At 53.6% G+C, this 128591-nt stretch overlaps 2 protein-coding genes across 2 annotated transcripts in view; both read left to right on the forward strand.

Moving 5' to 3' along the window:
• Positions 1 to 11116: 11116 nt before the first annotated feature.
• LOC147084860 (cytochrome P450 2B9-like) lies at positions 11117 to 109118 on the forward strand. The gene is made up of 9 exons (XM_085979568.1): positions 11117 to 11329; positions 22698 to 22860; positions 33332 to 33481; positions 36276 to 36436; positions 61874 to 62050; positions 76487 to 76628; positions 93975 to 94162; positions 107521 to 107662; positions 108683 to 109118. The coding sequence occupies exons 1-9, from the start codon at positions 11147 to 11149 to the stop codon at positions 108856 to 108858; spliced, it is 1482 nt and encodes a 493-aa protein (XP_085835694.1). The 5' UTR covers positions 11117 to 11146; the 3' UTR covers positions 108859 to 109118.
• An 18018-nt stretch (positions 109119 to 127136) lies between these two features.
• LOC147084861 (myosin-10-like) overlaps positions 127137 to 128591 on the forward strand; it is a 90045-nt gene continuing 88590 nt past the window's right edge. The window contains exon 1 of the mRNA XM_085979572.1: positions 127137 to 127228. The gene's annotated coding sequence lies outside the window, so the exon portion shown is untranslated. The remainder of the gene's footprint in view (positions 127229 to 128591) is intronic.

A 128591-nucleotide genomic window follows, 5' to 3' on the forward strand; every position in this document is an offset into this window, starting at 1 on the left:
TTTCTTAAGGCTAAAGGGATCAAGGGATATGGGGAGAAGGCAGGGACAGGGTACTGAATTTGGATGATCAGCCATGATCTTGGTGAATGGCGGAGCAGGCTCCAGGGGCCGAATGGCCTACTCCTGCTCCTATCTTCTATGTTTCTATGTAACCCGCCTCCGTGCCATCTTGCCAGGAGGCGGGTAGCCGTCCCGCGCCGGGTCCCGTCTCCTGGAGGCGGGAAGGGGATTACAGCCACTTATCTGCCTGTTAGCAGGTAGTTAACGGGTAGATAAGAGGATTATCCCCATTTTACCCACATCGGTGCGGGCTTCCCAAAGGCTGCGAACCCCGCCAGGGTCAGCGAGGCGAGCAGTGGGTCTGCGGGGTCCAAAAGTGCGCTGTGGAGGTGAGTGATGGGTGCAAGTGTGGAGAGGCGAGTATGTGAGGTAGGTGGAAAGTGTTAGAAAAAGTTTACTTACCTTTGTTTCTTCCTGCAGGCTTCAATCGTTGGGGATGCGGAGAGTCTCGCACCTCACCGGCAGAGATGACAGATGGCCGCAGCATTCTCCAATGCAGCAGCCATCTCATTTCTGCTCAAAAAAGAGGTTTGATGAGTCTTCAATGCAAGAGCTCATCAAACCACAGAGAATGTCAGTGTTTGACAGCTTCACAGAGCTGTCAAACGATGACAATCCATCTGTCGAAAATTTTTGACAGATGAAACAGTCATACACTGACGTGCTCTGTAACCCGCTTCCCCTTAATTGGCCTGCTAAGCCCGCTGGGAGAGCGTAACAAGGTCAATCAAGGGAAAATAGCGTGGGTGGGCCAGAAGTCGATGGAGGCGGGACTAAAACCCGACAATTAGCAGTCCCGCCTCCAACTCGCCCCCAATGGCCCCGTTAACTCTATTTCTCTCTCCACTGACTTGCTGAGTGTCTCCGGCATTTCCTCTTTCAATTTCAGATTTCCAGCATTCGCAGTATTTTGCTTTTCCACATTAGTCCTGCTTGTTTGTAAGTGTTTGAACGTTTTGAACACCTTTCAAACTTTGCACATCATTCCTGTTGCTAACAATCCTAGCACGGAACAACTGAACCATTGCATGTACGTATATGTTGGTATGTAAATAAAGGGGGATATTTGGGGGGGGAGACAAGCCTAGCACAAAGGAAGATGGCTGTGGTGGTTGAAGGTCAATCATCACAGCCCCGGGACATCGCTGCAGGAGTTCCTCAGGACCGTGTCCTCGGCCCAAACATCTTCAGCTGCTTCATCAATGATCTTCCCTCCAACATAAGGTCAGAAGTGGGGATGTTCGCTGATGATTGCACAGTGTTCAGTGCCATTCACAACTCCTCAGATAATGAAGCAGTCCATGCCCGCATGCAACAAGACCTGGACGACGTTCAGGCTTGGGCTGATAAGTGGCAGGTAACATTCGCGCCACACAAGTGCCAGGCAATCAGTATCTCCAACAAGCGAGAGTCTAACCACTGCCCCTTGACATTCAACGGCATTACCATCGCCGAATGCCCCACCATCAACATCCTGGGGGTCACCATTGACCAGAAACTGAACTGGACCAGCCACATAAATACTGTGGCAACAAGAGCAGGTCAGAGGCTGGGTATTCTGCGGCGAGTGTCTCACCTCCTGACTCCCCAAAGCCTTTCCACCATCTACAAGGCACAAGTCAGGAGTGTGATGGAATACTCTCCACTGGCCTGGATGAGTGCAGCTCCAACAACACTCAAGAAGCTCGACACCATCCAGGACAAAGCAGCCCCACTTGATTGGCACCCCATCCACCACCTTAAACATTCACTCCCTCCACCACCGGCGCACCGTGGCTGCAGTGTGGACCATCTACAAGATGCACTGCAGCAACTCGCCAAGGCTTCTTCGGCAGCACCTCCCAAACCTGCGACCTCTTCAACCTAGAAGGACAAGGGCAGCAGGCGCATGGGAACACCACCACCTCCAAGTTCCCCTCCAAGTCACACACACCATCCTGACTTGGAAATATATCGGCCGTTCCTTCATCGTCGCTGAGTCCAAATCCTGGAACTCCCTCCCTAACAGCACTGTGGGAGCACCTTCACCACACGGACTGCAGCGGTTCAAGAAGGCGGCTCACCACCAACTTCTCAGGGGCAGCTAGGGATGGGCAATAAATGCTGGGCTTGCCACATCCCATAAACGAATAAAAAAAAGGGGAAAATTAGTGTGTGCTGCCATCTAATGTCAGATACGTGAAATCCAACCAGAGACGGCAAACTCATGATAAGGGGAGACTTCCAACAACTGGCATTAGGAACAGGAGGAGGCCCATTCAGTCCCCTCGAGCAAGTTACACAGGAACAGGAGGAAGCCCATTCAGCCCCTCGAGCCTGTTACACAGGAACAGGAGGAGGCCCATTCAGTCCCCTCGAGCAAGTTACACAGGAACAGGAGGAAGCCCATTCAGCCCCTCAAGCCTGTTACACAGGAACAGGAGGAGGCCCATTCAGCCCCTCGAGCCTGTTACACAGGAACAGGAGGAGGCCCATTCAGCCCCTCGAGCCTGTTACACAGGAACAGGAGGAGGCCCATTCAGCTCCTCGAGCCTGTTACACAGGAACAGGAGGAGGCCCATTCAGCCCCTCGAGCAAGTTACACAGGAACAGGAGGAAGCCCATTCAGCTCCTCGAGCCTGTTACACAGGAACAGGAGGAGGCCCATTCAGTCCCCTCGAGCAAGTTACACAGGAACAGGAGGAAGCCCATTCAGCTCCTCGAGCCTGTTACACAGGAACAGGTGGAGGCCCATTCAGCCCCTCGAGCAAGTTACACAGGAACAGGAGGAAGCCCATTCAGCTCCTCGAGCCTGTTACACAGGAACAGGAGGAGGCCCATTCAGTCCCCTCGAGCAAGTTACACAGGAACAGGAGGAAGCCCATTCAGCCCCTCGAGCCTGTTACACAGGAACAGGAGGAGGCCCATTCAGCCCCTCGAGCCTGTTACACAGGAACAGGAGGAGGCCCATTCAGCCCCTCGAGCCTGTTACACAGGAACAGGAGGAGGCCCATTCAGCCCCTCGAGCCTGTTACACAGGAACAGGAGGAGGCCCATTCACCCCCTCGAGCCTGTTACACAGGAACAGGAGAAGGCCCATTCAGCCCCCTCGAGCCTGTTACACAGGAACAGGAGGAAGCCCATTCAGCCCCCTCGAGCCTGTTACACAGGAACAGGAGGAAGCCCATTCAGCCCCTCGAGCCTGTTACACAGGAACAGGAGGAAGCCCATTCAGCCCCTCGAGCCTGTTACACAGGAACAGGAGGAGGCCCATTCGAATTCAAATTCAAATTCAAATCGCTTTATTGGCATGATAAGGTACATCTTATGTTGCCAAAGCATCGAAAAACATTTATGGTTGAACACATAAACGCAGATCTATCCATACAGTGTATAAACAGATATATCCCTGAGTGTATAAATATACATTCATATAATTTGTATATACTCTTTTCTTAGACGTAATGGTTGTCCCTCTGTTTATGGCAAGCTGTAACATAGTGTGCCGCTAGGGTTACACAATTTCTCTGTTCCCCTAGTAGGTATGGCACCCCCTCGAGCAAGTTACACAGGAACAGGAGGAGGCCCATTCAGCCCCCTCGAGCCTGTTACACAGGAACAGGAGGAGGCCCATTCGACCCCTCGAGCCTGTTACACAGGAACTGGAGGAGGCCCATTCGACCCCTCGAGCCTGTTACACAGGAACTGGAGGAGGCCCATGCAGCCCCTTGCACCTGTTACACATATGTAAGAGGTCACACAACACCAGGTTATAGTCCAACAGTTTTATTTGAAATCACAAGCTTTCGGACTACACAATAACATCAACAAGTTCCATCCCACCATCAAACTCACCATGGACTACTCCTCAGAATCGGTTTCATTCTTGGACACACGAATCTCCATCAAAGACGGACACCTCAGCACTTCACTCTACCGCAAGCCCACGGACAACCTCAGGATGCTCCACTTCTCCAGCTTCCACCCTAACCACGTTAAAGAAGCCTTCCCCTATGGACAAGCCCTGTGAATACACAGGATCTGCTCAGACGAGGAGGAACGCGATGGACACCTACAGACGCTGAAAGACGCCCTCGTAAGAACGGGATACGATGCTCAACTCGTCGATCGACAGTTCCGATGGGCCACAGCAAAAAATCGCACAGACCTCCTCAGAAGACAAACACGGGACACAACCAACAGAGTACCCTTCGCCGTCCAGTACTTCCCCGGAGCGGAGGAACTACGCCATGTTCTTCGCAGCCTTCAACATGTCATCGATGACGACGAACACCTCGCTAAGGCCATCCCCACGCCTCCACTACTCACCTTCAAACAGCCGCCTAACCTCAAACAGACCATCGTTCGCAGCAAATTACCCAGCTTTCAGGAGAACAGCGACCACGACACCACACAACCCTGCCACAGCAACCTCTGCAAGACATGCCAGATCATCAACACAGATACCATCATCACACGTGAGGACACCACCCACCAGGTACATGGTACATACTCATGTGACTCGGCCAATGTTGTCTACCTCATACGTTGCAGGAAAGGATGCCCCGGAGCATGGTACATCGGTGAGACCATGCAGACACTGCGACAACGGATGAACGGACACCGCGCAACAATCACCAGGCAGGAGTGTTCCCTCCCAGTTGGGGAACACTTCAGCAGTCAAGGACATTCAGCCTCCGATCTTCGGGTAAGCATTCTCCAAGGCGGCCTTCGAGACACACGACAACGCAAAATCGTCGAGCAGAAACTGATAGCCAAGTTCCGCACTCATGAGGACGGCCTCAACCGGGATCTTGGGTTCATGTCACGCTACATGTAACCCCACCAGACTCGAGTCGTCGTTGACTTGTTCTCTCTACACAGATGCGGCCGGACCTGCTGTGATTTCCAGCAAAAAAAATGTTTTTTTGTCTGTTTTTTGTTTTTCATACAGACCCCAGCATCTGCAACATTTGACCCCTTGTGACCCCACATCATTGTTCTTTGATGTAATGTTTTCCTGACTAACCTGTTTGGACACCATTCACACCTTTGATTGCTGTGATTATCTCTCTGCCGAGGTGTGATAAATGGCAGTTAGAAAGATTACCTGTAATCATCTGGCATTATTCTCTGACTATATAAGATGTGTCTTTATGCATCTCTCCACTTCACCCGACGAAGGAGCAGCGCTCCAAAAGCTTGTGATTTCAAATAAAACTGTTGGACTATAACCTGGTGTTGTGTGACTTCTTACATTTGTCCACCCCAGTCCAACACCGACATCTCCACACCACTGTGACACATAAACAGGAGGAAGCCCAATCAGCCCCCTCGAGCCTATTAAATAGGAACAGGAGGAGGCCCATTCAGAGCGGGGCAGTGGGGTTAGTTTGGGGATTGATACAGGGCTATGGGAAACGAGCGGGGCAGTGGGATTAGTTTGGGGATTTATACAGGGCTATGTGGAGAGAGCGGGGCAGTGGGAATAGTTTGGGGATTGATACAGGGCTATGGGGAGGGAGCGGGGCAGTGGGATTAGTTTGGGGATTGATACAGGGCTATGGGGAAAGAGCGGGGCAGTGTGATTAGTTTGGGGATTGAAACGGCTATGGGGAGAGAGCAGGGCAGTGGAATTAGTTTTGGGATTGATACAGGGCTATGGGGAGAGAGCGGGGCAGTGGGATTAGTTTGGGTTTGATACAGGGCTATGCGGAGAGAGCGGGGCAGTGGGATTAGTTTGGGTTTGATACAGGGCTATGGGGAGAGAGCGGGGCAGTGGGATTAGTTTGGGGATTGATACAGGGCTACGGGGAGAGAGCGGGGCAGTGGGATTAGTTTGGAGATTGATACAGGGCTATGGGGAGAGAGCGGGGCAGTGGGATTAGTTTGGGTTTGATACAGGGCTATGGGGCGAGAGCGGGGCAGTGGGATTAGTTTGGGTTTGATACAGGGCTATGGGGAGAGAGCGGGGCAGTGGGATTAGTTTGGGGATTGATACAGGGCTACGGGGAGAGAGCGGGGCAGTGGGATTAGTTTGGAGATTGATACAGGGCTATGGGGAGAGAGCGGGACAGTGGGATTAGTTTGGGGATTGATACAGGGCTATGGGGAGAGAGCGGGGCAGTGGGATTAGTTTGGGGATTGATACAGGGCTATGGGGAGAGAGCGGGGCAGTGGGATTAGTTTGGGGTTTGATACAGGGCTATGGGGAGAGAGCGGGCCAGTGGGATTAGTTTGGAGATTGATACAGGGCTATGGGGAGAGAGCAGGACAGTGGGATTAGTTTGGGGATTGATACAGGGCTATGGGGAGAGAGCGGGGCAGTGGGATTAGTTTGGGGATTGATACAGGGCTACAGGGAGAGAGCGGGGCAGTGGGATTAGTTTGGAGATTGATACAGGGCTATGGGGAGAGAGCGGGACAGTGGGATTAGTTTGGGGGTTGATACAGGGCTATGGGGAGAGAGCGGGGCAGTGGGATTAGTTTGGGGTTTGATACAGGGCTATGGGGAGAGAGCGGGGCAGTGGGATTAGTTTGGGGATTGATACAGGGCTACAGGGAGAGAGCGGGCCAGTGGGATTAGTTTGGAGATTGATACAGGGTTATGGGGAGAGAGTGGGGCAGTGGGATTAGTTGGGGATTGATACAAGGCTGTAGGGGGAGAGAGCGGGGCAGTGGGATCAATTCTGACTTGCTCCCACAAAGAGCCAGCACCGACTCGTTGGGCCGAACGGCCTCGCTTTGTGCTGTGAAACTGAAGCAAGAGGCAGTGCCAGAAACAAGAGACTGGTGAGGGGCTGCAGAATCGGTGCTTGTATTTTGTAGTTAAATATTACCCAAATGAAGATTCAATGATTTGCAACATTCCACCTGATCAAGGTTCATGTCTGTTCCATTAGCATTTTACTCAGAACGTTTTAAACACAGGTTTGCGATCTCAGGGAAGTACGTGAGAGGTTGATTTAAGCAGAGGTGAAACTGCAGACACTGTCACAAGCGGCGATGTGTTGGATATTCTGTTCTTTAGTATCCGCCAGCATTGATCCACACGTGTCACTCCCTGCAGACTGTAAATTAGAACAGAGGAAATAGGAGCAGGAGTCGGCCATTCGGCCCCTCGAGCCTGCTCCGCCAGTCAATGAGATCATGGCTGATCTTCGACCTCAACTCCACTTTCCCGCCCCGTCCCCGTATCCACACAAATCCCTCCATGGCCCTTGCCCCCTCCCTATCTCTGTAACCTCCTCCAGCCCTACAATTCTCATCCTCCTGTTCAAATCCCTCCATGGCCCCTCGCCCCCTCCCTATCTCTGTAACCTCCTCCAGTCCGACAATTCTCATCCTCCTGTTCAAATCCCTCCATGGCCCCTCGACCCTCACTATCTCTGTAACCTCCTCCAGCCCCTACAATTCTCATCCTCCTGTTCAAATCCCTCCATGGCCCCTCGCCCCCTCCCTATCTCTGTAACCTCCTCCAGCCCCTACAATTCTCATCCTTCTGTTCAAATCCCTCCCTGGCCCCTCGCCCCCTCCCTATCTCTGTAACCTCCTCCAGCCCCTACAATTCTCATCCTCCTGTTCAAATCCCTCCATGGCCCCTCACCCCCTCCCTATCTCTGTAACCTCCTCCAGCCCCTACAATTCTCATCCTCCTGTTCAAATCCCTCCATGGCCCCTCACACCCCTCCCTATCTCTGTAACCTCCTCCAGCCCTACAATTCTCATCCTTCTGTTCAAATCCCTCCCTGGCCCCTCGCCCCCTCCCTATCTCTGTAACCTCCTCCAGCCCCTACAATTCTCATCCTCCTGTTCAAATCCCTCCATGGCCCCTCACCCCCTCCCTATCTCTGTAACCTCCTCCAGCCCCTACAATTCTCATCCTCCTGTTCAAATCCCTCCATGACCCCTCGCCCCCTCCCTATCTCTGTAACCTCCTCCAGCCCTACAATTCTCATCCTCCTGTTCAAATCCCTCCATGGCCCTCGCCCCCTCCCTATCTCTGTAACCTCCTCCAGCCCTACAATTCTCATCCTCCTGTTCAAATCCCTCCATGGTCCCTTGCCCCCTCCCTATCTCTGTAACCTCCTCCAGTCCGACAATTCTCATCCTCCTGTTCAAATCCCTCCATGGCCCCTCGACCCTCACTATCTCTGTAACCTCCTCCAGCCCCTACAATTCTCATCCTCCTGTTCAAATCCCTCCATGGCCCCTCGCCCCCTCCCTATCTCTGTAACCTCCTCCAGCCCCTACAATTCTCATCCTTCTGTTCAAATCCCTCCCTGGCCCCTCGCCCCCTCCCTATCTCTGTAACCTCCTCCAGCCCCTACAATTCTCATCCTCCTGTTCAAATCCCTCCATGGCCCCTCACCCCCTCCCTATCTCTGTAACCTCCTCCAGCCCCTACAATTCTCATCCTCCTGTTCAAATCCCTCCATGGCCCCTCACACCCCTCCCTATCTCTGTAACCTCCTCCAGCCCTACAATTCTCATCCTTCTGTTCAAATCCCTCCCTGGCCCCTCGCCCCCTCCCTATCTCTGTAACCTCCTCCAGCCCCTACAATTCTCATCCTCCTGTTCAAATCCCTCCATGGCCCCTCACCCCCTCCCTATCTCTGTAACCTCCTCCAGCCCCTACAATTCTCATCCTCCTGTTCAAATCCCTCCATGACCCCTCGCCCCCTCCCTATCTCTGTAACCTCCTCCAGCCCCTACAATTCTCATTCTCCTGTTCAAATCCCTCCATGGCCCTCGCCCCCTCCCAATCTCTGTAACCTCCTCCAGCCCCTACAATTCTCATCCTCCTGTTCAAATCCCTCCATGGCCCCTCGCCCCCTCCCTATCTCTGTAACCTCCTCCAGCCCTACAATTCTCATCCTCCTGTTCAAATCCCTCCACGGCCCCTCGCCCCCTCCCTATCTCTGTAACCTCCTCCACCCCCCTACAATTCTCATCCTCCTGTTCAAATCCCTCCATGGCCCCTCGCCCCCTCCCTATCTCTGTAACCTCCTCCAGCCCTACAATTCTCATCCTCCTGTTCAAATCCCCCCATGGCCCTCGCCACCTCCCTATCTCTGTAACCTCCTCCAGCCCCTACAATTCTCATCCTCCTGTTCAAATCTCTCCATGGCCCTCGCCCCTCCCCATCTCTGTAACCTCCTCCAGCCCTACAATTCTCATCCTCCTGTTCAAATCCCTCCATGGCCCCTCGCCCCCTCCCTATCTCTGTAACCTCCTCCAGCCCTACAATTCTCATCCTCCTGTTCAAATCCCTCCATGGCCCTCGCCCCCTCCCTATCTCTGTAACCTCCTCCAGCCCCTACAATTCTCATCCTCCTGTTCAAATCCCTTCTTGGCCCCTCGCCCCCTCCCTATCTCTGTAACCTCCTCCAGCCCCTACAATTCTCATCCTCCTGTTCAAATCCCTCCATGGCCCTCGCCCCCTCCCTATCTCTGTAACCTCCTCCAGCCCCTACAATTCTCATCCTCCTGTTCAAATCCCTCCATGGCCCCTCGCCCCCTCCCTATCTCTGTAACATCCTCCAGCCCCTACAATTCTCAACCTCCTGTTCAAATCCCTCCATGGCCCCTCGCCCCCTCCCTATCTCTGTAACCTCCTCCAGCCCTACAATTCTCATCCTCCTGTTCAAATCCCTCCATGGCCCTCGCCCCCATCCCTATCTCTGTAACCTCCTCCAGCCCCCACAATTCTCATCCTCCTGTTCAAATCCCTCCATGGCCCTCGTCCCCTCCCTATCTCTGTAACCTCCTCCAGCCCCTACAATTCTCATCCTCCTGTTCAAATCTCTCCATGGCCCTCGCCCCCTCCCTATCTCTGTAACCTCCTCCAGCCCTACAATTTTCATCCTCCTGTTCAAATCTCTCCATGGCCCTCGCCCCCTCCCTATCTCTGTAACCTCCTCCAGCCCCTACAATTCTCATCCTCCTGTTCAAATCCCTCCATGGCCCCTTGCCCCCTCCCTATCTCTGTAACCTCCTCCAGCCCTACAATTCTCATCCTCCTGTTCAAATCTCTCCATGGCCCTCGCCCCCTCCCTATCTCTGTAACTTCCTCCAGCCCTACAATTCTCATCCTCCTGTTCAAATCCCTCCATGGCCCCTCGCCCCCTCCCTATCTCTGTAACCTCCTCCAGCCCCGACAATTCTCATCCTCCTGTTCAAATCCCTCACCTCTCTCCCCCTCTGTCTCTACCTCCCTCTCTCTTCCCTCCCTCTCCCTCATTACCTCCCTCACTCTCTCTCTCTCTCTCTGTCTGTCTCTTTCTCTCTTTGTCTCTCTCTCTGTCTCTCTCTCGCTCTGTCTCTCTCTCTCTCTCTCTCTCTCTGTCTCTCTCTCTGTCTCTCTTTGTCTCTCTCTCTCTCTCTCTGTCTCTCTCTCTCTGTCTCTCTCTCTCTCTCTGTCTCTCTCTCGCTCTCTCTCTGTCTCTCTGTCTCTCTCTGTCTCTCTCTCTCTGTCTCTCTCGCTCACTCTCTCTCTCTGTCTCTCTCTCTCCCTCTCTCTCTCTGTCTCTCTCTCTCTCTCAGTTCAGTTCAGTTCAAATGCTTTATTGGCATGAAAGTTTACAGAGAACCATATTGCCAAAGCTTACATAGCAAAAAGGTACAGTTTTTCCAACATTCTGTAGGTGTCAATCGATTTGACATTTGTTGGGTATATACAATATTATTTTTAAACAATATTAATTTTAATTTTAAACAGTCTTTCTACTTCATTTGGTACGTTCAATATTAATTTTAAACAGTCTTACTTTTAAACAGTCCTCAGGTTGTGTCTCTCTCGCTCTCTCTCTGTCTCTCTCTCTCTCTCTGTCTCTCTCTCTCTGTCTCTCTCGCTCACTCTCTCTCTCTGTCTCTCTCTCTCTGTCTCTCTCTCTCTGTCTCTCTCTCTCTCTCAATCCCTCAGGTGAATGTCCTGCTGGGCATGATTTCTCATTGAGAGGCTCAGTTCCAGTTCCTCTCACTCTGCAACGTGTTACCTGCCACCAATCATGGGGACTGCAATGCACCTTTCCACCTATCTCTCCCTCTCTCTGTCTGAACCTCCCCCCTGCGGAGCTGGTTCCGCGACAGTCCGTTGCCAGAAGCCATGGAGCTGGAGCTGCTCCCAAGCACCGTGCTACTGCTGCTCTGCCTGGGCTGGCTGCTTCTGCTGCTGTTGCCGGGGACATCACCCCAACACCAGAGGCTCCCCCCGGGGCCACCAGCGCTGCCGCTGCTGGGAAACTCACTGCAGCTGGACTGGCGGAATCTCCATCGCTCCCTGCTGCAGGTAGGAGAAGGGAGGGTGGGGCTGAGCGCGAAACAGGCCTTTGGGGTTAGATACCGAGTAAATCTACCTCCACACTGTCCCATCAAACACTCCCAGGCCAGGTACAGCACGGGGTTAGATACAGAATAAAGCTCCCTCTACACTGTCCCATCAAACACCCCCAGGGCAGGTACAGCACAGGGTTAGATACAGAGTAAAGCTCCTTCTACACTGTCCCATCAAACACTCCCAGGGCAGGTACAGCACGGGTTAGATACAGAGTAAAGCTCCCTCTACACTGTCCCATCAAACACTCCCACGGCAGGTACAGCACGGGGTTAGATACAGAGTAAAGCTCCCTCTATGCTGTCCCATCAAACACTCCCAGGGCAGGTACAGCACGGGTTAGATACAGAGTAAAGCTCCCTCTACACTGTCCCATCAAACACTCCCAGGGCAGGTACAGCATGGGGTTAGATACAGAGTAAAGCTCCCTCTGCACTGTCCCATCAAACACTCCCAGGGCAGGTACAGCATGGGGATAGATACAGAGTAAAGCTCCCTCTACACTGTCCCATCAAACACTCCCAGGGCAGGTACAGCACGGGGATAGATACAGAGTAAAGCTCCCTCTACACTGTCCCCATCAAACACTCCCAGGGCAGGTACAGCATGGGGTTAGATACAGAGTAAAGCTCCCTCTACACTGTCCCATCAAACACTCCCAGGGCAGGTACAGCATGGGGTTAGATACAGAGTAAAGCTCCCTCTTCACTGTCTCATCAAACACTTCCTAGGTCAGGTATGTTCTGTTCATTAATAAATAGACATTCTTATTATGAACACAGCTAGCTTTTGCTAGACACTTTTATTGAGCACATGTTGACTAGGTTCAGTATCTGTGGAGGCTTCCATCTTGACTGCTGCCTTGTGGGTAGCCTAGCCTCAAGGGTAATGTAGTCTTAATATAATATATAGCTGGGTAGTGTAGTCTTATACATACAGATACTAGCTGAAGTGCCCGGCGGTGCCGAGGCTTTTTCGAGGGCATGTTGTTGTTGGAAGAGAGAGAGAGAGAGCGACTGGGGGGAAGAGAGAGAGCGACTGGGGGGAAGAGAGAGCGCGACTGGGGGGAAGAGAGAGAGCGACCTGGGGGGAAGAGAGGGAGGGGAGGGGTGTGGGGAAGAGAGGGAGGGGAGGGGAGGGGGAGGGGAGGGAGGGGAGGGGGAGGGGAAGGGAGGGCGGGGGGGGGAGGGGAGGAGGGGGGAGGGGGAGGGCGGGGAAGGGAGGGAGGGGGGAGGGCGGGGAAGGGAGGGCGGGGGAGGGGAGGGGGGGAAGGAAGGGAGGGGAGGGGGGGAAGGGAGGGCAGGGGAGGGGAAGGGAGGGTGGGGGGTGAGGGGAGGGGAGGGAGGGGAAGGGAGGGCGGGGAAGGAGAGGGCGGGAGGAGGGGGAGGGAGGGCGGGGGGGGAGGAAGGGAGGGAGGGGGGAAGGGAGGGCAAGGGGGGAAGGGCGGGGGGGATGGAGGGAGGGAGGGGGAGGGAGGGCGGCGGGCGCCCCCCCGAGGGTCGCGACCCCCCCCCCGGAGGTGAAGACCGCCGATTGCGCGCGCAGCAGGAGCTGAGACGCGGCGTCTCTCTCGGCCGGCGGGCCCGGTTGCCAGGGCAACCGTGACGCTGACCAAGCCAGAGAGAGAGACGCCGCGTTTCAGCTGCTCCTGCTGCGCGCGCGGCCCCCCCCTCCCCCCGAGGTGAAGACCGCCGATTGCGCCCGTTGCCAGGGTAACGCTGGACGCTCAGTAAGCCCCCGGCAGAGAGAGACGTCTCAGCTCCTGCTGCGCGCTCACCCTAGCGGCGCTGGGCTGAGGGCTCGGCCCTCCAGCCTTCGAGTGGGGCCGGGAGGTGCCTAGCTCGGGCGTGGGTGCGGAGGAGACGCCGAGGCCTCTAGGCCTACCGGGAAAAACGGGGAAAGGTAGGAAAATTAATGAGATTAGATAAGTTAATTACTTTCTAAATCATTTTTTTTTTAAACAATATGTGTTTTAAAAGCAACGTTTTTTTTTAAGACGCAGAAAGCGGGAAAAAGAAAGGAAAAGTTTGGAATCAAGATGGCGGCGACTCACCTCGGTTCAGAACGATAAAGCCCGGCCACACGCGCACCGATTGGCCCGGCGGCACACGCCAGCAACCCGGCGTACGATTGGTCGAGCTCGAGGTCACTCTGTCGCTAATGAGCGGATAATGAGATGCTAATGAGCGGAATGTTGAAGGTTTTTGGGATACCGCGGGCGCAATTTTAGCCCGGCCGAAACGTAAATACGCTTAAAACCGTCTCGGAAGCGTAAGCTTTCTTTGGAGGTAACGCGCGCGTAGGTACGCCCTGTAACTTTCGAGTGCATACCCGCAACGCACACGCAATGACAGACAGATAGACAGATAGACAGAATGACAGAAGTACCGATTTATATATATAGATACAGCTCTCCTGCTCCACCTAGTGTCCACCACAGAATGACATGTTATTGATCACTACATCCTCCTTTCTTTGAGGTTTAACAAAATCAATATCAATCAACTTTCAAAGAAAACAATAAAGATAATATCAGTAACACTTTTGTTAGTGCTCTATAAACATAAACATTTTCAAAACAGTCAACACATTTTCAAAGCTTTACATTGTACTCAAAGATTAAGTCTATCAGGCTCTTTTATTTCACGTGTGGATCTTCTCAACACGGGTAAGTCTGATGTGTCTTCATGAGATTGTTCTGGCGGTGAATGACAAGATGCAGTTGCAGCATTGTCATCAATCTGCTCTTGTATAGATTGAGGTCTCCTTGCAATCTTTGCTTGGAGAGGGTTTCAGTGTTTCCTTCACTCTTCATGCCATAACTCTCAATGTAGTCAATGCACTCTCGAAAAACTGCTGGCAGCTGGATCCCATCATACAGCATAGTCCTCTCAGCAGCCTCGGCTAATGGAACACCAAAGATTGGCCTGAGGGAAGAAGGAGTATCCACCAGAACTGCTTCCTGCTCTGGTGCAGGCTTCTTCTTTTTCTTTTTCTCTTTCCACTGCTTAACAACATCTGCTGCGGTTATATCTTTGGACTTTTTCTCCTTGTGTTTTTCCTCTTTGTGCTTTTCTTCCTTTGGCTTCTCTTTGACCTTAAAGTCTTTTTCTTTCTTCTTGGAGAAACTAGGCTTTTTGAAGACATGGATACCCTTTGGCCTTTTCATCCTTGATGGGCTCTCTGCTTCATCACCTGAGTCATCTGGTCTGCTTATGGCACAGTTTATACGGTAGACTCTCTTGACCAGTTCTAAGTCTTCACAAGCTTTGTCACCTAGTATCGAATCAAGTCTTTCAGCCACAACAGAAAACATGAGATGATGCACTTTGTCTTTGACTGTCACTTTAAGTCTGCATACACCTAAGCTATCTATTTTCTGTCCATTATAGCTCTTCAGTAGTACTGACTTTTTCTATATTTTGGGCTTTTCTTTCATATTTTTTATGTCACTCATACTGATTAAGTTTGCTTTTGCCCCAGTATCCAGTTTCAATGCAACTAATGCTCCATTTATCTGCAGTGGGATCATCCATTTGTCCACTTTTACTGCATTGACTTTATGTTCAGCATTGTCTATTTCTGAGGGCTGCACATTTTCTGTATCTTTTTTGATATCGTCACATGACACCATTCCTACAAAAAATGTCTCACTTAAATCAGTGTCCTCAATCACATTAACTCGTTGCCCTTTCGTCATTTTTACTTTTGAAAAGCATTGTTTGGCAAAGTGATTCTTTCCATTACACTTTGTGCACATTTTTCCAAACGCTGGGCATTGTCTTAACTGGTGTTTGTAACCACAGCGTTTACAATTAAAAATTTCATCCTCCGATTGCTTTTCATTTCTGTTCTGCCCATGTTTCTTCCCCTTATAGGACACAGCACCGACAGCAGCATTTTCACTCATTACAATCGCATCATTATTGATTTCACTGAAAGTCTGTGCATGCTTTCGAGCTAGCTCGCTGGCTTGGCATATTTTCACCACATTTTCCAAATTTAGTTCGGTTTCTCTCAACAGACGTTCCCTGACTTTTTTATCATGAATACTAAACACAATCTGGTCACGAATCATGGATGCTTTGAGCTCAGAGAAATTACATGTCTGTGCTTTCAGTTTCAGATCAGTTATAAAGCTAACAAAAGTCTCATTTTGTTGCTGTGTCCGAGAACGGAAGATGTATCTTTCATAGGTCTCATTCTTTTTGGGAGAGCAATGTGCATCAAATTTCTGTAGCACATCTTCTAATTTGTCTCTGTTCTCCTCTGGATTAAATACAAATGTATTAAATACCTCTATCGCCTGTGGGCCTGCAACCGTAAGCAGCAACGCTATCTTCCTTGCATCTGGCTTCGTACCGAATCCGATGGCTGCAATGTAGAGTTCGAATTGCTGTTTAAAAGTCTGCCAATTGTAGTCGATTTTTTCTGTGAGATTCAAACGCTCTGGTGGCTTCAAATTCTCCATGTCGCTTTTCACAATTTTCAGCAGATCTTCACCACCCTGGTACCATCTTATGTTCATTAATTAATAGACATTCTTATTATGAACACAGCTAGCTTTTGCTAGACACTTTTATTGAGCACATGTGGACTAGGTTCAGTATCTGTGGAGGCTTCCATCTTGACTGCTGCCTTGTGGGTAGCCTAGCCTCATGGGTAATGTAGTCTTATTCTATATATATAATAAAAAGGATACATCTGTCTGTCTGTCATTCCGTCTGTCTGTATTGAATAAACTCAAAAGTTATAGAGCGTACCTACACGTGTGTTACATCGAAAGAAAGCTGATGATTCCAGAACCGTCCTAAGTGTATTTACGTTTCGGCCGGACAAAAATTGCGCCCGCAGTATCCAAAAAACGTTCAACATTCCGCTCATTATCCGCTCATTAGCATCGAGTGACGTCGAGGTCGACCAATCGTACGGCGGGTTCCTGGTGCGTGCGGGCGGGCCCTCCTACGGTCGAGTGACGGGGCGATTGACCAATCCTACGCTTCGGTGACCTGACGGTCCACCAATCGGTGCGTGTGTGGGCGGGCCTTATCGTTCTGAACCGAGGTGAGTCGCCGCCATCTTGATTCCAAACTTTTCATTTCTTATCCCCGCTTTCTGCGCCTTTAAAAAAAAAGTTCCTTTGAAAACAGAAATTCTTTTTAAAAAAAGTTAATTATTTTCAGAAATTGTTTTAAAAAAAAGTTAATTACTTTCTAAATCTTTTATCTAATCTCATTAATTTTCCTACCTTTCCCCATTTTTGCAGGTAGGCCTCTAAGCCTGGGCGTCTGTTGCCAGCCATGCTGGACCCTAGGCAATTGTTTTGTGGCAAGCTCCTCCCACCCCTCACCCACCCCCCTTCGGTCTCCCCCGTCATGTGATGGTTGACCAATCCTATGGCGTGTGTGGGCGGGGCCTGATGCTTAATAAGACAGAATAAATAAAAATTTCCTCGTGACGCCATCTTTGATCATGGCGGAACTTCAATGTGGGCCCGAACAGCGCCATCTTTAGTCTGGGCTGCCCGGTTTCTTCCTCCTTCCCTCTCTCCTTCCCCCTCCCTCCCTCTCTCTCCCCCCCTCTCTCCCCTCCCTCTCTCTCCCCTCCCTCTCCCTCCCCCCTCTCTCCCTGCCCCCCTCTTCCCTGCCCCCCTCTTCCCTGCCCCCCTCCCTTCCCCCTCTCCCTCCCTCCCTCTCTCCCTCCCCCCTCCCTCCCCCCTTCCTCCCCTCCCCTTCCTCCCCCTCCCCACCTCCCCTTTCCCCCCTCCCCTTCCTCCTCCCCTCCCCTTCCTCCCCCCTCCCCTCCCCTTTCCCCCCTCCCCTTTCCACCCCCTCCCCTTTCCCCCCCTCCCCTCCCCTTCCCCCTCCCCTCCCCTTCCCCCCTCCCCTTTCCCCCTCCCCTTTCCCCCCCTCCCCTTTCCCCCCCTCCCCTTTCCCCCCTCCCCTTTCCCCCCTCCCTCCCCTTTCCCCCCACTTCTCCACCCCCTTCTCCCCTTTCCTCCCCCCCTTTCCCCCCCTTCCCCCTTCCTTTCCCCTTCCCTTCCCCCCCTTCCCTCCACCCCCCCTTCCCTTCACCCCCCTTCCCTTCCCCCCTTCCCTTCCCCCTTCCCTTCCTCCCTCTTCCCTCCCCCTCCCCCTTCCCTTCCCCCCTTCCCTTCCCCCTTCCCTTCCCCCCTTCCCTTCCCCCCGCCCTTCCCTTCCCCCCTTCCCTTCCCTACCCCCCCTTCCCTTCCCTTCCCCCTTCCCTTCCGCCCCCTTCCCTTCCCCCCCTTCCCCCCAGTCACGCTCTCTCTCTTCCCCCAGTCACTCTCTCTCTTCCCCCCAGTCGCTCTCTCTCTTCCCCCCAGTCGCTCTCTCTCTTCCCCCCAGTCGCGCTCTCTCTCTCGCTCTTCCAACAACAACATGCCCTCGAAAAAGCCTCGGCACCGCCGGGCACTCCAGCAAGTATATATATATATCTTTCTATCTATATTTATACATATAAAAGGATACATCTGTCTGTCTGTCATTCCGTCTGTCTGTCTGTATTGTATAAACTCGAAAGTTATAGAGCGTACCTACACGTGTGTTACATCGAAAGAAAGCTTACGATTCCAGAACTGTCATAAGCGTATTTACGTTTCAGCGAGACAAAAGTTGCGCCCGCAGTATCCAAAAAACATTCAACATTCTGCTCATTATCCGCTCATTAGCATCGAGTGACGTCGAGGTCGACCAAGCGTACGGTCGAGCGACCCGATGGTCGACCAATCGCTGCATGGCAGGGGCGGGTTCCTGGCGCTTGCGGGCGAGCCCTCCTAGAGTCGAGTGACGGGACGATTGACCAATCCTACGCTTCGGTGACCTGACGGTCGACCAATCGGAGCGTGTGTGGGCGGGCCTTATCGTTCTGAACCGAGGTGAGTCGCCGCCATTTTGATTCCAAACTTTTCATTTCTTTTTCCCGCTTTCTGTGTCTTTAAAAAAAAAGTTGCTTTTAAAACACATAGGCCTAGAAATTCAGTTGCTTGCGCCACCAGTTTGCGCCCAAAGAGGCCACTCAGAGGCTTTAGCGCCACTGGCCACAACCACCGCGATATTTAGCGGGGCGCTAATGGCGGCGTTAGCCTGTAGTGCTGCGCCGCCACCGATGACGTCATCGGTGTGCGCAGCGCCCCGCTACCACCCCGACCGCCATATTAGGTCGCGCCCGCCTCTTCAGCGCCGGCTGCAAATAGCGACCGGTACACAGGGGCCAACCTGTGGCGGTAGTGGAGCGAGTTAAGGTGGAGGTGCGGCCGGCCGCTTTTTCGGCGGCCGCCTGCCCGCACCGCCGTCCCCGGCCTCCTACAGCCCCCCCCCCACCGCGGCATTGCCGGCTGTTTCCCGAGAGCCCGGCACTTCTCCTTGGTGCCGGGCTCATTTGCCGGCACTCGCGAGCGGGGATCGCGCTGTTGCAGGCACCTCCCCCTTAACAGTGGGAGGAAGGCCTGCAGTACCGCTGCATGCCGTGCCGTAGCGGGTGGCGCTGCGGCACTTTGCGCGCCGATATTCAGTTTCAGCGCCCCAAGCGGGGCGCCTCGTTTAGCGGCCGGCTTCCATTTGGGGCGCAGAAACTGAATATCCCGATGGCGCAAGTGGCTCCGCGCGCAGCGGTAATTCCAGCGCCCAGGCGAGCTTGGCGCCCCAAACTGAATTTTTAGCCCATATTGTTTTTAAAAAAAGTTAATTACTTTCTAAATCTTTTATCTAATCTCATTAATTTTCCTACCTTTCCCCATTTTCGCAGGTAGGCCTCGAAGCCTGGGCGTCTGTTGCCAGCCATGCTGGACCCTAGGCAATTGTTTTGTGGCAAGCTCCTCCCACCCCTCACCCCCCCACCCACCCCCGCTGGGCCCGATTCCGAACCAGCGGCCAGCCATTTTGGTAAAGGCTGGCTGGGCTCACTGCAACCTCCTCGCGCTTCATTCAGGGGGGGGGCGGCGGGGCTCGGGAGGGGAGGGGGAGTGGAGAGGGTTACCCCGGCAACCGGGCTCGCCAGCCGCAATCGGCCGCTCAGGCCCACGCCCGGAGATCGGGAGGCGGAGAGGGGAGGAGGGTTACCAAGGCAACCGGGCCCGGCCAGCCACAATCGGCCGTCTCAGGCCCAGGCCCGGAGATCGGGAGGCGGAGAGGGGAGGAGGGTTACCAAGGCAACCGGGCCCGGCCAGCCGCAATCGGCCGTCTCAGGCCCAGGCCCGGAGATCGGGAGGCGGAGAGGGGAGGAGGGTTACCAAGGCAACCGGGCCCGGCCAGCCGCAATCAGCCATCTCAGGCCCAGGCCCGGAGATCGGGAGGCAGAGAGGGGAGGAGGGTTACCAAGGCAACCGGGCCCGGCCAGCCGCAATCGGCCGTCTCAGGCCCGGTCTCGGGAGGGCGGGGCTCGGGCTCACCGGGGCGCTGCGCTCGGCATGTCAGTGCGTGGGGCGGCACAGAGCTCAGCGGAGCCATCGCCGGCAGTGGGGAGAGGCTCTGCTGGCTCCCCCACTCCCTTTCTCCCCCCCCTCCTTCCCCCACCTCCTCCACCCCTCCCCTCTCCCCCACCCCTCCCCTCTCCCCCACCCCCTCCCCTCCCCTCTCCCCCTCCCCTCCTCTCCCACTCCCCCCTCCCCCCCCTTCCCTTCCCTCCCTCCCCTCCCCCCCTTCCTCCCCCCTTCCACCCTCCCTTCCTCCCCACCCTCCTCCTCCCCTCCTCCCTCCTCCCCCTCCTCCCCCCTCCCCTCCTTTCCCCTTCCTCCCACCTCCCCTTCCCCCCTCCCCCCCCAGTCGCGCTCTCTCTCCCCCTTCCCCTTCCCCCTCCCCCCCTCCTTCCCCCCCTTCCCCCCTCCTTCCCCCCTCCCCCTTCACCCCCTTCCCTCCTCCTCTCCCCCGCTCCTTCCCCCCACCTTGCCCCCCTCCTTCCCCCTCCTTCCCCCCCCTCCTTCCCCCCTTCCCAGTCGCTCTCTCTCTTCCCCCCCAGTCGCTCTCTCTCTTCCCCCCCCGTCGCTCTCTCTCTTCCCCCCCAGTCGCTCTCTCTCTTCCCCCCCAGTCGCTCTCTCTCTTCCCCCCCAGTCGCTCCCTCTCTTTCCCCCCAGTCGCTCTCTCTCTTCCAACAACAACATGCCCTCGAAAAAGCCTCGGCACCACCGGGCACTCCAGCAAGTATAATATATAGCTGGGTAGTGTAGTCTTACACATACAGCTATATACAGCTCTCCTGCTCCACCTAGTGTCCACCACAGAATGACATGTTATTGATCACTACAAGGTACAGCACGGGGTTAGATACAGAGCAAAGCTCCCTCTTCACTGTCTCATCAAACACTCCCATGGCAGGTACAGCACGGGGTTAGATACAGAGTAAAGCTCCCTCTACACTGTCCCATCAAACACTCCCAGGGCAGGGACAGCACGGGTTAGATACAGAGTAAAGCTCCCTTTACACTGTCCCATCAAACACTCCCAGGGCAGGTACAGCATGAGTTAGATAGCGAGTAAAGCTCCCCATACACTGTCCCATCAAACACTCCCAGGGCAGGTACAGCACGGGTTAGATACAAAGTAAAACTCCCTCTACACTGTCCCATCAAACACTCCCAGGGCAGGTACAGCACAGGGTTAGATACAGAGTAAAGCTCCCTCTACATTGTCCCATCAAACGCACCCAGGGCAGGTACAGCACGGGTTAGATACAGAGTAAAGCTCCCTCTACACTGTCCCATCAAACACTCCCAGGGCAGGTACAGCACAGGGTTAGATACAGAGTAAAGCTCCCTCTACACTGTCCCCATCAAACACTCCCAGGGCAGGTACAGCACGGGGTTAGATACAGAATAAAGCTCTCTCTACACTGTCCCATCAAACACTCCCAGGGCAGGTACAGCATGGGGTTAGATACAGAGTAAAGCTCCCCCTACACTGTCCCATCAAACACTCCCAGGGCAGGTACTGCACGGGTTAGATACAGGGTAAAGCTCCCTCTACACTGTCCCATCAAACACTCCCAGGGCAGGTACAGCACGGGGTTAGATACAGAGTAAAGCTCCCTCTACACTGTCCCATCAAACACTCCCAGGGCAGGTACAGCACGGGGTTAGATACAGAGTAAAGCTCCCTCTACACTGTCCCATCAAACACTCCCAGGGCAGGTACAGCACGGGGTTAGATACAGAGTAAAGCTCCCTCTACACTGTCCCATCAAACACTCCCAGGGCAGGTACAACACGTGTTAGATACAGAGTAAAGCTCCCTCTACACTCTCCCATAAAACACTCCCAGGGCAGGTACAGCACGGGTTAGATACAGAGTAAAGCTCCCTCTACACTGTCCCATCAAACACTCCCAGGGCAGGTACAGCATGGGTTAGATACAGAGTAAAGCTCCCTCTACACTGTCCCATCAAACACTCCCAGGGCAGGTACAGCACAGGTTAGATACAGAGTAAAGCTCCCTCTACACTGTCCCATGAAACACTCCCAGGGCAGGTACAGCACGTGTTAGATACAGAGTAAAGCTCCCTCTGCACTGTCCCATCAAACACTCCCAGGGCAGGTACAGCATGGGGTTAGATACAGAGTAAAGCTCCCTCTACACTGTCCCATCAAACACTCCCAGGGCAGGTACAGCACGGGGTTACACACCGAGTAAAGCTCCCTCTACACTGTCCCATCAAACACTCCCAGGGCAGGTACAGCACGGGGTTAGATACAGAGTAAAGCTCCCTCTACACTGTCCCATCAAACACTCCCAGGACAGGTACAGCATGGGGTTAATTACAGAGTAAAGCTTCCTCTACACTGTCCCATCAAACACTCCCAGGGCAGGTACAGCACGGGGTTAGATACAGAGTAAAGCTCTCTCTACACTGTCCCATCAAACACTCCCAGGGCAGGTACAGCACGGGGTTAGATACAGAGTAAAGCTCCCTCTACACTGTCCCATCAAACACTCCAGGGCAGGTACAGCACAGGGTTAGATACAAAGTAAAGCTCCCTCTGCACTGTCCTATCAAACACTCCCAGGGCAGGTACAGCACGGGGTTAGATACAGAGTAAAGCTCCCTCTACACTGTCCCATCAAACACTCCCAGGGCAGGTACAGCACGGGGTTACACACCGAGTAAATCTCCCTCTACACTGTCCCATCAAACACTCCCAGGGCAGGTACAGTACAGGGTTAGATACAGAGTAAAGCTTCCTCTACACTGTCCCATCAAACACTCCCAGGGCAGGCACAGTACGGGGTTAGATAGAGAGTAAACCTTCCAGTATACAACACCAGCTCGCACGGGCTGACCCTTTGACCCTGTCTATTTGCCACTCCTGCAGTTGAGCGAGAAGCACGGGCCGGTCTTCACCGTGTGGTTTGGCCGGCGGCCGGCCGTCATCCTCCAGGGTTACGCGGTGCTGCGGGAGGCGTTTCTGGAGCGTGCCAACAGCTTCGGAGGGCGCGCGCGCCTGGAGGCCAACGCGCATTGGACGGAGACCTACGGTGAGTTCAGGGGTCGTGGGACCGGAGTGTGGGGGGGTTCTGCGTGGTTGTCCCATCTGCCTCAAAGTACGCGGGCGGGCTCCTTTCAGGCCTTTACGAAACCCCTGAGGCCCCATTATTGCCGACAAGATCATGGTGAGATATAGTCGTCGTTGCTGTGTTGGCCGAAATGGCGGCTCTTCGAGCACATCTCACTATCAGCTAGGGCCGGTAACCGTATATTTGGGCGGTGTTGGCTCGAAGGACGAAGGTTGGGTCCCAGAACTCTCCCGGTCGCGGGATCTTCAACATCCACCTGTGAGGGCAGACGGGGCCTCGGTTTAATGTCTCATCCCGAAAGACGACCCCTCCGACAGTGCAGCACTCCCTCAGTACTGGCACTGGGGAGTGTGGGCCTGGATTATGGGGCTCGAGTCCTAGAGTATATACATCCACCTCCGACAGTGCAGCGCTCCCTCAGTACTGGCACCGGGGAGTGTGGGCCTGGATTATGGGGCTCGAGTCCTAGAGTATATACATCTACCTCCGACAGTGCAGCGCTCCCTCAGTACTGGCACTGGGGAGTGTGGGCCTGGATTATGGGGCTCGAGTCCTAGAGTATATCCATCTACCTCCGACAGTGCAGCGCTCCCTCAGTACTGGCACCGGGGAGTGTGGGCCTGGATTATGGGGCTCGAGTCCTAGAGTATATACATCTACCTCCGACAGTGCAGTGCTCCCTCAGTACTGGCACCGGGGAGTGTGGGCCTGGATTATGGGGCTCGAGTCCTAGAGCATATACATCTACCTCCAACAGTGCAGCACTCCCTCAGTACTGGCACCGGAGAGTGTGGGCCTGGATTATGGGGCTCGAGTCCTAGAGTATATACATCTACCTCCGACAGTGCAGCGCTCCCTCAGTACTGGCACCGGGGAGTGTGGGCCTGGATTATGGGGCTCGAGTCCTAGAGTATATACATCTACCTCCGACAGTGCAGCGCTCCCTCAATACTGGCACCGGGGAGTGTGGGCCTGGATTATGGGGCTCCAGTCCTAGAGTATATACATCTACCTCCGACAGTGCAGCGCTCCCTCAGTACTGGCACCGGGGAGTGTGGGCCTGGATTATGGGGCTCGAGTCCTAGAGTATATACATCTACCTCCGACAGTGCAGCGCTCCCTCAGTACTGGCACCGGGGAGTGTGGGCCTGGATTATGGGGCTCGAGTCCTAGAGTATATACATCTACCTCCGACAGTGCAGCGCTCCCTCAGTACTGGCACCGGAGAGTGTGGGCCTGGATTATGGGGCTCGAGTCCTACAGTATATACATCTACCCCCGACAGTGCAGCACTCCCTCAGTACTGGCACCGGGGAGTATGGGACTGGATTGTGGGGCTCGTGTCCTAGAGTATATACATCTACCTCCGACAGTGCAGCGCTCCCTCAGTACTGGCACCGGCGAGTGTGGGCCTGGTTTATGCAGCTCAAGTCCTAGAGTATATACATCTACCTCCGACAGTGCAGCGCTCCCTCAGTACTGGCACCGGAGAGTGTGGGCCTGGATTATGGGGCTCGAGTCCTACAGTATATACATCTACCCCCGACAGTGCAGCACTCCCTCAGTACTGGCACCGGGGAGTATGGGACTGGATTGTGGGGCTCGTGTCCTAGAGTATATACATCTACCTCCGACAGTGCAGCGCTCCCTCAGTACTGGCACCGGCGAGTGTGGGCCTGGTTTATGCAGCTCAAGTCCTAGAGTATATACATCTACCTCCGACAGTGCAGCGCTCCCTCAGTACTGGCACCGGCGAGTGTGGGCCTGGTTTATGCAGCTCAAGTCCTAGAGTATATACATCTACCTCCGACAGTGCAGCGCTCCCTCAGTACTGGCACCGGGGGAGTGTGGGCCTGGATTATGGGGCTAAGAGGTTCCTCTGCAGCCCGAAGCTCTGAAATCACCCTCGTGTTCAAATCCCTCCATGGCCCCTCGCCCCCTCCCTATCTCTGTAACCTCCTCCAGCCCCTACAATTCTCATCCTCCTGTTCAAATCCCTCCATGGCCCCTCGCCCCCTCCCTATCTCTGTAACCTCCTCCAGCCCCTACAATTCTCATCCTCCTGTTCAAATCCCTCCATGGCCCTCACCCCCTCCCGATCTCTGTAACCTCCTCCAGCCCCTACAATTCTCATCCTCCTGTTCAAATCCCTCCATGGCCCCTCGCCCCCTCCCTATCTCTGTAACCTCCTCCAGCCCCTACAATTCTCATCCTCCTGTTGAAATCCCTCCATGGCCCTCGCCCCCTCTCTATCTCTGTAACCTCCTCCAGCCCCTACAATTCTCATCCTCCTGTTCAAATCCCTCCATGGCCCTCGCCCCCTCCCTATCTCTGTAACCTCCTCCAGCCCCTACAATTCTCATCCTCCTGTTCAAATCCCTCCATGGCCCTCGCCCCTTTCCTATCTCTGTAACCTCCTCCAGCCCCTACAATTCTCATCCTCCTGTTCAAATCCCTCCATGGCCCTCACCCCTTCCCTATCTCTGTAACCTCCTCCAGCCCCTACAATTCTCATCCTCCTGTTCAAATCCCTCCATGGCCCTCGCCCCCTCCCTATCTCTGTAACCTCCAGCCCTACAACCCTCCAAGATCTTGGATAGGCAAGGATTAATCAGAGATTGTCAGCATGGCTTTGTCAGGGGGAGATCATGTCTGACCAATTTGATTGAATTTTTCGAGGGGGTGACTCGGTGTGTGGATGAGGGTAGTGCAGTTGATGTAGTCTACATGGACTTCAGTAAGGCTTTTGACAAAGTCCCGCATGGGAGACTGGTCAAGAAGGTCAGAGCCCATGGGATCCAGGGCAATTTGGCACATTTGATCCAAAATTGGCTTCGTGGCAGGAGGCAGAGAGTGATGGTCGAAGGTTGTTTTTGTGACTGGAAGCCTGTGTCCAGTGGTGTACCGCAGGGATCGGTGCTGGGTCCCTTTGCTGTTTGTAGTGTACATTAATGATTCAGATACGAATGTAGGAGGTATGATCAGTAAGTTCGCAGATGACACGAAAATTGGTGGAGTGGTAAATAGCGAGGAGGGAAGCCTCAGGCTACAGGACGATATAGATGGGTTGGTCAGATGGGCGGAACAGTGGCAAATGGAATTTAACCCTGAAAAGTGTGAGGTGATGCATTTTGGGAGGACTAACAAGGCAAGGGAATCCACAATGAATGGTAGGACCCTAGGAAGGACAGAGGATCAGAGGGACCTTGGTGTGCATGTACATAGATCCCTGAAGGCAGCAGAATAGGTGGATAAGGTGGTTAAAAAGGCATATGGGATACTTGCCTTCATTAGCGGAGGCATAGAATATAAGAGCAGGGAGGTTATGATGGAGCTGTACAAAACGCTAGTTAGGCCACAGCTGGAATACTGTGTGCAGTTCTGGCCACCACACTATAGGAAGGATGTGATTGCATTGGAGAGGGTGCAGAGGAGATTCACCAGGATGTTACCTGGGCTGGAGCGCTTCAGCTGTGAAGAGAGACTGGACAGGCTGGGGTTGTTTTCCTTAGAGCAGAGAAGGCTGAGGGGGGGACCTGATTGAGGTGTACAGAATTATGAGGGGCATAGATAGGGTAGATAGAAAGGAACTTTTCCCCTTAGTAGAGGGGTCAATAACCAGGGGGCATAGTTTCAAGGTAAGGGGCAGGAGGTTTAGAGGGGATTTGAGGAAAAACTTTTTCACCCAGAGGGTGGTTGGAATGTGGAACTCACTGCCTGAAAGGGTGGTAGAGGCAGGAACCCTCACAACATTCAAGAAGCATTTAGATGAGCACTTGAAACGCCATAGCATACAAGGCTACGGACCAAGTGCTGGAAAATGGGATTAGAATAGACAGGGCTTGATTTGCCGGCGCGGACACGATGGGCCGAAGGGCCTCTCTCTGTGCTGTATAACTCTATGGCCTAGAAATTCAGTTGGTAGCGCCAGCCGCTAGCGCCTTAAGAGGGCGAGGAGTGGGGCGCGAAGCGGCTAGCGCCTGGGCGCGGCGCGATCTGCGCCTCTCGCGAACTTCAGCCAAGAATTAGCGGTGGCGTAAAACCGCAGCGCCCGCTCAGCTGCGCGCGCAGATCCTGACGTCATTTCATGGTGCAACGCCCTTGGCGCCCCCCGAACCGGAACTTCAGTGGCGCCCCCCTTCTTTCCGCCTGGCGCTCCCAGCAACTGGTTGAGTGGAACGGTTCCCAGTCGCTGTGGGGCTGGGGGGGCGCTATTTAAAGGGGACTCTTCCTGCATTCTTTGTGGCAGCCATTTTGTTCCACTCCTTCTGTGTGAGAGAGAGAGGTTTGGAGAGAGACAAAGGGAGAGAGCTTTCTGCTTTGACTCAGCGCTCGCACAGGTACTTCTGGCTTCAGCCCAGAGCTTTGCAGTTGGATTTATCTTTCAGTGCCATAACCTTGAGTCGCCACATATAATGGGGGCTGCAATGGGTGGAAGCGTTGGGTTTCTCCATTGCATTGAAAGGGCTCAGAGACGCCGAGAGAGAGTGCCAGTCATGGCCAGACGGAGGAGGGCCAGCAGGCGTCGGCACAGGAGGTCTTACCCACCCAGGGTATACCGCCAGCAGCTCTCATACCTCAACATGTCTGAGGAGCAGTGTGTTCGGAGGCTGCGATTCAAAAGGGAGGTGGTCACTAAGATCTGCCACCTGCTTCAGAGAGAGCTGCAGCCACAGCTGAGGAGCAGGACGTCTCTGTCGGTGGCAGTGAAGGTGACAGTGGCTCTCAACTTCTATGCCACCGGCTCCTTCCAATCCGCTATTGGGGACATTGCCAATATCTCCTAGTTCGCGGTACATTGCTGCATCCACCAGGTGACCCTGGACAAGCAGCAAGAGCGTGCAATGGGATTTGCAAGAATAGCGGGCTTCCCCATGGTCCAGGGCGCCACTGACTGCACGCATGTGGCTTTGCGGGCGCCTCTAGAGAATGCCGAGGATTACCGCAACCAGAAGGGCTACCATTCGCTGAACGTGCAGTTGGTGTGTGACCACAGGCAGCTCATACTAGCTGTCAATGCCCGCTTTCCAGGCAGCAGCCACGACGTCTTCATCCTGCGCCAGACTTCTGTGGCAAACATTTTCGAAGCCCCGGCTCACCCAGGAGGCTGGCTTTTTGGGGACAAGGGCTATCCTTTGTGCACCTAGCTGATGACCCCGCTCCGTGCGCCCAGCACCCCTGCTGAAGAACGATACAATGACAGCCATCAAGCGACCAGGAACATCATTGAGCACACAATCGGCGTGCTGAAGCAACGGTTCTGTTGTCTGGACCATTCCGGGGGAGCCCTACAGTACTCGCCTGAGCGAGTCTCCCATTTTGTTATAGTGGGCTGCATGCTGCACAACCTGGCTATCCTCAGGACTCAGCCACTGCCAGCAGACATTGGAGGACCACCAGAGGAGGAGGAGGAGGAGGAGCACCAAGACGGGAGGGAGGCACAAAGTGTAAGGGCCGTCCGTCGGCGGCTTATTGCAAGTCGGTTATAGGCCCCCTCTCAGGGAATGGCTTGTGCCATTGAAAGAACATGAATGGAGCCGCTCCGCAAACCCTGAGGTGGTCAAGGCAACAAATAGTTCAAAGTACAAACATGGACAATCTGAATAAAGACAATTTTTTATTTTACAAACTCTGTGCCCTTCCCGCATGACAAACAAAAACAGAGAAGCCCCCCAAAAAACAGTCAGACACATAACTGGCTCTCACAACCTGGAGAAAATGAAAAAAACAGTTAAACAAAAATGACCATGATCCTCGGCCTTCATAAAAAACTCAACACAACATTCTCGGCCTTCATAAAAAACTCAACATTTTGCCACACCTCCTACTTTTTGGCCTGCGAAGGTGATCCGCCTCGCTTGCGCGATTGGCCCCTTCCCGCCCTGCAGCTCCTCCTCAATGGGACCCCAGCGGCTGCAGCAAGGCTGGGGGAAGGCTGCTGAGGGTCAGATAGTGAGTCGGCAGATGCCCTTGGGGGACGGCCTGGACCAGCTCTGGGCCTGGAGGGCCCGGCTGCTGACTGCTCCAACTCTGCTTGGGCGACAGCAGTCTGTCCTACGGGTGGTGGCAGCTGCAGTGGAGGAGTGACAGTGTTGGCAGCAGGAATGCTGCCAACCTCTGGTCGGCCGAGACACTGGCACTCGCATGGGCCAGCACTGAAGCATGCACAGCAATCTGCTGAAGCACAGACTGCTGGGCTGCTGCGGCGCGGCAAGGGCCCCGGCGATTCCTGTCCGAACCAGCGAGGGTGGCAGCAGTTAGTGCCCGTGTGGCCCTGATCTGTGTCTGCATCAGACCAGCCAGTGAATGCAATGCACGACTAAGCACTTGGCTGGAAGCCGCATGTGATGCAGCGACGTCCTGCAGACTCCTGGCCTGTGCTGCCCCGAAGTCCTGCAGACTCCTGGCCTGTGCTGCCCCGAAGTCCTGCAGACTCCTGGCCTGTGCTGCCCCGAAGTCCTGCAGACTCCTGGCCTGTGCTGCCCCGAATTCCTGCAGACTCCTGGCCTGTGCTGCCCCGAATTCCTGCACACTCCTGGCCTGTGCTGCCCCGAATTCCTGCAGACTCCTGGCCTGTGCTGCCCCGAATTCCTGCACACTCCTTGCCAGTGACTCTATGGAGTCAGGCATCCTTGCCACTGCAGCCATGAGCTCAATGTGCCTGCGCTCAGCCTGGGCGCCCATTTCACCAAGGAGCCGCACCTCCTCTGCGCTCACCGTAGCAGGACTGGAGGCCGCACTCACCCTCCGGGGAGAAGGCCGCCGAGCTTCCCTACCCCTCCCGCGTTGCTGCAGCCCGCTGGGCCCCGGAGCTTCACCGTCATCAGACCCTTCCCCCCTGCTCCCCTCCAGGGAAGACGTGTCCCCATCATGGCCATGGGCTGCCTCGACTGAGGGTGGCACTGATGGTCCGGCTTCCTCTTCCTCCTCCTCGCCTTCCGAATCACTCACAGTGCCAGCCTGAGGGCTCGCCTCCTCACCTGGCGAATCAGCATCTGAAAGCAGGGAGGTACAAGAGTTGCTTTAGAGTGAGGACAGGGCGGCAGCGAGGGAGGCATGAGTGCTGCAATGCACTGCATTGGTTCGAGAGTGGCAAAGGATGCTGGTGTGAGGCACAAGTGGAAAGGGAGAGGTCAAAAAGGTGATAACCTTACTATTGCTGTCCAGAACGCGGTCGGCATCTCCAGTGGCGACGGGGCCAATCAGCCGGCCTTCAATAATCCGCTCCACTCGCTGCTCCAGGTCAGTGAGGTCTTTAAGCTCAGGACGGCCTCCCCCGGTCCGTAGCTGTTGCCTCCGATTGTGGGCCAGCTTGCCCTGCGAGAGAAAGGACGGGCTCTGAGTACAGTGTCAAGCCCTGATCTTGCCTGCACTGCCTCCCATGGTCAAATAGCCCTGACAGTGCCAAGCCCTGATCTTGCCTGTACTGCCTCCCATGGTGGAATAGCCTGACAGTGTCAAGCCCTGATCTTGCCTGCACTGCCTCTCATGGTCGAATAACCCTGACAGTGTCAAGCCCTGATCTTGCCTGCACTGCCTCTCATGGTCGAATAGCCCTGACAGTGTCAAGCCCTGATCTTGCCTGCACTGCCTCTCATGGTCGAATAGCCCTGACAGTGTCAAGCCCTGATCTTGCCTGCACTGCCTCCCATGGTCGAATAGCCCTGACAGTGTCAAGCCCTGATCTTGCCTGCACTGCCTCCCATGGTCGAATAGCCCTGACAGTGTGAAGCCCTGATCTTGGCTGCACTGCCTCCCATGGTCGAATAGCCCTGACAGTGTGAAGCCCTGATCTTGGCTGCACTGCCTCCCATGGTCGAACAGCCCTGACAGTGTGTAAAGTGGTGAATGTGCATGTGATATTCATGAGAGACCCATAGGTGTTGGCTGAGGGCTGGGCATTGGGGCTTTCAGGACCCTTTGGCCATAAAGTGAGCTGCACATGCAGGGATGAAGAGGATACTGGAAAGGGTACTCACCCTGACAACCCGAGTGAGGTCGTTGAACTTCTTTCTGCGTTGCGTGGGTGTCCTGGGGACCATGCTGCTGGAGGTCACTCTGTGTGCCACCTCCCTCCAAGCTTTCCTGCACTCGCTGGGCAGCGACCTCCTGCCACTGTCAGGGAAGAGGAGAGGTCGCCTGCGCTCCAGTGCGCCAACCAGAACCTTCAGGGCCCCCTCGCTGAAGCGCTGCGCTCGCTCCCTGGCCTTCTCCATGGTCGTGGGCGTTGCGTTGTTGAAGCAGGTCTGTCCAGGCCTAGATTCAGGGCTGCAGTGTGCAGGGCGTGGCTGCAAACCAAATCGACCCTCCCCCTTTAAGAGCTGACCGGCGCCAGCGTGTCTGCCTGCAATCGCTAACTCGCCGCACCTGCGCTGCGCCCGCCCTCGGCGGTAGCGCCTCGGCTCGCCGGCTTTAGCGCCTTATGATAGTCGCGCACCACCTGCTTTAGCGCAGCAGCAACCTCTTGGGGCGATGCAACTCAATTTCGGCGAAGGTGGCGCTAAGTTGCGCCGGGCGCTAAATTTAGCGAACGCCCAGCTGTAGCGACCCAAACGTGGCGATACTGAATTTCTAGGCCTATGACTCTATGGGGGAGAAATTGAGTTGAGCCACAAACAGGGCGCCAAGCTCGCCTGGGTGCCAGATTTTGCACTGCGATCGGAGCAGCAGCGATCGCCGGAAATTCAGCTTGAGCGCCCCAAGAGGGACACGGGGCGAGGCTCGAGGCGCTCCGCGTCCCTCTTAGGGCGCTGAAACTCGATATCGCCGCGCAACGTGCCGCGGCGCCACACGCTGCGGCACGGCGCGCTGCGGTACTGCAGGCCTTCCTCCCAGCGCGATGAGCGATCGCGAGTGCCGGCAAAAGAGCCCGGCACCGAGGAGAATGCCGGCAATGCCGCGGGCGGAGAACAGGAGGCCGGGGACGGAGGTGCTGGCAGGCGGCCGCCGAAAAAAACGGCCGCCCCGCACCTCCACCTTTATTTGCGCCACTGCCGCCACAGGTAGGCCCCGTGAACCGGGCGCGATTAGCGAGCGGCGCTGCAGAGGCGGTCGCTGCCAAATATCGCGATCGGGGTGGTAGCGGGGCGCTGCGCACACTGATGACGTCATCGGTGGCGGCGCAGCGCAACAGGCTAATGCCGCCATTAGCGCCCCAGCTAAATATCGCGGGAGGCGTGGCCAGTGGCGCTAAAGCCACTGAGTGCCCGCTTTAGGCGTTAACTGGTGGCGTAGCCCACCGAATTGCTCCCCCTATGACTCTATCTCTGCGTTCCTCTAATTCTGGCCTCTCGCGCATCTCCGATTTCCATCGCTCCACCATTGGCGGCCGTGCCTTCAGCTGCCTGGGGCCCTGAGCTCTGGAATTCCCTCCCTAAACCTCTCCGCCTCTCTCTCCTCCTTCAAGATGTTCCTTAAAACCGATGCAATATACTGTAATGTGGATAAATGCGAGGTTATCCACTTTGGTGTCAAAAACAGGAAGGCAGATTATTATCTGAACGGCAATAGATTGGGAGAAGGGGAAGTGCAACGAGACCTGGGTGTCCTTGTGCACCAGTCGCTGAAGGTAAGCATGCAGGTGCAGCAGGCAGTTAAGAAGGCAAATGGTATGTTGGCCTTCGTAGCGAGAGGGTTCGAGTAGAGGAACAAGGATGTCTTGCTGCAGTTGTACAGGGCCTTGGTGAGACCACACCTTGAGTATTGTGGGCAGTTTTGGTCGCCTTATCTGAGGAAGGATGTTCTTGCCATGGAGGGAGTGCAGCGAAGATTCACCAGACTGATACCTGGGATGGCAGGGATGATGTATGAGGAGAGATTGGGTCGATTGGGCTTATACTCGCTGGAGTTTAGAAGAATGAGAGGGGATCTCATTGAAACTTATAAAATTCTAACAGGACTGGACAGACAAGATGCAGGAAGGATGTTCCCGATGGTCGGGGGAGTCCAGAACCAGGGGTCACAGTCTAAGGATAAGGGGTAAGCCATTTAGGACAGAGATGAGGAGGAATTTCTTCACCCAGAGAGTGGTGAACCTGTGGAATTCTCTACCACAGAAGGCAGTGGAGGCCAATTCATTAAATATATTCAAGAAGGAGTTGGATATATTTCTTAAGGCTAAAGGGGTCAAGGGATATGGGGAGAAGGCAGGGACAGGGTACTGAATTTGGATGATCAGCCATGATCACATTGAATGGCGGAACAGGCTCGAGGGGCCGAGTGGCCGACTCCTGCTCCTATCTTCTATGTTTCTATGTTTCTATGACCTCTTCGACCCAGATTTTGGTCACCTGTCCCGAATACCTCCTTTTGCGGCTCGTTGTCAAAATTCATGTCTGATCTACGCTCCTGTGAAGCGCCTTGAGACGTACTTCCCTCCGTTAAAGGCGCGGTATAAATGCGAGATGTTGTGGTTCTTCTACTGTTCTCACAGGCATCACGACGACGAATGGGGAGCGCTGGAAACAGCTGCGAAGGTTCTCAGTCTCGATCATGCGCGACTTCGGAATGGGGAAGAAGAGCATTGAAGAGCAAGTGGCGGAGGAAGCGCGAGTCCTCGTGGCGGCGATTATGGACAAAGGAGGTATTGGTCTCGCTGGGAACCACTTATTGACATTGAAACATGCTGTGCCGGGAATGAGGAGGAGGGCTAATCCGACAAAATATTGCGAAGGTAGCCTCTCTTCTTGGGAACAGGAAGGGGCCCGTTCAGCCCCCTCGAGGCTGTTACACAGGAACAGGAGGAGGCCCATTCAGCCCCTCGAGCCTGTTACACAGCAACACGAGGAGGCCAACTCAGCCCCTCGAGCCTGTTACATAGGAACAGGAAGAGGCCCATTCAGCCCCTCGAGCCTGTTACACAGGAACAGGAGGAGGTCCATTCAGCCCCCTCGAGCCTGTTACACTGGAACAGGAAGAGGCCCATTCAGCCCCTCGAGCCTGTTACACAGGAACAGGAGGAGGCCCATTCAGCCCCTTGAGCCTGTTACACAGGAACAGGAGGAGGCCCATTCAGCCCCTCGAGCCTGTTACACAGGAACAGGAGGAGGCCCATTCAGCCCCTCGAGCCTGTTATTCAGGAACAGGAGGAGGCCCATTCAGCCCCTCGAGCCTGTTACACAGGAACAGGAGGAGGCCCATTCAGCCCCATCGAGCCTGTTACACAGGAACAGGAGGAGGCCCATTCAGCCCCTCGAGCCTGTTACACAGGAACAGGAGGAGGCCCATTCAGCCCCCTCGAGCCTGTTATTCAGGAACAGGAGGAGGCCCATTCAGCCCCTCGAGCCTGTTACACAGGAACAGGAGGAGGCCCATTCAGCCCCTCGAGCCTGTTACACAGGAACAGGAGGAGGCCCATTCAGCCCGTCGAGCTGTAACATAGGAACAGGAGGAGGCCCATTCAGTCCCTCCAGCCTGTTACACAGGAACAGGAGGAGGCCCATTCAGCCCCTCGAGCCTGTTACACAGGAACAGGAGGAGGCCCATTCAGCCCCCTCGAGCCTGTTACACAGGAACACGAGGAGGCCCATTCAGCCCCTCAAGCCTGTAACATAGGAACAGGAGGAGGCCCATTCAGCCCATCCAGCCTGTTACATAGGTACAGCTGGAGCTCCATTCAGCCCCTTGAGCCTGTTACATAGGAACAGGAAGAGGTCCATTCAGCCCCTCAAGCCTGTTACACGGGAACAGGAGGAGGCCCATTCAGCCCCTCGAGCCTGTTACACAGGAACAGGAAGAGGCCCATTCAGCCCCTCGAGCCTGTTACACAGGAACAGGAAGAGGCCCATTCAGCCCCTCGATCCTGTTACACAGGAACAGGAGGAGGCCCATTCAGCCCCTCGAGCCTGTTACACAGGAACAGGAGGAGGCCCATTCAGCCCCTCGAGCCTGTTACACAGGAACAGGAGGTGGCCCATTCAGCCCCTCGAGCCTGTTACACAGGAACAGGAGGAGGCCCATTCAGCCCCTCGAGCCTGTTACACAGGAACAGGAGGAGGCCCATTCAGCCCCTCGATCCTGTTACACAGGAACGGGAGGAGGCCCATTCAGCCCCTCGAGCCTGTTACACAGGAACAGGAGGAGGCCCACTCAGGAGGGAGCGGGGCAGTGGGATTAGTTTTGGATCGATACAGGGCTATGGGGAGGGAGCGGGGCAGTGGGATTACTTTTGGCTTGATACAGGGCTATGGGGAGAAGGCGGGGCAGTGGGATTCATTTAGGATTGATACAAGGCTATGGGGAGAGAGCGGGGCAGTGGGATTAGTTTGGGTTTGATACAGGGCTATCGGGAGAAAGCGGGGAAGTGGGATTAGTTTGGGGATTGATACAGGGCTATGGGGAGAGAGGGGGGCAGTGGGATTAGTTTGGGGATTGATACAGGGCTATGGGAGAGAGCGGGTCAGTGGGATTAGTTTGGGGATTGATACAGGGCTATGAAGAGAGAGCGGGGCAGTGGGATTAGTTTGGGATTGATACTGGGCTATGGAGAGGGAGCGGGGCAGTGGGATTAGTTTGGGGATTGATACAGGGCTATGGGGAGAGAGCGGGGCAGTGGGATTAGTTTGGGGATTGATACAGGGCTATGGGGAGAGAGCGGGGCAGTGGGATTAGTTTGGGGATTGATACAGGGCTATGGGGAGAGAGCACGGCAGTGGGATTAGTTTGGGGATTGATACAGGGCTATGGGGTGATAGCGGGGCAGTGGGATTAGTTTGGGGATTGATACAGGGGCTATGGGGAGAGAGCGGGGCAGTGGGATTAGTTTGGGATTGATACAGGGCTGTGGGTAGAGAGCGGGGCAGTGGAATTAGTTTGGGATTGATACAGGGCTGTGGGTAGAGAGCGGGGCAGTGGGATTAGTTTGGGATTGATACAGGGCTGTGGGTAGAGAGCGGGGCAGTGGAATTAGTTTGGGGATTGATACAGGGCTATGAGGACAGAGCGGGGCAGTGGGATTAGTTTTGGGATTGATACAGGGCTATGGGGAGATAGCGGGGCAGTGGGATTAGTTTGGAGATTGATACAGGGCTACGGGGAGAGAGCGGGACAGTGGGATTAGTTTGGGGATTGATACAGGGCTATGGGGAGAGAGCGGGGCAGGGGGATAAGTTTGGGGATTGATACAGGGCTACGGGGAGAGAGCGGGGCAGTGGGATTAGTTTGCGGCTTGATACAGGGCTATGGAGAGAGAGCGGGGCAGTGGGTTTAAGAGCCACCAGCCACACCGATGGTCCAATGGCTTCGCGCACCGGTGCTGTAGACTTGTCGGATCTTTTCTGTCACCGATGACCTCCATTGTGACTGCAAGTGTCCGCAATGTGAGACATTGCCCTCTGGTCTTAATTACGCTGAGGAGATTACACTGTGTGTGTTGCAAGGACTCCCCTTCGACCCATCGCCTCTGTTCAGGTGTGCGGCTGCCAATGTTACCTGCTCCATCATGTTCGGGCGACGTTTCGAATACACAGACGAGAGTTTCCTTCGCTTGTTGGGATTGATCCACGAGAGCATCAGCCTGGTAACCAGCATCTGGGGAACAGTGAGTGTGCCTCGGTTCGAAAATTACCATTCTCGTCTTCAAATCCCTCCATGGCCCTCGCCCCCTCCCTATCTCTGTAACCTCCTCCAGCTCCTACAATTCTCATCCTCCTGTTCAAATCACTTCATGGACCTCGCCCCCTCCCTATCTCTGTAACCTCGTCCAGCCCCTACAATTCTCATCCTCCTGTTCAAATCCCTTCATGGACCTCGCCCCCTCCCTATCTCTGTAACCTCCTCCAGCTCCTACAATTCTCATCCTCCTGTTCAAATCCCTTCATGGACCTCACCCCCTCCCTATCTCTGTAACCTCCTCCAGCCCCTACAATTCTCATCCTCCTGTTCAAATCCCTCCATGGCCCCTCGCCCCCTCCCTATCTCTGTAACCTCCTCCAGCCCTACAATTCTCATCCTCCTGTTCAAATCCCTCCATGGCCCCTCGCCCCCTCCCTATCTCTGTAACCTCCTCCAGCCCCTACAATTCTCATCCTCCTGTTCACATCCCTCCATGGTCCTTGCCCCTCCCTATCTCTGTAACCTCCACCATCCCAACAATTCTCATCCTCCTGTTCAAAACCCTCCATGGCCCCTCGCCCCCTTCCTATCTCTGAAACGTCCCCCAGCCCCTACAATTCTCATCCTCCTGTTCAAATCCCTCCATGGCATTCGCCCCCTCCCGATCTCTGTAACTTCTTGCAATCCCCTACAATTCTTTCCTCCTGTTCAAATCCCTCCATGGCCCTCGGCCCCTACCGATTTCTGTAACCTCCTCCAGCCCCTACAATTCTCATCCTCCTGTTCAAACCCCTCCAGAGCCCACACCCCCCTCCCAATCTCTGTAACCTCCTCCAGCACTACAATTCTCATCCACTTGTTCAAATCCCTCCATGGCCCCTCGCCCCCTCCCTATCTCTGTAACCTCCTCCAGCCCTACAATTCTCATCCTCCTGTTCAAATCCCTCCATGGCCCTCGCCCCCTCCCTATCTCTGTAACCTCCTCCAGCCCCTTCAATTCTCATCCTCCTGTTCAAATCCCTCCATGGCCCCTCGTCCCCTCCCTATCTCCGTAAACTCCTCCAGCCCTACAATTCTCATCCTCCTGTTCAAATCCCTCCATGGCCCCTCACCCCCTCCCTATCTCTGCAACCTCCCCCAGCCCCTACAATTCTCATCCTCCTGTTCGAATCCCTCCCTGGCCCCTCGCCCCATCCCTATCTCTGTAACCTCCTCCAGCCCATAGAATTCTCATCCTCCTGTTCAAATCCCTCCATAGCCCTCGACCCCCCTCTCTATCTCTGTAACCTCCTCCAGCCCTAAAATTCTCATTCTCCTGTTCAAATCTATCCATGGCCCCTCGCCACCCTCCCTATCTCTGTAACCTCCTCCAGCCCCTACAATTCTCGTCCTCCTGTTCACATCCCTCCATGGTCCTTGCCCCTCCCTATCTCTGTAACCTCCACCATCCCAACAATTCTCATCCTCCTGTTCAAAACCCTCCATGGCCCCTCGCCCCCTTCCTATCTCTGAAACGTCCCCCAGCCCCTACAATTCTCATCCTCCTGTTCAAATCCCTCCATGGCATTCGCCCCCTCCCGATCTCTGTAACTTCTTGCAATCCCCTACAATTATCATCATCCTGTTCAAATCCCTCCATGGCCCTCGCCCCTCTCCCTATCTCTGTAACCTCCTCCAACCCCAACAATTCTCATCCTCCTGTTCAAATCCCTCCATGGCCCTCGGCCCCTACCGATTTCTGTAACCTCCTCCAGCCCCTACAATTCTCATCCTCCTGTTCAAATCCCTCCATGGCCTCTCGCCCCCTCCCTATCTCTGTAACTTCCTCCAGCCCTACAGGTCTCATCCTCCTGTTCAAATCCCTCCATAGCCCACAGCCCCCTCCCAATCTCTGTAACCTCCTCCAGCACGACAATTCTCATCCACTTGTTCAAATCCCTCCATGGCCCCTCACCCCCTCCCTATCTCTGTAACCTCCTCCAGCCCTACAATTCTCATCCTCCTGCTCAAATCCCTCCATGGCCCTCGACCCTCCCTATCTCTGTAACCTCCTCCAGCCCCTTCAATTCTCATCCTCCTGTTCAAATCCCTCCATGGCCCCTCGTCCCCTCCCTATCTCCGTAAACTCCTCCAGCCCTACAATTCTCATCCTCCTGTTCAAATCCCTCCATGGCCCCTCGCCCCCTCCCTATCTCTGTAACTTCCTCCAGCCCCAACAATTCCCATCCTCCTGTTCAAATCCCTCCATGGCCCTCGACCCCCCTCCCTATCTCTGTAACCTCCTCCAGCCCTACAATTCTCATCCACTTGTTCAAATCCCTCCATGGCTCTCGACCCCCCTCCCTATCTCTGTAACCACCTCCAGCCCTACAATTTTCATCCTCCTGTTCAAATCCCTCCATAGCCCCTCGCCCCCTCCCCATCTCTGATACCTCCTCCAGCCCCTACAATTCTCATCCGCCTGTTCAAATCGCTCCATGGCCCTCGCCCCCTCCCAACTCTGTAACCTCCTCCAGCCCCTACAATTCTCATCCTCCTGTTCAAATCCCTTAATGGCCCCTCGCCCCCACCCTATCTCTGTAACCTCCTCCAGCCCCTACAATTCTAATCCTCCTGTTCAAATCCCTCCATAGCCCGTCGCCCCCTCCCGATCTCTGTAACCTCCTCCAGCCCCAACAATTCTCATCCTCCTGTTCAAATCCCTCCATGGCCCCTCGCCCCCTCCCTATCTCTGTAACCTCCTCCAGCCACTACAATTCTAATCCTCCTGTTCAAATCCCTCCATGGCCGCTCGCCCCCTCCCTATCTCTGTAACCTCCTGCAGCCCGACAATTCTCATCCTCCTGTTAAAACCCTCCATGGCCCCTCGCCACCCTCCCTATCGCTGTAACCTCCTCCAGCCCTACAATTCTCATCCTCCTGTTCAGATCCCTCCATGGCCCTCGCCCCTCCCTATCTCTGTAACCTCCACCAGCCCTACAATTCTCATCCACCTGTTCAAATCCCTCCATGGCCCTCGGCCCCTCCCGATCTCTGGAACCTCCTCCAGCCCCTACAATTCTCATCCTCCTGTTCAAATCCCTCCATGGCCTCTCGCCCCCTCCCTATCTCTGTTACTTCCTCCAGCCCTACAAGTCTCATCCTCCTGTTCAAATCCCTCCATGGCCCCTCGCCCCCTCCCTATCTCTGTATCCTCCTCCAGCCCTACAATTCTCATCCTCCTGTTCAAATCCCTCCATGGCCCCTCGCCCCCTCCCTATCTCTGTAACCTCCTCCAGCCCTACAAATCTCATCCTCCTGTTCAAATCCCTCCCTGGCCCCTCGCCCCCTCCCTATCTCTGTAACCTCCTCCAGCCCCTAGAATTCTCATCCTCCTGTTCAAATCCCTCCATAGCCCTCGACCCCCCTCTCTATCTCTGTAACATCCTCCAGCCCTAAAATTCTCATTCTCCTGTTCAAATCCATCCATGGCCCCTCGCCACCCTCCCTATATCTGTAACCTCCTCCAGCCCCTACAATTCTCATCCTCCTGTTCACATCCCTCCATGGTCCTTGCCCCTCCCTATCTCTGTAACCTCCACCATCCCTACAATTCTCATCCTCCTGTTCAAAACCCTCCATGGCCCCTCGCCCCCTTCCTATCTATGAAACGTCCTCCAGCCCCTACAATTCTCATCCTCCTGTTCCAATCCCTCCATGACCCTCGCCCCCTCCCTATCTCTGCAACCTCCCCCAGCCCCTACAATTCTCATCCTCCTGTTCAAATCCCTCCATGGCATTCGCCCCCTCCCGATCTCTGTAACTTCTTGCAATCCCCTACAATTATCATCCTCCTGTTCAAATCCCTCCATGGCCCTCGCCCCCTCCCTATCTCTGTAACCTCCTCCAACCCCTACAATTCTCATCCTCCTGTTCAAATCCCTCCATGGCCCTCGGCCCCTACCGATTTCTGTAACCTCCTCCAGCCACTACAATTCTCATCCTCCTGTTCAAATCCCTCCATGGCCTCTCGCCCCCTCCCTATCTCTGTAACTTCCTCCAGCCCAACAAGTCTCATCCTCCTGTTCAAATCCCTCCATAGCCCACACCCCACTTCCTATCTCTGTAACCTCCTCCAGCACTACAATTCTCATCCACTTGTTCAAATCCCTCCATGGCCCCTCGCCCCCTCCCTATCTCTGTAACCTCCTCCAGCCCTACAATTCTCATCCTCCTGTTCAAATCGCACCATGGCCCTCGCCCCCTCCCTATCTCTGATACCTCCTCCAGCCCCTACAATTCTCATCCGCCTGTTCAAATTGCTCCATGGCCCTCGCCCCCTCCCTATCTCTGTAACCTCCTCCAGCCCGTACAATTCTCATCCTCCTGTTCAAATCCCTTAATGGCCCCTCGCCCCCACCCTATCTCTGTAACCTCCTCCAGCCCCTACAATTCTAATCCTCCTGTTCAAATCCCTCCATGGCCCGTCGCCCCCTCCCTATCTCTGTAACCTCCTCCAGCCCCTACAATTCTCATCCTCCTGTTCAAATCCCTCCATAGCCCTCGACCCCCCTCTCTATCTCTGTAACCTCCTCCAGCCTTAAAATTCTCATTCTCCTGTTCAAATCCATCCATGGCCCCTCGCCACCCTCCCTATATCTGTAACCTCCTCCAGCCCCTACAATTCTCATCCTCCTGTTCACATCCCTCCATGGTCCTTGCCCCTCCCTATCTCTGTAACCTCCACCATCCCTACAATTCTCATCCTCCTGTTCAAAACCCTCCATGACCCTCGCCCCCTCCCTATCTCTGCAACCTCCCCCAGCCCCTACAATTCTCATCCTCCTGTTCAAATCCCTCCATGGCATTCGCCCCCTCCCGATCTCTGTAACTTCTTGCAATCCCCTACAATTATCATCCTCCTGTTCAAATCCCTCCATGGCCCTCGCCCCCTCCCTATCTCTGTAACCTCCTCCAACCCCTACAATTCTCATCCTCCTGTTCAAATCCCTCCATGGCCCTCGGCCCCTACCGATTTCTGTAACCTCCTCCAGCCACTGCAATTCTCATCCTCCTGTTCAAATCCCTCCATGGCCTCTCGCCCCCTCCCTATCTCTGTAACTTCCTCCAGCACTACAAGTCTCATCCTCCTGTTCAAATCCCTCCATAGCCCACACCCCCCTTCCTATCTCTGTAACCTCCTCCAGCCCTACAATTCTCATCCTCCTGTTCAAATCGCTCCATGGCCCTTGCCCCCTCCCTATCTCTGTAACCTCCTCCAGCCCCTACAATTCTCATCCTCCTGTTCAAATCCCTTAATGGCCCCTCGCCCCCACCCTATCTCTGTAACCTCCTCCAGCCCCTACAATTCTAATCCTCCTGTTCAAATCCCTCCATGGCCCATCGCCCCCTCCCTATCTCTGTAACCTCCTCCAGCCCCTACAATTCTCATCCTCCTGTTCAAATCCGCCAATGGCCTCTCGCCCCCTCCCTATCTCTGTAACCTCCTCCAGCCACTACAATTCTAATCCTCCTGTTCAAATTCCTCCACGGCCGCTCGCCCCCTCCCTATTCTCTGTAACCTCCTCCAGCCACTACAATTCTAATCCTCCTGTTCAAATTCCTCCACGGCCGCTCGCCCCCTCCCTATCTCTGTAACCTCCTGCAGCCCGACATTTCTCATCCTCCTGTTAAAACCCTCCATGGCCCCTCGCCACCCTCCCTATCGCTGTAACCTCCTCCAGCCCTACAATTCTCATCCTCCTGTTCAGATCCCTCCATGGCCCTCGCCCCTCCCTATCTCTGTAACCTCCACCAGCCCTACAATTCTCATCCACCTGTTCAAATCCCTCCATGGCCCTCGGCCCATCCCGATCTCTGTAACCTCCTCCAGCCCCTACAATTCTCATCCTCCTGTTCAAATCCCTCCATGGCCTCTCGCCCCCTCCCTATCTCTGTTACTTCCTCCAGCCCTACAAGTCTCATCCTCCTGTTCAAATCCCTCCATGGCCCCTCGCCCCCTCCCTATCTCTGTAACCTCCTCCAGCCCCTAGAATTCTCATCCTCCTGTTCAAATCCCTCCATAGCCCTCGACCCCCCTCTCTATCTCTGCAACCTCCTCCAGCCCTAAAATTCTCATTTTCCTGTTCAAATCCATCCATGGCCCCTCGCCACCCTCCCTATATCTGTAACCTCCTCCAGCCCCTACAATTCTCATCCTCCTGTTCACATCCCTCCATGGTCCTTGCCCCTCCCTATCTCTGTAACCTCCACCATTCCTACAATTCTCATCCTCCTGTTCCAATCCCTCCATGACCCTCGCACCCTCCCTATCTCTGCAACCTCCCCAGCCTCTACAATTCTCATCCTCCTGTTCAAATCCCTCCATGGCCCTCGCCCCCCTCCCTATCTCTGTAACCTCCTCCAACCCCTACAATTCTCATCCTCCTGTTCAAATCCCTCCATGGCCCTCGGCCCCTACCGGTTTCTGTAACCTCCTCCAGCCTCGACAATTCTCATCCTCCTGTTCAAATCCCTGCATGGCCTCTCGCCCCCTCCCTATCTCTGTAACTTCCTCCAGCCCTACAAGTCTCATCCTCCTGTTCAAATCCCTCCATAGCCCACACCCCCCTCCCTATCTCTGTAACCTCCTCCAGCACTACAATTCTCATCCACTTGTTCAAATCCCTCCATGGCCCCTCGCCCCCTCCCTATCTCTGTAACCTCCTCTAGCCCTACAATTCTCATCCTCCTGTTCAAATCCCTCCATGGCCCTCGCCCCCTCCCTATCTCTGTAACCTCCTCCAGCCCCTTCAATTCTCATCCTCCTGTTCAAATCCCTCCATGGCCCCTCGCCCCCTCCCTATCTCCGTAAACTCCGCCAGCCTCTACAATTCTCATCCTCCTGTTCAAATCCCTTAATGGCCCCTCGGCCCCACCCTATCTCTGTAACCTCCTCCAGCCTCTACAATTCTAATCCTCCTGTTCAAATCCCTCCATGGCCCGTCGCCCCCTCCCTATCTCTGTAAAATCCTCCAGCCCCTACAATTCTAATCCTCCTGTTAAAACCCTCCATGGCCCTCGCCACCCTCCCTATCGCTGTAACCTCCTCCAGCCCTACAATTCTCATCCTCCTGTTCACATCCCTCCATGGCCCTCGCCCCTCCCTATCTCTGTAACCTCCACCAGCCCTACAATTCTCATCCACCTGTTCAAATCCCTCCATGGCCCTCGGCCCCTCCCGATCTCTATAACCTCCTCCAGCCCCTACAATTCTCATCCTCCTGTTCAAATCCCTCCATGGCCTCTTGCCCCCTCCCTATCTCTGTTACTTCCTCCAGCCCTACAAGTCTCATCCTCCTGTTCAAATCCCTCCATGGCCCCTCGCCCCCTCCCTATCTCTGTATCCTCCTCCAGCCCTACAATTCTCATCCTCCTGTTCAAATCCCTCCATGGCCCCTCGCCCCCTCCCTATATCTGTAACCTCCTCCAGCCCTACAATTCTCATCCGCCTGTTCAAATTACTCCATGGTCGTCGCCCCCTCCCTAACTCTGTAACCTCCTCCAGCCCTACAATTCTCATCCTCCTGTTAAAACCCTCCATGGCCCTCGCCCCCCACTCCCTATCTCTGTAACCTCCTCCAGCCCCTACAATTCTCATCCTCCTGTTCAAATCCCTCAATGGCCCTCGCCCCCTCCCTATCTCTGTAACCTCCTCCAGCCCCTACAATTCTCATCCTCCTGTTCAAATCCCTCCATGGCCCTCGGCCCCTACCGATTTCTGTAACCTCCTCCAGCCACTACAATTCTCATCCTCCTGTTCAAATCCCTCCATGGCCTCTCGCCCCCTCCCTATCTCTGTAACTTCCTCCAGCCCAACAAGTCTCATCCTCCTGTTCAAATCCCTCCATAGCCCACACCCCACTTCCTATCTCTGTAACCTCCTCCAGCACTACAATTCTCATCCACTTGTTCAAATCCCTCCATGGCCCCTCGCCCCCTCCCTATCTCAGTAACCTCCTCCAGCCCTACAATTCTCATCCTCCTGTTCAAATCGCACCATGGCCCTCGCCCCCTCCCTATCTCTGATACCTCCTCCAGCCCCTACAATTCTCATCCGCCTGTTCAAATTGCTCCATGGCCCTCGCCCCCTCCCTATCTCTGTAACCTCCTCCAGCCCCTACAATTCTCATCCTCCTGTTCAAATCCCTTAATGGCCCCTCGCCCCCACCCTATCTCTGTAACCTCCTCCAGCCCCTACAATTCTAATCCTCCTGTTCAAATCCCTCCATGGCCCGTCGCCCCCTCCCTATCTCTGTAACCTCCTCCAGCCCCTACAATTCTCATCCTCCTGTTCAAATCCCTCCATAGCCCTCGACCCCCCTCTCTATCTCTGTAACCTCCTCCAGCCTTAAAATTCTCATTCTCCTGTTCAAATCCATCCATGGCCCCTCGCCACCCTCCCTATATCTGTAACCTCCTCCAGCCCCTACAATTCTCATCCTCCTGTTCACATCCCTCCATGGTCCTTGCCCCTCCCTATCTCTGTAACCTCCACCATCCCTACAATTCTCATCCTCCTGTTCAAAACCCTCCATGACCCTCGCCCCCTCCCTATCTCTGCAACCTCCCCCAGCCCCTACAATTCTCATCCTCCTGTTCAAATCCCTCCATGGCATTCGCCCCCTCCCGATCTCTGTAACTTCTTGCAATCCCCTACAATTATCATCCTCCTGTTCAAATCCCTCCATGGCCCTCGCCCCCTCCCTATCTCTGTAACCTCCTCCAACCCCTACAATTCTCATCCTCCTGTTCAAATCCCTCCATGGCCCTCGGCCCCTACCGATTTCTGTAACCTCCTCCAGCCACTGCAATTCTCATCCTCCTGTTCAAATCCCTCCATGGCCTCTCGCCCCCTCCCTATCTCTGTAACTTCCTCCAGCACTACAAGTCTCATCCTCCTGTTCAAATCCCTCCATAGCCCACACCCCCCTTCCTATCTCTGTAACCTCCTCCAGCCCTACAATTCTCATCCTCCTGTTCAAATCGCTCCATGGCCCTTGCCCCCTCCCTATCTCTGTAACCTCCTCCAGCCCCTACAATTCTCATCCTCCTGTTCAAATCCCTTAATGGCCCCTCGCCCCCACCCTATCTCTGTAACCTCCTCCAGCCCCTACAATTCTAATCCTCCTGTTCAAATCCCTCCATGGCCCATCGCCCCCTCCCTATCTCTGTAACCTCCTCCAGCCCCTACAATTCTCATCCTCCTGTTCAAATCCGCCAATGGCCTCTCGCCCCCTCCCTATCTCTGTAACCTCCTCCAGCCACTACAATTCTAATCCTCCTGTTCAAATTCCTCCACGGCCGCTCGCCCCCTCCCTATCTATGTAACCTCCTGCAGCCCGACATTTCTCATCCTCCTGTTAAAACCCTCCATGGCCCCTCGCCACCCTCCCTATCGCTGTAACCTCCTCCAGCCCTACAATTCTCATCCTCCTGTTCAGATCCCTCCATGGCCCTCGCCCCTCCCTATCTCTGTAACCTCCACCAGCCCTACAATTCTCATCCACCTGTTCAAATCCCTCCATGGCCCTCGGCCCATCCCGATCTCTGTAACCTCCTCCAGCCCCTACAATTCTCATCCTCCTGTTCAAATCCCTCCATGGCCTCTCGCCCCCTCCCTATCTCTGTTACTTCCTCCAGCCCTACAAGTCTCATCCTCCTGTTCAAATCCCTCCATGGCCCCTCGCCCCCTCCCTATCTCTGTAACCTCCTCCAGCCCCTAGAATTCTCATCCTCCTGTTCAAATCCCTCCATAGCCCTCGACCCCCCTCTCTATCTCTGCAACCTCCTCCAGCCCTAAAATTCTCATTTTCCTGTTCAAATCCATCCATGGCCCCTCGCCACCCTCCCTATATCTGTAACCTCCTCCAGCCCCTACAATTCTCATCCTCCTGTTCACATCCCTCCATGGTCCTTGCCCCTCCCTATCTCTGTAACCTCCACCATTCCTACAATTCTCATCCTCCTGTTCCAATCCCTCCATGACCCTCGCACCCTCCCTATCTCTGCAACCTCCCCCAGCCTCTACAATTATCATCCTCCTGTTCAAATCCCTCCATGGCCCTCGCCCCCCTCCCTATCTCTGTAACCTCCTCCAACCCCTACAATTCTCATCCTCCTGTTCAAATCCCTCCATGGCTCTCGGCCCCTACCGGTTTCTGTAACCTCCTCCAGCCTCGACAATTCTCATCCTCCTGTTCAAATCCCTGCATGGCCTCTCGCCCCCTCCCTATCTCTGTAACTTCCTCCAGCCCTACAAGTCTCATCCTCCTGTTCAAATCCCTCCATAGCCCACACCCCCCTCCCTATCTCTGTAACCTCCTCCAGCCCCTACAATTCTCATCCTCCTGTTCACATCCCTCCATGGTCCTTGCCCCTCCCTATCTCTGTAACCTCCACCATTCCTACAATTCTCATCCTCCTGTTCCAATCCCTCCATGACCCTCGCACCCTCCCTATCTCTGCAACCTCCCCCAGCCTCTACAATTATCATCCTCCCTGTTCAAATCCCTCCATGGCCCTCGCCCCCCTCCCTATCTCTGTAACCTCCTCCAACCCCTACAATTCTCATCCTCCTGTTCAAATCCCTCCATGGCTCTCGGCCCCTACCGGTTTCTGTAACCTCCTCCAGCCTCGACAATTCTCATCCTCCTGTTCAAATCCCTGCATGGCCTCTCGCCCCCTCCCTATCTCTGTAACCTCCTCCAGCCCTACAATTCTCATCCTCCTGTTCAAATCCCTCCATGGCCCTCGCCCCCTCCCTATCTCTGTAACCTCCTCCAGCCCCTTCAATTCTCATCCTCCTGTTCAAATCCCTCCATGGCCCCTCGCCCCCTCCCTATCTCCGTAAACTCCTCCAGCCTCTACAATTCTCATCCTCCTGTTCAAATCCCTTAATGGCCCCTCGGCCCCACCCTATCTCTGTAACCTCCTCCAGCCTCTACAATTCTAATCCTCCTGTTCAAATCCCTCCATGGCCCGTCGCCCCCTCCCTATCTCTGTAAAATCCTCCAGCCCCTACAATTCTAATCCTCCTGTTAAAACCCTCCATGGCCCCTCGCCACCCTCCCTATCGCTGTAACCTCCTCCAGCCCTACAATTCTCATCCTCCTGTTCACATCCCTCCATGGCCCTCGCCCCTCCCTATCTCTGTAACCTCCACCAGCCCTACAATTCTCATCCACCTGTTCAAATCCCTCCATGGCCCTCGGCCCCTCCCGATCTCTGTAACCTCCTCCAGCCCCTACAATTCTCATCCTCCTGTTCAAATCCCTCCATGGCCCCTCGCCCCCTCCCTATCTCTGTATCCTCCTCCAGCCCTACAATTCTCATCCTCCTGTTCAAATCCCTCCATGGCCCCTCGCCCCCTCCCTATATCTGTAACCTCCTCCAGCCCTACAATTCTCATCCGCCTGTTCAAATTACTCCATGGTCGTCGCCCCCTCCCTAACTCTGTAACCTCCTCCAGCCCTACAATTCTCATCCTCCTGTTAAAACCCTCCATGGCCCTCGCCCCCCACTCCCTATCTCTGTAACCTCCTCCAGCCCCTACAATTCTCATCCTCCTGTTCAAATCCCTCAATGGCCCTCGCCCCCTCCCTATCTCTGTAACCTCCTCCAGCCCCTACAATTCTCATCCTCCTGTTCAAATCCCTCCATGGCCCCTCGCCCCCTCCGTATCTCTGTAACCTCCTCCAGCCCTACAATTCTCATCCTCCTGTTCAAATCCCTCCATGGCCCCTCGCCCCCTCCCTATCTGTGTAACCTCCTCCAGCCCCTACAATTCTCATCCTCCTGTTCAAATCCCTCCATGGCCCCTCGCCCCCTCACTATCTCTGTAACCTCCTCCAGCCCCTACAATTCTCATCCTCCTGTTCAAATCCCTCCATGGCCCCTCGCCCCCTCCGTATCTCTGTAACCTCCTCCAGCCCTACAATTCTCATCCTCCTGTTCAAATCCCTCCATGGCCCCTCACCCCCTCCCTATCTGTGTAACCTCCTCCAGCCCCTACAATTCTCATCCTCCGGTTCAAATCCCTCCATGGCCCCTCGCCCCCTCCCTATATCTGTAACCTCCTCCAGCCCTACAATTCTCATCCGCCTGTTCAAATTACTCCATGGTCGTCGCCCCCCTCCCTAACTCTGTAACCTCCTCCATCCCTACAATTCTCATCCTCCTGTTAAAACCCTCCATGGCCCTCGCCCCCCACTCCCTATCTCTGTAACCTCCTCCAGCCCCTACAATTCTCATCCTCCTGTTCAAATCCCTCAATGGCCCTCGCCCCCTCCCGATCTCTGTAAGCTCCTCCAGCCCCTACAATTCTCATCCTCCTGTTCAAATCCCTCCCTGGCCCCTCGGCCCTCCCTATCTCTGTAACCTCCTCCAGCCCCTAGAATTCTCATCCTCCTGTTCAAATCCCTCCATCGCCCTCGACCCCCCTCTCTATCTCTGTAACCTCCTCCAGCCTTAAAATTCTCATTCTCCTGTTCAAATCCATCCATGGCCCCTCGCCACCCTCCCTGTATCTGTCACCTCCTCCAGCCCCTACAATTCTCATCCTCCTGTTCACATCCCTCCATGGTCCTTGCCCCTCCCTATCTCTGTAACCTCCACCATCCCCACAATTCTCATCCTCCTGTTCAAAACCCTCCATGGCCCCTCGCCCCCTTCCTATCTCTGAAACGTCCTCCAGCCCCTACAATTCTCATCCTCCAGTTCCAATCCCTCCATGACTCTCGCCCCCTCCCTATCTCTGCAACCTCCCCCAGCCCCTACAATTCTCATCCTCCTGTTCAAATCCCTCCATGGCATTCGCCCGCTCCCGATCTCTGTAACTTCTTGCAATCCACTACAATTATCATCCTCCTGTTCAAATCCCTCCATGGCCCTCGGCCCCTACCGATTTCTGTAACCTCCTCCAGCCCCTACAATTCTCATCCTCCTGTTCAAATCCCTCCATGGCCTCTCGCCCCCTCCCTATCTCTGTAACTTCCTCCAGCCCTACAAGTCTCATCCTCCTGTTCAAATCCCTCCATAGCCCACACCCCCCTCCCTATCTCTGTAACCTCCTCCAGCACTACAATTCTCATCCACTTGTTCAAATCCCTCCATGGCCCCTCGCCCCCTCCCTATCTCTGTAACCTCCTCCAGCCCTACAATTCTCATCCTCCTGTTCAAATCGCTCCATGGCCCTCGCCCCCTCCCTATCTCTGTAACCTCCTCCAGCCCCTTCAATTCTCATCCTCCTGTTCAAATCCCTCCATGGCCCCTCGCCCCCTCCCTATCTCCGTAAACTCCTCCAGCCCTACAATTCTCATCCACTTGTTCAAATCCCTCCATGGCCCCTCGCCCCCTCCCTATCTCTGTAACCTCCTCCAGCCCCTACAATTCTCATCCTCCAGTTCAAATCCCTCCATGGCTCTCGACCCCCCTCCCTATCTCTGTAACCTCCTCCAGCCCTACAATTTTCATCCTCCTGTTCAAATCCCTCCATAGCCCCTCGCCCCCTCCCTATCTCTGATACCTCCTCCAGCCCCTACAATTCTCATCCGCCTGTTCAAATCGCTCCATGGCCCTCGCCCCCTCCCTATCTCTGTAACCTCCTCCAGCCCTACAATTCTCATCCTCCTGTTCAAATCCCTCCATGGCCCCTCGCCCCCTCCCTATATCTGTAACCTCCTCCAGCCCTACAATTCTCATCCGCCTGTTCAAATTACTCCATGGTCGTCGCCCCCTCCCTAACTCTGTAACCTCCTCCAGCCCTACAATTCTCATCCTCCTGTTAAAACCCTCCATGGCCCTCGCCCCCCACTCCCTATCTCTGTAACCTCCTCCAGCCCCTACAATTCTCATCCTCCTGTTCAAATCCCTCAATGGCCCTCGCCCCCTCCCTATCTCTGTAACCTCCTCCAGCCCCTACAATTCTCATCCTCCTGTTCAAATCCCTCCATGGCCCCTCGCCCCCTCCGTATCTCTGTAACCTCCTCCAGCCCTACAATTCTCATCCTCCTGTTCAAATCCCTCCATGGCCCCTCGCCCCCTCCCTATCTGTGTAACCTCCTCCAGCCCCTACAATTCTCATCCTCCTGTTCAAATCCCTCCATGGCCCCTCGCCCCCTCACTATCTCTGTAACCTCCTCCAGCCCCTACAATTCTCATCCTCCTGTTCAAATCCCTCCATGGCCCCTCGCCCCCTCCGTATCTCTGTAACCTCCTCCAGCCCTACAATTCTCATCCTCCTGTTCAAATCCCTCCATGGCCCCTCACCCCCTCCCTATCTGTGTAACCTCCTCCAGCCCCTACAATTCTCATCCTCCGGTTCAAATCCCTCCATGGCCCCTCGCCCCCTCCCTATATCTGTAACCTCCTCCAGCCCTACAATTCTCATCCTCCTGTTCAAATCCCTCCATGGCCCCTCGCCCCCTCCCTATCTGTGTAACCTCCTCCAGCCCCTACAATTCTCATCCTCCTGTTCAAATCCCTCCATGGCCCCTCGCCCCCTCACTATCTCTGTAACCTCCTCCAGCCCCTACAATTCTCATCCTCCTGTTCAAATCCCTCCATGGCCCCTCGCCCCCTCCGTATCTCTGTAACCTCCTCCAGCCCTACAATTCTCATCCTCCTGTTCAAATCCCTCCATGGCCCCTCACCCCCTCCCTATCTGTGTAACCTCCTCCAGCCCCTACAATTCTCATCCTCCGGTTCAAATCCCTCCATGGCCCCTCGCCCCCTCCCTATATCTGTAACCTCCTCCAGCCCTACAATTCTCATCCGCCTGTTCAAATTACTCCATGGTCGTCGCCCCCCTCCCTAACTCTGTAACCTCCTCCATCCCTACAATTCTCATCCTCCTGTTAAAACCCTCCATGGCCCTCGCCCCCCACTCCCTATCTCTGTAACCTCCTCCAGCCCCTACAATTCTCATCCTCCTGTTCAAATCCCTCAATGGCCCTCGCCCCCTCCCGATCTCTGTAAGCTCCTCCAGCCCCTACAATTCTCATCCTCCTGTTCAAATCCCTCCCTGGCCCCTCGGCCCTCCCTATCTCTGTAACCTCCTCCAGCCCCTAGAATTCTCATCCTCCTGTTCAAATCCCTCCATCGCCCTCGACCCCCCTCTCTATCTCTGTAACCTCCTCCAGCCTTAAAATTCTCATTCTCCTGTTCAAATCCATCCATGGCCCCTCGCCACCCTCCCTGTATCTGTCACCTCCTCCAGCCCCTACAATTCTCATCCTCCTGTTCACATCCCTCCATGGTCCTTGCCCCTCCCTATCTCTGTAACCTCCACCATCCCCACAATTCTCATCCTCCTGTTCAAAACCCTCCATGGCCCCTCGCCCCCTTCCTATCTCTGAAACGTCCTCCAGCCCCTACAATTCTCATCCTCCAGTTCCAATCCCTCCATGACTCTCGCCCCCTCCCTATCTCTGCAACCTCCCCCAGCCCCTACAATTCTCATCCTCCTGTTCAAATCCCTCCATGGCATTCGCCCGCTCCCGATCTCTGTAACTTCTTGCAATCCACTACAATTATCATCCTCCTGTTCAAATCCCTCCATGGCCCTCGGCCCCTACCGATTTCTGTAACCTCCTCCAGCCCCTACAATTCTCATCCTCCTGTTCAAATCCCTCCATGGCCTCTCGCCCCCTCCCTATCTCTGTAACTTCCTCCAGCCCTACAAGTCTCATCCTCCTGTTCAAATCCCTCCATAGCCCACACCCCCCTCCCTATCTCTGTAACCTCCTCCAGCACTACAATTCTCATCCACTTGTTCAAATCCCTCCATGGCCCCTCGCCCCCTCCCTATCTCTGTAACCTCCTCCAGCCCTACAATTCTCATCCTCCTGTTCAAATCGCTCCATGGCCCTCGCCCCCTCCCTATCTCTGTAACCTCCTCCAGCCCCTTCAATTCTCATCCTCCTGTTCAAATCCCTCCATGGCCCCTCGCCCCCTCCCTATCTCCGTAAACTCCTCCAGCCCTACAATTCTCATCCACTTGTTCAAATCCCTCCATGGCCCCTCGCCCCCTCCCTATCTCTGTAACCTCCTCCAGCCCCTACAATTCTCATCCTCCAGTTCAAATCCCTCCATGGCTCTCGACCCCCCTCCCTATCTCTGTAACCTCCTCCAGCCCTACAATTTTCATCCTCCTGTTCAAATCCCTCCATAGCCCCTCGCCCCCTCCCTATCTCTGATACCTCCTCCAGCCCCTACAATTCTCATCCGCCTGTTCAAATCGCTCCATGGCCCTCGCCCCCTCCCTATCTCTGTAACCTCCTCCAGCCCCTACAATTCTCATCCTCCTGTTCAAATCGCTCCATGGCCCTCGCCCCCTCACTATCTCTGTAACCTCCTCCAGCCCCTACAATTCTCATCCTCCTGTTCAAATCCCTTAATGGCCCCTCGCCCCCACCCTATCTCTGTAACCTCCTCCAGCCCCTACAATTCTAATCCTCCTGTTCAAATCCCTCCATGGCCCGTCGCCCCCTCCCTATCTCTGTAACCTCCTCCAGCCCCTACAATTCTCATCCTCCTGTTCAAATCCCTCCATGGCCCCTCGCCCCCTCCCTATCTCTGTAACCTCCTCCAGCCACTACAATTTTAATCCTCCTGTTCAAATCCCTCCATGGCCCCTCGCCCCCTCCCTATCTCTGTAACCTCCTGCAGCCCTACAATTCTCATCCTCCTGTTAAAACCCTCCATGGCCCCTCGCCACCCTCCCTATCACTGTAACCTCCTCCAGCCCTACAATTCTCATCCTCCTGTTCACATCCCTCCATGGCCCTCGCCCCTCCCTATCTCTGTAACCTCCACCAGCCCTACAATTCTCATCCACCTGTTCAAATCCTTCCATGGCCCTCGGCCCCTCCCGATCTCTGTAACCTCCTCCAGCCCCTACAATTCTCATCCTCCTGTTCAAATCCCGCCATGGCCTCTCGCCCCCTCCCTATCTCTGTAACTTCCTCCAGCCCTGCAAGTCTCATTCTCCTGTTCAAATCCCTCCATGGCCTCTCGCCCCCTCCCTATCTCTGTAACCTCCTCCAGCCCTACAATTCTCATCCTCCTGTTCAAATCCCTCCATGGCCCCTCGCCCCCTCCCTATCTCTGCAACCTCCTCCAGCCCTACAATTCTCATCCACCTGTTCAAATCCCTCCATGGCCCTTGACCCCCCTCCCTATCTCTGTAACCTCCTCCAGCCCTACAATTCTCATCCTCCTGTTCAAATCCCTCCATAGCCCCTCGCCCCCTCCCTATCTCTGATACCTCCTCCAGCCCCTACAATTCTCATCCTCCTGTTCAAATCCCTCCATGGCCCCTCGCCCCCTCCCTATCTCTGTAACCTCCTCCAGCCCCTACAATTCTCATCCTCCTGTTCAAATCCCTCCATGGCCCTCGCCCCCTCCCTATCTCTGTAACCTCCTCCAGCCCCTACAATTCTCATCCTCCTGTTCAAATCCCTCCATGGCCCCTCGCCCCCTCCGTATCTCTGTAACCTCCTCCAGCCCTACAATTCTCATCCTCCTGTTCAAATCCCTCCATGGCCCCTCGCCCCCTCCCTATCTGTGTAACCTCCTCCAGCCCCTACAATTCTCATCCTCCTGTTCAAATCCCTCCATGGCCCCTCGCCCCCTCCCTATCTCTGTAACCTCCTCCAGCCCCTACAATTCTCATCCTCCTGTTCAAATCCCTCCATGGCCCCTCGCCCCCTCCCTATCTCTGTAACCTCCTCCAGCCCCTACAATTCTCATCCTCCTATTCAAATCCCTCCATGGCCCCTCGCCCCCTCCCTATCTCTGTAACCTCCTCCAGCTCTACAATTCTCATCCTCCTGTTCAAATCCCTCCATGGCCCCTCGCCCCCTCCCTATCTCTGTAATCTCCTCCAACCCTACAATTCTCATCCTCCTGTTCACATCCCTCCATGGCCCTCGCCCCTCCCTATCTCTGTAACCTCCACCAGCCCTACAATTTTCATCCTCCATTTCAAATCCCTCCATGGAACCTCGGCCCCTCCCGATCACTGTAACCTCCTCCAGCCCCTACAATTCTCATCCTCCTGTTCAAATCTCTCCATGACCTCTCGCCCCCTCCCTATCTCTGTAACCTCCTCCAGCCCCTACAATTCTCATCCTCCTGTTCAAATCCCTCCATGGCCCTTGCCCCCTCCCTATCTCTGTAACCTCCTCCAGCCCTACAATTCTCATCCTCCTGTTCAAATCCCTCCATGGCCGCTCGCCCCCTCCCTATCTCTGTAACCTCCTCCAGCCCTACAATTCTCATCCGCCTTTTCAAATCCCTCCATGGTCGTCGCCCCCTCCCTATCTCTGTAACCTCCTCCAGTCCTACAATTCTCATCCTCCTGTTCAAATCCCTCCATGGCCCTCGCCCCCTCCCTATCTGTGTAACGTCCTCCAGTCCTACAATTCTCATCCTCCTGTTCAAATCCCTCCATGGTTGTCGCACCCCCTCCCTATCTCTGTAATCTCCTCCAGCCCCTACAATTCCCATCCTCCTGTTCACATCCCTCCATGGCCCTCGACACTCCCTATCTCTGTAACCTCCTCCAGCCCTACAATTCTCATCCTCCTGTTCAAATCCCTCCATGGCCCTCGCCCCCTCCCTATCTCTGTAACCTCCTCCAGCTCTACATTTCTCATCCTCCTGTTCAAATCCCTCCATGGCCCTCGCCCCCTCCCTATCTCTGTAACCTCCACCAGCCCTACAATTCTCATCCTCCTGTTCAAATCCCTCCATGGCCCTCGCCCCCTCCCTATCTCTGTAACCTCCTCCAGCCCTACATTTCTCATCCTCCTGTTCAAATCCCTCCATGGCCCTCGCCCGCTCCCTATCTCTGTAACCTCCTCCAGCCCTACAATTCTCATCCTCCTGTTCAAATCCCTCCATGGCCCCTCGCCCCCTCCCTATCTCTGTAACCTCCTCCAGCCCCTACAATTCTCATCCTCCTGTTCAAATCCCTCCATGGCCCTCGCCCCCTCCCTATCTCAGTAACCTCCTCCAGCCCCTACAATTCTCATCCTCCTGTTCAAATCCCTCCATGGCCCTCGCCCGCTCCCTATCTCTGTAACCTCCTCCAGCCCTACAATTCTCATCCTCCTGTTCAAATCCCTCCATGGCCCCTCGCCCCCTCCCTATCTCTGTAACTTCCTCCAGCCCATACAATTCTCATCCTCCTGTTCAAATCCCTCCATGGCCCCTCGCCCCCCTCCCTATCTCTGTAACCTCCTCCAGCCCTACAATTCTCATCCTCCTGTTCAAATCCCTCCATGGCCCTCGCCCCCTCCCTATCTCTGTAACTTCCTCCAGCCCATACAATTCTCATCCTCCTGTTCAAATCCCTCCATGGCCCCTCGCCCCCTCCCTATCTCTGTAACCTCCTCCAGCCCCTACAATTCTCATCCTCCTGTTCAAATCCCTCCATGGCCCTCGCCCCCTCCCTATCTCTGTAACCTCCTCCAGCCCCTACAATTCTCATCCTCCTGTTCAAATCCCTCCATGGCCCTCGCCCCCGCTCCCTATCTCTGTAACCTCCTCCAGCCCTACAACCTCCGAGATCTCTGCGCTCCTCCAATTCTGGCCTCTTGAGCATCCCCGATTTCCATCGCTCCACCATTGGCGGCCGTGCCTTCAGCTGTTTGGGCCCCGAGCTCTGGAGTTCCCTCCCTAAACCTCTCCGCCTCTCTCCCCTCCTTTGACCAAGCATTTGGTCGCCTGTCCTAATATCTCCTTCTGTGGCTTGGTGTCAAATTGTGTTTGATAATCGCTCCTGAGGCAGGTACAGCATGTGGTTAGATACAGAGTAAAGCTCCCTCTACACTGTCCCATCAAACACTCCCAGGGCAGGTACAGCACGGGTTAGATACAGAGTAAAGCTCCCTCTACACTGTCCCCATCAAACACTCCCAGGGCAGGTACAGCACGGGGTTAGATACAGAGTATAGCTCCCTCTACACTGTCCCATCAAACACTCCCAGGGCAGGTACAGCACGGGGTTAGATACAGAGTAAAGCTCCCTCTACACTGTCCCATCAAACACTCCCAGGGCAGGTACAGCACGGGGTTAGATACAGAGTAAAGCTCCCTCTATACTGTCCCATCAAACACTCCCAGGGCAGGTACAGCACGGGGTTAGATACAGAGTAAAGCTCCCTCTACACTGTCCCATCAAACACTCCCAGGGCAGGTACAGCTTGGTGTTAGATACAGAGTAAAGCTCCCTCTACACTGTCCCATCAAACACTCCCAGGGCAGGTACAGCTTGGTGTTAGATACAGAGTAAAGCTCCCTCTACACTGTCCCATCAAACACTCCCAGGGCAGGAACAGCACGGGGTTAGATACAGAGTAAAGCTCCCTCTACACTGTCCCATCAAACACTCCCAGGGCAGGTACAGTACGGGTTAGATACAGAGTAAAGCTCCCTCTACACTGTCCCATCAAACACTCCCAGGGCAGGTACAGCACGGGGTTAGATACAGAGTAAAGCTCCCTCTACACTGTCCCATCAAACACTCCCAGGGCAGGTACAGCACGGGTTAGATACAGAGTAAAGCTCCCTCTACACTGTCCCATCAAACACTCCCAGGGCAGGTACAGCACGGGGTTAGATACAGAGTAAAGCTCCCTCTACACTGTCCCATCAAACATTCCCAGGGCAGGTACAGCACGGGGTAGATACAGACTAAGGCTCCCTCTACACTGTCCTCATCAAAAACTCCCAGGGTGGGTACAGCACGGGTTAGATACAGAGTAAAGTGCCCTCTACACTGTCCAATCAAACATTCCCAGGGCAGGTACAGCATGGTTTAGATACAGAGTAAAGCTCCCTCTACAGTGTCCCATCAAACACTCCCAGGGCAGGTGCAGCACGGGGTTCGATACAGAGTAAAGCTCCCTCTACACTGTCCCATCAAACACTCCCAGGGCAGGTACAGCACGGGGTTAGATACAGAGTAAAGCTCCCTCTACACTGTCCCATCAAACACTCCCAGGGCAGGTACAGCACGGGTTAGATACAGAGTAAAGCTCCCTCTACACTGTCCCTTCCAACACTCCCAGGGCAGGTACAGCACGGGTTAGATACAGAGTAAAGCTCCCTCTACACTGTCCCATCAAACACTCCCAGGGCAGGTACAGCACGGGGTTAGATACAGAGTAAATCTCCCTCTACACTATCCCATCAAACACTCCCAGGGCAGGTGCAGCACAGGGTTAGATACAGAGTAAAGCTCCCTCTACACTGTCCCATCAAACACTCCCAGGGCAGGTACAGCACAGGTTAGATACAGACTAAATCTCCCTCTACACTGTCCCATCAAACACTCCCAGGGCAGGTACAGCTCGGGGTTAGATACAGAGTAAAGCTCCCTCTACACTGTCCCATCAAACATTCCAAGGGCAGGTACAGCATGGGTTAGATACAGAGTAAATCTCCCTCTACACTGTCCCATCAAACACTCCCAGGGCAGGTACAGCACGGGTTAGGTACAGTGTAAAGCTCCCTCTACACTGTCTCATCAAACACTCCCAGGGCAGGGAGAGCACGGGTTAGATACAGAGTAAAGCTCCCTCTACACTGTCCCCATCAAACACTCCCAGGGCAGGTACAGCTCGGGGTTAGATACAGAGTAAAGCTCCCTCTACAGTGTCCCATCAAACACTCCCAGGGCAGGTACAGCTCAGGGTTAGATACAGAGTAAAGCTCCCTCTACACTGTCCCATCAAACACTCCCAGGGCAGGTACAGCTCGGGGTTAGATACAGAGTAAAGCTCCCTCTACACTGTCCCATCAAACACTCCCAGGGCAGGAACAGCACGGGGTTAGATACAGAGTAAAGCTCCCTCTACACTGTCCCATCACCACTCCCAGTGTAGGTATAGCACGGGTTAGATACAGAGTAAACAGAGTAAAGCTCCCTCTACACTGTCCCATCAAACATTCCCAGGGCAGGTACAGCATGGGTTAGATACAGAGTAAAGCTACCTCTACACTGTCCCATCAAACACTCCCAGGGCAGGTACAGCACGGGCTAGATACAGAGTAAATCTCCCTCTACACTGTCCCCATCAAACACTCCCAGGGCAGGTACAGCACGGGGTTAGATACAGAGTAAAGCTCCCTCTACACTGTCCCATCAAACACTCCCAGGGCAGGTACAGCACGGGTTAGATACAGAGTAAAGCTCCCTCTACACTGTCCCTTCCAACACTCCCAGGGCAGGTACAGCACGGGTTAGATACAGAGTAAAGCTCCCTCTACACTGTCCCATCAAACACTCCCAGGGCAGGTACAGCACGGGGTTAGATACAGAGTAAATCTCCCTCTACACTATCCCATCAAACACTCCCAGGGCAGGTACAGCACAGGGTTAGATACAGAGTAAAGCTCCCTCTACACTGTCCCATCAAACACTCCCAGGGCAGGTACAGCACAGGTTAGATACAGACTAAATCTCCCTCTACACTGTCCCATCAAACACTCCCAGGGCAGGTACAGCTCGGGGTTAGATACAGAGTGAAGCTCCCTCTACACTGTCCCATCAAACATTCCAAGGGCAGGTACAGCATGGGTTAGATACAGAGTAAATCTCCCTCTACACTGTCCCATCAAACACTCCCAGGGCAGGTACAGCACGGGTTAGGTACAGTGTAAAGCTCCCTCTACACTGTCTCATCAAACACTCCCAGGGCAGGGAGAGCACGGGTTAGATACAGAGTAAAGCTCCCTCTACACTGTCCCCATCAAACACTCCCAGGGCAGGTACAGCTCGGGGTTAGATACAGAGTAAAGCTCCCTCTACAGTGTCCCATCAAACACTCCCAGGGCAGGTACAGCTCAGGGTTAGATACAGAGTAAAGCTCCCTCTACCCTGTCCCATCAAACACTCCCAGGGCAGGAACAGCACGGGGTTAGATACAGAGTAAAGCTCCCTCTACACTGTCCCATCACCACTCCCAGGGTAGGTATAGCACGGGTTAGATACAGAGTAAAGCTCCCTCTACACTGTCCCATCAAACACTCCCAGGGCAGGTACAGCATGGGTTAGATACAGAGTAATGCTTCCTCTGCACTGTCTCATCAAACACTCCCAGGGCAGGTACAGCACGGGGTTAGATACAGAGTAAAGCTCCCTCTACACTGTCCCATCAAACACTCCCAGGGCACGTACAGCACGGGGTTAGATACAGAGTAAAGCTCCCTCTACACTGTCCCATCAAACACTCCCAGGGCAGGGACAGCTTGGGGTTAGATACAGAATAAAGCTCCCTCTACACTGTCCCATCAAACACTCCCAGGGCAGAAACAGCACGGGGTTAGATACAGAGGAAAGCTCCTTCTACACTGTCCCATCAGACTCTCCCAGGGCAGGTACAGCACGGGGTAGATACAGAGTAAGGCTCCCTCTACACTGTCCCCATCAAACACTCCCAGGGCAGGTACAGCACGGGGTTAGATACAGAGTAAAGCTCCCTCTACAGTGTCCCATCAAACACTCCCAGGGCATGTACAGCACGGGGTTAGATACAGAGTAAAGCTCCCTCTACACTGTCCCATCAAACACTCCCAGGGCAGGTACAGCACGGGGTTAGATACAGAGTAAAGCTCCCTCTACACTGTCCCTTCCAACACTCCCAGGGCAGGTACAGCACGGGCTAGATACAGAGTAAATCTCCCTCTACACTGTCCCATCAAACACTCCCAGGGCAGGTACAGCACGGGTTAGATACAGAGTAAAGCTCCCTCTACACTGTCCCATCAAACACTCCCAGGGCAGGTACAGCACGGGTTAGATACAGAGTAAAGCTCCCTCTACACTGTCCCATCATACACTCCCAGGGCAGGTACAGCACGGGGTTAGATACAGAGTAAAGCTCCCTCTACACTGTCCCATCAAACACTCCCAGGGCAGGTACAGCACGGGGTTAGATACAGAGTAAAGCTCCCTCTACACTGTCCCTTCCAACACTCCCAGGGCAGGTACAGCACGGGCTAGATACAGAGTAAATCTCCCTCTACACTGTCCCATCAAACACTCCCAGGGCAGGTACAGCACGGGTTAGATACAGAGTAAAGCTCCCTCTACGCTGTCCCATCAAACACTCCCAGGGCAGGTACAGCACGGGTTAGATACAGAGTAAAGCTCCCTCTACACTGTCCCATCAAACACTCCCAGGGCAGGTACAGCACGGGCTAGATACAGAGTAAATCTCCCTCTACACTGTCCCATCAAACACTCCCAGGGCAGGTACAGCACGGGTTAGATACAGAGTAAAGCTCCCTCTACACTGTCCCATCAAACACTCCCAGGGCTACTACAGCACAGGGTTAGATAGAGAGGAAAGCTCCCTCTACACTGTCCCTTCAAACACTCCCAGGACAGGTACAGCACGGGGTTAGATACAGAGCAAAGCTCCCTCTACACTGTCCCATCAAACACTCCCAGGGCAGGTACAGCATGGGTTAGATACAGAGTAAAGCTCCCTCTACACTGTCCCATCAAACACTCCCAGGGCGGGTACAGCCCCGTGGTTAGATACAGAGTAAAGCTCCCTCTACACTGTCCCATCAAACACTCCCAGGGCAGGTACAGCACGGGGTTAGATACAGAGTAAAGCTCCCTCTACACTGTCCCATCAAACACTCCCAGGGCAGGTACAGCACGGTGTTAGATACAGAGTAAAGCTCCCTCTACACTGTCCCATCAAACACTCCCAGGGCAGGTACAGCACGGGGTTAGATACAGAGTAAAGCTCCCTCTACACTGTCCCATCAAACACTCCCAGGGCAGGTACAGCACGGGGTTAGATACAGAGTAAAGGTCGCTCTACACTGTCCCATCAAACACTCCCAGGGCAGGTACAGCACGGGGTTAGATACAGAGTAAAGCTCCCTCTACACTGTCCCATCAAACACTCCCAGGGCAGGTACAGCACGGGTTAGATACAGAGTAAAGCTCCCTCTACACTGTCCCATCAAACACTCCCAGGGCAGGTACAGCACGGGGTTAGATACAGAGTAAAGCTCCCTCTACACTGTCCCATCAAACACTCCCAGGGCAGGTACAGCACGGGGTTAGATACAGAGTAAAGCTCCCTCTACACTGTCCCATCAAACACTCCCAGGGCAGGTACAGCACGGGGTTAGATACAGAGTAAAGCTCCCTCTACACTGTCCCATCAAACACTCCCAGGGCAGGTACAGCACGGGTTAGATACAGAGTAAAGCTCCCTCTACACTGTCCCCATCAAACACTCCCAGGGCAGGTACAGCACGGGTTAGATACATTGTTCCATTTGCTCGTGCTGATTTAAGGTGTTGTTGGGTTGGGAAGGCTGACTGTGCGTCTTTGCTCCGACTGCCTCAGCTGTACAACGCCATGCCGGAGATAATGAGAGTGATGCCGGGCCCTTCCCGAACGGCTACTCGCAATGGTAAGGTGCTGAAGGGTTTCATCGCCCAGCTGATTGAGGAACACAAGGCGGGCTGCGACCCCAACGAACCCCGGGACTACATCGACTGCTTCATCAACAAGATGGGGGCGGTAAGTCCTCAAGCTGCCGTTGTCTTCGGTCCCCACCACAATCCCTCCATGGCCCCTCGCCCCCTCCCTATCTCTGTAACCTCCTCCAGCCCCTACAATTCTCATCCTCCTGTTCAAATCCCTCCATGGCCCTCGCCCCCTCCCTATCTCTGTAACCTCCTCCAGCCCTACAATTCTCATCCTCCTGTTCAAATCCCTCCATGGCCCCTCGCCCCCTCCCTATCTCTGTAACCTCCTCCAGCCCTACAATTCTCATCCTCCTGTTCAAATCCCTCCATGGCCCCTCGCCCCCTCCCTATCTCTGTAACCTCCTCCAGCCCTACAATTCTCATCCTCCTCTTCAAATCCCTCCATGGCCCTCGCCCCCTCCCTATCTCTGTAACCTCCTCCAGCCCCTACAATTCTCATCCTCCTGTTCAAATCCCTCCATGGCCCCTCGCCCCCTCCCTATCTCTGTAACCTCCTCCAGCCCTACAATTCACATCCTCCTGTTCAAATCCCTCCATGGCCCCTCGCCCCCCTCCCTATCTCTGTAACCTCCTCCAGCCCTACAATTCACATCCTCCTGTTCAAATCCCTCCATGGCCCCTCGCCCCCTCCCTATCTCTGTAACCTCCTCCAGCCCTACAATTCTCATCCTCCTGTTCAAATCCCTCCATGGCCCTCGCCCCCCTCCCTATCTCTGTAACCTCCTCCAGCCCTACAATTCTCATCCTCCTGTTCAAATCCCTCCATGGCCCCTCGCTCCCTCCCTATCTCTGTAACCTCCTCCAGCCCTACAATTCTCATCCTCCTGTTCAAATCCCTCCATGGCCCCTCGCCCCCTCCCTATCACTGTAACCTCCTCCAGCCCCTACAATTCTCATCCTCCTGTTCAAATCCCTCCATGGCCCCTCGCTCCCTCCCTATCTCTGTAACCTCCTCCAGCCCTACAATTCTCATCCTCCTGTTCAAATCCCTCCATGGCCCCTCGCCCCCTCCCTATCTCTGTAACCTCCTCCAGCCCTACAATTCTCATCCTCCTGTTCAAATCCCTCCATGGCCCCTCGCCCCCTCCCTATCTCTGTAACCTCCTCCAGCCCCTACAATTCTCATCCTCCTGTTCAAATCCCTCCATGGCCCTCGCCCCCTCCCTATCTCTGTAACCTCCTCCAGCCCCTACAATTCTCATCCTCCTGTTCAAATCCCTCCATGGCCCCTCGCCCCCTCCCTATCTCTGTAACCTCCTCCAGCCCTACAATTCTCATCCTCCTGTTCAAATCCCTCCATGGCCCCTCGCCCCCTCCCTATCTCTGTAACCTCCTCCAGCCTCTACAATTCTCATCCTCCTGTTCAAATCCCTCCATGGCCCCTCGCCCCCTCCCTATCTCTGTAACCTCCTCCAGCCCTACAATTCTCATCCTCCTGTTCAAATCCCTCCATGGCCCCTCGCCCCCTCCCTATCTCTGTAACCTCCTCCAGCCCCTACAATTCTCATCCTCCTGTTCAAATCCCTCCATGGCCGCTCGCCCCCTCCCTATCTCTGTAACCGCCTCCAGCCCCTACAATTCTCATCCTCCTGTTCAAATCCCACCATGGCCCTCGCCCCCTCCCTATCTCTGTAACCTCCTCCAGCCCCTACAAATCTCATACTCCTGTTCAAATCCCACCATGGCCCTCGCCCCCTCCCTATCTCTGTAACCTCCTCCAGCCCCTACAATTCTCATCCTCCTGTTCAAATCCCTCCATGGCCCCTCGCCCCCTCCCTATCTCTGTAACCGCCTCCAGCCCCTACAATTCTCATCCTCCTGTTCAAATCCCACCATGGCCCCTCGCCCCCCTCCCTATCTCTGTAACCTCCTCCAGCCCCTACAATTCTCATCCTCCTGTTCAAATCCCTCCATGGCCCTCGCCCCCTCCCTATCTCTGTAACCTCCTCCAGTCCCTACAATTCTCATCCTCCTGTTCAAATCCCACCATGGCCCTCGCCCCCTCCCTATCTCTGTAACCTCCTCCAGCCCCTACAATTCTCATCCTCCTGTTCAAATCCCTCCATGGCCCCTCGCCCCCTCCCTATCTCTGTAACCTCCTCCAGCCCCTACAATTCTCATCCTCCTGTTCAAATCCCTCCATGGCCCTCACCCCCTCCCTATCTCTGTAACCTCCTCCAGCCCCTACAATTCTCATCCTCCTGTTCAAATCCCTCCATGGTCCTTGCCCCCTCCCTATCTCTGTAACCTCCTCCAGTCCCTACAATTCTCATCCTCCTGTTCAAATCCCTCCATGGCCCTCACCCCCTCCCTATCTCTGTAACCTCCTCCAGCCCTACAATTCTCATCCTCCTGTTCAAATCCCACCATGGCCCCTCGCCCCCTCCCTATCTCTGTAACCTCCTCCAGCCCCTACAAATCTCATCCTCCTCTTCAAATCCCTCCATGGCCCCTCGCCCCCCTCCCTATCTCTGTAACCTCCTCCAGCCCCTACAATTCTCATCCTCCTGTTCAAATCCCTCCATGGCCCTCGCCCCCTCCCTATCTCTGTAACCTCCTCCAGCCCCTACAAATCTCATCCTCCTGTTCAAATCCCTCCATGGCCCTCGCCCCCTCCCTATCTCTGTAACCTCCTCCAGCCCCTACAATTCTCATCCTCCTGTTCAAATCCCTCCATGGCCCCTCGCCCCCTCCCTATCTCTGTAACCTCCTCCAGCCCCTACAAATCTCATCCTCCTGTTCAAATCCCTCCATGGCCCCTCGCCCCCCTCCCTATCTCTGTAACCTCCTCCAGCCCCTACAAATCTCATCCTCCTGTTCAAATCCCTCCATGGCCCTCGCCCCCCTCCCTATCTCTGTAACCTCCTCCAGCCCCTACAAATCTCATCCTCCTGTTCAAATCCCTCCATGGCCCTCGCTCCCTCCCTATCTCTGTAACCTCCCCCAGCCCCTACAATTCTCATCCTCCTGTTCAAATCCCTCCATGGCCCTCGCCCCTCCCTATCTCTGTAACCTCCCCCAGCCACTACAATTCTCATCCTCCTGTTCAAATCCCTCCATGGCCCCTCGCCCCCTCGCTATCTCTGTAACCTCCCCCAGCCACTACAATTCTCATCCTCCTGTTCAAATCCCTCCATGGCCCTCGCCTCCTCCCTATCTCTGTAACCACCTCAAGCCCTACAATTCTCATCCTCCTGTTCAAATCCCTCCATGGCCCTCGCCCCCTCGCTATCTCTGTAACCTCCCCCAGCCACTACAATTCTCATCCTCCTGTTCAAATCCCTCCATGGCCCGTCGCCCCCTCCCTATCTCTGTAACCTCCTCCAGCCCCTACAATTCTCATCCTCCTGTTCAAATCCCTCCATGGCCCGTCGCCCCCTCCCTATCTCTGTAACCTCCTCCAGCCCTACAATTCTCATCCTCCTGTTCAAATCCCTCCATGGCCCCTCGCCCCCTCCCTATCTCTGTAACCTCCTCCAGCCCCTACAATTCTCATCCTCCTGTTCAAATCCCTCCATGGCCCTCGCCCCCTCCCTATCTCTGTAACCTCCCCCAGCCACTACAATTCTCATCCTCCTGTTCAAATCCCTCCATGGCCCCACGCCCCCTCCCTATCTCTGTAACCTCCTCCAGCCCCTACAATTCTCATCCTCCTGTTCAAATCCCTCCATGGCCCTCGCCCTCTCCCTATCTCTGTAACCTCCCCCAGCCACTACAATTCTCATCCTCCTGTTCAAATCCCTCCATGGCCCCTCGCCCCCTCCCTATCTCTGTAACCTCCTCCAGCCCCTACAATTCTCATCCTCCTGTTCAAATCCCTCCATGGCCCTCGCCGCCTCCCTATCTCTGTAACCTCCTCCAGCCCCTACAATTCTCATCCTCCTGTTCAAATCGCTCCATGGCCCTCACCCCCTCCCTATCTCTGTAACCTCCTCCAGCCCCTACAATTCTCATCCTCCTGTTCAAATCCCTCCATGGCCCCTCGCCCCCTCCCGAGCTCTGTAACCTCCTCCAGCCCCTACAATTCTCAACCGCCTGTTCAAATCCCTCCATGGCCCTCGCCCCTTCCCTACCTCTGTAACCTCCTCCAGCCCTACAATTCTCATCCTCCTGTTCAAATCCCTCCATGGCCACTCGCCCCGTCCCTATCTCTGTAACCTCCTCCAGCCCTACAATTCTCATCCTCCGGTTCAAATCTCTCCATGGCCCCTCGCCCCCTCCCGATCTCTGTAACCTCCTCCAGGCCCTACAATTCTCATCCTCCTGTTCAAATCCCTCCATGGCCCCTCACCCCCTCCCTATCTCTGTAACCTCCTCCAGCCCCTACAATTCTCATCCTCCTGTTCAAATCCCTCCATGGCCCTCACCCCCTCCCTATCTCTATAACCTCCTCCAGCCCTACAATTCTCATCCACCTGTTCAAATCCCTCCATGGCCCTCGCTCCCTCCCTATCTCTGTAACCTCCTCCAGCCCTACAATTCTCATCCTCCTGTTCCAATCCCTCCATGGCACCTCGCCCCCCTCCCTATCTCTGTAACCTCCTCCAGCCCTACAATTCTCATCCTCCTGTTCAAACCCCTCCATGGCCCTCGCCCCCATCCCTATCTGTGTAACCCCCTCCAGCCCTACAATTCTCATCCTCCTGTTCAAATCCCTCCATGGCCCTCGCCCCCTCCCTATCTCTGTAACCTCCTCCAGCCCTACAATTCTCATCCTCCTGTTCAAATTCCTCCATGGCCCTCGCCCCCCTCCCTATTTCTGTAACCTCCTCCAGCCCCTACAATTCTCATCCTCCTGTTCAAATCCCTCCATGGCCCCTCGCCGCCTCCCGATCTCTGTAACCTCCTACAGGCCCTACAATTCTCATCCTCCTGTTCAAATCCCTCCATGACCCCTCACCCCCTCCCTATCTCTGTAACCTCCTCCAGCCCCTACAATTCTCATCCTCCTGTTCAAATCCCTCCATGGCCCTCACCCCCTCCCTATCTCTGTAACCTCCTCCAGCCGCTACAATTCTCATCCTCCTGTTCAAATCCCTCCATGGCCCCTCGCTCCCCTCCCTATCGCTGTAACCTCCTCCAGCCTCTACAATTCTCATCCTCCTGTTCAAATCCCTCCATGGCCCTTCCCCCTCCCTACCTCTGTAACCTCCTCCAGCCCTACAATTCTCATCCTCCTGTTCAAATCGCTCCATGGCCCTCAGGCCCTCCCTATCTCTGTAACCTCCTCCAGCCCCGACAATTCTCATCCTCCTGTTCAAATCCCTCCATGGCCCCTCACCCCCTCCCTAGCTCTGTAACCTCCTCCAGCCCCTACAATTCTCATCCGCCTGTTCAAATCCCTCCATGGCCCTCACCCCCTCCCCATGTCTGTAACCTCCTCCAGCCCCACAATTCTCATCCTCCTGTTCAAATCCCTCCATGGCCCCTCGCCCCTCTCCCTATCTCTGTAACCTCCTCCAGCCCTACAATTCTCATCCTCCTGTTCAAATCCCTCCATGGCCCTCGCCCCCTCCCTATCTCTGTAACCTCCTCCAGCCCCTACAATTCTCATCCTCCTGTTCAAATCCCTCCATGGCCCCTCGCACCCCTCCCTATCGCTATAACCTCCTCCAGCCCCTACAATTCTCATCCTCCTGTTCAAATCCCTCCATGGCCCTTGCCCCCTCCCTATCTCTGTAATCTCCTCCAGCCCTACAATTCTCATCCTCCTGTTCAAATCCCTCCATGGCCCTCACCCCCTCCCTATCTCTGTAACCTCCTCCAGCCCCTACAATTCTCATCCTCCTGTTCAAATCCCTCCATGGCCCTCACCCCCTCCCTTTCTCTGTAACCTCCTCCATCCCTACAATTCTCATCCTCCTGTTCAAATCCCTCCATGGCCCTCGCCCCCTCCCTATCTCTGTAAACTCCTCCAGCCCTACAATTCTCATCCTCCTGTTCAAATCCCTCCGTGGCCCTCACCCCCTCCCTATCTCTGTAACGTCCTCCAGCCCCTACAATTCTCATCCTCCTGTTCAAATCCCTCCATGGCCCCTCACCCCCTCCCTATCTCTGTAACCTCCTCCAGCCCCTACAATTCTCATCCTCCTGTTCAAATCCCTCCATGGCCCTCACCCCCTCCCTATCTCTGTAACCTCCTCCAGCCCCTACAATTCTCATCCTCCTGTTCAAATCCCTCCATGGCCCTCGCTCCCTCCCTATCTCTGTAACCTCCTCCAGCCCTACAATTCTCATCCTCCTGTTCCAATCCCTCCATGGCCCCTCGCCCCCATCCCTATCTCTGTAACCTCCTCCAGTCCTACAATTCTCATCCTCCTGTTCAAATCCTTCCATGGCCCTCGCCCCCATCCCTATCTGTGTAACCTCCTCCAGCCCTACAATTCTCATCCTCCTGTTCAAATCCCTCCATGGCCCTCGCCCCTTCCCTATCTCTGTAACCTCCTCCAGCCCTACAATTCTCATCCTCCTGTTCAAATCCCTCCATGGCCACTCGCCCCGTCCCTATCTCTGTAACCTCCTCCAGCCCTACAATTCTCATCCTCCTGTTCAAATCCCTCCATGGCCCCTCGCCCCCTCCCGATCTCTGTAACCTCCTCCAACCCCTACAATTCTCATCCTCCTGTTCAAATCTCTCCATGGCCCCTCGCCCCCTCCCGATCTCTGTAACCTCCTCCAGGCCCTACAATTCTCATCCTCCTGTTCAAATCCCTCCATGGCCCCTCACCCCCTCCCTATCTCTGTAACCTCCTCCAGCCCCTACAATTCTCATCCTCCTGTTCAAATCCCTCCATGGCCCTCACCCCCTCCCTATCTCTGTAACCTCCTCCAGCCCCTACAATTCTCATCCTCCTGTTCAAATCCCTCCATGGCCCTCGCCCCCTCCCTATCACTGTAACCTCCTCCAGCCACTACAATTCTCATCCTCCTGTTCAAATCCCTCCATGGCCCTCGCACCCCTCCCTATCGCTGTAACCTCCTCCAGCCCCTACAATTCTCATCCTCCTGTTCAAATCCCTCCATGGCCCTTGCCCCCTCCCTATCTCTGTAATCTCCTCCAGCCCTACAATTCTCATCCTCCTGTTCAAATCGCTCCATGGCCCTTGCCCCCTCCCTATCTCTGTAACCTCCTGCAGCCCCGACAATTCTCATCCTCCTGTTCAAATCCCTCCATGGCCCCTCACCCCCTCCCTATCTCTGTAACCTCCTCCAGCCCCTACAATTCTCATCCTCCTGTTCAAATCCCTCCATGGCCCTCGCCCCCTCCCTATCGCTATAACCTCCTCCAGCCCCTACAATTCTCATCCTCCTGTTCAAAATCCCTCCATGGCCCTTGCCCCCTCCCTATCTCTGTAATCTCCTCCAGCCCTACAATTCTCATCCTCCTATTCAAATCCCTCCATGGCCCTCACCCCCTCCCTATCTCTGTTACCACCTCCAGCCCCTACAATTCTCATCCTCCTGTCCAAATCCCTCCATGGCCCCTCACCCCCTCCCTATCTCTGTAACCTCCTCCAGCCCCTACAATTCTCATCCTCCTGTTCAAATCCCTCCATGGCCCTTACCCCCTCCCTATCTCTGTAACCTCCTCCAGCCCCTACAATTCTCATCCTCCTGTTCAAATCCCTCCATGGCCCTCGCCCCCTCCCTATCTCTGTAAACTCCTCCAGCCCTACAATTCTCATCCTCCTGTTCAAATCCCTCCATGGCCCCTCGCCCCCTCCCTATCTCTGTAACCTCCTCCAGCCCTACAATTCTCAGCCTCCTGTTCAAATCCCTCCATGGCCCCTCACCCCCTCCCTAGCTCTGTAACCTCCTCCAGCCCCTACAATTCTCATCCTCCTGTTCAAATCACTCCATGGCCCTCGCCCCCTCCCTATCTCTGTAACCTCCTCCAGCCCCTACAATTCTCATCCTCCTGTTCAAATCCCTCCATGGCCCCTCACCCCCTCCCTATCTCTGTAACCTCCTCCAGCCCCTACAATTTTCATCCTCCTGTTGAAATCCCTCCATGGCCCTCCCTCCCTCCCTTTCTCTGTAACCTCCTCCAGCCCCTACAATTCTCATCCTCCTGTTCAAATCACTCCATGGCCCTCGCCCCCTCCCGATCTCTGTAACCTCCTCCAGCCGCTACAATTCTCATCCTCCTGTTGAAATCCCTCCATGGCCCCTCGCCCCCTCCCGATCTCTGTAACCTCCTCCAGCCCTAGAATTCTCATCCTCCTGTTCAAATCCCTCCATGGCCCCTCGCCCCCTCCCCATCTCTGTAACCTCCTCCAGCCCCTAGAATTCTCATCCTCCTGTTCAAATCCCTCCATGGCCCTTCCCCCTCCCTACCTCTGTAACCTCCTCCAGCCCTACAATTCTCATCCTCCTGTTCAAATCGCTCCATGGCCCTCAGGCCCTCCCTATCTCTGTAACCTCCTCCAGCCCCGACAATTCTCATCCTCCTGTTCAAATCCCTCCATGGCCCCTCACCCCCTCCCTAGCTCTGTAACCTCCTCCAGCCCCTACAATTCTCATCCGCCTGTTCAAATCCCTCCATGGCCCTCACCCCCTCCCCATGTCTGTAACCTCCTCCAGCCCCACAATTCTCATCCTCCTGTTCAAATCCCTCCATGGCCCCTCGCCCCTCTCCCTATCTCTGTAACCTCCTCCAGCCCTACAATTCTCATCCTCCTGTTCAAATCCCTCCATGGCCCTCGCCCCCTCCCTATCTCTGTAACCTCCTCCAGCCCCTACAATTCTCATCCTCCTGTTCAAATCCCTCCATGGCCCCTCGCACCCCTCCCTATCGCTATAACCTCCTCCAGCCCCTACAATTCTCATCCTCCTGTTCAAATCCCTCCATGGCCCTTGCCCCCTCCCTATCTCTGTAATCTCCTCCAGCCCTACAATTCTCATCCTCCTGTTCAAATCCCTCCATGGCCCTCACCCCCTCCCTATCTCTGTAACCTCCTCCAGCCCCTACAATTCTCATCCTCCTGTTCAAATCCCTCCATGGCCCTCACCCCCTCCCTTTCTCTGTAACCTCCTCCATCCCTACAATTCTCATCCTCCTGTTCAAATCCCTCCATGGCCCTCGCCCCCTCCCTATCTCTGTAAACTCCTCCAGCCCTACAATTCTCATCCTCCTGTTCAAATCCCTCCGTGGCCCTCACCCCCTCCCTATCTCTGTAACGTCCTCCAGCCCCTACAATTCTCATCCTCCTGTTCAAATCCCTCCATGGCCCCTCACCCCCTCCCTATCTCTGTAACCTCCTCCAGCCCCTACAATTCTCATCCTCCTGTTCAAATCCCTCCATGGCCCTCACCCCCTCCCTATCTCTGTAACCTCCTCCAGCCCCTACAATTCTCATCCTCCTGTTCAAATCCCTCCATGGCCCTCGCTCCCTCCCTATCTCTGTAACCTCCTCCAGCCCTACAATTCTCATCCTCCTGTTCCAATCCCTCCATGGCCCCTCGCCCCCATCCCTATCTCTGTAACCTCCTCCAGTCCTACAATTCTCATCCTCCTGTTCAAATCCTTCCATGGCCCTCGCCCCCATCCCTATCTGTGTAACCTCCTCCAGCCCTACAATTCTCATCCTCCTGTTCAAATCCCTCCATGGCCCTCGCCCCTTCCCTATCTCTGTAACCTCCTCCAGCCCTACAATTCTCATCCTCCTGTTCAAATCCCTCCATGGCCACTCGCCCCGTCCCTATCTCTGTAACCTCCTCCAGCCCTACAATTCTCATCCTCCTGTTCAAATCCCTCCATGGCCCCTCGCCCCCTCCCGATCTCTGTAACCTCCTCCAACCCCTACAATTCTCATCCTCCTGTTCAAATCTCTCCATGGCCCCTCGCCCCCTCCCGATCTCTGTAACCTCCTCCAGGCCCTACAATTCTCATCCTCCTGTTCAAATCCCTCCATGGCCCCTCACCCCCTCCCTATCTCTGTAACCTCCTCCAGCCCCTACAATTCTCATCCTCCTGTTCAAATCCCTCCATGGCCCTCACCCCCTCCCTATCTCTGTAACCTCCTCCAGCCCCTACAATTCTCATCCTCCTGTTCAAATCCCTCCATGGCCCTCGCCCCCTCCCTATCACTGTAACCTCCTCCAGCCACTACAATTCTCATCCTCCTGTTCAAATCCCTCCATGGCCCTCGCACCCCTCCCTATCGCTGTAACCTCCTCCAGCCCCTACAATTCTCATCCTCCTGTTCAAATCCCTCCATGGCCCTTGCCCCCTCCCTATCTCTGTAATCTCCTCCAGCCCTACAATTCTCATCCTCCTGTTCAAATCGCTCCATGGCCCTTGCCCCCTCCCTATCTCTGTAACCTCCTGCAGCCCCGACAATTCTCATCCTCCTGTTCAAATCCCTCCATGGCCCCTCACCCCCTCCCTATCTCTGTAACCTCCTCCAGCCCCTACAATTCTCATCCTCCTGTTCAAATCCCTCCATGGCCCTCGCCCCCTCCCTATCGCTATAACCTCCTCCAGCCCCTACAATTCTCATCCTCCTGTTCAAAATCCCTCCATGGCCCTTGCCCCCTCCCTATCTCTGTAATCTCCTCCAGCCCTACAATTCTCATCCTCCTATTCAAATCCCTCCATGGCCCTCACCCCCTCCCTATCTCTGTTACCACCTCCAGCCCCTACAATTCTCATCCTCCTGTCCAAATCCCTCCATGGCCCCTCACCCCCTCCCTATCTCTGTAACCTCCTCCAGCCCCTACAATTCTCATCCTCCTGTTCAAATCCCTCCATGGCCCTTACCCCCTCCCTATCTCTGTAACCTCCTCCAGCCCCTACAATTCTCATCCTCCTGTTCAAATCCCTCCATGGCCCTCGCCCCCTCCCTATCTCTGTAAACTCCTCCAGCCCTACAATTCTCATCCTCCTGTTCAAATCCCTCCATGGCCCCTCGCCCCCTCCCTATCTCTGTAACCTCCTCCAGCCCTACAATTCTCAGCCTCCTGTTCAAATCCCTCCATGGCCCCTCACCCCCTCCCTAGCTCTGTAACCTCCTCCAGCCCCTACAATTCTCATCCTCCTGTTCAAATCACTCCATGGCCCTCGCCCCCTCCCTATCTCTGTAACCTCCTCCAGCCCCTACAATTTTCATCCTCCTGTTCAAATCACTCCATGGCCCTCGCCCCCTCCCGATCTCTGTAACCTCCTCCAGCCGCTACAATTCTCATCCTCCTGTTGAAATCCCTCCATGGCCCCTCGCCCCCTCCCGATCTCTGTAACCTCCTCCAGCCCTAGAATTCTCATCCTCCTGTTCAAATCCCTCCATGGCCCCTCGCCCCCTCCCCATCTCTGTAACCTCCTCCAGCCCCTAGAATTCTCATCCTCCTGTTCAAATCCCTCCATGGCCTTTGCCCCCTCCCTATCTCTGTAACCGCCTCCAGCGCCTACAATTTTCATCCTCCTGTTCAAATCGCTCCATGGCCCGTCGCCCCCTACCTATCTCTGTAACCTCCTCCAGCCCCTACAATTCTCATCCTCCTGTTCAAATCCCTCCATGGCCCCTTGCCCCCTCCCCATCTCTGTAACCTCCTCCAGCCCCTACAATTCACATCCTCAAGTTCAAATCCCTCCATGGCCCTCGCCCCCTCCCTATCTCTGTAACCTCCTCCAGCCCTACAAATCTCAGCCTCCTGTTCAAATTCCTCCATGGCCCCGCCCCCTCCCTACCTCTGTAACCTCCTCCAGCCCCTACAATTCTCATCCTCCTGTTCAAATCCCTCCATGGCCCTCGCCCCTCCCTATCTCTGTAACCTCCTCCAGCCCCTACAATTCTCATCCTCCTGTTCAAATCCCTCCATGGCCCTCGCCCCTCCCTATTTCTGTAACCTCCTCCAGCCCCTACAATTCTCATCCTCCTGTTCAAATCCCTCCATGGCCCCTCGGCCCCCTTACTATCTCTGTAACCTCCTCCAGCCCTACAATTCTCATCCTCCTGTTCAAATTCCTCCATGGCCCTCGCCCCCTCCCTACCTCTGTAACCTCCTTCAGCCCCTACAATTCTCATCCTCCTGTTCAAATCCCTCCATGGCCCGTCGTCCCCTCCCTATCTCTGTAACCTCCTCCAGCTCCTATAATTCTCATCCTCCTGTTCAAATCCCTCCATGGCCCTCGCCCCCTCCCTATCTCTGTAACCTCCTCCAGCCCTACAATTCTCATCCTCCTGTTCAAATCCCTCCATGGCCCCTCGCCCCCTCCCTATCTCTGTAACCTCCTCCAGCCCCTACAATTCTCATCATCCTGTTCAAGTCCCACCATGGCCCTCGCCGCCTCCCTATCTTTGTAACCACCTCCAGCCCCTACAATTCTCATCCTCCTGTTCAAATCCCTCCATGGCCCTCGCCCCCCTTCCTATCTCTGTAACCTCCTCCAGCTCCTATAATTCTCATCCTCCTGTTCAAATCCCTCCATGGCCCTCGCCCCCTCCCTATCTCTGTAACCTCCTCCAGCCCCTATAATTCTCATCCTCCTGTTCAAATCTCTCCATGGCCCCTCGCCCCCTCCCTATCTCTGTAACCTCTTCCAGCCCCTACAATTCTCATCCTCCTGTTCAAATCCCTCCATGGCACTCGTCCCTCCCTATCTCTGCAACCGCTTCCAGCCCCTACAATTCTCATCCTCCTCTTCAAATCCCTCCCTGGCCCTCGCCCCCCTCCCTATCTCTGTAACCTCCTCCAGCCCTACAATTCTCATCCTCCTGTTCAAATCCCTCCATGGCCCTCGCCCCCTCCCTATCTCTGTAACCTCCTCCAGCCCCTACAATTCTCATCCTCCTCTTCAAATCCCTCCCTGGCCCTCGCCCCCCTCCCTATCTCTGTAACCTCCTCCAGCCCTACAATTCTCATCCTCCTTTTCAAATCCCTCCATGGCCCTCGCCCCCTCCCTATCTCTGTAACCTCCTCCAGCCCCTACAATTCTCATCCTCCTGTTCAAATCCCTCCATGGCCCTCGCCCCCTCCCTATCTCTGTAACCTCCTCTAGCCCTACAATTCTCATCCTCCTGTTCAAATCCCTCCATGGCCCTCGCCCCTTCCCTATGTATCCACCTCCAGCCCTACAAACCCCAAGATCTCTCTACTCCTCCAATGGGATTAGTTTGGTATTGATACGGGGCTATGGGGAGAGAGCGGGGCAGTGGGATTAGTTTGTGGATTCATAAAGGACTATGGTGAGATAGCGGGGCAGTGGGATTAGTTTGGTGATTGATACAGGGCTATGGGGAGGGAGCGGGCAGTGGGATTAGTTTGGGGATTGATAGAGGGCTATGGGGAGAGAGCGGGGCAGTGGGATTAGTTTGGTGATTGATACAGGGCTATGGGGAGGGAGCGGGGCAGTGGGATTAGTTTGGTGATTGATACAGCGCTATGGGGAGAGAGCGGGGCAGTGGGATTAGTTTGGGGATTGATACAGGGCTATGGGGAGAGAGTGGGGCAGTGGGATTAGTTTGGGATTGATACAGGGCTATGGGGAGGGAGCGGGCAGTGGGATTAGTTTGGGGATTGATACAGGGCTATGGGGAGATAGCGGGGCAGTGGGATAAGTTTGGGGATTGAAACATAGTTATGGGGAGAGAGCGGGGCAGTGGGATTAGTTTGGGGATTGATACAGGGCTATGGGGAGATAGCGGGGCAGTGGGATTAGTTTGGTGATTGATACAGGGCTATGGGGAGAGAGTGGGCAGTGGGATTAGTCTGGGGATTAACACAGGGCTATGGGGAGAGAGCGGGGCAGTGGGATTAGTTTGGGGATTGACACAGGGCTAAGGGGAGAGAGCGGGGCTGTGAGGTTAGTTTGGGGATTGATACAGGGCTATGGGGAGAGAGCGGGGCAGTGGGATTAGTTTGCGGATTGATGCAGGGCTATGGGGAGAGAGCGGGGCAGTGTGATTAGTTTGGGGATTGATACAGGGCTATGGGGAGAGAGCGGGGCAGTGGAATTAGTTTGTGATTGATACAGGGCTATGGGGAGAGAGCGGGGCAATGTGATTAGTTTGGGGATTGATACAGGGCTATGGGGAGAGAGCTGGGCAGTGGGATTAGTTTGGGGACTGATACAGGGCTATGGGGAGAGAGCGGGGCAGTGGGATTAGTTTGGGGATTGATACAGGGCTATGGGGAGAGAGCGGGGCAGTGGGATTAGTTTGGGGATTGATACAGGGCTACGGGGAGAGAGCGGGACAGTGGGATTAGTTTGGGATTAATACAGGGCTATGGGGAGAGAGCAGGGCAGTGGGATTAGTTTGGGGATTGATACAGGGCTACGGGGAGAGAGTGGGACAGTGGGATTAGTTTGGGGATTGATACAGGGCTATGGGGAGAGAGCGGGGCAGTGGGATTAGTTTGGGATTGATACAGGGCTACGGGGAGAGATCGGGAAATAATTTAGCCCTTGTGTGGAGATTGTGTCTCATTCCTTGTTGCTGTCGTTCGTACCTGTTCTCTACCCTGGCAGGAGAATGGGAATTCCAACACCGAGTTCACCCCCCAGAACATGCTCATCAGTATACTTAACATCTTCATGGCTGGGACCGAGACTACAAGCGTCACTGTGCAGCGAGGGCTGCAAGTCCTCATCAGGAACCCGCACATTCAAGGCAAGCTCTACTGGCTAACTTTAGAGACAGCAATGCAGTTCACTGGGGCATAAAACATAGAAACATAGAAGATAGGAGCAGGAGTCGGCCATTCGGCCCCTCGAGCCTGCTCCGCCATTCAATGAGATCATGGCTGATCATCCAAATTCAGTACCCTTGATGCGCTATCAATTACTCATAAAAGACGGAGAGTTAGGAGAGTAACTAAAGGCTTTTATTAGCAAAGAACAGAGCATGTCTCTCGTGGTTGACTGGGTTCCAAGAAGGCAGGGGGCTGCAGGTCAATCACCTTTATACCTGGTGCCTGTGGGTGGAGCCAGCCGAGACATGTTGAGGCATGCATAGTGTTGTGTATGTAATATGTGTGCTACTTTGAACCTATGGACAGGACTGCACTACTTGTAGGGCGTAGTGATACGCAGTACCACTCCTGGCCATAGGGGTATAAATAGTACTGTGGGTACTGATCTCCCCTCAGTTCCCGCCTGTGGGCATGAAGTAAAGACCTACGTATAGTCCCTACCTCCAACCAGTAAAGACCTGTTTTATTGTTACTGATTAAGTCTCAGTATTAATTACTTGAACAACTCACAGATTTAACACTGGCGACGAGTCTGATTCGGACCCTGCGGCAGTCACTCCACGGCAGCTTCGTCCACAGCCAGGACGTTGCAGAGAGGTTTCCACCCTCTCCACCCCACTGGAAGACATCCTGACCTCGGAGCCTCCATCGGCGACCGTCAGCTTCTTCTCCAGCTTGGTGGTGGGTAAGCCGTTGTCTGAGCCGGGCAGCGACGCGACAGGCAGTCGACCGCGTTGGCCGCACGAACGGGGCTGGGGGAGCTGGAGGAATAGGGCGCGAGAGCCGCTTCGAGCGGGAGGCATTTCAACAGAGTGATCGCATCTCCTGATAAGAGCCGAGAGCCGCTTCGCGATCCAGCGATCGCATCCGCTGATAAGGGCCGCACTCGGGCGATCACGGCGAAGATAAGGGCCGCACTCGGGGGCTGAAGGGAGACGGCGTTGGGGGACGGGTGAAGACCGCCAAGCGCGGGAAAACCGCCATTTTGTGGGCGGAGGACGACGGCAAGAACGGGAAGCCACCATCTTGGATAGCAGTAAAAAAAAAAAAATCTGAGAAATTGCAAATCTACAATGCCTAAACACGGGAATATTAGCACCTTTGATAGTGACCTCGAAGATTGGGCCATATATGTTGAAAGAGTAAAAAATTATTGTAAGGCCAATAAAATTCATGACCAAGATAAAGCTCTAACATTATTAAATTTAATGGGTGCGAAGACATACGGGCAATTGAAACACCTGTTATCACCAGATGAACCGGCGGATAAGACGTTCGATGAGATTGTTACTGTCCTGAAAGATCATCTAAACCCCACGCCGCTGATGCTAGCGGAACGATTTACATTTTACGACAGAAGGCAGCTACAGCATGAAAGCAATGCTGATTATTTGCTGGAATTGCGTAAATTAGCGAAATATTGCCAGTTTGGAACGGGACTGACAGATGCACTACGAGACAAATTTGTGTGTGGTTTATTTAAACAGGATACACAAAAGCGACTGCTCAAGGAGAATGAGCTGACGCTTGAGAAGGCGGTCACTATGGCAGCAGCACACGAAGCCGCAGCGAGAGGCACGGCAGTAATGCAGCTACGGTCACCGGAGCTCAGTGCACACAAATTGGGTGTGAGTTCTGGCAAATGTTATCATTGTGGAAAGACAACGCATGATCAGAACCAGTGTTGGTTTAAAAACCAAGAATGTAGAACTTGTGGTAGGCTTGGACATATAGCTAGAGTATGCAGGTCAGGGAAGAAGACCAGCAACAAGAAGTCACCGCAAGGAAAATACGCAAAGGTACACAAGGTGACCGAACAGGAGTCCGATTCAGACGCTAGCAGTAATGAACTGGCTAGCTTAAGCTGTAATGAACTGGCTAGCTTAAGAGTACTCAACGCTGGTAAGGGTACAGACCTCCAGACAATTTGGGTCACTCTTCAGATAGAAGGAGTCCAAGTAAAACTGGAATTGGACACTGGATCGGCATTGACGGTCATAAATAAGAAAGATTACGGAAAGTTATTCCAACATATTCCCCTACAGGATACGGGGATTATATTGAAAACATACACGGGGCAAAGAGTGTACCCCATCGGGAAAATAGAGGTTGCAGTGGTCCACAAGGGCGAAGACAGTCAAATAATGGACTTATATGTGATATCTGAAGGAGGTTCTCCACTACTAGGACGGGAGTGGATTAGGAAAATGAATATGGACTGGCATTTCCTACAAACAATAACGAGTGAGAACTCGGTGAAGATAGTCGGCCCAGACTCTGGAACGGATGATGGTAAGCCCAACTCAGGTGCAAAAGACAAACTTTCAGCACAGAATTCCACTGAGCAACAACAACATAGTTTAACTGTGGATTCTGAGTCTGGCAAGTCTACTGATGTGCCCATTTCTGAGGGACATCGGGCTCGAACTCAACTCCATTTCAAACTACAACAGCAATTACAACAAATGCTTCGCCGTTTTGAGCAAGAGTTGAATGCAACGAAAGAGTTCTTTGATATAGAGTTGGAGAATCTGGAAAGACAACAGAAGCAGCTGATGGAGAAAATGGAGCAGGAGCACACAAAATGTCTGATGTCAGAGGAGTTAACGGTCAGCCAACTCCTGCATATGCTGAAGGACAGGACTCTGAAATGGGAAAAACTTGAACACGAACTTCAATATTCAAACGAAAGGGGTTCGGAGCTCTCAAAGGTTATTGGAAGAGCTGAGGTGGCAACACAGACTGAGATGACTGCAACAGAGCAGCCCTTGGATGCCAAAAGTACGCTGACTCACGTCAACGTAGAACAACAGACCGCTGAAACAGCTGCTCCGGTAGAGGGATTGAATAGTCCGATCAATCAATCTCCAAAAGAAGTTGAAGTAGTAAAATCTCAAATGAGGTCATTAGTAAACGACTTGCTGAAAGCCCAGAAAAAGCTGGATGAAGAGGTACGCATGAAGAAGTCTCTTCAGGAAAGATGCCTGGACTTGGAACAAAATCTGGCTAACGCCCAGCTGGGTATGGAGGAAATAGAAGACCCTCTCGCTGGCCTAGATCAGGACGACACCGAATATTACTATGTCCTGTCCTGCCCAACTTGTAACTTCGACTCCCACCATACAGAAATCATGGAGGAGCACCGAAAGTCTACGGAACATCGGGAGAAGGTGGCTCTACTACGGAAAAAGGAGGAAGAGAAGGAGGAACTGCGCATGCAGCTGGCAGCTGACAGTGGAGCCCAGAGAGTCTCCAAGAAGCAGAAAAGGAAAAGTCGAAACAGAAGATGACCCATCTGAACCATTATTACCTCTATCAGATCACACACGTGGTCCCTCCGAACGGAGCCAATTCAGTTCGGAAGTTCAAACTGTTAAATCCATGGAAGGACTATTGAATGAGTCACTCCAGCAACGTGAACCGACTACACCACAGAGATTGAATCTGTGAACTGTTTTCCGCAGAGACTGAATCTGTGATCTGTTTTGACATGAAGTTATCTATGTATCTATGTTATTCTGTTATGTAAACCTGAAGTTATATATGTATATATGTTATTACGTTATGTTAAATGGGGAGATGACTGTAAAGCTAGGAAGGGAGGAATGTTGTGTATGTAATATGTGTGCTACTTTGAACCTATGGACAGGACTGCACTACTTGTAGGGCGTAGTGATACGCAGTACCACTCCTGGCCATAGGGGTATAAATAGTACTGTGGGTACTGATCTCCCCTCAGTTCCCGCCTGTGGGCATGAAGTAAAGACCTACGTATAGTCCCTACCTCCAACCAGTAAAGACCTGTTTTATTGTTACTGATTAAGTCTCAGTATTAATTACTTGAACAACTCACAGATTTAACACATAGGTACAACAGTGTGCAACAACAACAACAACAGTGAATAACAATAACAGTGGTTTACCACACCCTGTCCCTGCTTTCTCCCCATATCCCTTGTTCCCCTTAGCCTTAAGAAATATATCTAACTCCTTCTTGAATATATTTAATGAATTGGCCTCAACTGCCTTCTGTGGTAGAGAATTCCACAGGTTCACCACTCTCTGGGTGAAGAAATTCCTCCTCATCTCTGTCCTAAATGGCCTACCCCTTATCCTTAGACTGTGACCCCTGGTTCTGGACTCCCCCGCCATCGGGAACATCCTTCCTGCATCTAGTCTGTCTAGTCCTGTTAGAATTTTATAAGTTTCAATGAGATCCCCTCTCATTCTTCTAAACTCCGGCGAGTATAAGCCCAATCGACCCAATCTCTCCTCATACGTCACTCCTGCCATCCCAGGTATCAGCCTGGTGAATCTTCGCTGCACTCCCTCCATGGCAAGAACATTCTTCCTCAGATAAGGCGACCAAAACTGCACACAATACTCAAGGTGTGGTCTCACCAAGGCCCTGTACAACTGCAGCAAGACATCCTTGTCCCTGTACTCGAATCCTCTCGCTACGAAGGCCAACATACCATTTGCCTTCTTAACCGCCTGCTGCACCTGCATGCTTACCTTCAGCGACTGGTGCACAAGGACACCCAGGTCTCGTTGCACTTCCCCATCTCCCAATCTATTGCCATCCAGATAATAATCTGCCTTCCTGTTTGTTAGATCCGTGTATCTTAATGTTATCCTTCAATAATCAAACAAAAGACTGCAGGGAACGATCCAACAGGTGTTTACTGAATGAGGGTTCAAACTGCAACTGACTGTACAGATCACTACTCAGGGTTTATATACAGGTGTGGTCACTGCCGGTACTACAGGATACAGGAGCTGTAAAAAGTAGTTCTCCCCCTTAAAAGGTACATACATTACAATTCCTCCCCTTTTAGATTAACAGTACCATAACACTCATTTAATAATTAAATATCAAACTAATTACAATTAACACTTTTAACATGCAACATTAACTGAAAATAGTCTATTTATAAATTCAGTCTTTGGGGAGGCTTCCTGATTCTTTCTGGATAATGCCTTTCTCGAGTGTCTCGCTCTTGGTGCGGAGGCGATTCTAACACCCTGTCGTCAGTTGATTCATCAGCTTCCAATGCTATTGTTTCTGAGGTAGATGCGACCTGTACGTCGAGTTCCTCACCAGGTACGTATGGCCGAGACATGGGGTTGACGCGTTCCTGTGACTCTTGGGTCTGGTCAACATGGCGTCTCACAATGTTCTCCCCAACATCCACTGTGTACATTAGTGGCCCCTGCCGTGTGCGTATCGTTCCTGGTTGCCATTTCTCTGTTCGGTAGTCGCGGGCCAAGACTGGTTGCCCTACATTGAAGCTCCTTGTCGGCTTCTCATTGATGTGCTGGAATTGCTTACTCTCAACATCTCTTCGTACATTTGGTCTGAGCAAATCCAGACGAGATTTCAACCTTCGGTTAAAGAACATCATGGCCGGGGCCTGGTTGGTGACTGCATGTGTCGCATTTCTGTAGGCTAACAGGAAATTGTCCACCTTATGCTGCAGTGGAATGTCGTCATCGCACATGGCCTTTACTGCTTTTTTAAAGGTTTGTACGAACCTCTCAGCCAATCCATTTGTGGCTGGATGATATGGGGCGGATGTGTAATGCCTTACCCCATTCCTTTTCATAAATCTTCGAAACTCTTCGGACACAAACTGTGGTCCGTTATCAGAGCAAATCTACTCTGGCAAGCCGTTCCTGGCAAATATGGTCCGTAGGACTGCAATAGTTTTCTCCGTGGTGGTGGAGGACATTTTGATCACCTCAGGCCATTTCGAGTGTGCATCCACGGCTATTAAAAACATTGAGTCCATGAATGGACCAGCAAAATCAATATGCACCCGTTGCCATGGAGATGAGGGCCACTCCCATGGGTGTAGAGGGGCATGTGGTGGTGCATTTTGGACCTTCTGGCATCCTGAGCAGCTCTTTGTCAGGTCCTCGATTTGCTGATCGATCCCCGGCCACCACACATAAGCCCTAGCAAGGCTTTTCATTTTCACCCCTCCCAGATGACCTTCGTGAAGCTCATTGAGCACTCTCTCCCTTAACTTGGGTGGAATTACCACTTGGGATCCACACATCAAGGTCCCCTGGCATACTGACAGCTGTTCTCTTCTGGATGAGAATGCTGGCAACAGTGAGTCGCCATGTGCTGGCCATCCCTTCACCATCAAATCATATACCCGAGACAGTGTCGGGTCATTTCAGGTCTCCTTCTCCATTCCAGCGTTAGTTACTGGCAAGCATTCAATTATATTCGAATGAAATATTTTGACAGGATCCACTGCTGGTGCTTCCTCCGCAGTAGGCAGTGGCAGGCGTGATAGCCCATCAACGTTTCCATGCTGTTTCGTGCCCTTATACTCGATTTCATATTGGTGCGCCCCTAGAAAAAGGGACCATCTTTGTAGCCGTTGCGCAGTCATCACCGGAACACCCTTCTTTGGATTAAAGATGGAGACAAGTGGTTGGTGGTCAGTCAGCAAGGTGAACGTCTGCCCGTGCAGATAGTGATTGAACTTTTTCACTCCCCACACTAGGCTGAGGGCCTCCCTGTCAATCTGGGCGTAGTTACGCTCGGCTGAGGTTAGTGACCGAGACGCAAAGGCTACTGGCCTCTCCGATCCGTCCGGGAATTTGTGCGACAGCACCGCTCCAATGCCAGAGGGTGATGCATCACACACCAACCGAATTGGTAGTGCTGGGTTGAAATGAGCCAACACCTCTTTTGATGTGATCAATGCTTTGCTCTTCTGGAAAGCTCGTTTACATTCTTCACTCCACTTCCATGGTACCCCCGTTTGCAGTAGGGTGTTCAGTGGGTGTAGTACGGTAGACAAATTCGGCAAGAACTTATGGTAGTAGTTCACCAGCCCGAGGAACAACCTCAGTTGTGACACATTTTCCGGTGCTGGAGCCTTGACTACTGCCTCAATCTTTTCAGGGGACTTATGTAACCCCTCTTTATCAATAACGTGGCCACAATACGAGATCTGCTTCTGGAAAAACTCGCATTTGTGGCGATTAGCTCGGAGCCCATATTCCTTCAATCTAGTGAGCACCTGCTCCAGGTTGGCGAGGTGATCACTGTCATTTTCGCCCGTGACCAGGATGTCGTCCAAATAACACTGGGTCCCTGGAATCCCTTGCAGGACTTGTTCCATTGCCCTTTGCCAAATAGCCGGAGCTGATGCTACCCCGAACACCAGCCGGTTGTATTGGTAGAGACCTTTATGAGTGTTGATCATGAGGTACTGTTTCGAGGTTTCTTCTACCTCCATTTGCAGGTACGCCTGGGCCAGATCAATCTTAGTGAAGCGTTTCCCTCCAGATAGCGAGGCGAAAATATCTTCAATCCGCGGAAGCGGATATTGTACAGTGTGAAGGACTGGGTTCACTGTCACCTTAAAGTCCCCACAGATGCGAACCTTCTTTGGTTCCCCAGGTGTATTACTCAACGACCTCTTCATTACAGGAATGATGGGTGTAGCCCACTCGCTCCAGTCCACTTTGGACAGTACTCCTGAACGTTCCAAACCTTCCAGCTCTGCTTCGACGGCTGGGCGGATCGCATAAGGTACCGGTCTGGCCTTAAAAAACTTTGGGCTTGCATTTTCCTCTATTTTGATCGTCGCTGTTGTAAAGTCTGTGGGTTGTACAGTTAATAACGACACAGCCTTCAGGAATAACAAACAAACAGGTCTTTACTATTCGAAGGTCATGGCGAATCTGCCCAAGGAATCATGCCACAACACTTATATGTGTGGTCACCGTCGGTATTACAGTATACAGAAGCCAAACAAGTAGTGCCACACCTAAAGTAGTTCTCTTAAAGGTGAGAACGGTTACATACAATAGTTCTCTTAAAGGTAGACGGGTACATACACTACAATCCTCTCTTTTTAGCTTATTACATACAGAGTCCCCATTAAACATAACATATCTTCAACTTCATATAAAACAATTTACAGACATAGTCTCGGTGGGAAACAGTTCACAGGTTCAGTCTCTGCGGGAACAGTTCACAGATTCAGTCTCTGATCTTGACTCGGTCCGAACAACATCTCTTTGGTGTAGATGGTTCACATTGCTAGCGTGACTCCTCCATATCCTTTTCTTGACGTAACAGCTTGAACTTTCGTCCTGCTGAACCAGCAGTGCTGACTTTTACAACAACTGGGTTGCCTTGATATTTTCCTACTTCCCAACTGATTTAACTCCTTTCGTAGGGTCCACGCATGATCTGGTAGAAGTGATAATATTTGCGATAGTTATCATCTTCTGCTTCTTCTTTTTCTTTTCTGCTTTTTGGAGACTCTCAGGGCTCCCTTATCAGCTGCCAGCTGTAGCACCACCAACTCTTTATGTTCCTTCAACTTTAAGTGCTTCATCCTGATTTCGGCACTTTGGGAGTTTTCATCACAAACTGGGCAGACCACATCCTCGTAATATTCAGTGTCACTCAACAGGTCATGGTAATATTCGGGTTCGTCCTGAGTTAGGCCAGCGAGAGGGCCTTCTACTTCCTCCTTACCCATCTGGACGTTAGCTGACTGTGGTTCCTTCCCTAGACATCTTTCTTGAAAAGACTTCTTCATGCATTCATCTTCATCCCGCTCTTCCTGGGTTTCCTGCAAATCCTTCACTAATGACCTCATTTGTGATTTCAACACTTCCCCTTCCCTCGGGGATTGATTGATCGGGCTATTCAATCCTTCTACTGGAGCAGCTGTTTCAACATTCTGTTGTTCACATAGACGCGATTCAGTGTACTTTTGGCATCCCAGTAAAGTCTGTTTTGCAACCTCAGCTATTTCCCAAACTTTTGAGAGCTCCGAACTCCTTCCCGTTGAAGATTGAAGCTCGTGTTCAGATTGTTCCCATTGCAGAGTCTTTTCCCTCAGCATATGAAGGAGTTGGCTGACCGTTAACTCTTCCACGGGAACACTGTGGATCAGAGTCTTCTCCATTTCATCCACCTTTTCCTCCAATGCTTCCACCTTCTGTTCCTCTTGTACTTTGGCTTTCAGCGCTCGGAAAAGTTGCGCCCTGATGCTCTCTAGCTCATGTTCAGGGACCATTCTTACAGTCTCTGTGTTTCTTACAGTTTCCTTTTCTTCCACTGAACGGATTCCCAGTTGAATCTGTTCTTCAAGTTGTTGAACCTCGGTCATTGCCGCCTCATATTTGTCTTGGGTTTCCTTCAATATTTTTATGAGTTCTTGGACATCTTGTCTTTCATGTTCTGCCATGTCTTTCACCTCTAATTTCTCATCTATGGATGGAACTTCTACCGATGAGTCTGTCTTGGCCTTGAGCTCATCAAGAATTTCCTGCAGCCTTTGGACTTCTTGCTCATGTTCAACCTTTAGTTGTTCATATGCTTCTACTGAAACTAGCTTTTCGGAGGTTGCCGAGTTAACCCCCTCCAGAATTGTAGCCTGGGCCTGTTCATACTGTTCTTTCAACTTCTCACACTCTGCTTGTAAGGAGTCGTAGAGAAGAACTGGAATAACATCCTGGCTTCCTGAAGATTCCTCTTCATTTGCTTCTTTCGCAATTTCCTGTTGGAGTTCAGCCAAGGCTGCTATGCTATCTGCCTCTCGAAGTCTCACTGCCATCAAATCTTCTTTATTCTTGTAGTCTATCTCAGCCATTTTCCGATTACTTTCATTTAACTGAGTGAGTAGTCCCTTATTCTGGGCTGAGAGATATTGCACCTTCTCATGTAGACCATAGCACTCCTTCTCTGCTCGACATAGCTGGTTACTGCTGATTTGGTTCTGTGTTTCAAGTTCCAACATCCTTTGCTTAGCTTCTTTCAGTTTCGCCCCTATAAGCTCCTCTTGCAACATGGCCACATTATTCACATCAGGTAAAGAAGCGTTTCTCTTTTCCATGTCCAAGATTTTTTTCTGCATATCTTTAAGTGCACACTGCGATTCAGCTTCTCTTAACCTTGCTTGCACTAGCTCCGTCTCCAATTGCAGAACAAAATCCTCAGTGTAGCGTGGTTTGCCTTTATGCTGTATCTCTAGATCATGCAAATATTCTAACTCCTGAACCTCATAAGGGAGATGTGATCGGTAATTGGTCACGATGGCTCTATGGTCGCTCTTTGCTTGAGCTAGCTGCCTCTGCTGTCTTTCCAGGTTCTCCCATTCGGTGTCCCAGAACTTTTCCATTGTTTTCATCTCTTGTACGAGACGGTAACTCAACTGTTCTAATTGTTGTCGTACTTTGAAATAAGTTTGAGTCCGAGTTCGGTGTTCTTCCGTCGTGGATGAATCCTTAACTTGAACAGGCTCAGAATTCTCTGTCAAACTGGAGTTCTGCTCTGAAGCTTTATTCTTCTCGGTAGCATAAGCCTTTATGCATGTCTTCGTTTTCTCCACCATAGTCGGCAAGTTCATTTTAGCCTTGTCTTCCATATTTGAGTTGGTCTTATCGTCATCCGTTTCAGAATCTGAGCTGATAGCTTGCACCGAGTCCTCACTCATTATGGCTTTTAGATAGTGCCATTCCATGTCTATTTTCTTGATCCACTCTCGTCCTAGAAGTGGTGGTCCTCCCTCAGATAATACGTACAAGTTCATTCTTGGGTGTTCTTTACCCCTATCTCTCACCTTGACTCTTATCTTCCCCATGGGGTATACCTTATGCCCCGTGTATGTCTGCAATACGAACTTGGTATTTCTTAAGGGTATGTGAGAGAATAGCCGGTGGTAGTCCCTTCGATTTATGACTGATAGAGCTGATCCAGTGTCCAACTCCATTCTTACTTGGACTCCAGCTATTTTTAGTATGACCCAGATAGTTTGTAGGTCAGCTTCCTTACTCACATTGTGAATTCTCAGACTACCCAGCTCCTGGCTGTTTGGGTCTGAGTCTGAATTCTGTTCGTCTGAACTCTTCTCAGCCACCTTGTGTACCTTGTTGTACTTTTCTTGTGGTGGCTTCCTTTGGTTGTTGGTCTTCTTCCCTGACTGGCATACCTTAGCGATCTGACCCAGTTTGCCACATTTCCTACATTCTTGGTTCTTAAACCAGCATTGATTCTGGTCGTGTGTTGTCTTCCCACAACGATAGCATTTTGTTGTACTTGAGGTAATTTGGTCCACCCCGAGTGCCGCCGCCTTTAGCTGCATTTCCGCCGTTCCTTTCGCTGCGGCTTCGTGCGATGCGGCTATAAGGACAGCCCTGTCAAGTATGAGGTCGTTCTCTTCGAGTAGTCGCTTTTGTGTCCCTTCCTTGGACAATCCGCATACGAACTTGTCTCGCAGTGCCTCTGTCAGATTCCCTCCGAACTGGCAGCATTTCGCTAGCCTACGCAGTTCGACCAAATATTCCGCGTTGCTTTCGTCTTTCCGTTGCGTTCTTGCATAGAATTTGAATCGTTCAGCCAACATCAACGGTGTGGGGTTCAAGTGGTCCTTCAGAACAGCCACAATCCCTTTGAAAGTCTGATCCGCCGGTTTAGCTGGTGCTAGTAGATGCTTCAAGAGCCCGTATGTCTTTGCGCCCATCGAGTTTAGCAATGTTATCGCTTTGTCGTCTTCCTCTATTTTGTTGGCTTCACAATAGATCTCGATGTGTTCCACGTACGTGGCCCAGTCTTCTATCTCAGAATTAAAATTGTTAATATTCCCTCGCTTAGGCATCTTCCTTTCCTTGGGAGCAGCACAAGTATTTCTTTAAATTCTTATTTATTATTTATTTATTTCTAAGATGGCGGTTTTTCCCACGAAAATGGCGGTTTCCCGCTCTTTCCTTCTCTCCCCGCCCCTTCAATGGCGGTCTCCCGCGTCTGTCGTCTTCTCCGCCTAATGGCGGCTTCCCACGTTTCTTCCCTGGTGGGAGGGGTACGCTTTCCCCACAGCGGACAGGTTCAGCCGCTGGGCTGGCTTCCGCACAGCTCCCCTTACTCGGCTCTGTCTTTCTCTCCCGCTCGCACGGCTCTACCGGCGCTGGGTACCCCGTTCACGGAGAACAGTTCAGCCGCTGGACTGGCTCTCGCGCAGCCTCTCTCCCCTTGCTCGGCTCTGTCTCTCTCTCCCCCACGTTCGGCTCTACCGGCGCTGGGTACCCCGTTGGTGGAGAACAGTTCAGCCGCTGGACTGGCTCTCGCGCAGCCCCCTTTGGTCGGCTCTGCCTCTCCCACACGCCCGGCTCCTGTTCGCCTCCCAGCCCTCACGCAGTCCGGTGCTTCCCTCCCCGGCTGCGGCTGAGTTTCTCTCTTCCCGCGCCTGCTCCCGGTCTCAGCGCTTCGTGGCTTCGGTCGCTGCCCGGCTTTTCCCGCCGATCGCGGTCCGGCTATCTCACGACGCTGTTGGACCCGCCTTCCTGACCAGCTCTGCTCCCCTACTCACAGTCTCCGCGGCCGCCTTGTTTCCTGCTGATCGGCTCACTCCGTACCGTGGTAGAAGGGTAGTCAGTGCCTGTTGCTGATGGAAGCTTTTGTTGCTAAAGTCTTCCTCCTTTCTATTGCTGCAGCCTCGTGTTTTCTTCCAGCAGAACGACAAGGGCGGTTGCCTCTCTTCGACGCTCTTTAGTTGCTTTGGTAGTCTTGCCGCAGGGTACGATTGGACTCGTCGCCACTGTAAAGTCTGTGGGTTGTACAGTTAATAACGACACAGCCTTCAGGAATAACAAACAAACAGGTCTTTACTATTCGAAGGTCAGGGCGAATCTGCCCAAGGAATCATGCCACAACACTTATATACCGGTGTGGTCACCGTCGGTATTACAGTATACAGAAGCCAAACAAGTAGTGCCACACCTAAAGTAGTTCTCTTAAAGGTGAACGGTTACATACAATAGTTCTCTTAAAGGTAGACGGGTACATACACTACAGCTGTTATGCCTTTTAGTGTTCCGAGTCCCTGCTGGAACACTTCTTGTGCGTCAGTTAGCATTTTTGACAGTCGTCCAGGTGTGACGTCATCATCCTTTTTGGCATCTACAGTCAGTGCTTGTATGGAATGCCAATCTAGCTGTATCTGCCGGATCCATTCACGTCCTAGTAGTGGTGGTCCTCCATCTGGCAATACATATAGGTCCATTTTTGGTGTTTCCTTGCCGTTATATATAACGTTCACCCTTATTTTTCCTTTGGGGTAGACTTTTTGCCCCGTGTACGTCTTCAAGACAATCTTTGTATCTCTCAAGGGTATATGTGAGAATAGCCGCTTGTAGTCCCTTCGGTTTATGACTTAGGGCTGATCCTGTGTCCAATTCCGTTTTCACTTGGACTCCGTCTATCTTGAGCGTGACCCAGATAGTTTGGTGATCCTCCATTTTGATCACATTATGTAGTTTCAGACAACCCAGCTCCTTGCTTCCGGAGTCTGTATCACTCTTCTGTTCGTCTGAACTACTCTCCGTCACCTTATGTACCTTCTTGTACTTCTCCTGTGGAGATTTCTTGCTGCTGGTTTTCTTTCCCGACCTGCAGACTCTTGCTATGTGTCCTACTTTTCCACACTGTCTGCACACTTTGTCCTTGAACCAGCAATCATTATGGTCGTGTGTTGTTCTGCCGCAGCGATAGCACTTCACTGTTCCGTATGACATTTCATTTGTGCCATATTCTTGCGGTCTCAGTTTTATCTCTGCAGCGCCCCATGCTGCTGCTTCGTGTGATACTGCCATGCTGAAAGCCTTGTCCAGCGTAAGATCCTTTTCTGATAGAAGCCGTTTCTGGGTTCCTTCACTTTGAAGCCCACACACAAACTTGTCCCTTAAAGTATCTGCTAGTCCCGTTCCAAACTGGCAGTGTTTCGATAGCTTGCGCAGTTCCGTTAAATACTCAGCATTACTTTCATCTTTATGCTGGTTCCTTTTGTGAAACTTAAATCTTTCTGCTATCAGCAGCGGTGTGGGGTTTAAGTGGTCCTGTAGGATTGACACTATGTTTTCAAAATCCTTTTCTACTGGCTTCTCTGGGGTTACTAGGTTTTGTAGTAAGCCATACGTTTTTGCACCCATTGAATTCAACAATACCAGCGCTTTCTTGTCATCTGGCACTTCATTCGCCTTGCAGTATACTTCTATGCGTTCGACATATGTCGTCCAATCTTCGACTTAATTGTCGAACGCTGTGATACTGCCACTCTTCGGCATTTTTGGGTGTGGTTAGACTGGCTTAAAATGGCGTCTCCCGCGCTTTCCTTTCTTCCCCGCTGCAGCTTAAAATGGCATCTCCCGCGCTTTCCTTTCTTCCCCGCTGCGGCTTAAAATGGCGTCTCCCGCGCAACGCCAACGTCGCTCTCAGCGGTCCTCGTGGCAAATGGCGACGCCCTGTGGGTTTCGTGCGCTGCTCCTGCGCTGATGCCAATGCCGCTCTCTGCGGTCCTCGTGGCAATGGCAGCGCCTCGCGTTTTCCTGCGCACCTCTCTCCCCCGTTGACGCTGCTCGGCCCTTGAACACCGGCTGCGCTCTGCTCTCTCTCGTCTCTCTCCCCCGTTGACGTTGCTCGGCCCCTGAACACCGGCTGCGCTCGGCTCTCTCTCATCTCTCTCCCCCGTTGACGCCGCTCGGTCCTGAACACCGGCTGCGCCCTGTGCGCTCTGCCCTTTCTCTCTCCCCCGTCGACGCTGCTCGGCCTTTTTCTGTGCCGCTTGGTCGGCTCTAGCCGCCGCTGTCCGGGAAGGGTCTGCCCAGTACCTGTTGCCAGCCCGCCTCGCTGGACCACCGTGACTGGAAAGCCAAGCCTGGCTCTTGACAGCCTCCCCTGCGATGCTCAAATCTCCGCTGGATGACTGGGCGGTTGCCCGTGGTCGACGCCCGTGCTTCTGGACTCGACCTCCTTCCACTGTTCTCCAGGAGCGAATCCCTGGGAGGTGATGCAGAGTTGCAGGTAGGTTCGAATCTGCTCGTCGCCAATGTTAGATCCGTGTATCTTAATGTTGTCCTTCAATAATCAGGCAAAAGACTGAAGGGAACGATCAACAGGTGTTTACTGAATGAGGGTTCAAACTGCAACTGACTGTACAGATCACTACTCAGGGTTTATATACAGATGTGGTCACTGCCGGTACTACAGGATACAGGAGCTGTAAAAAGTAGCTCTCCCCCTTGAAAGGTACATACATTACACTGTTTTTGCCACCAAAGTGGATAACCTCACATTATCCACGTTATATTGCATCTGCCATGCTTCTGCCCAATCACCCAACCTGTCCAAATCATCCTGGAGTTTCTCGGCATCCTCCTCACAGCACACACGCCCACCCAGCTTTGTGTCGTCTGCAAACTTGGAGATATTACATCTAGTTCCCTCGTCTAGATCATCATTAATATATATTGTGAATAGCTGTGGTCCAAGGACCGATCCCTGCGGTACCCCACTAGTCACTGCCTGCCACTCGGAAAAAGACCCGTTTATTCCAACTCTTTGCTTTCTGTCTGCCAACCAGTTCTCTATCCAAGTCAATACCTTGCCCCCAATCCCATGTGCCTTAATTTTGCACGCTAATCTCTTATGCAGGACCTTATCAAAAGCCTTCTGAAAGTCCAAATACACCACATCCACTGGTTCTCCCTTATCTATTTTACCAGTTACATCCTCAAAAAATTCCAGTAGATTAGTCAAGCCCGATTTACCTTTTGTAAATCCATGTTGACTTTGTCCGATCCTGTCACTGTTTTCCAAGTGCTCTGCTATTACATCTTTTACAATGGACTCTAGCATTTTCCCCACTACAGATGTCAGGCTTACCAGCCTGTAATTCCCCATTTTCTCTCTACCACCTCTTTTGAATAGTGGGGTAACATTAGCTACCTGCCAATCCATGGGTACTGTTCCAGATTCCATCGAATGTTGGAAGATGACCAGCAATGCATCTACTATTTCTAGGGCCACTTCCTTAAGTACCCTAGGATGTAGATTATCAGGCCCTGGGGATTTATCGGCCTTCAATCCCGTCAATTTCCCTAACACCATTTCCCTACAAATACTGATTTCTTTTAGTCCCTCCCTTTCATCAGACCCTATGTTCCCCGACATCTCTGGGAGGTTATTTGTGTCCTCCTTTGTGAAGACAGAACCAAAATATGTATTTAATTGGTCAGCCATTTCTTTGTTCCCCATTATAAATTCCCCTGATTCTGACTGCAAGGGACCTACGCTTGACTTCACCAATCTTTTTCTCTTCACATATCTATAAAAGCTTTTACAGTCAGTTTTTATGTTCCCTGCAAGCTTACTCTCATACTCTATTTTCCCCCTCTTAATTAATCCCTTTGTCCTCCTTTGTTGAATCCTAAACTGCTCCCAATCCTCAGGTTTACTGCTTTTTCTGGCCAATTTATATGTCCTCTCCTTGGATCTTATGCTATCCCTAATTTCTCTTGTTAACCACGGTTGAGTCAACTTTTTTGTTTTATTTTTATGCCAAACTGGGATGAACAAATTATGTAGTTCATCCATGTGGTCTTTGAATGTTTGCCATTGCCTATCCACTGTCAACCCTTTGAGTGACATTCCCCAATCAATCCTACCCAACTCGCGCCTCAGACCATCGTAGTTTCCTTTATTTAAATTCAGGACCCTAGTCTCTGAGTCAACTACTTCATTCTCTATCTTAATGAAGAATTCTAGCATATTATGATCGCTCCGACCCAAGGGGCCTCATACAACAAGATTGCTAATTAATCCTTTCTCATTACATAATACCCAGTCTAAGATGGCCTGATCTCTGGTTGGTTCCTCGACATATTGGTCCAGGAAACCATCCCGTAAACACTCCAGGAATTCCTCCTCCACAGTATTGTTACTAATTTGGTTAGCACAATCTATATGTAGATTAAAGTCATCCATGATGACTGCTGTGCCCTTAATGCACGCTTCTCTAATTTCCCTTTTAATGCCATCCCCAACCTCCGCATTACTGTTTGGAGGTCTATATACCACTCCCACTAACGTTTTCTGCCCCTTGGTATTTCTCAATTCTACCCATACAGATTCCACATCATCAGAGCTAATATCCTTCCTTACAATTGTGTTAATCCCTTCTTTAACCAGCAATGTTACCCCACCTCCCTTTCCTTTTTGCCTATCTTTCTTGAATATTGAATACCCCTGGATGTTGAGTTCCCAGCCTTGGCCACCCTGGAGCCATGTTTCCGTAATCCCAATCAAATCATATTCGTTTACCTCTATTTGCGCAGCCAATTCATCCACCTTATTACGAATGCTCCTCGCATTAAGACACAAAGCCTTCAGGCTTGTTTTTTTAACGTTCTTAGACCTATTAGAATTATTATTTACTCTTCCCTCACAGACGAGATGCAGCGGGAGATGGAGGGGGTGCTGGGCTCCGAGCGCGCCCCCATCTACGCGGACAGGGTCCGACTCCCCTACTGCAACGCGGTGGTTCACGAGATCCATCGCTACAGTTCTATCGCCCCCACCGCCTTGTGGCACAAAGTGACAGAGGACACAGAGTTCAAGGGCTTCCTCATTCCCAAGGTAAGAGCTACTGAGGAATCGGATGAGGTTCTTCCTACAGCACCATCAACCTGCATTGATATAGCGCCTTTAACGTAGTAAAACGTCCCAAGGCGCTTCACAGGAGCGATTATCAAACTAAATTTGACACCGAGCCACATAAGGATATATTAGGACAGGTGACCAAAAGCTGGGTCAAAGAGGTCGGTTTTAAGGAGCGTCTTAAAGGAGGGGAGAGAGGCGGAGAGGTTTAGGGAGGGAATTCCAGAGCTCAGGGCCCCAGGCAGCTGAAGGCACGGCCGCCAATGGTGGAGCGATGGAAATCGGGGATGCTCAAGAGGCCAGAATTGGAGGACCGCAGAGATCTCGGAGGGTTGTAGGGCTGGAGGAGGTTACAGAGATAGGGAGGGGCTGAGGGCCATGGAGGGATTTGAACAGGAGGATGAGAATTGTAGGGGCTGGAGGAGGTTACAGAGATAGGGAGGGGGTGAGGGGCCATGGAGGGATTTGAACAGGAGGATGAGAATTGTAGGGCTGGAGGAGGTTACAGAGATAGGGAGGGGGCGAGGGCCATGCAGGGATTTGAACAGGAGGATGAGAATTGTAGGGGCTGGAGGAGGTTACAGAGATAGGGAGGGGGCGAGGGGCCATGGAGGGATTTGAACAGGAGGATGAGAATTGTAGGGCTGGAGGAGGTTACAGAGATAGGGAGGGCGCGAGGGGCTATGGAGGGATTTGAACAGGAGGATGAGAATTGTAGGGCTGGAGGAGGTTACAGAGATAGGGAGGGAGCGAGGGCCATGGAGGGATTTGAACAGGAGGATGAGAATTGTAGGGGCTGGGGGAGGTTACAGAGATAGGGAGGGGGCGAGGGCCATGGAGGGATTTGAACAGGAGGATGAGAATTGTAGGGCTGGAGGAGGTTACAGAGATAGGGAGGGGGCGAGGGCCATGGAGGGATTTGAACAGGAGGATGAGAATTGTAGGGGCTGGAGGAGGTTACAGAGATAGGGAGGGGGCGAGGGGCCATGGTGGGATTTGAACAGGAGGATGAGAATTGTAGGGCTGGAGGAGGTTACAGAGATAGGGAGGGGGCGAGGGGCCGTGGAGGGATTTGAACAGGAGGATGAGAATTGTAGGGGCTGGAGGAGGTTACAGAGATAGGGAGGGGGCGAGGGCCATGGAGGGATTTGAACAGGAGGATGAGAATTGTAGGGCTGGAGGAGGTGACAGAGATAGGGAGGGAGCGAGGGCCATGGAGGGATTTGAACAGGAGGATGAGAATTGTAGGGACTGGAGGAGGTTACAGAGATAGGGAGGGACGAGGGCCATGGAGGGATTTGAACAGGAGGATGAGAATTGTAGTGGCTGGAGGAGGTTACAGAGATAGGGAGGGGGTGAGGGGCCATGGAGCGATTTGAACAGGAGGATGAGAATTGTAGGGGCTGGAGGAGGTTACAGAGATAGGGAGGGGGCAAACACAGGGGGTGATGGGTGAACGGGACTCGGTGCGAGTTAGGACACGGGGAGCAGTGGGAGTTTTGGATGACGTTTATGGAGGCTGGAAGATGGAAGGCTGGCCAGGAGAGTGTTGGGATAGTCACGTCTGGAGGGGACAAAGGCACCAGCTGTACAAAGCCCTGGTCAGACCACACTTGGAGCACTGTGCACAGTTCTGGTCTCCATATACCTTGGTTAGACCACACTTGGAGCACTGTGCACAGTTCTGGTCTCCATATACCTTGGTTAGACCACACTTGGAGCACTGTGCACAGTTCTGGTCTCCATATACCTCAGTTAGACCACACTTGGAGCACTGTGCACAGTTCTGGTCTCCATATACCTCGGTTAGACCACACTTGGAGCACTGTGCACAGTTCTGGTCTCCATATACCTCGGTTAGACCACACTTGGAGCACCGTGCACAGTTCTGGTCTCCATATACCTTGGTTAGACCACACTTGGAGCATTGTGCACAGTCCTGGTCTCCATATACCTTGGTTAGACCACACTTGGAGCACTGTGCACAGTTCTGATCTCCATATACCTGGGTTAGACCACACTTGGAGCACCGTGCACAGTTCTGGTCTCCATATACCTTGGTTAGACCACACTTGGAGCACTGTGCACAGTTCTCGTCCCCATATACCTTGGTTAGGCCACACTTGGAGCACTGTGCACAGTCCTGGTCTCCATATACCTTGGTTAGACCACACTTGGAGCACTGTGCACAGTTCTGGTCTCCACATACCTTGGTTAGACCACACTTGGAGCACTGTGCACAGTTCCGGTCTCCGTATACCTTGGGTAGACCACACTTGGAGCACTGTGCACAGTTCTGGTCTCCATATACCTTGGTTAGACCACACTTGGAGCACTGTGCACAGTTCTGGTCTCTGTATACCTTGGTTAGATCACACTTGGAGCACTGTGCACAGTTCTGGCCTCCATATACCTTGGTTAGACCACACTTGGAGCACTGTGCACAGTTCTGGTCTCCATATGCCTTGGTTAGGCCACACTTGGAGCACTGTGCACAGTTCTGGTCTCCATATACCTTGGTTAGACCACACTTGGAGCACCGTGCACAGTTCTGGTCTCCATATACCTTGGTTAGACCACACTTGGAGCACTGTGCACGGTTCTGGTCTCCATATACCTTGGTTAGACCACACTTGGAGCACTGTGCACAGTTCTGGTCTCTATATACTTTGGTTAGACCACACTTGGAGCACTGTGCACAGTCCTGGTCTCCATATACCTTGCTTAGACCACACCTGGAGCACTGTGCACAGTTCTGGGCACCACACCTTAGGAAGGATCTATTGGCCTTGGAGGGAGGGCAGAGCAGATTCACCAGAATAATACCTGGACTCGAAGAGTTAGATTACGAGGAGAGATTACATAAGCTAGGCTTGTATTATCCTGGAATATAGAAGGTTAAGGGGTGATTTGATTGAGGTTTTTAGGATTCTGAAAGGAACCGATAGGGTAGACGGAGAGAAACTTTTTCCGCTGGTACGGGTGTGTCTAGGACAAGGGAGACATCATCTTAAAATCTGAGCCAGGCCGTTCAGGAGAAAATTAGGGAAATACTTCTTCACACAAAGGATACAGATCAGCCCATGATCTCATTGAATGGCGGAGCAGGCTCAAGGGGCTGAATGGGCCTCCTGTTCCTGTGTAACAGGCTCGAGGGGCTGAATGGACCTCCTCCTGTTCCTGTGTAATGGCTCGAGGGGCTGAATGGGCCTCCTCCTGCTCCTGTGTAACAGGCTCGAGGGGGCTGAATGGGCCTCCTCCTGTTCCTGTGTAACAGGCTCGAGGGGCTGAATGGGCCTCCTCCTGTTCCTGTGTAACAGGCTCGAGGGGCTGAATGGGCCTCCTCCTGTTCCTGCGTAACAGGCTCGAGGGGCTGAATGGGCCTCCTCCTGTTCCTGTGTAACAGTCTCGAGGGGATGAATGGGCCTCCTCCTGTTCCTGTGTAACAGGCTCGAGGGGCTGAATGGGCCTCCTCCTGTTCCTGTGTAACAGTCTCGAGGGGCTGAACGGGCCTCCTCCTGTTCCTGTGTAACAGGCTCGAGGGGCTGAATGGGCCTCCTCCGGTTCCTGTGTAACAGGCTCGAGGGGACTGAATGGGCCTCCTCCTGTTCCTGTGTAACAGGCTCGAGGGGCTGAATGGGCCCCCTCCTGTTCCTGTGTAACAGGCTCGAGGGGCTGAATGGGCCTCCTCCTGTTCCTGTGTAACAGGCTCGAGGGGGCTGAATGGGCCTCCTCCTGTTCCTGTGTAACAGGCTCGAGGGGGCTGAATGGGCCTCCTCCTGTTGCTGTGTAACAGGCTCGAGGGGCTGAATGGGCCTCCTCCTGTTCCTGTGTAACAGGCTCGAGGGGCTGAATGGGCCTCCTCCTGTTCCTGTGTAACAGGCTCGAGGGGGCTGAATGGGCCTCCTCCTGTTCCTGTGTAACAAGCTCGAGTGGCTTAATGGGCCTCCTCCTGTTCCTGCGTAACAGGCTCGAGGAGCTGAATGGGCCTCCTCCTGTTCCTGTGTAACAGTCTCGAGGGGATGAATGGGCCTCCTCCTGTTCCTGTGTAACAGGCTCGAGGGGCTGAATGGGCCTCCTCCTGTTCCTGTGTAACTGTCTCGAGGGGCTGAACGGGCCTCCTCCTGTTCCTGTGTAACAGGCTCGAGGGGCTGAATGGGCCTCCTCCTGTTCCTGTGTAACAGGCTCGAGGGGCTGAATGGACCTCCTCCTTGTTGTGTTTGTGTATAATAAGACACAGACTGCAGGAGAAACGGTACAACAGGTGTTTACTCAACGTGGCTCACGCTGGAACTGATCTATACAGCTTACTACTCAGTGCTATATACAGGTGTGGTCACTGCCGGTACTGCAGTATACATGAGCTGTAAAAGATAGTCCCCCCCTTAAAGGTACATACATTGCAATTCCTCCCCTTTTAGATTAACAGTACCATAACACTCATTTAACAATTAAATATCAAACTAATTACAATTAACACTTTTAACATGCAACATTAGCTGAAAATAGTCTATTTATATATTCAGTCTTTGGGGAGGCTTCCTGATCCTTTCTGGATAGCGCCTTTCCCGAGTGTCTTGCTCTTGGTGCGGAGGCGATTCTGGCCTCCTGTCGTCGGTTGGTTCATCAGCTTCCGATGCTACTGTTTCTGGGGTAGATGCGACCTGTACGTCGGGTTCATCACCAGGTACGTATGGGCGAGGCATGGGGTTGACTTGTTCCTGTGACTCTAGGATCTGGTCAGCATGGCGTCTCACGATGCTCTCCCCAACGTCCACTGTGTACATTAGTGGGCCCTGCTGTGTGCATATCGTTCCTGGCTGCCATTTTTCTATTCGGTAGTCGCGGGCCAAGACTGGTTGCCCTACATTGAAGCTCCTTGTTGGCTTCTCGTGGATGTGCTGGAATTGCTTACTCTCAACATCTCTTCGTACGTTTGGTCTGAGCAAATCCAGGCGAGATCTTAACCTTCGGTTAAAGAACATCATGGCTGGGGCCTGGTTGGTGACTGCATGTGTCGCATTCCGGTAGGTGAACAGAAAATTGTCCACCTTGTGCTGCAGCGGAATGTTGTCATTGTACATAGCCTTTATTACCTTCTTAAAGGTTTGTACAAACCTCTCAGCCAATCCATTTGTGACTGGATGATACGGGGCGGATGTGTAATGCCTTACCCCATTCTTTTTCAAGAACCTCCGGAACTCTTCGGACACAAACTGTGGTCCGTTGTCAGAGCAAATCTGTTCTGGCAAGCCATTCCTGGCAAAAATGGTCCGTAGGACTGCAATAGTTTTCTCCGTGGTGGTGGAGGACATTTTGATGACCTCAGGCCATTTCGAGTGCGCATCCACGGCTATTAAAAACATTGAGTCCATGAATGGACCAGCAAAATCAATATGCACCCGTTGCCATGGAGATGATGGCCACTCCCATGGGTGTAGAGGGGCCTGTGGTGGTGCATTTTGGACTTTCTGGCATCCTGAGCAGCTCTTGGTCAGGTCCTCGATTTGTTTATCGATTCCCGGCCACCACACATAAGCCCTGGCTAGGCTTTTCATTTTTACCCCTCCCAGATGACCCTCATGAAGCTCATTGAGCACTCTATCCTTTAACTTGGGTGGAATTACCACTCGGGATCCACACATCAAGGTCCCCCGGCACACTGACAGCTGTTCTCTCCTTGTCGAGAATGCTGGCAACAGTGAGTCGCCATGTGCTGGCCATCCCTTCACTGTCAAATCATATACCCGAGACAGTGTCGGGTCATTTCGGGTTTCCTTTTCGATACAAGCGTTAGTTACCGGTAGGTATTCAACTATAGTCGAATGGAATATTTCGACAGGATCCACTGCTGGTGCTTCCTCCACAGTAGGCAGTGGCAGGCGTGATAGCCCATCAGCATTTCTCATAGTGGTGCGCCCCTAGAAAAAGTGACCATCTTTGTAGTCGTTGCGCAGTCATCACCGGAATGCCCTTCTTCGGATTAAAAATGGAGACAAGAGGCTGGTGATCAGTCAGCAAGGTGAATTTCTGCCCGTGCAGATAGTGATTGAACTTTTTCACTCCCCACACTAGGCTGAGGGCCTCCCTGTCAATCTGGGCGTAGTTACGCTCGGCTGAGGTTAGTGATCGTGACGCAAAGGCTATTGGCCTCTCTGAGCCGTCCGAGAATTTGTGCGACTGCACCGCTCCAATGCCGTAGGGTGACGCATCACATGCCAACCGAATTGGTAATGCTGGGTTGTAATGGGCCAATACCTCTTTCAATGTGATTAGTGTTTTGCTCTTCTGGAAAGCTCGTCTACATTCGTCACTCCACTTCCATAGTACCCCAGTTTGCAGTAGGGTGTTCAGTGGGTGTAGTATTGTAGACAAATTTGGCAAGAACTTATGGTAGTACAGGTAGACTACCTTTTATCCGAACTTCCGAAAACCGAAACCCTCTAAAAACCGAAGGTTTTTTCGTTCAGCGTAAGTCGTGCGCACAACATGACCAGAGTGGCGCACGACCCCGACCCCCGCCGACGACCCCCCGTGGACCCCCGCCGACCCCGACCCCCGCCGACCCCCCCGCGGACCCCCCCGCCGACCCCCCCGCCGCCGACCCCCCCCGCCGCTGACCCCCCCCGCCAACCCCCCCGCGGACCCCCACCGACCCACCCCCGACAAATGTCCCAGTCTTATAAAATACCTTCCGAAATCCGAAATTTTCCGAAAACCAAAACACGGCTGGTCCCGAGGTTTTCGGATAAAGGATAGTCTACCTGTAGTTTACCAGCCCGAGGAACGACCTCAGTTGTGACATATTTTCCAGTGCTGGAGCCTTGACTACTGCCTCAATCTTCTCTGGGGACTTATGTAACCCCTCTTTATCGATAACGTGGCCACAATACGGATCTGTTTTCTAAAAAACTCGCATTTGGGGCGGTTAGCTCGGAGCCCATATTCCTGCAATCTAGTGAGCACCTGCTCCAGGTTGGCAAGGTGATCACTGTCATTTTCGCCCGTGACCAGGATGTCGTCCAAATAACACTGGGTCCCTGGGATCCCTTGCAGGACTTGTTCCATTGCCCTCTGCCAAATAGCCGGAGCTGATGCTACCCCTAATACCAGCTGGTTGTATTGGTAGAGACCTTTATGGGTGTTGATTGTGAGGTATTTTTTTGATGCTTTTTCTACCTCCATTTGCAGATACGCCTGGGCCAGATCAATCTTAGTGAAGCGTTTCCCTCCAGATAGCGAGGCGAAAATATCTTCAATCCGCGGAAGCGGATATTGTACGGTGTGAAGGACCGGGTTCACTGTTACCTTAAAGTCCCCACAGATGCGAACCTTCCTTGGTTCCCCAGGCCTGCTGCTCAACGACTTTTTCATCACAGGGACGATGGGTGTAGCCCACTCGCTCCAGTCTACCTTGGACAGTACACCTGAACGTTCCAGACTCTCCAGCTCTGCTTCGACGGCTGGGCGGACCGCATAAAATAAGGTCTGGCCTTAAAAAATTTTGGGCTTGCGTTTTCTTCAATTTTAATCGTCGCTGTCATGCCTTTTAGTGTTCCGAGTCCTTGCTGGAACACTTCTTTCGCGTCAGTCAGGATCTTTGACAGTCGCCCAGGTGTGACGTCGTCATCCTTTTTGTCAGCCACAGTCAGTGCCTGTATGGAATGCCAATCCAGTTGTATTTTCCGGATCCATTCACGTCCCAGTAATGGTGGTCCTCCATCTTGCAATACATACAGGTCTAGTTTTGGTGTTTCCTTACCGTTATATATAACGGTCACCCTTATTTTTCCTTTGGGGTAGACTTTTTGCCCCGTGTACGTCTTCAAAATAATTTTTGTGTCTCTCAAGGGTATGTGTGAGAATAGCCGCTCGTAGTCCCGTCGGTTTATGACTGTCAGGCCTGATCCTGTGTCCAATTCCATCTTTAACTGGACTCCTGCTATCTTGAGAGTGACCCAAATGGTTCGGTGATCCTCCGTTGTGATCACATTAGGTCGTTTCAGACAACTCAGTTCCCTGCTTTCGGAGTCGTTATCACTCTTTTGTTCGTCTGAACTATTCTCCGTCATCTTATGTACCTTCTTGTACTTTCCTTTGGTAGGTTTCTTATTGCTGGTTTTCTTTCCTGACCTGCAGACTCGTGCTATGTGTCCTACTTTTCCACACTGTCTGCACACTTTTTCTTTGAACCAGCAATCATTCTGGTCGTGTGTTCTGCTGCAGCGATAACACTTCTCTGTTCCATATGACATTTCGTTTGTGCCATATTCTTGCGGTCTCTGTTGTATCTCTGCAGCGCCCCGTGCTGCTGCTTCATATGATACCGCAATGCTGAAAGCCTTTTCCAGCATAAGGTCCTTTTCAGATAAAAGCCGTTTCTGGGTTCCTTCACTTTGAAGCCCACACACAAATTTGTCCCTTAAGGTATCTGCCAGTCCCGCTCCAAACTGGCAGTGTTTCGATAGTTTGCGCAGTTCTGTTAAATAATCAGCATTGCTTTCATCCTTATGCTGGTTCCGTTTGTGAAACTTGAATCTTTCTGCTATCAGCAGCGGTGTGGGGTTTAAATGTTCCTGTAGTATCGTTACTATGTCTTCAAAACTCTTTTCCATTGGCTTCGTTGGGGTTACTAGATTTCGTAATAAACCATACGTCTTTGCACCCATTAAATTTAACAATACCGACGCATTCTTGTCATCTGACACCTCATTTGCCTTGCAGTACACCTCTATTCGTTCGACATATGTAGTCCAATCTTTGACTTCATTGTCAAATGCGGTGATACTACCACTCTTTGGCATTTTGGGTGTGGTTTAAAATGGCGTCTCCCAATGGCTTAAAATGGCGTCTCCCGCGCTTTCCTTCCTCCCCCGCTGCTGCCAACGCCGCTCCTGGCGGTTCTCGTGGCAATGGCGGTGCCCTGTAGGTTTCGCGCGCTTCTCCTGCGCTGCTGCCAATGCCGCTCTCGGCGGTCCTCGTGGCAATGGCGGCGCCTCGCGGGTTTCTGCGCGTCTCTCTCTCCCTCTCTTCGACGCTGCTCGGCCCCTGAACACCGGCTGCGCCCTGTGCGCTCTGCCCTCTCTCTCTCTCTCTCCCGTCGACGCTGCTCGGCCCTTTGCTGTGCCGCTCGGTCGGGCTCTAGCCCGCCGCTGTCCGGGAAGGGTCTGCGCACTACCTGTTGCCAGCCCGTTTCGCTGGACCACTTCGACTGGAAAGCCAAGCCTGGCTCTCGACAGCCTCCCCCGCAATTCTCGAGTCTCTGCTGGATGACTGGGCGGTTGCCCGTGGTCGACGCCCGAGTCTCCGGCCTTGACCTCCAATCCACTGATCTCCAGGAACGAATCCCCGGGAGGTGATGCAGAGTTGCAGGTAGGTTCGAACTTGCCTCGTCGCCAATGTTGTGTCTGTGTATAATAAGACACAGGCTGCAGGAGAAACGGTACAACAGGTGTTTACTCAACGTGGCTCACGCTGGAACTGATCTATACAGATTACTACTCAGTGCTATATACAGGTGTGGTCACTGCCGGTACTGCAGTATACATGAGCTGTAAAAGATAGTCCCCCTTAAAGGTATATACATTACACTCCTGTTCCTGTGTAACAGGCTCAAGGGGGCTGAATGGGCCTCCTGCTGTTCCTGTGTAACAGGCTCGAGGGGCTGAATGGGCTTCCTCCTGTTCCTGTGTAACGGCTCGAGGGGCTGAATGGGCCTCCTCCTATTCCTGTGTAACAGGCTCGAGGGGCTGAATGGGCCTGCTCCTGTTCCTGTGTAATAGGCTCGAGGGGCTGAATGGGCCTGCTCCTGTTCCTGTGTAACAGTCTCGAGGGGCTGAATGGGCCTCCTCCTGTTCCTGTGTAACAGGCTCGAGGGGCTGAATGGGCCTCCTCCTGTTCCTGTGTAACAGGCTCGAGGGGCTGAATGGACCTCCTCCTGTTCCTGTGTAACAGTCTCGAGGGGCTGAATGGGCCTCCTCCTGTTCCTGTGTAACAGGCTCGAGGGGCTGAATGGACCTCCTCCTGTTCCTGTGTAACAGTCTCGAGGGGCTGAATGGGCCTCCTCCTGTTCCTGTGTAACAGGCTCGAGGGGCTGAATGAGCCTCCTCCTGTTCCTGTGTAACAGGCTCGAGGGGCTGAATGGGCCTCCTCCTGTTCCTGTGTAACAGGCTAGAGGGGATTGAATGGGCCTCCTCCTGTTCCTGTGTAACAGTCTCGAGGGGCTGAATGGGCTTCCTCCTGTTCCTGTGTAACAGGCTCGAAGGGGCTGAATGGGCCTCCTCCTGTTCCTGTGTAACAGGCTGGAGGGGATTGAATGGGCCTCCTCCTGTTCCTGTGTAACAGGCTCGAGAGGCTGAATGGGCTTCCTCCTGTTCCTGTGTAACGGCTCGAGGGGCTGAATGGGCCTCCTCCTGTTCCTGTGTAACAGGCTCGAGGGGCTGAATGGGTCTCCTCCTGTTCCTGTATAACAGGCTCGAGGGGCTGAATGGGCTTCCTCCTGTTCCTGTGTAACAGGCTCGAGGGGGCTGAATGGGCCTCCTCCTGTTCCTGTGTAACAGGCTCGAGGGGCTGAATGGGCCTCCTCCTTGCTTTGTTCATTAATAAATAGACATTCTTATTATGAACACAGCTAGCTTCTAGCTAGTCATTTATTCAGTACACGTTCTCTAGGTACAGTATCTGTAGAGATGCAGCATGTCTGCTCTTGTGTATAGGCTGCCATCTTGACTGTTGCCTTCTGGGTACTAGTGCCTCATGGGTAATGTAGTCTTAATATATATACAGCTGGGTAGTGTAGTCTTGTACATACAGCTATATCCAGCTCTACAGCTCCACCTAGTGTCCACTATAGAATGACATGTTATTGATTGTTACATCCCCCTTTCTTTGAGGTTTAACAAAATCAATATCAATCAACTTTCAAGAAAACAATAAAGATAATATCAGTAACACTTTTGTTAGTGCTCTATAAACATAAACATTTTCAAAACAGTCAACACATTTTCAAAGCTTTACATTGTACTCAAAGATTAAGTCTATCAGGCTCTTTTATTTCACGTGTGGATCTTCTCAACACGGGTAAGTCTGATGTGTCTTCATGAGATTGTTCTGACGGTGAATGACAAGATGCATTGTCATCAATCTGCTCTTGTATAGATCGAGGTCTCCTTGCGATCTTTGCTTGGAGAGGGTTTCAGTGTTTCCTTCACTCTTCATGCCATAACTCTCAATGTAGTCAATGCACTCTCGAAAAACTGCTGGCAGCTGGATCCCATCATACAGCATAGTCCTCTCAGCAGCCTCGGCTAATGGAACACCAAAGATTGGCCTGAGGGAAGAAGGAGTATCCACCGGAACTGCTTCCTGCTCTGGTGCAGGCTTCTTCTTTTTCTTTTTCTCTTTCCACTGCTTAACAACATCTGCTGCGGTTATATCTTTGGACTTTTTCTCCTTGTGTTTTTCCTCTTTGTGCTTTTCTTCCTTTGGCTTCTCTTTGACCTTAAAGTCTTTTTCTTTCTTCTTGGAGAAACTAGGCTTTTTGAAGGCATGGATACCCTTTGGCCTTTTCATCCTTGATGGGCTCTCTGCTTCATCACCTGAGTCATCTGGTCTGCTTATGGCACAGTTTATACGGTAGACTCTCTTGACCAGTTCTAAGTCTTCACAAGCTTTGTCACCTAGTATCAAATCAAGTCTTTCAGCCACAACAGAAAACATGAGATGATGCACTTTGTCTTTGACTGTCACTTTAAGTCTGCATACACCTAAGCTATCTATTTTCTGTCCATTATAGCTCTTCAGTAGTACTGACTTTTTCTGTATTTTGGGCTTTTCTTTCATATTTTTTATGTCACCCATACTGATTAAGTTTGCTTTTGCCCCAGTGTCCAGTTTCAATGTAACTAATGCTCCATTTATCTGCAGTGGGATCATCCATTTGTCCACTTTTACTGCATTGACTTTATGTTCAGCATTGTCCATTTCTGAGGGCTGCACATTTTCTGTATCTTTTTTGATATCATCACATGACACCATTCCTACAAAAAATGTCTCACTTAAATCAGTGTCCTCAATCACATTAACTTGTTGCCCTTTCGTTGTTTTTACTTTCGAAAAGCATTGTTTGGCAAAGTGATTCTTTCCATTACACTTTGTGCACATTTTTCCAAACGCTGGGCATTGTCTTAACTGGTGTTTATAACCACAGCATTTACAATTAAAAATGTCATCCTCCGATTGCTTTGCATTTCTGTCCTGCCCATGTTTCTTCCCTTTGTAGGACACAGCACCAACAGCTGCACTTACTACAATCGCATCATTATTGATTTCACTGAAAGTCTTCGCATGCTTTCGAGCTAGCTCGCTGGCTTGGCATATTTTCACTGCATTTTCCAAATTTAGTTCGGCTTCTCTCAACAGACGTTCCCTGACTTTTTTATCATGAATACCAAACACAATCTGGTCACGAATCATGGATGATTTCAGCTCAGAGAAATTACATGTCTGTGCTTTCAGTTTCAGATCAGTTATAAAGCTATCAAAAGTCTCATTTTGTTGCTGTGTCCGAGAACGGAAGATGTATCTTTCATACGTCTCATTCTTTTTGGGAGAACAATGTGCATCAAATTTTTTTAGCACATCGTCTAATTTGTCTCTGTTCTCCGCTGGATTAAATACAAATGTATTAAATACCTCTATCGCCTGTGGGCCTGCAACCGTAAGCAGCAACACTATCTTCCTTGCGTCTGGCTTCGTACCGAATCCGATGGCTGCAATGTAGAGTTCGAATTGCTGTTTAAAAGTCTGCCAATTGTAGTCGATTTTTTCTGTGAGATTCAAATGCTCTGGTGGCTTCAAATTCTCCATGTCGCTTTTCACAATTTTCAGCAGATCTTCACCATCCTGGTACCATCTTATGTTCATTAATTAATAGACATTCTTATTATGAACACAGCTAGCTTCTAGCTAGTCATTTATTCAGTACACGTTCTCTAGGTACAGTATCTGTAGAGATGCAGCATGTGTGCTCCTGTGTGTAGGCTGCCATCTTGACTGTTGCCTTGTGGGTACTAGTGCCTCATGGGTAATGTAGTCTTAATATATATACAGCTGGGTAGTGTAGTCTTATATACATACAGCTATATACAGCTATATCCAGCTCTACAGCTCCACCTAGTGTCCACTATAGAATTACATGTTATTGATCGTTACATTCCTGTTCCTGTGTAACAGGCTCGAGGGGCTGAATGGCCTCCTCCTGTTCCTGAGTAACAGGCTCGAGGGACTGAATAGGCCTCCTCCTGTTCCTATGTAACACCTCTGTTTCACCTCTGCAGGACACCCTGGTAATCCCGCTGCTCTGCTCCGCCCTGAACGACCCCTCCAAGTGGGATTCCCCCGAGACGTTCGACCCGGGCAACTTCCTCGATGCAAACGGGCGCTTTGCCAAGAACGAGGCCTTCTTGCCCTTTTCAATGGGTAAGGAGTTGTCCAGCCAGCGGGAGGTGGGGGAAGGTGAGAGGCGCGATGGCCTGGGACCTCATCTGTTTACGGCGCTGGGGTGAGTCTTAACTATCAGGGACACACACCTCCTCATCTGCCCACCCGCCCCTAGAGTATATACATCTACCTCCGACAGTGCAGCGCTCCCTCAGTACTGGCACCGGGGAGTCTGGGCCTGGTTTATGGGGCTCGAGTCCTAGAGTATATACATCTACCTCCGACAGTGCAGCGCTCCCTCAGTACTGGCACCGGGGAGTGTGGGCCTGGATTATGGAGCTCGAGTCCTAGAGTATATACATCTACCTCTGACAGTGCAGCACCCCCTCAGTACTGGCACCGGGGAGTGTGGGCCTGGATTATGGGGCTCGAGTCCTAGAGTATATGCATCTACCTCCGACAGTGCAGCGCTCCCTCAGTACTGGCACCGGGGAGTGTGGGCCTGGATTATGGGGCTCGAGTCCTAGAGTATATACATCTACCTCCGACAGTGCAGCGCTCCCTCAGTACTGGCACCGGGGAGTGTGGGCCTGGATTATGGAGCTCGAGTCCTAGAGTATATACATCTACCTCCGACAGTGCAGCGCTCCCTCAGTACTGGCACCGGGGAGTGTGGGCCTGGATTATGGGGCTCGAGTCCTAGAGTATATACATCTACCTCCGACAATGCAGCGCTCCCTCAGTACTGGCACCGGGGAGTGTGGGCCTGGATTATGGAGCTCGAGTCCTAGAGTATATACATCTACCTCCGACAGTGCAGCGCTCCCTCAGTACTGGCACCAGGGAATGTGGGCCTGGATTATGGGGCTCGAGTCCGAGAGTATATACATCTATCTCCGACAGTGCAGCGCTCCCTCACTGTCGAGGAGGTGGCCCCTGAGGATCTCCTGGTCGCTGTTCTTGCCGACCGAGTGGCGGGATAGGCCTGGTGGCCATTTTGTTTCCGCGTTGCAAAAGCTGAAGCGTTTCCTCACCTCGGGAATGTTTTCTGACCCTCAGGAAAGCGGGCCTGCCTGGGAGAGGCGCTGGCCCTGGCTGAGGTCTTCACGTACATCACCGCCATGGTGCGTAGCTTCGACTTTCGTGCCCCCACCGGATGCCTCCAGGAGCCCTTGGGATTCGGCCTCTTCCCGTCACGGCTTCAGGCCCTTGCCCGGCCCCGAGCGACCCTCTGAGTTTCCCGACGGACGGCGCCTGGGGAAAGGTTGAGGGGAGTCAACAAAGACAACAAAAAAAACTCCAAGAAAAACGCCTGGAAATTCGACTGCTGCGGCATCGCATCCACTGATCGCTTTGAGGCCTGTTCTCCCCCCTGCCCCACCGTGAATCCATGTGTTCGCTGGACCCCATGCGGTCCTCTGAGGTTCCGATGGACTCCACCCCCAACCTCTCTTCGCCCCTCCTCTCTGTGACTCAATAAACGTGGTTGAAGGCATTTGTCATCTGTCTCGTTGATGCTCCTCGTGCTCCCGTCATTTGCCGGCTCCAACATGGTGCCTTGATAGGAGGGAGTGGAGTAGGTGGTTAGGGGAGGAGGAGAGGAGGGAAGAGGAGGGGAGGAGAGGAGGAGAGGAGAGGAGAGGAGAGGAGGGAAGAGGAGGGGAGGGGAGAGGAGAGGAGGGAGGGGAGGGAGAGGAGAGGAGGGGAGGGGAGAGGAGAGAGGAGAGAGGAGAGGGGAGGGGTGAGGAGGGGAGAGGATGGAGAGGAGAGGAGGGGAGAGGAGAGGAGAGGAGAGGAGGGGAGGGGAGAGGAGAGAGGAGAGGGGAGGGGTGAGGAGGGGAGAGGATGGAGAGGAGAGGAGGGGAGAGGAGAGGAGAGGAGAGAGGAGGGGAGGGGAGAGGAGAGGAGGGAAGAGGAGGGGAGGGGAGAGGAGGGGAGGGGAGGGAGAGGAGAGGAGGGGAGGGGAGGGAGAGAGAGAGGAGAGGGGAGGGGGTGAGGAGGGGAGAGGATGGAGAGGAGAGGAGGGGAGAGGAGAGGAGAGGAGGAGAGGAGGGGAGGGGAGAGGAGAGAGGAGAGGGGAGGGGTGAGGAGGGGAGAGGATGGAGAGGAGAGGAGGGGAGAGGAGAGGAGAGGAGAGGAGGGGAGGGGAGAGGAGAGAGGAGAGGGGAGGGGTGAGGAGGGGAGAGGATGGAGAGGAGAGGAGAGAGGGAGGGGAGGGGAGAGGAGGAGGAGGGAAGAGGAGGGGAGGGGAGGGGAGAGGAGAGGAGGGGAGGGGAGAGGAGAGAGGAGAGGGGAGGGGTGAGGAGGGGGAGAGGATGGAGAGGAGGGGAGAGGAGAGGAGAGGAGAGGAGGGGAGGGGAGAGGAGAGAGGAGAGGGGAGGGGTGAGGAGGGGAGAGGATGGAGAGGAGAGGAGGGGAGAGGAGAGGAGAGGAGAGAGGAGGGGAGGGGAGAGGAGAGGAGGGGAGGGGAGAGGAGAGAGGAGAGGGGAGGGGTGAGGAGAGGAGAGGATGGAGAGGAGGGGAGAGGAGAGGAGAGAGGAGGGGAGGGGAGAGGAGAGGAGAGGAGGGGAGGGGAGAGGAGAGAGGAGAGGGGAGGGGGAGAGGAGGGGAGAGGATGGAGAGGAGAGGAGGGGAGAGGAGAGGAGGGGAGGGGAGAGGAGAGAGGGGAGGGGTGAGGAGGGGAGAGGATGGAGAGGAGAGGAGGGGAGAGGAGAGAGGAGGGGAGGGGAGAGGAGAGGAGAGGAGGGGAGGGGAGAGGAGAGAGGAGAGGGGAGGGGTGAGGAGGGGAGAGGATGGAGAGGAGAGGAGGGGAGAGGAGAGGAGAGGAGAGAGGAGGGGAGGGGAGAGGAGAGGAGGGGAGGGGAGAGGAGAGAGGAGAGGGGAGGGGTGAGGAGGGGAGAGGATGGAGAGGAGAGGAGGGGAGAGGAGAGGAGAGGAGGGGAGGGGAGGGGAGAGGAGAGGAGGGGAGAGGAGAGGAGAGGAGAGAGGAGAGGAGGGGAGAGGAGTGGAGGGGAGAGGTGAGGAGAGGAGAGAGGAGAGGAGGGGAGAGGAGAGGAGAGGAGAGAGGAGGGGAGAGGGATGAGGAGGGGAGAGGATGGAGAGGAGGGGAGAGGAGAGGAGAGGAGAGAGGAGGGGAGGGGAGAGGAGAGGAGAGGAGGGGAGGAGAGAGGAGAGGGGAGGGGTGAGGAGGGGAGAGGATGGAGAGGAGAGGAGGGGAGAGGAGAGGAGGGGAGGGGAGAGGAGAGGAGAGGAGGGGAGAGGAGAGGAGGGGAGGGGAGAGGAGAGAGGAGAGGTGGGAATGGGAGAGAAGGGGAGGAGAGAGGAGAGGAGGGGAGAGGAGAGAGGAGGGGAGAGGAGAGGAGAGAGGAGAGGAGAGGGATGAGGAGGGGAGAGGATGGAGAGGAGAGGAGGGGAGAGGAGAGGAGAGAGGAGAGAGGAGAGGTGGGAATGGGAGAGAAGGGGAGGAGAGAGGAGAGGGGAGGGGAGGGGAGAGGAGGGGAGGGGAGAGGGGGAGAGGAGGGGAGGGGAGAGAGGAGTGGAGGGGAGAGAAGAGGGGAGGGGAGAGGAGGGGAGGGGAGAGGGGGAGAGGAGGGGAGGGGAGAGGGGAGGGGAGAGAAGAGGGGAGGGGAGAGGAGGGAGGGAGAGGGGGAGACGAGGAGAGAGGAGGGGAGGGGAGAGGAGAAGAGGGGAGAGAAGGGGAGGGGAGAGGAGAAGAGGGGAGAGGAGGGGAGGGGCGAGGAGAAGAGGGGAGAGGAGAGCAGGGGAGGGGAGAGGAGAAGAGGAGAGAGGAGGGGAGAGGAGAGGAGAGAGGGGAGAGGGGAGGGGAGGCGAGAGGGGAGGGGAGGGGAGGGGAGAGAAGGGGAGAGGAGGGGAGGGGACAGGAGGAGGGGAGGGGAGAGGAGGGAGGGGAGACAAGGGGAGAGGAGGGGAGGGGAGAGGAGAAGAGGGGAGAGGAGGGGAGAGGAGGGGAGGAGAGAGGAGGGGAGAGAAGGAGAGGAGAGCAGAAGAGGGGAGGGAGAGGAGGGGAGAGGGGAGAGGAAGACAGGGGTGAGGGGAGAGGAGAGGAGAGGCGGGGAGGAGAGAAGAGGGAGGAGAGAGGAGAGGGGAGGGGTGAGGAGGGGAGAGGATGGAGAGGAGAGGAGAGGAGAGGAGGGGAGGGGAGGGGAGAGGAGAGGAGGGGAGAGGAGAGGAGAGGAGAGAGGAGAGGAGGGGAGAGGAGAGGAGGGGAGAGGAGAGGAGGGGAGAGGAGAGGAGAGGAGAGAGGAGAGGAGGGGAGAGAGGAGAGGAGAGAGGAGGGGAGAGGGATGAGGAGGGGAGAGGATGGAGAGGAGAGGAGGGGAGAGGAGAGGAGAGAGTAGGGGAGGGAGAGGAGGGGAGGGGAGAGGAGAGAGGAGAGGGGAGGGGTGAGGAGGGGAGAGGATGGAGAGGAGAGGAGGGAGAGGAGAGGAGAGGAGGGGAGGGGAGAGGAGAGGAGGGGAGAGGAGAGGAGAGGAGGGGAGGGAGAGGAGAGAGGAGAGAGGAGAGGTGGGAATGGGAGAGAAGGGGAGGAGAGAGGAGAGGAGGGGAGAGGAGAGAGGAGGGGAGAGGAGAGGAGAGAGGAGAGGAGAGGGATGAGGAGGGGAGAGGATGGAGAGGAGAGGAGGGGAGAGGAGAGGAGAGAGAGGAGAGGTGGGAATGGGAGAGAAGGGGGAGAGAGGAGAGGAGGGGAGGGAGGGAGAGGAGGGGAGGGGAGAGGGGGAGAGGAGGGGAGGGGAGAGAGGAGGGGAGGGGAGAGAAGAGGGGAGGGGAGAGGAGGGGAGGGGAGAGGGGGAGAGGAGGGGAGGGGAGAGAGGAGGGGAGGGGAGAGAAGAGGGAGGGAGAGGAGGGGAGGGGAGAGGGGGAGACGAGGAGAGAGGAGGGGAGGGGAGAGGAGAAGAGGGGAGAGGAGGGAGGGGAGAGGAGAAGAGGGGAGAGGAGGGGAGGGGCGAGGAGAAGAGGGGAGAGGAGAGCAGGGGAGGGGAGAGGAGAAGAGGAGAGAGGAGGGGAGGGAGAGGAGAGGAGGGGAGAGGGGAGGGGAGGCGAGAGGGGAGGGAGGGGAGGGGAGAGAAGGGGAGAGGAGGGGAGGGGACAGGAGGAGGGGAGGGAGAGGAGGGGAGGGGAGACAAGGGGAGAGGAGGGGAGGGGAGAGGAGAAGAGGGGAGAGGAGGGAGAGGAGGGGAGGAGAGAGGAGGGGAGAGAAGGAGAGGAGAGCAGAAGAGGGGAGGGGAGAGGAGGGGAGAGGGGAGAGGAAGACAGGGGTGAGGGGAGGGAGAGGAGAGGCGGGGAGGAGAGAAGAGGGGAGGGGAGAGGAGAGGAGCAGAGAGGAGGGGAGGGGAGAGGAGAGGCGGGGAGGAGAGAAGAGGGGAGGGGAGAGGAGAGGAGCAGAGAGGAGGGGAGGGGAGAGGAGGGGAGGGGAGGGGAGGGGAGGGGAGAGGAGGGGAGAGGGAGACAGGGGTGAAGGGAGGGGAGAGGAGAGGAGCAGAGAGGAGGGGAGGGGAGAGGAGAGGAGGGGAGAAGAGGGGAGGGGAGAGGGAGAGGAGAGAAGGGGAGAGAGGGAGAGGGGAGGGGAGAGGAGAGGAGCAGAGAGGAGGGGAGGGGAGGGGAGGGGAGAAGAGGGGAGGGGAGAGGAGGGGAGGGGAGAGGAGAGGAGGGGAGGGGAGAGGAGAGGAGGGGAGAGAAGGAGAGGAGAGCAGAAGAGGGGAGGGGAGAGAAGGGGAGGAGAGGGGAGAGGAAGACAGGGGTGAGGGGAGGGAGAGGAGAGGAGCAGAGAGGAGGGGAGGGAGAGGAGAGGAGGGGAGGGGAGAAGAGGGGAGGGGAGAAGAGGGGAGGGGAGAGGAGGAGGGGAGAGGAGAGGAGCAGAGAAGAGGGGAGAGGAGGAGAGGAGGGGAGAGGAGAGGAGCAGAGAAGAGGGGAGGGGAGAGGAGGAGAGGAGGGGAGGGGAGAGAAGGGGAGAGGGAGAGGGGAGAGGAAGACAGGGTGAGGGGAGGGGAGAGGAGAGGCGGGAGGAGAGAAGAGGGGAGGGGAGAGGAGAGGAGCAGAGAGGAGGGGAGGGGAGAGGGGAGGGGAGGGGAGGGGAGAGGAGGGGAGAGGAGAGGAGGGGAGAGGAGAGGAGCAGAGAGGAGGGGAGGAGAGGGGAGGGGAGGGAGAAGAGGGGAGGGGAGGGGAGAGGAGAGAGGGAGGGGAGAGGAGAGAGGGAGGGGAGAGGAGAGGAGGGGAGGGGAGAGGGGAGGAGAGAGGAGGGGAGGGGAGAGAAGGAGAGGAGAGAGGGAGGGGGAGAGGGAGAGGAGAGGGGAGGAGGAGAGAGTAGCAGAGAGGAGAGGAGGGGAGAGGAGGCAGTGGGAGAGGAGAGGAGAGGGGGAGGGGAGAGGAGGGGAGGGGAGAGGGGGAGGGGAGGGGAGAGGAGGGGAGGGGAGAGGAGGGAGAGGAGGAGGGGAGAGGAGGAGGGGAGAGGAGGAGAGGAGGGGAGAGGAGGAGAGGAGGGGAGAGGAGGAGGGAGAGAGGGAGGGGAGAGAAGGGGAGAGGAGTGGAGAGGAGAGGAGGGGAGGGGAGGGGGGAGAGGAGAGGAGGGGAGGGGAGAAGAGGGGAGGGAGAGGAGAGGAGCAGAGAGGAGGGGAGGGGAGAGGAGGGGAGGGGAGGGGAGGGGAGAGGAGGGGAGAGGAGAGGAGGGGAGAGGAGAGGAGCAGAGAGGAGGGAGGAGAGGGGAGGGGAGGGGAGGGAGAAGAGGGAGGGGAGGGGAGAGGAGAAGGAGGGGAGGGGAGAGGAGAGGAGGGGAGGGGAGAGGAGAGGAGGGGAGGGGAGAGGGAGGAGAGAGGAGGGGAGGGAGAGAAGGAGAGAGAGGGAGGGGAGAGGGGAGAGGAAGACAGGGGTGAGGGAGGGGAGAGGAGAGTAGCAGAGAGGAGAGGAGGAGAGGAGGAGAGAGGGGAGAGGGAGAGAGGAGGGGAGGGAGGGAGGAGGGGAGGGGAGAGGAGGGAGGGGAGAGGAGAGGGAGGAGGGAGGGAGCGGAGGAGGGGAGAGGAGGAGAGGAGGGAGAGGAGGAGGAGGGGAGAGGGGGAGGGGGGAGGGGAGGAGGAGTGGAGAGGAGAGGAGGGGAGGGGAGGGGAGGGGAGAGGAGAGGAGGGGAGGGAGAAGAGGGGAGGGGAGAGGAGAGGAGCAGAGAGGAGGGGAGGGAGAGGAGGAGAGGAGGGGAGAGGAGGAGCAGTGGGGAGAGGCTATCTCCTGCAGCAACTCTTTATACCATTGGGTGGGTTGCTAAGGGGGAGGGGGATTAAGAATCAAGCCCGTGGTGTGGGATGGGGGTCATTCGGGAAGATATATTGTCCTCGGTGTGGGAGCAGCGCAGATTCACCAGAATGATACCGGGGGCTAAAAGGGTTATATTACGAGGACAGGCTGCACAGACTAGGCAAGTATTCCCTCGAGTGTAGAAGATTAAGGGGTGATCTAATCGAGGTGTTTAAGATGATTGAAGCAGTTGATCGGGTAGATCATAGAATCATAGAATAGTTACAGCAGGATAGGTGGCCATTCGGCCGGTCGAGCCCGTGCCGGCTGTCTCGCGCTACCCTATCTGTTCCTCTTGATAGCTTGCAAACTTTGATCATATCGGCCCTTAACCTTCTCAATCCCAGGTTTATACAACCCTTGTTCGTGCAATCTCTCCTCGTAACTTAAGCCTTGGAGTCCAGATCAGATGCAGTAAGATAACTGAAAGAGTTCCCTGGGCTGGGAGCTTTCCCTTTAGTGTTTACATACGTCACAGTTAGCATTGGAGTAAGCCTTTACCTCCGTGCTGGCATCCTTGCCTTAGAGTCAGAAGGTGCAACAACAATAACTTGCATTTATATAGCGCCTCTAATGTAGTAAAATGTCCGAAGGTGCATCACAGGAGCGATTATCAAACAAATATTTGACACCGAGTCACACGAGGGGATATTAGGACAGGTGACCAAAAGCTGGATCAAAGAGGTGGGTATTAAGGAGCGTCTTAAAGGAGGAGAGAGAGGCGGAGAGGTTTAGGGAGGGAATTCCAGAGCTCAGGGCCCCAGGCAGCTGAAGGCACGGCCGCCAATGGTGGAGCGATGGAAATCGGGGATGGCCAAGAGGGCAGAATTGGAGGAACGCAGAGTGCTAGTTCTCAATTGAGGACACGGAGATGATGGGGATTGTTTTTTCCAACTTTGGGTTTGTGGGGTCTAACCAAGGTATATGGAGACCAGAACTGTGCACAGCGCTCCAAGTGTGGTCTAACCAAAGTATATGGAGACCAGAACTGTGCACAGTGCTCCAAGTGTGGTCTAACCAAAGTATATGGAGACCAGAACTGTGCACAGTGCTCCAAGTGTGGTCTAACCAAGGTATATGGAGACCAGAACTGTGCACGGGGCTCCAAGTGTGGTCTAACCAAGGTATATGGAGACCAGGACTGTGCACAATGCTCCAAGTGTGGTCTAACCAAGGTGTATAGAGACCAGAACTGCGCACAGTGCTCCAAGTGTGGTCTAACCAAGGTATATGGAGACCAGAACTGTGCACAATGCTCCAAGTGTGGTCTAACCAAGGTGTATGGAGACCAGAACTGCGCACAGTGCTCCAAGTGTGGTCTAACCAAAGTATATGGAGACCAGAACTGTGCACAGTGCTCCAAATGTGGTCTAACCAAGGTATATGGAGACCAGAACTGTGCACAGCGCTCCAAGTGTGGTCTAACCAAGGTATATGGAGACCAGAACTGTGCACAGCGCTCCAAGTGTGGTCTAACCAAGGTATATGGAGACCAGAACTGTGCACAGTGCTCCAAGTGTGGTCTAACCAAGGTATATGGAGACCAGAACTGTGCACAGTGCTCCAAGTGTGGTCTAACCAAGGTGTATGGAGACCAGAACTGTGCCCAGTGCTCCAAGTGTGGTCTAACCAAGGTATATGGAGACCAGAACTGTGCACAGTGCTCCAAGTGTGGTCTAACCAAGGTATATGAAGACCAGAACTGTGCACAGTGCTCCAAGTGTGGTCTAACCAAGGTATATGGAGACCAGAACTGTGCACAGTGCTCCAAGTGTGGTCTAACCAAGGTATATGGAGACCAGAACTGTGCACAGTGCTCCAAGTGTGGTCTAACCAAGGTATATGGAGACCAGGACTGTGCACGGTGCTCCAAGTGTGGTCTAACCAAGGTATATGGAGACCAGGACTGTGCACAGCGCTCCAGGTGTGGTCTAACCAAGGTATATGGAGACCAGAACTGTGCACAGCGCTCCAGGTGTGGTCTAACCAAGGTATATGGAGACCAGAACTGTGCACGGTGCTCCAAGTGTGGTCTAACCAAGGTATATGGAGACCAGAACTGTACACAGTGCTCCAAGTATGGTCGAACCAAGGTATATGGAGACCAGAACTGTACACAGTGCTCCAAGTGTGGTCTAACCAAGGTATATGGAGACCAGAACTTTTATATTCGTTCATGGGATGTGGACGTCACTGGCAAGGCCAGCATTTATTGCCCATCCCTAATTGCCCTTGAGAAGGTGGTGGTGAGCCATCTTCTTGAACCGCTGCAGTCCGTGTGGTGAAGGTACTCCCACAGTGCTTTTAGGGAGGGAGTTCCAGGATTTGGACCCAGCGACGATGAAGGAATGGCCGATATATTTCCAAGTCAGGATGGTGTGTGACTTGGAGGTGGCGGTGTTCCCATGCGCCTGCTGCCCTTGTCCTTCTAGGTGGAAGAGGTCGCGGGTTTGGGAGGTGCTGCCGAAGAAGCCTTGGCGAGTTGCTGCAGTGCATTTTGTAGATGGTACACACTGCAGCCACGGTGCGCCGGTGGTGGAGGGAGTGAATGTTTAAGGTGGTGGATGAGGTGCTGATCAAGCGGGCTGCTTTGTCCTGGATGGTGTCGAGCTTCTTGAGTGTTGCTGGAGCTGCACTCATCCAGGCAAGTGGAGAGTATTCCATCACACTCCTGACTTGTGCCTTGTAGATGGTGGAAAGGCTTTGGGGAGTCAGGAGGTGAGACACCCGCCTCAGAATACCCAGCCTCTGACCTGCTCTTGTTGCCACAGTATTTATGTGGCTGGTCCAGTTAAGTTTCTGGTCATTGGTGACCCCCAGGATGTTGATGGTGGAGGATTCAGCGATGGTAATGCCGTTGAATGTCAAGGGGAGGTGGTTAGACACTCGCTTGTTGGAGATACTCATTGCCTGGCACTTGTGTGGCGCGAATGTTACCAGCCACTTATCAGCCCAAACCTGAACGTCGTCCAGGTCTTGCTGCATGCGGGCATGGACTGCTTCATTATCTGAGGAGTTGCGAATGGCGCTGAACACTGTGCAGTCATCAGCGAATATCCCCACTTCTGACGTTATGTTGGAGGGAAGGTCATTGATGAAGCAGCTGAAGATGGTTGGGCCTTGGACACTGCCCTGAGGAACTCCTGCAGCGATGTCCTGGGGCTGTCATGATTGACCATCAATCACCACAACCATCTTCCTTTGCGCTTGATATGATTCTAAGCAGTAGCGAGATTTACCCCCCTTCGCAGATAGCTGAAGGCACGACCGCCATTGGTGGAGCGATGGAAATCGGTGATTCAGAGGAGGTCAGAATTAGAGGAGCGTCGAGATCCCAGAGGGTTGTAGGGTTGGAGGAGGTTGCAGAGATAGGGAGGGGGCGAGGAGCCATGGAGGGATTTGAACAGGAGGATGAGAATTGTAGGGACTGGAGGAGGTTACAGAGATAGGGAGGGGCGAGGGCCATGGAGGGATTTGAACAGGAGGATGAGAATTGTAGGACTGGAGGAGGTTACAGAGATAGGGAGGGGGCGAGGGCCATGGAGGGATTTGAACAGGAGGATGAGAATTGTAGGACTGGAGGAGGTTACAGAGATAGGGAGGGGCGAGGGCCATGGAGGGATTTGAACAGGAGGATGAGAATTGTAGGGCTGGAGGAGGTTACAGAGATAGGGAGGGGGCGAGGGCCATGAAGGGATTTGAACAGGAGGATGAGAATTGTAGGGCTGGAGGAAGTTACAGAGATAGGGAGGGGGCGAGGGCCATGGATGGATTTGAACAGGAGGATGAGAATTGTAGGGGCTGGAGGAGGTTACAGAGATAGGGAGGGGCGAGGGCCATGGAGGGATTTGAACAGGAGGATGAGAATTGTAGGACTGGAGGAGGTTACAGAGATAGGGAGGGGGCGAGGGCCATGGAGGGATTTGAACAGGAGGATGAGAATTGTAGGACTGGAGGAGGTTACAGAGATAGGGAGGGGCGAGGGCCATGGAGGGATTTGAACAGGAGGATGAGAATTGTAGGGCTGGAGGAGGTTACAGAGATAGGGAGGGGGCGAGGGCCATGAAGGGATTTGAACAGGAGGATGAGAATTGTAGGGCTGGAGGAAGTTACAGAGATAGGGAGGGGGCGAGGGCCATGGATGGATTTGAACAGGAGGATGAGAATTGTAGGGGCTGGAGGAGGTTACAGAGATAGGGAGGGGGCGAGGGCCATGGATAGATTTGAACAGGAGGATGAGAATTGTAGGGGCTGGAGGAGGTTACAGAGATAGGGAGGGGGCGAGGGGCCATGGAGGGATTTGAACAGGAGGATGAGAATTGTAGAGGCTGGAGGAGGTTACTGAGATAGGGAGGGGGCGAGGGCCATGGAGGGGTTTGAACAGGAGGATGAGAATTGTAGAGCTGGAGGAGGCTACAGAGATAGGGAGGGGACGAGGGGCCATGGAGCGATTTGAACAGGAGGATGAGAATTTTTGGGGCTGGAGGAGGTTACAGAGATAGGGAGGGGCGAGGGCCATGGAGGGCTTTGAACAGGAGGATGAGAATTGTAGCGGCTGGAGGAGGTTACAGAGAAAGGATGGGGCGAGGGCCATGGAGGGATTTGAACAGGAGGATAACAATTGTAGGACTGGAGGAGGTTACAGAGATAGGGAGGGGGCGAGGGGCCATGGAGGGATTTGAACAGGAGGATGAAAATTGTAGGGGCTGGAGGAGGTTACAAAGATAGGGAGAGGGCGAGGGCCATGGAGGGCTTTGAACAGGAGGATGAGAATTGTAGGGGCTGCAGGATGTTACAGAGATAGGGAGGGGGCGAGGGGCCATGGAGGGATTTGAACAGGAGGATGAGAATTGTAGGGGCTGGAGGAGGTTACAGAGATAGGGAGGGGGCGAGGGCCACGGAGAGATTTGAACAGGAGGATCAGAATTGTAGGGGCTGGAGGAGGTTACAGAGATAGGGAGGGGGCGAGGGGCCATGGAGGGATTTGAACAGGAGGATGAAAATTGTAGGGGCTGGGGGAGTTTACAGAGATAGGGAGGGGGCGAGGGGCCATGGAGGGATTTGAACAGCAGGGTTAGAATTGTAGGGCTGGAGGAGTTTACACAGATAGGGAAGCGGCGAGGGGCCATGGAGGGATATGAACAGGAGGATGAGAATTGTAGGGGCTGGAGGAGGTTACAGTGATAGGGAGGGGCAAGGGCCATGGAGGGATTTGAACAGGATAAGAATTGTAGGGGCTGTAGGAGGTTATAGAGATAGGGAGGGGCGAGGGGCCATGGAGGGATTTGAACAGGAGGATGAGAGTTGTAGGGCTGGAGGAGGTTACAGTGATAGGGAGGGGCGAGGGCCATGGAGGGGTTTGAAAAGGAGGATGAGAATTGTAGGGGCTGGAGGAGGTTACAGAGATAGTGAGGGTCGAGGGACATGGAGGGGTTTGAACAGGAGGATGAGAATTGTAGAGTTGGAGGAGGCTACAGAGATAGGGAGGGGACGAGGGGCCATGGAGTGATTTGAACAGGAGGATGAGAAATGTTGGGGCTGGAGGAGGTAACAGAGATAGGGAGGGGCGAGGGCCATGGGGAGATTTGAACAGGAGGATGAGAATTGTAGGGGCTGGAGGAGGTTACAGTGATAGGGAGGGGCGAGGGCCATGGAGGGGTTTGAAAAGGAGGATGAGAATTGTAGGAGCTGGAGGAGGTTACAGAGATAGGGAGGGGGCGAGAGCCATGGAGGAATTTGAACAGGAGGATGAGAATTGTAGGGGCTGGAGGAGGTTGCAGAGATAGGGAGGTGGCGAGGGACATGAAGGGGTTTGAACAGGAGGATGAGAATTGTAGGGACTGGAGGAGGATACAGAGATAGGGAGGGGGCGAGGGGCCATAGGGATTTGAACAGGAGGATGAGAATTGTAGGGGCTGGAGGAGGTTACAGAGATAGGGAGGGGGCGAGGGCCATGGAGTGTTTTGAACAGGAGGATGAGAATTGTAGGGGCTGGAGGAGGTTACAGAGATAGGGCGGGGGCGAGGGGCCATGGAGAGATTGAACAGGAGGATGAGAATTGTCGGGGCTGGAGGAGGTTACAGTGATAGGGAGGGGGCGAGGGCCATGGAGGGATTTGAACAGGAGGATGAGAATTGTAGGGCTGGAGGAGGTTACAGAGATAGGGAGGGGGCGAGGGCCGTGGAGGGATTTGAACAGGAGAATGAGGATTGTATTGGCTGGAGGAGGTTACAGAGATAGGGAGGGGGGCGAGGGCCGTGGAGGGATTTGAACAGGAGGATGAGAATTGTAGGTGCTGGAGGAGGTTGCAGAGATAGGGATGTGGTGAGGGCCATGGAGGGATTTGAACAGGAGGATGAGAATTGTAGGGGCTGGAGGAGGTTACAGAGATAGGGAGGGGGCGAGGGCCATGGAGGGATTTGAACAGGAGGATGAGAATTGTTGGGGCTGGAGGAGGTTACAGAGATAGGGAGGGGGCGAGGGCCATGGAGGGATTTGAACAGGAGGATGAGAATTGTAGGGGCTGGAGGAGGTTACAGAGATAGGGAGGGGGCGAGGGCCATGGAGGGATTTGAACAGGAGGATGAGAATTGTTGGGGCTGGAGCAGGTTACAGAGATAGGGAGGGGGCGAGGGGTCTTGGAGGGATTTGAACAGGAGGATGAGAATTGTAGGGGCTGGAGGAGGTTACAGAGATAGGGAGGGGGCGAGGGGCCATGGAGGGATTTGAACAGGAGGATGAGAATTGTAGGGCCTGGAGGAGGTTACAGAGATAGGGAGAGGGCGAGGGGCCATGGAGGGATTTGAACAGGAGGATGAGAATTGTAGGGCTGGAGGAGGTTACTGAGATAGGGAGGGGGTGAGGGCCATGGAGGGATTTGAGCAGGAGGATGAGAATTGTATTGGCTGGAGGAGGTTACAGAGATAGGGAGGGGGCGAGGGCCATGGAGGGATTTGAACAGGAGGATGAGAATTGTAGGGGCTGGAGGAGGTTACAGAGATAGGGAGGGGGCGAGGGGCCATGGAGGGATTTGAACAGGAGGATGAGAATTGTAGGGGCTGGAGGAGGTTACAGAGATAGGAAGGTGGTGAGGGGCCATGGAGAGAAATCCCACAGCCAGAGACGAGGGAGAAATCGAAGCCCGTGAGTGAATGTGCCAGCTGGACCTGTGAGCTGCCAAGACATGCCTCTGGCAGGACCCCAACCTACACAGGGAGAGTGCCCAGCTCATTCCGACAGCGATATCACCCTTTATCTGTCAGCACTGACGCAGCGGCGTGGGCTGGGTCTGGAAGACGTGACTCAGGGGGCAGGCGAGGGCTGGTCAGTGAGGTGAGGAGACGTATTTAGAGCCCGCTTTGCTCCGAGCTGAGTCGGGACGCACTGAGTCGAATGTGTGGGCTTAGACTGATGACACCGGTCTTCGGAACGCTTAACAGAACTTTCCATGACCCATTTGTGACGGCGGTGTACAGTACCGTAAAATACAGCACAGCTGTCACACGTCGGGAGTCACAGGCCCGTAGACCAGAAGCAAATAAGGTCGAGTTCGCTTGCTACCATTCTGGCAGTCCATAATACGCTCCTCCACCAGACTCTTCTTCTCGGACCGTCCCTCGGAACCGACGATGACTCGCTTCCACATTAAAAATGAGCTCGCAGGTGACTGATGAGTCCAATGCCGGGCCTACAGTCTCTGTCACATGTGGGGCAGACGGTGGTTGAAGGGGGCGGGTGGGTGGGGTGCTTGGGTTGACGTGCGCTTGTCTTCTGTTTGCTCCCGGTGAAGAGACTCGAGGTGTTCGCCGCCTTCCCGGATGCTTCTCCTCCACTTTGTGCTCTGGTCTTGGGCCGGGGATTCCCAGGTGTCGGTGGGGGATGTTGCACTTTTTCAAGGAGGCTTTGAGGGTGTCCTCGAAGCGTTTCCTCTGCCCACCTGGGGCTCTCTTGCCGTGCCGGAGCTCCAAGTAGAGCGCTTGTTTTGGGAGTCTTGTATCGGGCATGCGGACAATGTGACCCGTCCATCGGAGCTGATTGAGCCTGGTCAGAGCTTCGATGCTGGGGGTGTTGGCCTGAGCGAGAACACTGACGTTGGTGCGCCTATCCTGCCAATGGATTTGCAGGATCTTGCAGAGGCAGCATTGGTGGTACCTCTCCAGTGCTTTGAGGTGCCTGCTGTACATGGTCCATGTCTCTGAGGCATACAGCAGGGCGGGTATCACTGCTGCCCTGTAGACCATGAGCTTAGTGCCAGGTTTGAGGTCCTGGTCTTCAAACACTCTCTTCCTCAGGCGACCGAAGGCTGCACTGGCACACTGAAGGCGATGTTGCACTTCGTCGTCGACCTCTGCCCAGACTAGTGATCGAGTGACTAGTGGATCGCGAGTGGAGTTCGGGGCCAGCGATCGCGAGAATCTCAGTGCTAATTTGATCCTGTGAGAGACAATGGCCCAGAACTTCGGGTCCCCACGGGTGAGTATGCGCTGGGTACTCACGCCTAGGCCCAACGCAAGTGCCGGTTTCGTGCACGCACTGCGCATGCGCGGGAAACCGGAACTTCCATTCCCTTAAAGGAAGGGGGTCACAGGTCGAACGCGTGCGCCGGAGAGGCGGGCCGTCGGGTCGAAGGACTTGGAGGGGTCGAGATGTCCGGTGTTCAGGTGAGTGATGGGTGCATGAGTGCAGAGGTAAGTGTGTTTGGTGTGTGTAAAGTGTTTAAATAAGTTTTACTTACCTTTTCAGCCTTCCTTCCTTTCGGTTCCGGGAGTCCCTCATCTCACCGGCACAGAAAGCAGAATGGCTGCGAACTGTCAAAAGTGACAGCCTTCATCTTTCTGTGCCGGTGAGATTTCCTACTGAGTCTGTGGAGAAGGACTCATGTTAGAAGTAAGACTGTCAGTGTTTGACAGCTTCAAAGAGCTGTCAAACGTTGATATTTCATCTGTCAAAACCTCTTGACAGATGAAATTTCAGTCTGTGATGTCACCTGTTGCCAGGTGGCCCTTAATTGGCCTGGATTATGGGGCTCAAGTCCTAGAGTATAGAAACATAGAAGATAGGAGTAGGAGTAGGCCATTCGGCCCCTCGAGCCTGCTCCGCCATTCAATGCGATCATGGCTGATCATCCAAATTCAGTACCCGGACCCTGCTTTCTCCCCATACCCCTTGATCCCTTTAGCCTTAAGAAATATATCCAACTCCTTCTTGAATATATTTAATGTATTGGCCTCTACTGCCTTCTGTGGTAGAGAATTCCACAGGTTCACCACTCTCTGGGTGAAGAAATTCCTCCTAATTTCTGTCCTAAATGGCTTACCCCTTTATCCTTAGACTGTGACCCCTGGTTCTGGACTCCCCGACCATCGGGAACATCCTTCCTGCATCTAGTCTGTCCAGTCCTGTCAGAATTTTATAAGTTTCAATGAGATCCCCTCTCATTCTTCTAAAGTCCAGCGAGTACAAGCCCAATCGACCCAATCTCTCCTCATACATCATTCCTGCCATCCCAGGTATCAGTCTGGTGAATCTTCGCTGCACTCCCTCCATGGCAAGAACATCCTTCCTCAGATAAGGCGACCAAAACTGCACACAATACTCAAGATGTAGTCTCACCAAGGCCCTGTACAACTGCAGCAAGATATCCTTGATGCTGTACTCGAATCCTCTCGCTACAAAGGCCAACATACCATTTGCCTTCTTAACCGCCTGCTGCACCTGCATGCTTACCTTCAGCGACTGGTGCACAAGGACACCCAGGTCTTGCTGCACTTTCCCTTCTCCCAATCTATTGCCATTCAGATAAGAATCTGCCTTCCTGTTTATGCCACCAAAGTGGATAACCTCACATTTATCCATGTTATATTGCATCTGCCATGCATCTGCCCAATCACCCAACCTGTCCAAATCATACTGGAGTTTCTCGGCATCCTCCTCACAGCACACATGTCCACCCAGCTTTGTGTCGTCTGCAAATTTGGAGATATTATTACATCTAGTTCCTTTGTCTAGATCATTAATATATATTGTGAATAGCTGGGGTCCAAGGACCGATCCCTGCGGTACCCCACTAGTCACTGCCTGCCACTCGGAAAAAGACCCGTTTATTCCAACTCTTTGCTTCCTGTCTGCCAACCAGTTCTCTATCCAAGTCAGTACCTTGCCCCCAATCCCATGTGTCTTAACTTTACACGCTAATCTCTTATGCGGGACCTTATCGAAAGCCTTCTGAAAGTCCAAATACACCACATCCACTGGTTCTCCCTTATCTATTCTACCAGTTACATCCTCAAAAAATTCCAGTAGATTAGTCAAGCCCGATTTACCTTTTGTAAATCCATGTTGACTTTGTCCGATCCTGTCACTGTTTTCCAAGTGCTCTGCTATTACATCTTTTATAATGGACTCCAGCATTTTCCCCACTACCGATGTCAGGCTTACCGGTCTGTAATTCCCTGTTTTCTCTCTACCACCTTTTTTGAACAGTGGGGTAACATTAGCTACCCGCTAATCCATGTGTACTGTTCCAGAGTCTATCGACTCTGGCCAATTGGGAGGGGTGAAAGGTCAACTTTTGAGGAGAATGTTCAATTGGGAAGGGTGAAAGGTCAATTTTTGAGGAGAACAGTCAATTGGGAGGGGTGGAAGGTCAATTTTTAAGGGGAATGGTGAATTGGGAAGGGTGAAAAGTCAATTTTTTGAGGGGAATGGTCAATGGGGAGGGGTGGAAGGTCACTTTTTGAGTGGAATGGCCAATTGGGAGGGGTGAAAGGTCAACTTTTGAGGAGAATGTTCAATTGGGAAGGGTGAAAGGTCAGTTTTTGAGGAGAATAGTCAATTGGGAGGGGTGGAAGGTCAATTTTTAAGGGGAATGGTCAATTGGGAAGGGTGAAAAGTCAATTTTTGAGGGGAATGGTCAATGGAGACGGGTGAAAAGTCAATTTTTCAGGGTAATGTCCAATTGGGAGGGGTGAAAGGTCAATGTTTGAGCGGGATGGCCAGTTGGGAGGGGTGAAAGGTCAATTTTTGAGAATGGTCAATTGAGAAGGGTGAAAGGTCAATTTTTGAGGAGAATGGTCAATTGGGAGGTGTTTAAGGTCAATTTTTGAGGGGAAAGGCTAGGAGGGAGTGGTGAAAGGTCAATTTTTGAGGGGACTGGTCAATTGGGAGGTGTGAGAGGTAATTGTTTGAGGAGAATAGTCAATTAGATGGGGCGGAAGGTCAATTTTTAAGGGGAATGGTTAATTGGGAGGGGTGAAAGGTCAATTTTTAAGGGGAATGGTCAATTGGGAAGGATGAAAGGTCAATTTTTGAAGAGAATGGTCGATGGGGAGGGGTGAACAGTCAATGTTTGAGGGGACTGGCCAATTGGGAGGTGTGAAAGGTCACTTTTTGAGGGGAACAGCCAACTGGGAGGGGTGAAAGGTCATTTTTTGAGGAGAATTGTCAATTGGGAGGGGTGAAAGGTCAATATTTGAGCAGAATGGTCAATTGGGAAGGGTGGAAAGGTCATTTTTTGAGGGGGGAATGGTCAATGGGGAGCGTGAAAGGTCAATTCTTGAGGAGAATGGTCAATTGGGAAGGGTGAAGGTCATTGTTTGAGGGGGGAATGGTCAATGGGGCCGCGGCCCCAGACTTACCGTCCCGTCGCCCCGCGGCTGTCGCCTGATTGGTGCAAACGAACCGTCGCTCAAAATCCCCGCAGCCCAATTGGTCAGAACGGCCGTCGATCAGCTGAAAGCACCCGCCCTCCCCTCCTCCCATCCGCGACATGCCCCCTAGAACCTGCTTCTCTTTCGCGATTGGTCGGATCTCCACGTCAATCTGACGGAACCGCCTTGCGACTCCCGGACCCCCCGCCCCTACGAGGCCTGATTGGCGCACAAGCACGTCAATCACACCCAACCCTGAAAGCGATTGGTCGCCTGACCGCAGCGCGCGCGCCCGCCCGCCCGCCACCAAAACGACCCGCCTTTGAATCTGATTGGCTAGGCCAGACGCCCCCCCGCCCCCTTAACCTCGCACCCGCCTCTGTTCTCTCCTGATAGGGCAAGCCGGTTGACCGACGGCGGCTCCAGCCAATAGGGAGACCGGAGGGGGGGGAGGAGAGAGGCTGAGCGCGCGGTTGCCAGGCGCCGCAGTTTTGGGCCAGGCTCGCGCGAGCCGAGTGGACGCGAGCGGGCCAATCAGCGGGCCGCTTCAACGTCGCCCCCACCGCGTCCGCGCCTCATTCGCCCCGCGGACGCCGGAGGAGGAGGAGGTTGTTTAGCCGCTGGAGCAGCAGCAGCAGCAGCAGCAGCAGCCGGCGGGGTAGTAGTGGCCAGCGCAGCCGGGCTGAGGGGCGCTGCGGCCCGGCCAGGGGAGGCGGGGGGGAGCCGAGGCCGCACGGTCCAATGGGGAGAAAGCAGCAGGAGGGGTTGAAGGCTGATGGGGGGAGATAGGGAGCGAGGGGCAACGTCGAGTCCCCAATTTCCCAGCCCTGTTGCATTTTATCTTTGCAAATTTCCTCCTTGCCCCAGTTTTGCAAATTTCCCACCCTTCTCCTCCCCAATTTTAATTCATAATTTTGCAAGTATCCTCTCTGCAATTTGAATCAAGGAATTTGCAAATTTCCTCTATTCCCTAGTTTTAATTAATATATTTGCAAATTTCCCCTCTCCAATTTTAATTGATTCATTTGCAAGATTCTCCCCAATTTTAATTGATTCATTTGCAAGATTCTCCCCAATTTTAATTGATTCATTTGCAAGATTCTCCCCAATTTGAATTGATTTATTTGCAAGATTCTCCCCAATTTGAATTGATTTATTTGCAAGATTCTCCCCAATTTGAATTGATTTATTTGCAAGATTCTCCACAATTTGAATTGATTTATTTGCAAGATTCTCCCCAATTTGAATTGATTTATTTGCAAGATTCTCCCCAATTTGAATTGATTTATTTGCAAGATTCTCCCCAATTTGAATTGATTTATTTGCAAGATTCTCCCCAATTTGAATTGATTTATTTGCAAGATTCTCCCCAATTTGAATTGATTTATTTGCAAGATTCTCCCCCTTGCCCCAATTTTAATTAATTCATTTGCAGGATTTCCTTCCTCTCCAATTTCAATTAATTTATTTGCAGGAACAGCTCAGTAATGCATAATTTCCCCTCTGCCCCATCAGCGCTCTCTCTCTTCAGGCTGTTTTTTGTTACAGATTTACTTGTTGGATATTTTACATGCAAATTATCATTGCAGGTGGACAATTTCTTGATCCTCTCGCCCTCCTCTGCTCCCTCGTCCCCTCTCGCCCTCCTCTGCTCCCTCGTCCCCTCTCGCCCTCCTCTGCTCCCTCGTCCCCTCTCGCCCTCCTCTGCTCCCTCGTCCCCTCTCGCCCTCCTCTGCTCCCTCGTCCCCCCCTCTCGCCCTCCTCACCTCCCTTGTTCCCCCCCTCTCGCCCTCCTCTCCTCCCTCCTCTCCTCCCTCGTCCTCTCGCCCCCCCCTCTCGCCCTCCTCTCTCCCTCCTGGTCCCCCCTCTCGCCCTCCTCTCCTCCCTCCTGGTCCCCCCTCTAGCCCTCCTCTCCTCCCTCCTGGTCCCCCCTCTCGCCCTCCTCTCCTCCCTCCTGGTCCCCCCTCTCGCCCTCCTCTCCTCCCTCCTGGTCCCCCCTCTCGCCCTCCTCTTCTCTCTCT

Source organism: Somniosus microcephalus, unplaced genomic scaffold (assembly GCF_052327205.1).
Source record: "Somniosus microcephalus isolate GS21.2 unplaced genomic scaffold, FLI_Smic_1.0 unresolved_chr9, whole genome shotgun sequence".
Taxonomy (NCBI): Eukaryota; Metazoa; Chordata; class Chondrichthyes; order Squaliformes; family Somniosidae; genus Somniosus; species Somniosus microcephalus.

Bases quoted from the DNA above. Each gene is read 5' to 3' on its own strand.
- LOC147084860 (XM_085979568.1), top strand. From the start codon at position 11,147: ATGGAGCTGGAGCTGCTCCCAAGCACCGTGCTACTGCTGCTCTGCCTG. The intron at 22,861-33,331 runs GTGAGTTCAGGG...CTGTTCTCACAG, and splicing joins GCATTGGACGGAGACCTACG to GCATCACGACGACGAATGGG. The intron at 36,437-61,873 runs GTGAGTGTGCCT...CGACTGCCTCAG, and splicing joins TAACCAGCATCTGGGGAACA to CTGTACAACGCCATGCCGGA.